Below are 144179 nucleotides of genomic sequence, written 5' to 3'. Positions count from 1 at the left end.
ACAGTCCATGGGGTCACAAAGAGTTGGACACGACTGAGTGAATAAACACACACTAATTATACTGCTAGTGAAATAGAATGAACTTCTGTTATAGATGACAATGGTGATGAAACTCCAAAATGCTATATGGAATCAAAGAAGCCAGATACAAAAGACTACACACTGTTCGATTTCATTTACCTTAAGTTCTACAGAAGGAAAAAAAAATCTACGATGAAAGAAATCAGAATGCATTTTACATTCTGCCAGAGGCAATAACCATTCTGATTTTTTCATCACACCTGCAAGGTGGCATGAGGGAATGATCTGGAATGAGGCAAACATAATATATCTACAAAGGTGTATGGTTTATTCAGTGTACACATTGCCCAAAATATTTAGGACTCTGCTTTCCCAGTGAATAAAAATTATACCTCAACTTAGTGAAAACAAGGTTAAAGATGAATCATTAATTATATTTGAAAGGGATGCTTCAGTAGAGGTGGAGGGCAGACTTCCATTTCAAAGACTGAAGGAGTACATTGCAAAAAATGTAGTACCTTCTTTTGAGAATTTTAGCTTTAAAGAGAGATACAGAGATGCCACAGTTGTTTGAAGTCGAACATAGTGACTTTGTTGTTTGATATTCATTTTAGGTTAAAGTCTGATAAACTTTTTAACCTAGGAGGAGGAATATGTAAAGAGGATGGAGAAATAAAAAGAGTTAAATCAAGAAAAAAAAAAAACCTGATAGTAATGCTTATGAAATGAGTTCTTAGCTTGCCCTCCTCATAATATTTACAGTCTACATTATTAGAATTAAAAGTTTAATGTATATCTGCTTAAAGTCATTTGAAGAGTTTCAGGAATGCTTATGTAAATATGGCATTTATTACCATTTAGCATGTTCTCCTTCATTTTTTATTTGGTTAAACACTTGTTAGGGGCTAAGAAGATGAAAACAAAATTTTCTTATCTGCGCTCAAGGAGCGCAGATGTTGTGGAAGTTTACATTTAACGTGAGATAAGCTTCTTGGGCTTCCCTAGTGGCTCAGTTGGCAAAGAATCCACCCACAATACAGGAGACCTGGGTTTGATCCCTGGGTTGGGAAGATCCCCTGGAGAAGGGAACAGCTACCTATTCCAGTATTCTGACCTGAAGAATTCCATGGACTGTATAGGCCATGGGGTCACAAAGAGTCAGGCACACTGAGTGACTTTCACTTTCAGGCTACTTAAATAGGCTTGGAATTTTGCTCTCACGTTCTTAAACTAGTGACCTCAACTTCGTTGCTGCTGCTGCTGCTAAGTTGCTTCAGTCGTGTCCGACTCTGCGCGGCCCCATAGACAGCAGCCCACCAGGCTCCCCCGTCCCTTGGATTCTCCAGGCAAGAACACAGGAGTGGGTTGCCATTTCCTTCTCCAATGCACGAAAGTGAAAGTGACAGTGAAGTCACTTAGTCGTGTCCAACTCTTAGTGACCCCATGGACTGCAGCCCACCAGGCTCCTCCGTCCATGGGATTTTCCATGCAAGAGTACTGGAGAGGGGTGCTATTGCCTTCTCCATCAACTTCGTTAGGATTGTCTTAATAATTCTCACAGCAGAGATTGGTTTTCCTGACCAATCTGAATTAAATAATGGTCCAGGACCTACTGTATTTTAAAATAAAATATTACCTAAAATTATATTTCAGAATTGTATGAAGGCTCTTGGGATAAAGAAATAGCTTAGGTGAGACAAAGATAAATACACAAAATAGAAAGAAAGATAAAGAGCTTCTGGATAACAAGAAGCATCTTTGGTGTTGCTACATCTGAGATAAACAATAGGAAAGCTATTTAAGTTGTATATGTAGCTCTAATCTATTTGGATGTGATACTGTTGAACCTAGGCTGTCATAGGCTACTCTGGGGCTTTCTACAATGAAGCAAATATAGCAAAAGCCATTTGCTAATATTTTTCATTGGCTCAAGCTTTAATCTATTATATGTTTTATTTCCCAGTTATACAGTATGCTTTTATGGGGGTTGAGTGGATTCATGGTGTTCATTTCTATCTGTTATTATTTTATCTGGACTTGTAGATATTAAATTTATTGTAGTTGACACAAATAATATCACCTTATTCACCCAAATTTACCATTTCTTAGAACGGGTTTGGGGCTTTGAGCAGAATAGGGAGACATACATGGAAATGACATATGGGATCACACAAGAGCAGAAGAAATTAGCGTTCCCTAACTTTCAGGAAAATACAGGAGGGTTCCATCAAGGAAGGTTTTTCTTGAAAATGGGAACCTGGAATTTTTGACAGCAGTTTACCACACAGTGGTTCGAGCACTGACTCAAGCCAGAGTGGTGTGACTCAATTTACTCTTCTGTGAAATGGAGTGTATAACAGTTATGTGAAGACAATAAACAGCTGTGAGAATGAAAGAGATAGTGTAAGTAGTGCTGAGAACAGTGGGGCACTCAGTAAAATTAGACATCACTACTGGAGTGAAAACAGTTTCTCACTTCTAGTAGTTTCTCGTACCTTACACACATATACAACACACAGAACCAAACTCTGGCTTTATGGTCCAAGATATGTCCAAATTCACACAATCCTTGCTCTGGATTCACGACCTCTCAACATAGAACTCTAGCGAAATAGTGCCATTTTCTTCTTCTATAATCAACTACAAATTCATTTATCAATGGCAGGCCGGAATCCCTAGGAGACTCAAGCAAACTTTCACATTTTGAAGCCCACAGCCCACCTTCTCATCCCTGTCTGCTCTCTGAGAATGCTTTCAAACCAATCTCCTTTTCTGAAATACTAGAAAGGGACTCTTTATTAAATACCTTGGTTCCTATTTTCTTCTTTATAATGTGGCTACTCTTGCGATTTCCAGGAGCTCCCCAGTTCTTTATTTAGTGCAGAGATAGGCTGCCCTGAAATCTTTAATTACTGATCATACCATCCTCTTAATCTTCATTCCTTCTTGGTCTATTCACCCAAGGCTGACTTGTGTCTTCTGTCAAAGTCCCTATAGATGAAATTGCTTTCTCAATTAACATATGTCTGTCTGTCCCCCAACCCACTGATTTAGGGGGAAAAAAACCCTCCTATTCTGCAAAGAATGCCACTTAGAAAGGTTGCTAATCACTACATGCTTGTTCTGAATTGTATTGTTCTGCATTGTATTATGCTGCTCAATTGTAAGCTCCACAGGGCAGAGTCTTTATTTGCCTTGCCCTGACTATTGTTCAGTGCAGCGCACACTGATGACACTATAGAAAAAACAAACAATGGCTTTTTCCTCATTTTTCCATTTTAATTGTCAAATGGGCTGGTATAAAAGCACAGTTCACATGAGACTTGAGTACACAGCCTCTGAAATTGCTAAAATAAGCCACGTGAGCTTAGAAGCCAAGTCTGTCTTTTTAAAAGAGTCATTTGCAACTCTTGTCCATTCGCCATTATTGTTCCCTCAAAATTACCTGAAAGTTAAACTTTCTATTTAAATGATTACAGGTACCCTCAACTCATTTGATTTAGCGGAGAACTTTCTGGGCACTGAACACAGTACCTGAATATACTTGGCACTGCCAAAATTGTGAAGATGAAAGTCAGTGTCTGTTACAGCCTTTTCACAAACTGACTCTATAAAAGGTACCATTTCTCGGTAAAGTTCACAACTAGCACCGCTGTCAACAGTTGACACATTTGAACCAGTGGGAAGTGATTAAAAAATAATAAAAATAAATAAATGTTAATCTCTTGCCAGAACACAGTTTACCTCATCTCGAGGAAATTCACACAAAGGCAAGCCTAGTTCAGACAGTTGCCAAGTATTTTTACTGCTTCTGCCTGACGTTAGCTCCCGCAGCATATCTCAGAAGGGACTGTTTCTGTGCATCTCTGGATTCAATATCTTACTAAATAGAATGTTGATTGAATGGTCAAAGCTCTAGATGGACTCTAAGAAATGGCAATATTACAGAAGACAGACGTATAAATACCATAAATATAAAAGCAGATTCCAGGAAAATTGACTTATAAATGGACACCGCACAGGTCTCAATGCAAGGTTTCCCCAAAGTCTCACATATAAATACAGACAATTTAAAAATAAACTCATAAGGATACATCTTAGAAACTTTTATATAGCCTTAAGTGATAAGAAATGGTTTTTGATCTCTGCAGACAGAATTGTAGAGTACAAAGTTTTTCATATTTTTGTATCCTAAGAATTTCTCAGGGGACGTGTCAAAATGCAGATTCTCATGCCCAACAGCACTGCTATTAACACAGGTCTTTGAAGGGAGAATCCTGGGTATCTGTATTTTTATGAGTTTTCTCAGTTGATTCTGATGATCACATAGTAAGTGCCAGAATGGTAAGATAGGAAAATAAAATTGGAAATATCAAGCACTCATCTCTTGTTTGGATCATTTGTATGCTGTCAGATACCTTCTTGTGGATCTTACATCAGTTGTTGTAGCATTCTGAACCTCTTTCTTCTCAAATAGCAAAAGAAGGGTCTAGAATGAATACTCTCTCTAAAGCACTTTTTATTTTTTTAACTCTAACATTCATTTTATGATTCCAATTAAGAAGATGAGCAGGTTCATGTTGTTTTTCTGATTCATCTTTACATATCTGAGAGATTAAGTGAGATTGCTAAGAACAAAGCACATTGGCTTTGTTGTTTCTCTTGATACATATAACTCAAGGCTAATTTCCCCACTGCATGCCAATGTATTAACACTAATGGAGAAAAAGGTTTCCTTGAGAAATTTGGATTATGAGGGTGTTTGGAAGGGGATAAGCAATAAGTAAAATTGTGTGACGCAAAGACTAAATTAGATTTTAGAAGAGTCTTCGAAGGCTCTTTAAGCATCTATTCATGATGGTCACAAACCCCCTGGAGAGCCAAATTATCCTAAAGATTCTTTCATAAGATAATGGAGACTAATTTGAAGAAGTAAATAGTAATTGCAATATTAAGCAGTTTAAACTACCTTGATGGCTATTTTTGGAACTCCCCTTGCTGACAGATTTTTTTTTTTTTTTTTTTGGTGCTAAGTCCTTTTCCCTCTTCCTTGAAAAAAGCATTTTACATAATTCGGCATTACCTATTTTATATATGTGGCATTTTGCTTAGCATTAAAGTAGTTTATTTGGAGAAGATCTTTTCCACACTATTCTGGGGAACAGGCTGCTACCCTCTTCAAGCAGCAGCAAAAGATGCAAGGAGGCTCGTTTAAATGTGGCTTCTCTTTAACAGCTTGTTGGGATGAGGAACAGAACAAGAGCATAAACATTATTAAAATAGACTACAGTGCCAAATGCGAGGAAGTGCATGCCAGAAATTCTCCAAAAGTAGCATGGAACTGACAAAGAAGGCATACTCCAGTATTTACGCTCTTGCTTTACTACGACCTACCAGGGTTCATGCACCAGCCACGTGTTCTAATCTGTATGCTGCGAGCTGCACCCCTTCCCTGCCCAACGGCTCTGCAGAGAAAACAACAGGTGTTTCTAGTCAAATAACCTCGTGGAACACAATCAGTAAAGACCCAAATGGGTCTAGTAACCCACAGATTTGCTTTAAGATTTTCTTCTAATAGTCTCCTTTGGTTTTCTGGTCTTTGGGAAACACACACACACACGCACATTCACATAAACACACACAAGGTTGTTTGTTCAAAACCTCTCCCCCTCCCACCACCAGTTTAACAGAATTCAACAGTGTTTCCAACCTGACAACAGAGGCTTAAGGTAACAACAAACAGAGCAGACACATTTTGTGGCCCTCTTAATAAGAATCCAAACATAGGGGTTTCTGATAATGCCAAGCACTTTAAGTGTAACCACCCCCACCCTCTGTAAAACACTAGCTGCTCTATGCCTGTACATGGACAGAGTTCAAATGCAGAGCTCAGACAATAGCTAAGTCCTTGGGATTCTCTCTTGAATACAGTGTACAAGAGAGTGGTGAGCAGCACGGAAGCTGTTTCTGCTAAGCATGAATTTTAATCTGTACCCTCTGGCCTCTTGGAGGTCTGAAGGTTTTATACGGATGAGGCAGGAATTTACTCGTGCCTTGAAAAAAGATGATATTGTAGGCTGTTTTTCCCTGACAAGATATGTATGTGGTCCCTCCAAGGATACTAACCCTGCCTGACAGCTTGAGTCTTACGTTACCTAAACTGGTTTTCTGGTGGTTAATCCAATTCCAGGCATTAATTGGCAGTGGCTAAACATGACAGAGCTATTTTGGTTTTTGCTTTTTTACTATAGAATCTGGAAGACTTAAAAAAAAAATTCCTCAGGTTGCAAGATAGCTCATTATGAAATCGTCACTGAGATATAGGAAATTTTGTTCTCTGAGATTTTTTTTGGAATCACTGTCTCATTGTTAAGACTGAAGTCTTGGCTGTTCTAATTTTCCACATGCTTATCCATCATATCCCACTGCCAATTGTGGAAATACTGTTATGTAGTGACAATACCTTAAATAGATTTTAAGATTTTGTAAGTTGGATCTAGCATACTTCTGGACACATAGTTGACATATGTTAAATGAATAGATACATATTGGTAATGGGAATAATATTAATGATTAATATTTTTTAATGCTTATTATGTGCCAGGCACTATGTTACATATCTTATTTGCCTTATTTCAACTGATCCTCAAAACATCCCTTTAGGTTAAATTTTTTTTTTTTTTTAAATAGTCGACTTCATGGCTCTTTATCTCACTGCTTAGAGTCTTAAGTAGTGGGATTTTAGTCCATCATATATCTAAGCTGACTTATTTTCAGGCAGGGCACCATGGGGATAGACTAGCTGTCCATTAGGCCTTCTGATTTTTGTGAAGTCAAATAATTACAAAGCAAAACAAAATAGCAGAATAAGTAATTTTTTCAAGATCATAATAAATCAGTAAGTAGGAAACTAGTCATGTCTTGCTACTTATTCATTACTTGCATCATAAAGTACTATACAGATGGAAAGAAAGTCATTTTAAAAATATTTTATAGTATATTCAGCAAAAGAGCAAGGTATACTATAATAGATAATTTTCAAACACACACATAGGTACACATATGTTTGTGTGTATTTGTTGTTTATTAACTACATTGTGTCCAACTCTTTTGTGACCCTATGGACTACTGCCTGACAGGCTCCTCTGTCCATGGGATTTCCCAGGTAAGAATATTGGAGTGGGTTTCCATTTCCATCTCCAGTGTGTGTGTGTGTGTGTGTGTGTGTACTTATATTTCTTTACTGTTACATATATTCTTATATGGAAATTAAGACCATAGCTTTCTTCTTATTGCTAAAACTTCAGGTGACTGTTTTTATTATTTTTGCTTATTCCAGTTTACTTTTCAAATTTATACATATGTTAATTGTACAATAAATATTTTAAAATATATTCAGCAAATTAGAACCCTGAGAATGTAATTAATGCAGTTTAACCCAGGCAGTCTAGTCAAGGCTATGGTTTTTCCAGTAGTCATGTATGGATGGGAGAGTTGGACTGTGAAGCAAGCTGAGCACTGAAGAATTGATGCTTTTCAACTGTGGTGTTGGAGCAGACTCTTGAGAGTCCCTTGGACTGCAAGGAGATCCAACCAGCTCATTCTGAAGGAGATCAGCCCTGGGATATCTTTGGAAGAAATGATGCTGAAGCTGAAACGCCAGTACTTTGGCCACCTCATGCGAAGACTTGACTCATTGGAAAAGATGACTGAGGGCAGGAGGAGAAGGGGAAGACACAGGATGAGATGGCTAGATGGCATCACTGACTCGATGAACGTGAATCTGAGTGAACTCCGGGAGTTGGTGATGGACAGGGAGGCCTGGTGTGCTGCAATTCATGGGGTCGCAAAGAGTAGGACATGACTGAGCGACTGAACTGAACTGAACCCAGGCAGGCCTTCGTGAAGGAAGACAATTGAGTTAGTCTGAAGAATCTATCAAATTAGGGAAATGGAGAAGATGCAGAAAGGCAGCTAGAGAGAGAAGAAAACCTTTCTGGCAAAGCCAGAGGCAAGAAAAATATAACATATTCCAAGGACAGACACAGTCCAATTTTCTACACCAAACACAGGCCAGTATATAACAGAGAATGAGCCATGTAGGAGAGGTGTCTTTAGGGTGAGTATATTCAGCCTGTTCTACACTATCCCAAGAAGAAGTCTGCATGTATGTGAAGCCACACAAAGGGTAAAGTTGAATTCATTTGAAAATTGTACGTCAGTCTTTTTAGTCAAGGTCCACTGTATACACTGCTCCCTTTGTTCAACTCTTATGTGGCACAAAGGTCACAATAATTTAGATCTAAGCCAAGTTACACAAGGGTTTGAAGACATTCAGTTTAAACCATAAAATTCTGTTTCTTGCAAAACTGTCCTAACAGTTGAAACTTCCTAGGGTTGGGATGATAAATACATAGATGACTACATGAAAAGGATTCAGCAGAATGCCAGACACATGAAAAGTATTCCATAAATGGTAGCCACTAACACTTGTACTCATTAGTTCTGGAGATAACCCAAGTGTATAGCCATAGACAGAAGTGACTGACAAAGTGTTGAAAGCCATCTCATAGAAGGATATTTTCTCCATCATGTTCATATAGTCTAGACACAATGTACAATTTATACCATTAGCTATCTTGTTGATATAAGTGGTAAAGGTTCCTACTTAGATGAAATAGGACTATTTAAGAAAATAGAAGGGAGGAATGAAACAAAATATTGACCAACAAACTGATATTACCCAGGCACTGTGCTAGGCACTTCACACACTTTTTTGTATTTAGGCTTCCCAAAAATCCTGTATGGTATGTTTTTAAGCTCATTTCAAAAATAAGAAAACACAGGCTACAAAAGAGTACCTAGTTTATTAACACTTATTATTTCAATAGAACATGGGAAAAAAGGAATTCCTACCTGTGATTCTGAAATTCACGGTCTTTCCATGAGAAGCCATGCTTAATTAGAAAGAAGTAAAGCACATGGTGGCTTCCCTGGTGGCTCAGATGGTGAAGCGTCTGTCTACTACAGGTTAAGAAACATGAATTCTGAGCTCACTAACCATTTCTTAACTTTTGTCAGATCATTTAATTTTCTGTATGTAGGTGTATCAAATATTCAAAAAAGAGATTCAATTTTGTGACTGCTACAGGCTCTTTCTTTTCTGAAACAGATCAAGATTATAATCTAATTATTTTTTAAGTCTAATTATTTAAAGCAACTGACAAGGGATATTTTTAAAAATAAGAACTAAAGATTACATGTGCCAACAAATTTGGAAAACTCAGCAGTGGCCACAAGACTGGAAAAGGTCAGTTTTCATTCCAATCCCAAAGAAAGGCAATGCCAAAGAATTCTCAAACTACCGCACAATTGCACTCATCTCACACACTAGTAAAGTAATGTTTAAAATTCTCCAAGCCAGGTTTCAGCAATACGTGAACCGTGAAATTCTGGATGTTTAAGCTGGTTGTAGAAAAGGCAGAGGAACCAGAGATCAAATTGCCAACATCCGCTGGATCATCAAAAAAGCAAGAGAGTTCCAGAAAACATCTATTTCTACTTTATTGACTATGCCAAAGCCTTTGACTGTGTGGATCACAGTAAACTGTGGAAAATTCTGAAAGAGATGGGAATACCTCTTGAGAAACCTGTATGCAGGTCAGGAAGCAACAGTTAGAACTGGACATGGAACAACAGACTGGTTCCGAATAGCAAAAGCAGTACATCAAGGCTGTATGTTGTCACCCTGCTTATTTAACTTATATGCAGATTACATCATGAAAAACGCTGGGCTGGAAGAAACACAAGCTGGAATCAAGATTGCCGGGAGAAATATCAGTAACCTCAGATATGCAGATGACACCACCCTTATGGCAGAAAGTGAAGAGAAGCTAAAAAGCCTCTTGATGAAAGTGAAAGAGGAGAGTGAAAAAATTGGCTTAAATCTCAACATTCAGAAAATGAAGATCATGGCATCTTGTCCCATCACTTCATGGGAAATAGATGGGGAAACAGTGGAAATAGTGTCAGACTTTATTTTTGGGGGCTCCAAAATCACTGCAGATGGTGATTGCAGCCATGAAATTAAAAGACACTTATTCCTTGGAAGAAAAGTTATGAATAACCTAGATAGCATATTCAAAAGCAGAGACATTACTTTGCCAACTAAGGTCTGTCTAGTCAAGGCTATGGTTTTTCCTGTGGTCATGTATGGATGTGAGAGTTGGACTGTGAAGAAGGCTGAGTGCCAAAGAATTGATGCTTTTGAACTGTGGTACTGGAGAAGACTCTTGGGAGTCCCTTGGACTGCAAGGAGATCCAACCAGTCCATTCTGAAGGAGATCAACCCTGGGATTTCTTTGGAAGGAATGATGCCGAAGCTGAAACTCCAGTACTTTGGCCACCTCATGCGAAGAGTTGATTCATTGGCGAAGACTTTGATGCTGGGAGGGATTGGGGGCAGGAGGAGAAGGGGACGACCCAGGATGAGATGGCTGGATGGCATCACGGACTCGATGGATGTGAGTCTGAGTGAAGTCCGGGAGATGGTGATGGACAGGGAGGCCTGGCGTGCTGCGATTCATGGGGTCGCAAAGAGTTGGACACGACTGAGCGACTGAACTAACTAACTGAACTGAGACAGCATATTAAAAAGCAGAGATATTACTTTGTCAACAAAGGTCCATCTAGTCAAGGCTATGGTTTTTACAGTGCTCATGTATGGATGTGAGAGTTGGACAATTAATAAAGCTGAGCACCGAAGAATTGATGCTTTTGAACTGTGGTACTGGAGAAGACTCCTGAGAGTCCCTTGGACTACAAGGAGATCCAACCAGTCCATTCTGAAGGAGATCAGTCCTGGGTGTTCATTGGTAGGACTGATGTTGAAGCTGAAACTCCAATTCTTTGGCCACCTGATGCGAAGAGCTGACTCATTTGAAAAGACCCTGATGCTGGGAAAGATTGAGGCAGGAGGAGAAGGGGGTGACGGAGGATGAGATGGTTGGATGGCAACACTGACTCAATGGACATGGGTTTGGGTGGACTCCTGGAGTTGGTGATGGACAGGGAGGCCTGGCGTGCTGTGATTCATGGGATTGCAAAGAGTCAGAAATGACTGAGCAGCTGAACTGAACAAAACTGAAGGCTTACACAGGCCTTACTTATGTGTTAGGAGCTATTCTAAGCACTTTACAAAAATGAATTCATTGAATTAAACTCATCAAACAATATTTATAATGCAGCTATTATTATGAGATACTATTATATCAACATTATACATATGAGGAATTGAGGGACACAGACTATAAGTAACATGTCCAAGGCCACATAAACAGTCAAAAACAAAGTCTTTAACCCAAAGACTCTGAATCTGTTTACTGATTGTAGTGGATATAGAAACATCAGACCTTTGAATCAGGTTCTTCCGATTCAAACAAACAAACAGAAAACATATGTTTTGATTCAGAATGGTAAAGATTTGGTGCTTGAAGGTGAGCACACTTGTGTAGCCAGAAAGGGATTATGAGGCTACTGATAAAGTAAAGCAGAAAAGGTAAAAGAAAGGGGGAAAGGGCTGAAATGCAAGCAACTGGGCTTCTAAATTCACACAGACAGTTACAGCTTAATTCTCTAGTTTCAGGCAGCCTGGGATCTAGAGGTATCAGCACTTCAGTTAGCAGCACTTAGATTTTTCATGGGAAACTATCCTTCCAGTTCTCAAGGGTAGTGATTTTTAAAGTGTGGTCCTGGATGGGCAGCATCAGCCTCACCTCCTGGAAACTTAGAAATACAATCTTGATCTACTGAGTCAGACACTCTAGGGAATGCAGTCCAGCACAGATATGCTAAACTTTCCAGGGAAGTTTAATGTTTGCTCAACTTTGAGAACTCCTGCTTTAAGACACATGATTTGGATACATCTAATTGGGAATAGACTCTTGAAATGGACTTTTTCATCAGAAGTGGTCAATCATAATATAACATCATCTGCTCCTGAGAAGAGTGACTGATTCACCCACGTAGAGCCCATGAAACACAGTGTCAAAAGTTCTTACTCAGAATGTTGAGAGGATAACACGTGAGATTGGAACTGCTTGTCACTAGCATAGGAGAGCCTGCCTGAGAGTGAGACAACACAGAGAAATGCACAGGAGGCTGATAGGTAAAGCTATGTCATCTTCTACCAATCTCTCTCTGCATCTGAGTTCTTTGCAACACAAATGATATACAGTTCATGTTCATTTATTCATGTTGCTTTCTCTGCTTGCAGTGCTCTCCCCATTTCTCTATTGTCCTCAGGCAGGATTAACCTTTTTTAGTTCTCATTCCTGCACCAATCTTTTCTTACACTGAACTTAGCTCTAGTTACCCACCATTATTGTTTGTTAACCATGTATCACCTCTCCCCTTTCCAAAGATCATCTCCCTGAAGGTAGGAGAACAAAATTGCTGCTTATTTTCATACTTGTATCCCTAGCTTTAAGCATCATAATAGATGCTTAAAATGTTTGCTGAATAAATAACTTTCCTACATACCTCATGGGATTATTGCAAGGATCAAATGAGAGTAAGACTTCAGCTCAGTTCAGTTCAGTTCAGTCGCTCAGTCATATCCGATTCTTTGCGACCCCATGAATCGCAGCATGCCAGGCCTCCATGTCCATCACCATCTCCCGGAGTTCACTCAAACTCACATCCATCAAGTTGGTGATGCCATCCAGTTATCTCATCCTCTGTCATCCCCTTCTCCTCCTGCCCCCAATCCCTCCCAGCATCAGAGTCTTTTCCAATGAGTCAACTCTTCGCATGAGGTGGCCAAAGTACTAGAGTTTCAGCTTTAGCATCATTCCTTCCAAAGAACACCCAGGGCTGATCTCCTTTAGAATGGACTGGTTGGATCTGCTTGCAGTCCAAGGGACTCTCAGGAGTCTGCTCCAACACCACAGTTCAAAAGCATCAATTCTTCAGTGCTCAGCTTGCTTCACTGTCCAACTCTCACATCCATACAAAAAACCATAGCCTTGACTAGACGGACCTTTGTTGGCAAAATAATGTCTCTGCTTTTCAATATGCTAGAACAAGCTTAGTAAGATATAAAGCTCTATACAAACATGAGTCATATTTACAATTATTAATCTTTTATCTTGTGGGCTCATCTTTTCCAAAAATGTGCAATCACAAGAGATGACTGGTAAACCTTGTAAATCTGTGATAAATTGATTATAGAAATTGCTGCAGTTCTTGGCTACTCCTATATGAAATCAGCACATAAATATACAGAAAAATGACCATTCTGGTAGGAATATAAAAGAGAGATTGAGGTTCTCTGTGTATGTATTTGCAGATCCGACTTTGAGTGATTAAACAAAAGAGTAACATAAGGGAACAACTGAAATGAGACTTTCAGGCAAAGGGAAGAACATATACAAAGGCCCTGGGGCAGCAGGCATTTGGTTGAGGAGGACCGGGGAAGCCGAAAATGATTAGACCAGACACTAGGCTGTGTTAGGGAATTTGTCGTTGTTGTTTTGTTTTTGTTTTCACCAAGAGTAGTGAGAAATCATGAAAAAGTGTTAAGTTGAGGAATGACATGATCATATTGGTATTTTTAAATACTACCCTGCATCTTTTCCCTTTTATTGGGTTGGCCAAGAAGATCATTCACATTTTTCCATAAGATGTTACAGAAATAATGAGTGATGTTGAGCATCTTTTCATGTGTTTGTTAGCCATCTGTATGTCTTCTTTGGAGAAATGTCTATTTAGTTCTTTGGCCCATTTTTTGATTGGGTCGTTTATTTTTCTGGAGTTGAGCTGCATAAGTTGCTTGTATATTTTTGAGATTAGTTGTTTGTCAGTTGCTTCATTTGCTATTATTTTCTCCCATTCAGAAGGCTGTCTTTTCACCTTGCTTATAGTTTCCTTTGTTGTGCAGAAGCTTTTAATTTTAATTAGATCCCATTTGTTTATTTTTGCTTTTATTTCCAGAATTCTGGGAGGTGGATCATAGAGGATCCTGCTGTGATTTATGTCTGAGAGTGTTTTGCCTATGTTCTCCTCTAGGAGTTTTATAGTTTCTGATCTTACATTTAGATCTTTAATCCATTTTGAGTTTATTTTTGTGTGCGGTGTTAGAAAGTGATCTAGTTTCATTCTTTTACAAGTGGTTGACCAGTTTTCCCAGCACCACTTGTTAAAGAGATTGTCTTTACTCCATTGTATATTCTTGCCTCCTTTGTCAAAGATAAGGTGTCCATATGTGTGTGGATTTATCTCTGGGCTTTCTATTTTGTTCCATTGATCTATATGTCTGTCTTTGTGCTCAACATCACTCATTATTAGAGAAATGCAAATCAAAACCACAATGAGGTACCACTTCACACCAGTCAGAATGGCTGCGATCCAAAAATCTGCAAGCAATAAATGCTGGAGAGGGTGTGGAGAAAAGGGAACCCTCCTACACTGTTGGTGGGAATGCAAACTAGTACAGCCACTATGGAGAACAGTGTGGAGATTCCTTAAAAAATTGCAAATAGAACTCCCTTATGACCCAGCAATCCCACTTCTGGGCATACACACTGAGGAAACCAGAATTGAAAGAGACACATGTACCCCAATGTTCATCGCAGCACTGTTTATAATAGCCAGGACATGGAAACAACCTAGATGTCCATCAGCAGATGAATGGATAAGAAAGCTGTGGTACATATACACAATGGAGTATTACTCAGCTGTTAAAAAGAATTCATTTGAATCAGTTCTGATGAGATGGATGAAACTGGAGCCGATTATACAGAGTGAAGTAAGCCAGAAAGAAAAACACCAATACAGTATACTAACACATATATATGGAATTTAGGAAGATGGCAATGACGACCCTGTATGCAAGACAGGGAAAGAGACACAGATGTGTATAACGGACTTTTGGACTCAGAGGGAGAGGGAGAGAGTGGGATGATTTGGGAGAATGACATTCTAACATGTATACTATCATGTGAATTGAATCGCCAGTCTATGTCTGACGCAGGATGCAGCATGCTTGGGGCTGGTGCATGGGGATGACCCAGAAAGATGTTACGGGGAGGGAGGTGGGAGGGGGGGTTCATGTTTGGGAATGCATGTAAGAATTAAAGATTTTAAAATTTAAAAAGTAAAAAACTAAAATTAAAAGAAAAAAAAAAAGATGTTACAGAAAAATCCAAATGAACTTTTGGCCAACCCAATAGATATCTCAGCCCCTCCCAACCTGATATTTTACTGTTTTTATTATTTTTGAATTACAAGGTTAAAAACACAACAATTGTTTTCAAGCTTTTAACAACTCTGCTTATTTTATGTCTTAACTTTTACTTGAACTATGAAATTTGCTAAATACTATCCCCTTTTTCATCAGGGAGAGAGTCTTGTCACCTCTGCATTGTAACAAGTAAAGGTTGAATTTAACAGATTCCTGAAACCCTCATTTAAGGAAGTCCTTCATTCAAAATTAAACTGCACTCACATAAAAATTAATATACATGTATCTGATTCTTACACACATTATTAGAGTGTATTTACTAACCGCAAATGTTTATATTTAAAACATATCCTGGACTACCCAGCAAATTAGCACATAAAATTATTTTTGAGAATTACTGCAGAAGCATTTGCTCTTATTCAATACAGAAATTAGAATGATAAAACTTGGGCACTTCTATCCACTAGTATTACTTGACATCTAATTAAGACAATATCATAACAAATAGAACTATAGAAATCCCCAAGGGAATTCAGATTGGTAGCAGAATGCTATAGTACAACCAATAACACGTTTGACTATATAAGCCCTTAATCTAGATAAGTAAGAAATCATTTGTTACATTATTTTTACCCAGATTCTACTGTATGAACTTCACTTCCTTTTAAAAAATGGGTATTTTTTAATGGGTTTAATGGGTTTTAATGGGTTTAATTTGGGTATTCTGGCAACATTGTTTGCAGCTCTTTGACACCGTCCCACCTAAATCACAAATTTGACACTCTCACATCATCTTGGTGTTTCTCCACTGACACTTCTGAAAAACATGATTGCTGTTGTCAGCTACATTTACCACCCACTGCAGAGGTTTGCTGAAACTGATTAGCTAGTGAAGGGATATATGTTTTAGCAGCTTTGAGATAGAGCAAATTATACGTGTAATTCACCATATGATGTTTAGTTTGTATTCCAGTTTAACAGAGGACAGAAAAGGCAAAGGATAGAGACAAGCAAGTAATAAGGAGAGAGCTTCACAGACATAAACTCATTTTCAGCCCATTGTGTCAGCTGTGACCTCTGTTTCCACTTTGGCAGGCATGCACTAGGTGAAGAGTTCCCAGACTCAGTACTGTTGCAATTCCTTGTTGTGGGTGGCTGTCTTGTGCACTGGGGGATATTAGGACACTCCCCAGTCTCTAACCATTACATCCTCCCTTCGGTTGTATCAAGCAGTATGTTCTTCAGGTACTTTCAAATGTCCTCTGGGAAGCCAGATTGCTCTTAGGTGAGAGCCACTGCTCCAGGTTGTACAAGTTTAGAGCTATGATAACCTGCTTACTTCTTTCTTCCTGAAATTGATTATCTAGCTGGGCTGTTGTTCACTAGCAAACAAGCTCTCGAGGAGCTCTGACCTACTAGCCCTGATACCCTCCTGACTCTTATTCTGCCCTGCCCACAAATTGGCTTATTTAATAAGAATTCTAATAATAACAGCCTTAAGAAAATTGATAATAGCTACTACTATAAAATATTTATAATGTGCCAGACCTTGTTTCTAAGCAAATTATAAACATATATCTTATTGAGTCTTTTTAAAAACCTCATGAGGCTAGGTAGTATTATCTTAATTTATAGCTTAGTGAATTGGCATTTAGAAAGGTTAAGCAATGCTCTCAGGAAAAGAAAAAAAAAATCCAAAATTCTGACATTCCTTTCAAGGCCCTTTAGGATTTGGTCATAATTTCCCCTTTCAGCCCACCTTCCAACATGTAGACCTCCTAGGTTTTGCCTCAATTTCTCAAACAAATAGGCCAGTTTGTAAGAGTCCACATATGCTGGCTCCTGCTCTGGCATATTTGCTTCTCTGATTTCCCCCTCCCAAATGGGCCCATTCATTCTTTGGTCAACCTGGACATCTGTTCTCTTAGACCTCCTTCATTCAATCCCACATGATTAGGTTTGTCCTTTGGAGGTTCACTGTACTTACTACTTAAGTGCCTTCTCTGTTTCTTACACTTGTCTGTGATCTCTCTTAAGTAATTCACTTTACTTAATCCACTGCTGTTTCAGTTCAGTTCAGTTGCTCAGTCGTGTCTGACTCTTTGCAACCCCATGGTCTGCAGCACATCAGGCCTCCCTGTCCATCACCAACTCCCGGAGTTTACTCAAACTCATGTCCATCAAGTTGGTGATGCCATCCAACCATCTCACCCTTTGTCATCCCCTTCTCCTCCCACCTTCAATCTTTCCCATCATCAAAGTCTTTTCTAATGAGTCAGTTCTTTCCATCAGGTGGCCAAAGTATTGGAGCTTCAGCATCAGTCCTTCCAGTGAATATTCAGGACTGATTTCCTTTAGGATGGGCTGGTTGAATCTCCTTGCAGTCCACTGCTGTTTACCCAGTGCCTATAACAGTGCTGGGCTCAAAGTTGCTATTGTTGTTTAGACACTAAGTTTTGCCTGACTCTTTGTGACACTTCAGACTACATCCGGCCAAGCTCCTCTGTCCATGGGACTGCCCAGACAAGAATACTGGAGTGGGTTGCCATTTCCTTCTCCAGGGGATCTTCCCAACCTAGGGATAGAGGGTGCATCTCCTGCATTGCAGACAGATTCTTTACCACTGAGCCACCTGGGAATCCTTGGGCTCAAAGCTACCAGTGTGTAAATGTTACCGGTGCTATTCAATGCTTTTGAACTGTGGTGCTGGAAAAGACTCTTGAGAGTCCCTTGGACAGCAAAGAGATCAAACCAGTCAATCCTAAAAGAAATCAACCCTGAATATTCATTGGAAGGACTGTTGCTGAGGCTGAAGCTCCAGTACTCTGGCCACCTGATGTAAAGAGCCAACTCTTGGGAAAAGACCCTAATGCTGGGAAAGACTGAGGGCAGGAAGAGAATGGGGGTGACAGAGAATGAGATAGTTGGATGGCATCACCTACTCAATGGACATGTGTTTGAGCAAATTCCGGGAGATAGTAGAGAACAGGGAAGGCTGGCATGCTGCAGTCCATGGTGTCATAAAGAGTCAGACACAACTTAGAGACTGAAAAGCAAATGTTACTGATGACAGAATGAATGGATATCCCCGAAACCATTTAGCCCAGAAGTTGTGGAACAGGGATATTAACTCAAGTCTCTCTGATTTTGAAGGCAGTTTCCAAATTCTTGAGCTTATTAGAGCACACTTGTTTGAAAAGATTTCCTATCCTGCTGGCTTCATTTTAGCCCTTTCCACCTACCAACCACACCCTTGCATAAAGCAAACTTGAGATACTTAGGTATCATGTGATCTGATCTCAGAAATAGAAATGACTAATATTCTTATTTGTGATTCCATAGAACACACCCCTAGAAATAGCAAGTGGACTATTAAATTTTTTAAAAAATCAAAATTAAATGACTTTAATAAAAATCACAACTAAGAATAAGCTATGAAAAACAAAAGAAAAAAAAACCTGTACTAGATATTATCAGTTCACATGGTAATTAATTTAATACTGTGGTGGAATTTCAAATGCCAACTGTTAACAAATGGAGTTCCTCCATGTGTGAAAATTTCAGCATAATAAAATCTATGCCTCCCAATATATTTCAATAGTAGCAAGTGATTATGGTTATGATTCTTCTAATCAGTGTTCAGATTTCATTCAATTTATTGAGGACCTCCTCAAATCTCATAACAGGTAGTGGCACAATTCTTTGCAAATGACCAAATGGATATGTTTACAATAGCTGCAGTACCTTGCAAAATATGTTTAATTATGCATAGGTTAACAGTTGTTAGTTTAGTTTACTGTACATAGGATGAGATACTCAAGTGAGAGGGAATATTTGACCTATTAGAAAGTATATTAAAGACAGTTACTATGTAAACAGCCATTATGGAGCTAGACGCCAAACATCAACATTCCAAATATACGAGTAACTGCACTTTCTTATCTTCCCTACTACTGCTGGATTTGTGATTAGTCTACTGGGCAATGTCAATATTGAGAGGCTATTAATACGAAGTCATGATTTGATTCTATGTGGGGAAAAAGTAAACCTCTCAGCTGGTAACTAAAACTTAAATTCGGAACCCAACTTAACAAATGTATAATGAATTTTTAAAAAGAAAGAGACAAAGATAAACTGACCTCCATCTCCACGAACAACAATTTGTGGAATGTTTGATCCCTTAACCTTAATCCTAGGGAATCTGAAGTTGTAAATAATAAAGTGGCTATGAAAATAACTATAATTATTTTACAGTAACAACAATGGTATGCATCTCCATAACTGGATTATATATTGTCCTATATAAGGTTTTTAGTACTGTTCTTCCAAATTACTCATATTGCTTGCCACTGCTTGGATCTTCTTTGGAAGAAAAGTTGGTATATCATATAATTTTCTGCTTCAGTATATATAGGCATCAGTTCAGTTCAGCTCAGTTACTCAGTCATGTCCGACTCTTTGCAACTCCATGAACTGCAGCATACCAGGCCTCCCTGTCCATCACCAACTCCCAGAGTCCACCCAAACCCACGTCCATCGAATCGGTGATGCCATCCAACCATCTCATCCTCTGTTGTCTCCTTCTCCTCCTGCCCTCAATCTTTCCCAGCATCAGGGTCTTTTCAAATGAGTCAGATCTTCACATTAGGTGGCCACAGTATTGGGGTTTCAGCCTTAGCATCAGTCTTTCCAAGGAACACCCAGGACTGATCTCCTTTAGAATGGACTGGTTGGATCTCCTTGCAGTCCATGGGACTCTCAAGGGTCTTCTCCAACACCACGGTTCAAAAGCATCAATTCTTCAGTGCTCAGCTTTCTTTATAGTCCAACTCTCACATCCATACGTGACTACTGGAAAAACCATATCCTTGACTAGATGGATCTTTGTTGGCAATGTCTCTACTTTTTAATATGCTGTCTAGGTTGGTCATAACTTTCCTTCCAAGGAGTAAGCGGCTTTTAAGGTCATGGCTAAATCACCATCTGCAGTGATTTTGGAGCCCAGAAATATAAAGTCAGCCACTGTTTCCCCATCTATTTGCTATGAAGTAATGGGACAGAATGCCATGATCTTAGTTTTATGAATGTTGACTTTTAAGCCAACATTTTGACTCTCTTCTTTGACTTTCATCAAGGGGCTCTTTAGTTCTTCTTCACTTTCTGCCATAAGGGTGGTGTCATCTGCATATCTGAGGTTATTTGATATTTCTCCCGGCAATCTTGATTCCAGCTTGTGCTTCCTCCAGCTCAGCGTTTCTCATGATGTACTCTGCATATAAGTTAAATAAGCAGGGTGACAATATACAGCCTTGACGTACTCCTTTTCCTATTTGGAACCAGTCTGTTGTTCCATGTTCAGTTCTAACTATTGCTTCCTGACCTGCATACAGGTTTCTCAAGAGGCAAGTCAGGTGGTCTGTTATTCCCATCTCTTTCAGAATTTTCCACAGTTTATTGTGATCCACACAGTCAAAGGCTTTGGCATAGTCAATAAAGCAGAAATAGATGTTTTTCTGGAACTCTCTTGATTTTTCCATGGTCCAGAGGATGTTGGCAATTTGATCTCTTGTTCCTCTGCCTTTCCTAAAACCAGCTTGAACATCTGGAAGTTCACAGTTCATGTATTGATGAAGCCTGGCTTGGAGAATTTTGAGCATTACTTTACTAGCATGTGAGATGAGTGTAATAGTGTGGTAGTTTGAGCATTCTTTGGGATTGGAATAAGTTGTCTAGGTAGGTCATAACTTTTCTTCCAAGGAGCAAGCGTCTTTTAATTTCATTTCTACAGTCACCATCTGCAGTGATTTTGGAGCCCCCCAAAATAAATGTCACTGTTTCTACTGTTTTCCCATCTATTTGCCATGAAGTAATGGGACCAAATGCCATGATTTTAGTTTTCTGAATGCTGATGATTAGAAAAAAGGAAATCAGAAATAGGAGCAACTGAAGACTTCCTATGTGACAATCACAATGGCATCATTTATAAAAGATACATAATGCATCATGTAAAGTGAAGAGGAACTAAAAGCCTCTTGATGAAAGTGAAAGAGGAGAGTGAAAAGGTTGGCTTAAAGCTCAGCATTCAGAAAATGAAGATCATGGCATCCGGTCCCATCACTTCATGGGAAATAGATGGGGAAACAATGGAAACAGTGTCAGACTTTATTTCGGGGGGCTCCAAAATCATTGCAGATGGTGACTGCAGCCATGAAATTAAAAGACTCTTACTCCTTGGAAGAAAAGTTATGACCAACCTAGATAGCATATTCAAAAGCAGAGACGTTACTTTGCCGACTAAGGTCCGTCTAGTCAAGGCTATGGTTTTTCCTGTGGTCATGTATGGATGTGAAAATTGGACTGTGAAGAAGGCTGAGTGCCAAAGAATTGATGCTTTTGAACTGTGGTGTTGGAGAAGACTCTTGAGAGTCCCTTGGACTGCAAGGAACTCCAACCAGTCCATTCTGAAGGAGATCAGCCCTGGGAATTCTTTGGAAGGAATGATGCTAAAGCTGAAGCTCCAGTACTCTGGCCACCTCATGCGAAGAGTTGACTCATTGGAAAAGACTCTGATGCTGGGAGGGATTGGGGGCAGGAGGAGAAGGAGACGACAGAGGATGAGATGGCTGGATGGCATCACTGACTCTATGGACGTGGGTCTGAGTGAACTCCAGGAGTTGGTGATGGACAAGGAGTCCTCACGTGCTGTGATTCATGGGGTCGCAAAGGGTCAGACACGACTGAGCGACTGAACTGAACTGAACTGAATCATTACTTAAGTTCCATTAGATAGGAATTATTATTATCTTAATTTTATTTTTCTGTTAATTCAGTGTCATTTAACATACCCATGAATATCAACTAGATATGGAGGAAATTAAATCTTAAATCTATGTCTATTTTGAGGTCTATGTACTCTTTGTATATTTTGGATAATATAACATTTATTAAATGTTAGGTGCTATGTTAAATTTCATAGCTCTGCACAGCTCACAGTTTAAAAGAGGATATAAATTAATAACCACATAATCACAATAGACAAAAAATATAACAGAGGGTACCCGATAATACAGATATACTAAGCAAAATGTCTTATTTTATCAAAAAGTTCAGTTTGTTACCTTAAAATAGAATGTGTTACTATTTTTAAATATAGAGAAATAACAATAAGAAACTGAAATGACCCATGATAGCATCAACCAGATATTGACGACTTTAGAAATTAGCAGAACTATCAAGAGGCATACAACATAATGTGAAAACCCCTATACTCTCTTCCCCAAACCCTGTTAATAGAGAGAGCTTCCTCTGTGTGTGTACATATACAAACTTACAGGTGGCCTGATGGATCATTCTATAGACATTTCTACATCTTGCATTTTTAAAAATAATATACTCTGTGACAATTTATATGCTAATGCATTAAGATCTATGACATTTCTTTTAACAGCTGAGTAGTCTTCTATTGTACAGAACTACCAGAATTGATCTAATTAATCTCTATTGATGAACATTTATTTCCAGGATGCGCTATTAAAAATGCTGCATTGAACATCCTGTGCATGTATTTAAAGATGAACCTTTTAATGTACACTGACAAATTCCTAACAGCATAATTGCTAGATCAAATATTAATTTATAAATGACAAATTTTATGTATTGTTAAGTATCATCTCTACTCTCAAAGTAAATAATGGTGACAATTAGGACTAATTTAAGGTTTTATTTCCCCTAAAGTCAGCTTAGACATCAATCCAGATTTATCACATTCCTTGATTAATGGTCAAGGCAGTCCATGCCTATTTTGGCATTAGAAAAGAGTGAAGAATGTATATTTTGAGTTATTTAAAAAGAATTTCAAAAAGGATTGCAGCTATGTGAGTTTTCTGATTTGTTTTGGTTTCCCTTTAAATAGCTGCAAAATACAAGTTCCATAGAACCACCTAGTTTCCTTAATAGCTCTACATTGAGTAAGGTTTTACATAATCATATTTCTCTTATTACTTTTCAAAGTGAAAAATGATTCATCCACTCCTAGTTTCTTTTTTTTTTTTTTTCTTTTGAATCATGCATTACTTTCTGGTTAAACAACATTTTTCAGAAAACCAAGCAACACAAAATGAGAGCTAACAATAATTGAATATTTGCTAGATGCCAGGCTCTGTTATAACTAATCGGACAGTACTAATTCACTTAACCCTCACAGAAATGCCATGGAGAAATTTCACAAGCTGGAATTTGAGTCCACAACAAATCTGGGTAGTGTCTCTTCAGAATGTATGCTATTAAACACTACACTACAGTTTTCTTAAGGATAAAATGTATTCATATCATGGAACAATACTAAAAAGAAGTTTATGTTGTTAAGATGATCTAGATTGAAGGCAGGAGAAGGGGACGGCAGAGGATGAGATGGTTGGATGGCATCACTGACCCAATGGACATGAGTTTGAGCAAGCTCTGGGAAAGGGTGATGAAAAGGGAAAGCCTGGCATGCTGCAGTCCATGGGGTCGCAAAGAGTCGGACACAACTGAGCGGCTGAACTGAACTGAACTTGGCTCAATGAAAAGTGATGTAAATGCATTTTCTACTGCAGTTTAAACTCTTCTCTTTTAGATTAATCTACTTATTTAGATGGACTTTCTTATCCCCAGGAAGCCAAACTAATAGTAGACTATTTTTACAAACAAAACCACAAGATTCATCTTAACTCATCTGAACTTACTAGAGACAAAAAACAAACAAACAAACATCTTTTTGTTGAGAATCACAGAAAATGCCAAACATTTGAAGACAACATATATATATATATAATATATGCATAATGTATGTATACATATGTATATTACAGTTTGTGTTATGTATGTTTATTTCATGGCTTAAAGAAGTTCTGACATAAGAGCAAAGAATTACAAGCACGCAAAGAAATGGTATTTATTGTGGTAACTTACTCTGTTGTTGAATCATTGTACTGAGCAATGGCTGCTGGGCTTTGGGAAGTCTGCATACCAAGTAGTAAGTTCTCTAAGCTAATGTTTACAATGGGATCAGACCAAGTAGAGGGCAGGGTTTTGCTGACTGAATTCTGGAACATACTTGTATTCTAATTGTAGAGAGGATCATAGGAAGACTATATTTTTTAATCATTAAAATAATACATTGGTTATTTATATTACATGCTTAGTGATCCTCAGAGAATCATTCAGCATGATAATATTAACATATAGCATCTCATAAAATAGTTTTAGAATCTATTTATGCTCAGTGTTAAGTCTACTTAGATAGTGAGGTTTTCATACCTCTGACACAAGACAAAGGAGTACGTCAAGGCTGTATACTGTCGCCTTGTTTATTTAACTTATATGCAAAGTACATCATGAAAAATGCTGGGCTGGATGAAGCAAAAGCTGAAATCAAGATTGCAGGGAGAAATATCAATAACCTCAGATATGCAGATGACACCACCCTTATGGCAGAAAGTGAAGAAGAACTAAAGAGCCTCTTGATAAAAGTGAAAGAGGAGAGTGAAAAAGTTGGGTTAAAGCTCAACATTTAGAAAATGAAGATCATGGCCTCTGGTCCTATCACTTCATGGCAAATAGATGAGGAAACAATGAAAACAGTGAGAGACTATTTTTTCTGGGCTCCAAAATCACTGCAGATGGTGACTGCAGCCATGAAATTAAAAGATGCTTGCTCCATGGAAGAAAAGCTATGACCAACCTAGACAGCATATTAAAAAGCAGAGGCGTTACTTTGCCAACAAATATCTGTCTATTCAAAGCTATGATTTTTCCATTAGTCATGTAAGGATGTGAGAGTAGTACTATCAAGAAGGGTGAGTGCCAAAGAATTGATGCTTTTGAACTGTGGTTTTGCAGAAGACTCTTGAGGGTCCCTTGGACTATAAGGAGATCCAATCAGCCAATCCTAAAGGAAATCAGTCTTGAATATTCCTTGGAAGGTCTGATGCTGAAGCTGAAACTCCAAAACTTTGCCCACCTGATGTTAAGAACTGACTCATTGGGAAAGACCCTGATGCTGGAAAAGACCCGGATGCTGGGAAAGATTGAAGGTGGGAGGAGAAGGGGGGCGACAGAGGATGAGACAGTTGGATGGCATCACTGACTCAATGGACATGAATTTGAGCTAACTCTGGGAGTTAGTGATGGACCGGGAAGCCTGGTGTGCTGCAGTCCATAGGGTTGCAGAGTCGGACACAACTGAGCGACTGAACTGAACTGACACAAGACAAACTAATACCTTGTCCTACTTAATTCTCAAGGATTACTTGACACAAAAAGGCTAAAATGCTTACTGAAGAAAACACCTTTGGAGGAAATGATGTTAGCATAGATTTTATGCATGGTGGGTTAATAATACTGCTTTGAATATGAATGACTAATAACAGCAATGATTATGATAGTGCCTAATTTTATTAGGCATTTACTGTGTCAGACTTTGTACTAAGTACTTTACAGACAGTATTTCATTGATTCTTCAAGGCAACACTCTGAGAGAGGTACATTTATCAGGTCTATTTTGCAGAGGGGGAAACTAAGGCAAAGTGATTTTAAATTACTTTTCCACATTGATATAGCTAGTGGTAAAGCCTGGGTTAAAACCTGGACAATAGTTAATATATCTTAAGTAGTTGAAAAGACTAAAGTACGCAAAATGAGAAAGAGGGATGCAACTGCTCTTAAGTGTATATATTCTTCATGGCAAACATGCCAGAAGGGCATATTCAAGTATTGATGTCCTTTATATTTATCTAGTTTGAAAATTAAAAATTCCAAGTAATACCAGGCTAACATGAACTTAGAAAAATATAGATAACTTCAAAATTAAAGAAATCTGCATTTTCTCTCCAACTTCATCCTGCTATCTTAGGAACTTTGTATTCTATATATCTTTACCTTCTTGTATACTTAACATTTTCCTTAAAGTTAGATCCTTATCTGTGATTTTTTTAACTGATGTGAAATTCACATTATATAAAATTAACCATTTTGTGAACAATTCAGTAGCATTCAGTACATTCTCAATATTGTACAATCATGAATTCTATCTAGTTACAAAACATCTTCATAACTCCAAATGGAAAACTTATACTCAGTAATTAGTTGTTTCTCATTCCTCTCTCCCTGGACAACCAGAAATATTCATTTGTATCTACGTATCTACCTATTCTGAATATTTCATATAGAAAGAATCATACATATTGTAATCTTTTACACAGTGATTCTTTTACTTGGTATAATGTTTAGATTATTCATTCATGGTATAGCATGTATCAGTACCTCACTTGTTTTTATGGCTAAAAATAACCCATCATAACTATTTATCACCATTTGTTTATCCATTCACATGCTGATGTACAGTTGGGCAGTCTCCATCTTTTAAATATTAAGAATAGTGCTGCTATGGACACGGAAGTACATGAATTGTTTCAGTATCAGTTTTCAGTTCTTTTGGATGTATACTTAGGAGTGCAATTGCTGGGATTTGCATTTTTTTTTTCATATACATTCAAGTCATTCACATTTTAAAACTATCTTAATTCAACCAATGAAGCACTCCTTGCTACAACTCAATCTATTTCCTCCCCTCCATCTGCCCAACTTCTAGGGAAAGCTGTCTGTATTTTCTGCCTTCATTTACTCACTTTACTTTTCCTTCAACTCATTCCATTCTTGCATCTGCCTTTATTTTGCACCAACTTATATCTTGCTAGAGTCACTGGCAATTTCCAGTTTCCTATTATTAAAGTTTCTTGTTGCCTCAACAGCATTCAGCACTGTTGATCAATTCTTCCTTCTGGAAACACTATATTCCCTTGAATTCTATATTCCCTTGGACATTATATTTCCTGATTATCTGTCTGGTTGTCCCAAGATAAACCCCTCTACCTAGACTTTGGTTGTTGGTGATCTTAGGGTACTTCTGAGTACATAGCTCTGTTTCTCTCTAAGTGATTATAACATGTCCTACAGCTTTAAGTGTACTTTGGGAAACCCATTTGTTGACTACTAACTATACTTCTTGTCCTTGTTCTTGCTCTTTCTGCTCTAGTCTCACTGGACTTCTTTCAGTTACCCGTACCTGTTAGACTCCCTCCTGTCAGAGGGACTTTGACATGTTGCTTCTTTCATCTACGCTTCTATTCCCTTCTACCCCAATCACTCATCTTTCAGATTTCTGCTCAATTGTAACTTCCTCAGCAAAGTCTTATTGACTTCATTAAGTCAACTATATGCCATCATATGTTTTCTTTTTTTTAAACTTGAAGTGTAATTGTTAACAATATTGTGTTAGTTTCAGGTATACAGCAATATGGCTCAGTGCTAACTTCCCCACTTGCTAATATGATCCTCAGGAAACAGGTCATGATTTACAAGTAGGGGGACACATTTAAATGAAGAATACATTCTACAACAATTTCTATTTCTGGTTTGCACTGTAGGACATACATACTTTTGGTAAGGATGCATGTCTAGTGGTCTCTATTAGCAAGAATGCCTCAGACATCTGTCTTGATGACAAAACATTTCTGTTCGTCTCAAATATGACTCTCTCTGATTTTATGTTTGATTATTTAATGCATTTTCTAATGAAGTTATTCTAACAGGGCACTCTGTGAGACAGAAATTGGGAGTTACTTCTATAAGTAAAGGTATAAAAAACATTCTGTAAAATGTCAATTGGATAGAAATCCATTTTTCTAAGGAGAGGATGTAACAATGTTTGACAGTGACTTCCCCTATCCATAATTGTACTGGGATATAAAATTGTTGGGAGAAAGTATGATCAATTTGTGTAAAAGTCAAGGAGACCTTTGAGAGAAAAATAATAGAAAAACTGACTTTTTTTTCTTAAGGTTCACCTTCAAAATAGGTAGGTTCTATCTGAAGTCAACTATAGGTTTTGAAAATATATTGGTCATATTTCTATGAGAGATATGTTTTAGTTTACTCTTACATAGTTATTTAATATATGTTAGTTGTCAACATTTAAGAAATAAGGGTTCACACAAAAATCAGGATGTCTGGTTCCTCTTTAAAAAAAATGGCATACTTGTACCCTTATTCTTACACAATAACAATGATTGAGGTTGGGTCAAGTGCTCTTCAATTCATCACAGACCCCTCCTGGCTTACAATGTTGCATTAGTTTCTCAGTGGTTCAGCCACTCCATCATGTCTGACTCTTTGTGATCTCAGGGACTGTAGCCCACCAGGCTCCTCTGTCCATGGGATTCTCCAGGCAAGAGTACTGGAGTTGGTTGCCATTTCCTTCTCCAGAGGATCTTCCCCACCCAGGGATCAAACCTAGGTCTCCTGCCTTGCAAGCAGATTCTTTACCAACTGAGCCACAAGGGAAGCCAAAAGTAGTGTGTTTATGACTGTGGAACGGCAGACCATCCTGGGTTCTAAATTACCTTGGTAGGGGTTTAGTCACTCATCCTGTCTGACTCTTTTGTGACCCCATGGAGTGTAGCCCACCAGGCTCCTCTGTCCATGGGATTTCCCAAGCAAGAATCCTGGAGTGGGCTATCACTTCCTTCTCCAGGGGATCTTCCCCACCCAAGGATCAAACCTGGATCTCCTGCCTTGCAGGTAGCCTCCTGCATTTCAGGAGGACTCTTTACCTACTGAGACACCTGGGAAGCCCTACATTTGCTTCTACTCTATAAAGCAAAGTGAATCACTTATACATATAACCACTTTTTTTCAGATTCTCATTCTGTAATGACTCTTTTAGTCATTACGGAGTATTGAATAGAGTTCCCTGAGCTATATAGCAAGCCCTTATTAGTTATCTATTTTTTATACAGTACCATGTATATGTCAGTCATAATTTCCTAATTTGTCCTTCCTCTCCTTCCCCTGCTGATAACCATTGTTTTCTATATCTGTGACTCTATTTCTGTTTTGTAAATAAATTTGTTTGTACTTTTTATGCATTGTACATACAAGTGATGTCATATAGCATCTGTCTTTCTCTTATTTCACTTAGCATAATGTCCTCCAAATCCAACCATGTTGCTGAAAATGGTATTATTTCAACCTTTTTATGGCTGAGTAATATTCCATTGTATATATGGACCACATCTTCTTTATCCATTCCTCTGTTAATGGACATTTATGTTGCTTCCATGGCTTGGCTATTGTAAACAGTGCTGCAATGAACACTGGGTGTCATGCATCCATATTATATTTGTGGACCTTTGAGTTTACAACTTGTATGCTGGAAGAGCAAGATGGAGGCTGGTTCCAGCAATAGTGAGTTGCAATACTATCTTTCCATTATGAATATACTGTCGGAAAAAATCTAAGGATATATGTTTGATATGTTATAAAGAGAGCCTAGATTTGGATTGACTAAACTTCATGGAAAGAGAGAGAGAGAGATGACCTCACCTTCCTCTGTCCCAGAGAGACTATAAGAGTTTAGAAGGAGCAGTGTAACTCAAAACATTCCCACAATCCTCCATAATGTCTTTAAACAATTAGGAACCATGGATTTTCTACAAGGATGTCTCACTGGTAGGGACAGGAGTAACAGCAGCAGAGAATAGAATCAACCAGTGGAGATACCGTATTTTCTAGTTTTCATATTAACAGGCAACTATAACCAGGCGGGTTGATTATCTGGATTGACTATACTCCCATAAAGTTGACTTTTTTTAGGGGTAAGAGATCCCAGGGCAGACGGAATGATACCTGATAATCTACAGTTTACAAAGAAATGGCATCTTATTTTTGGGCCTTCAAAATGTGAAACAAAGTAAACTAGTTATATGATGAAAACATTAAAAATTTAAATGGAAACGCTTATACATTTGGATTAATATTTAAACTGTCTGCCAAAAGGTTTTATATTGCATACAGGAAGCATATTGAAAAGTGCCCCTGGCATTCATTTGAAGGTGATATGACCATATTTATAGCAAAATGCAATTTAGCATTTTGCCAGCCAGAATTTCCCTTCCCAGTTAGGCTGTATACTAAAGTTATACTTTATGGAGTTGTATATCCCTCAATGTATACACATGGATATGTACATGTACACGTATGTGTGTGTGTGTGTGTGTGGACATGCATGCTCGCACATTGATGAGACATTATTCACATATACATTTTATGGAGTCACTGAAGGAGCCATATTCAAAAATCACCATTGGAACTGAATGGAGTTTCTCAGGAATTTTAAAGAGTGACACTTCACTGATACTTGTTGCCCTTCAATACAAACACCATTAGAACTATGTATAACAACATCTTTGCAGAGAATGAACTTTTACTGATTGCTGCCAAGACTTCTTATCAAAAATTCTCATAATGGAGGAGGTGGAGATCAATTTTGCTAATGATAGGAAGTTAAGCTTGTTTTAATATATGTTTCACCTCTTTCCTCACAAACCTTTTTTAATTAATATATTATGACAACATGCTTTTAAAAATACATGCTTGCTTTTCTCCCCAAAATTATAAAAGAGCCCTGAATTTTTCCTATTTTTACCTAGAAAATTAATTTTAAATTATACAGTCTTTAAAGGAATCTAGCATCTAGTGATATATATATGCAACTTCTAAACAACTCTACTGATGCTATTTTATGAAAGCAACTTCTATTATCCAATAATTTTACAAATTTATATTCATGGCTCAGACGGTGAACAATCTTCCTGTAATGTAGGAGGCCTGGGTTCAATCCCTAGGTCAGAAAGATCCCTTGGAGCAGGGAATGACTACTCACTCCAGTATTCATACTTAGAGAATTTAACAGACAGAGGAGTCTGGCAGGCTACAGCCCATGTGGTCACAAAGAGTTGGACATGACTAAGCGACTAACATACAGAGATGACAAGAAAACTAAACACCCTAGGGGTCTTCTGAAATATTTCTTGTAAACTGAACCCTGGCTCCTCAGCATGGCATGTTAGTGTCTGCAACACTGGTACAGAACTATTCGCTCAGACTCTGTATCTACCCCTTCTCCCTATCTCAGCTGGTACCTCATACCATTTTATTATCTGGTAGATTTTGCTCATATTTTTTTCTATCTAACTGACACTATTTTTTTTTTTTTTTTTGTGAAGTTGTTCAGTCATGTCTAACTCTTTGTGATCATGTGGACTATAGCCTACCATGCTCCTCCATTCATGGAACTTTCCAGGAAAGAGTTCTGGGGTGGGTTGCCATTTCCTTCTCCAGGGGATCTTCCTGACCCAGGGATCGAACCCAGTTCTCCCACACTGCAAGTAGATGCTTTACTCTTCTGAGCCACCAGGAACTGATGCTCTAACAATCCCTTTTATAAAAAGTGAGATTACACTGTTAAGCATTATGTGTGGTTGCTTTTCTTTCTTTTTTCTCTTTTTTGTTATCTCTGAGATTCAACACGAGATATAATGCAACATAAAAAGACTGATGTGCAGTTTCTGTGATAGGTAGCCTCTTAAGATGGCCCACAGATCTCCACTTTCTGATACTCATTCCCTTGAGTGTGGGCTGAAACACCCACTATCTCACTTCCAATGAGTAGGATACACAAAAACAAACAAACATACAGAAAAAGCACTGGGTTGCCACTTTTGAGATTAGGCTATGAGAGAAAATGGCTTCCACCGGACACACTTCTTGTTCCCTCACTCTGAGGAAAACCAGCTGCCATGTTGCAGTTTTCAGTAGGTGGAAGTACCAAAGGGGAGGAAAGAAGAATAGTCTACAGTCAACCAGCGGACCAGACCTACCAGCCATCACAAGAGGGACTTACAAGCAAATCTTCCTCTAGTAGAGCCTTGAGCTGACTACAACCTCAAGATACTTCCATCGCAGCCTTGTGCAAACCCAGAACCTGAGGTTCCCAGTTTGGCTGCATCAAGGTTCCTGACCTATAGAAACTCTGGGAGAATATTAATATATCTTAGTTGTTTAAGCCTCTAGGTTTTGAAGTAATTCTTTTTGAAGTAATTTGTTAAGCAGAAATAAGTAACTCATTTTGTTGCCAGGAGAAATAGAAAACAAATATATTTGCTTCTTTTTGCATGAAATACATTTTAACCTAAGGTCACATCCTTCTTATATTTTCAGTCTTAAAAATGACCTACATTTTATGATTTGATTGTGATAATATATTCTAGTTTTCTAAGCATACTGTTAGCAAAATAAGTCTATTTGAGTCTCACAAAAAATTGTTTTACAATTTTTGTGATTAGTGAAATACACAAGTTTAAGAACTAGTGCACCACACAATTTCCATACCATTTACATTCTTCTGTTATTACTCTTTCATGTAAAATAATATAAATGTTTATTTACATCTGTGTTATCTAAATAAACTAGATTTCTGATGTACAAGGACTATTGTTACTCATGCTCATTAGCAACGAGTGTGGTATCTGTTACAAAGCATAGAGTCCACAACTGTGTATTAAATGAGTGAATGAGCATAAGCATGAGTTAATAAAAACATTAACTACAACACATATGTCAGAAACTCTTCTAAAATAGCCTGGCTTTATAACTCACACCATTATAGTATGAGAATTTTAGATAGAATGGAAGATATAGACCATGTCTTCTAGATCACTTCTATATTTGTATTTCTTTGAACTAAACAGTTGAAATAATTAGAATGCCTATTTTCTTTTCTGTCACACCACTATTTCCATGCTTATATTCTATATGTGACTCAGCTGAATATTGATTCAAATTTTAAGCTTTTCTATTTCTATCATTATAAAAGCATAGTACATGTGAAATACTTTTTTGTATATTGGGCCACTGATGATAACAATGACAAGTGTAATTAGATATAAAAAACTGCCAGAACATAAAACTCTTAGATTTACACATGATGGGACAAACAAAGATTCAGGAAGAACTCATGGTCATGCCACCCAATTGATCAACTTTCTGCAATCAGAAATATAAAAACTGGATTTAAGAGGAACTGAGAACTGTTGTATTAAGATAATATCCTCAAAAATTATGCTAGAAAAGAAAAAGACTGATTATATAGCACATGGGGAAAAATGTGGAAATTCTTCTGTATGTTCAACTGCTTAGCAAAACTGTGAGCCCTAGAGTCACTGACCTCCCAATAGAATCAAGTTACATGCATTCACATCCTGGTAGGGGACAATGACTGATCAGCCGATTGTCAGTGTGAACCTTTTACAATATTGCACCATAACCAAATAGAAATCTCATCTCTAGCATGTCTAAAGCACATAGTATCATGATTACTTCAGTATGTCGCACTGAGTGTTTAAAGGAACACAGCACTGTGAAACTAAAGTGACAATGAGGTGATTTCAATAAGAAATGTATGTGACGTTTCTCTCAACAAGCACAAAGATGCCATTGTAGAAAACAGAATTGTGAGGGGATGGTAAAGTGAACGCTATGTTGCTTCCTGTCTTACTTGTGTCACTGTAAGGTAATTTGACGATTAAGCTACTGTATGACATTGAGAAGTGAAAAAACATGGTCAAGTCTACTGTAGAAAGCATACTCTGACTGACTCCTAGTATCTATAACCCTGGGAAATCATTTCTTCTTGAATGTGGGCCGGGCTACTTGACTTGCTTTCTAACCAGTAGAGTATGCAAAACGTGATGGGATAGCCCTTCCAAGATTAACTCATAAAAGACAGTAACTTTCATTTTGCTCACTCTCTGTCTCTCCCACCTTCTCCCTCCCTCTTGCGTGCCTACCTGGATGAAGGCAAATGTGATACGGAGAGATAAACGAGTCAAGAAACTGAGGGCAGCCTCCAGTCAATGGTCAGTGAGAATCTCGGCCCTCTGTTCAAGTTTCCTTGAGAAATTGAATCATGCAGACAATCACATAAGTGACTTTGGAAGTAGATCCTTCCCCAGTTGAGCCTTGAAATGAGACCACAGATATTACAGATATTTTGACTATAGCCTTTGAGAGATTCTGAATCAAAGGACCAGCTAAGCCCTAGCTATATTCCACACCTACAGAAACTGTAAGACGATGTGCTATTGTTCCAAGCCAATGAGTTTGGGGGTAATATTACATAGCAATGGATAGCTAATGTACATCTCAATGCCATACATGGCTAGGAAATGTTAAGAAGACGTTTGCTATAGTTACATTAATAATTTTTTTTTTCTGTGATCCAATTTCTCTAACAAATTTAAATGAAAGCGTGTGAGTTGCTCAGTCATGTCCAACTATGTGCAACTCCGTGGACTGTAGTCGCAAAGGCTCCTCTGTACGTGGAATTCTCCAGGCAAGAATACTAGAGTGGTTTGCCATTCCCTTCTCCAGGGGACCTTCCTGACTCAGGGATCAAACACAGGTCTCCTACATTACAGGTGGATTCTTTACTGTCTGAGTCACCAGGGAAGTCCAAATACTAAATCTGTTTATATTAGGAACACTCATAGATGGACAGAGTAAACATCAGATTTTATTTTGATAATGAGTTTGAGATTTGGAAAGAATTTGGTCAAAGTGAAACGGAGCAGGACCCTATGGTCCTTTCCCCCCTCCACCACCATGTCTTCCACCTGCCTTCAGTCTGTGCAAAAACTTTAGCCAAGAATAAGCTTAATCAGAGGAATGAGAAAATGCAGAAGGAAAGCAGTTGAATAGAAAAAAAAATGACAGTTCAATCATTAAACAAAGACAAGCACCTTTAGTTCCTCTGCCAGGACTATAGGCAATATTCTGAGACACATCTTTGAGCTGACTTATAGACACTGAAACCCCCACCAAGTGGAAGAAGTTAACAGCATGATGACCCGACTGTAGTCATGACGCAAGCTGCCACAAGTCTGAGAACTGGCCTCAAAGAAATGGGAAGAAACCAACCCTGGGACTAAAGACTAACTGTACTGAAAACAATCAAGATGCTGCTGATCAGACCACCACATGGCCAATCTCACAATGACTGTCAGAGCTGACTGACTGTGCTGTTTCTGACTATAGCCCCCTCCATCCACAAAGAAAGTTCTTACCCACTGACTGTCAGTAGAGGAGTTGGCCCTTGGACAAGAGTCTGCCCTCCCCTACCCTCCCTGCCAGGTTGCCAACCTTCTAAATAAAGCAAACCATCCTTTCCACCAGGCTTGCTTCTCACCTATTGTCTTCTGAGTAGTAAGCAAAGTCCACTTTTGGTAACAAAAGGAAGCAGGTACTAAGCTAGGGTCAAGGAAATCAAGCCAGGTCTAAACCAGGGCTGAGAAGCAAGCCTGATGCGGGCTGATAACAGATGTGCAGGAGTGTGGTGTAGACGGAAACAAAGTGAGTGACATGACTGGCTTCTGTGACTAGCCCTGGCAAGGAACCATGGGAGCAGAGAGGCTTGGTGTTCCTGGCATAAATGGGAAAAGCACAGAAGTCACAAGAACTCTCGGCAAGAGTCCTGTAGGCCATCTAGGTGTTACAGTTTCTTGATTCTTATTGCTTATTTCTTCATTTCCAAAAATCATGGAATACATCAGTTTTAGACATTGTTGGTTTTAACAAAAACCAACACAGGCCTGCTTAAGCAAAACATTATTGGAAATGCGTGAAGACGCTTGGAGATTTTAAGAGGAAAGTTGAGTATCTAGGCCTTGAGAAGAACAGTTTGGAGGAGATAATGCAAGAACTAATGGCTAGCTATGAATCATTTTTGTCTTTGTCTTTCTACTCAGTATTGAAATTATCTGGAGAAGAAGTCTGATTGAACTAACTTGATCTGTATGCTTGTTCTCTGCCTCTCTTGCTGTGGTCAGTGAGGGTGTGTCCACATTTGGTCTACTGTGTCATGTCCACCTTTGGGACAGAGGTTCAGTCCTACATGGAATCATGGAATGAGACTGAAAAGCAGTGGCTACCTAAAGGGAAACAAGGGTGCTGTTAATAAAAAATAAAGAATGACACTGGGTTGCTGCACCAGTTAAAACAGCATGCATCCACTATAGAAGCCACTGTGCAATCAGTAGGGCTGTCTCAGAATCAAAGTAATGTAATTCCTTTAACTGGCATCACTTTTAACAGGCTTGATGCATGTACTGACTAGTGCCTTAAAGGCACCATCTGACACTTGAAATACATTTGATGCTAGGTACAGAAGAAATTGCCTTTCCAGGGAAGGTGTGATCCACAGCTGCAACTTCATATCCTCTTTAAGCTGCAAAGAAAAATTCAACTGGCCCTTCAGACGAGGCTGCCCCAGGGCGAGAACGGTAGCAATTCATCCCATCTGGCACTTCCTGATACATAAGACTAGAGATATTCAGTGATGCTATACTAGTTTACAAGGAACTTTAAGCAGTTGCTCACTTCTTAGCTGCTATTTCCATTTATAATTACTAAATTGATCACTACCCTATTTATGTATGATAGAACAAGACATAATGCGATTAAATGACTTATCCAAATGCATGCAATAGATGGCATAGTTGAAATCAGAATACAGATTTCTAAGATCCTCTCAAATGCTCATTTTGCTACAGTTGCTACCTTATTTTCAATGCCCCATCACTACCTGATGGCATGTAATCACATATTCGGTTGACAAGAAGCTGAAGGGATAACTACCATCTTGGATTTCTGAAACAGAATCCAGAAAAGTCATGTTAAACTGGAATGCTGAGCCAAGTCAAAACTTCAGTAAGGATAAATGTCAAGCCCTGTACAAAGGAATGTGGGGTAAGTATAGGTAGGCTGAGATATAACTTAACAGCAAATATTTTAAAAGGCCTGAAATTTGGTGAAATATGATAAATACAGGAATGAAAATATGACCCAATTATCAACAACACAAATCCACTCTGGAAAGTATTGACATGTAGGTGTTAAGGTTCCTTCCTTTGCTAAGTTCCCCAAACTGGAGTCATAAAAGTTTCTACACAATTTATTTTTGGAAACTTGGTCTTTTCTAAGCTGATACAGACAAGAAAGGACTTCCCTGGTGGCTCAGTGGTAAAGAACCCACCTGCAATGCAGGAGACAAAGGTTCAGTCCCTGGGTAGGGAAGATTTCCTGGAGAAGGAAATGGCTATCCACTCCAGTATTCTTGCATGGGAAATCCTATGGACAGGGAAATCTGGTGGACTACAGTTTACAGGGTTGCAAAGAGTCAGATATGACTTTGAGCCTAAACAACAACAACAGAAATTTAAGAAAAGAAATTTAAACATTCATTCTCATATTTTCAAGAGCTTAAAAGAAGCCTTAAACAACCCAGGTGTCACTTTTGTATGTCTCTAACATGGTTATCTCCTATAGAAATTTGTTTTCTCAAATTCCAGGAAGCTTTAAGTTGTCCCCTACCTGTTGCAGAAATTTGGAAGATGCTCTGTCCTGGTCTGGAGCCATCTACTTTTTCCTGAAATGGTCTGATTCTGATCTAGGAGTGAGCTTACAGGCATGTTGTTGAATAATATCAATCCATGTCTCCAGACTCTCAGCTCCAACTGCTTATGGGGGCGGAGAATACTTGCACTAAACTGTGTTGGGACAGGTAGCTGATCTCTTCTTAGATTTGGAATTGAAACTAACGACAATTGGTTGGTGTGAGAAAAATCTTAAAGCAAACGTGTAAAAGTGATAGCCAGGAATATTTTACAAGCCAGTCTGCAGAGAGAGAAAAAGGAGAAACTAAACCAGGCCTGTAGAGGAAATAAGAAACAAGATGGATACTGAAAAAGAGGAAGAAAAAGAGAAAAGAATGAAAGACAAACCTTATGAACATTTTAAAACTCTACAGATACTTATTTTCTTTTTTTGAAGGTTGGTTACATTCCTAAGCTTCATTTGCAAGAGACACTTCTGAATATTCATAGTCTCAATATTACAGAGTCATTGTTTGACTTAAGCAGAATACACACCAATAGTCCAAGATCTTAAGGAAGTCCATAGACCTTTCAAGCCCAAAGCACTAGCCAAAGTCCACAACCCATAAATCCCTCCCACTCTTTGATTTTATAGTTTCTTTCAACTTTCACCTAAAAAGGAAACACAAATAGTTGCAGTCAATGTTACTTATCGGTGATGGTAATATCCATAGATTTAGACAAGATCTGAAATGATAACGCACTAGGAACTATAGAAACCCCTCAATTACCAGCTTGGGAAAGAAGTGACTAGAAAAGGTAAATGATCTGTCTACAAAGAATGTAAAGAAACATTTAACTTAATGTTTCATGTAGGATGACTTTTTCTTAATGCAGGACCATTAAAATGAAATGGGTTCTTCTGAAAGGTAGTAAGTTTCCTGAGACTGGAAATATGCCAGCAATATCTAGATGCCCTCTTTGCAGTGTCTATAGGGGAAACTATCCAAGCATCAAATCAAATGAGTGGTTGTATTCGCTTATCTCTAAATTCTCTGCCAACTTGAAGATGCTATGATTCATTGATTTATCCTGAATGCCCATGGGATATACTGTAACTGTAAAATATAATAAGAATCTCTATATGGCTAATAACATCTTGTTGAAATCACAATATATAGTACTAGGCAAAACCTTCTGATGGACAGGTATTATGAAAATATTCAAGGTGATAATATTTACCAATCATATGACCTGATCTCCAAACAAAGAAGAAATGACATTTTTCCTTTACAATGACATTTAAAGGTAGACTTTTGTTTAAGATCAACTGTGTAGAACAACGGCAATAAGTATAAGGCGGCTCAAATACACATTCAGTTTTGATGACATCATTTCTGAATTGTGTCTTCAGTTGAATCATCAAGCCTGAAGTACTGTGATCTCACCCTTCTAGAAAGCTTTACAATTGCACGTTTTGCTATAGTCGTCAAGGTCACTAATTAAGCTCATTAGAAGCTTAAAGTTATTAAAGTGCCTTGTTCCTCTTTTTCAGAAGTGTTTACTGGATAATCCAGACATCCTCAGATGGGTTCTCCTTTTTTTTTTATATAACTTTATAATGCAGTTATTGCTCTTAGGGCACATTACAACAAAAAGATTAAGCCAGTTAAAGCACAATGACTAAATCTCATTCGGCCGGATTCTCTGGTAGACTTTAAGTGCTCTTCTCTTTCAGACAATGGCGAGGGTGATACACACAGGGCAACTGGGCTTGGCTTCCCACAATTCCTTCCCTCCAAATGTGTGCTGAGCACAAACATACTCAGTCACCCAGCTGTGTCTGACTCTTCGCGACTCCGTGGACCACAGCCTGCCAGGCTCCTCTGTCCGTGGAATTTTTCCATCAAGAATATTTGAGTGGGTTGCCATTCTTCCTCCAGGGAATCTTCCTGACCCAGGGATCGAACCTGCATCTACTCCATTGGCAGACAGATTCTTCACCTCTGAACCACTAGGGAAGCTCCTTCCCTCCCAAAACTCAGAGCCTATATGATATCAAGACTCTCTTCTCTTTTATGTATTCTTTAGGATTATCCATATATATTAGGTTTAATGGTGTTACCCAAAACATGCTTATGTCCTAATCCTTGGAAATGTGAATATTACCATATATAGTAAGTATTATCTTGTATGGCAAAAGATGCAGTGAAGTTTAGGATTTTGAGAGGAGATGATTATCCTGGATTTTACAGGTGGGTCCTAAATGTTTTCATGAGTGTCATTCTAGGAGAGAGGCAAGGGAGATTAGACAGTCATACAGAAGAGGAATAGACAATTTGAGATGGAGGCAGAATTGGAGTGATGTGGTCTGAAGCCAGTGATCATACTAGGAACCACCAGAAGCTGGAAGTGAGAAAAAAGAGAATCTCCTTAGAGTCTTCAAAGGAAGGAGATCTTGTTGACCTCCTGATTTCTGGCCTCTTGTTTATTAAATGTTTACTTATTTTTTGTATCTGTTGTTGAGTTAGGATGAAGCACTCTCACATCAATAACATGTCATTTTTAAAGACATATCTTGCATAGACAATCCATAAAAAGAGATATAAAGAGGTTCTATAAACATATGAAAGTATATTAATCTTCATTCATGGTAAGGAATGTAGAATTAAAACTGCTCTGCAGTACCGTTTCTAAACTATGAGGCTGGCAAAATTCAAAAGCTTGACAATTCCCACTGTGTTGGATAGCCTGTGGAGAAGCAGGCTTTGACAGTACTGGTGGGAATGTAAAACGGTACAACACTTATGGAGAGGAATTTGAAGATATTTTATCAAACTACATTATATTTGTCCCTCAATCCAACAGGCCTACTTCCAGGAATTCAACCTGAAGATATAAATAAAAAAAAAAAAACATAAAAATGCAGTAATAATATGCATATGAATAAAATGAATCACTGAAGCATTATTTGTAGTTGCAAACACTGGAAACTTACCCAAGCATTTTTAGGAAAGTGTATGAATTTAGCGGAGTGCTATGCTGCTATAAAAAAGAATGAGGGAGGACCTTGTAAGAAAACATACTGTTAAGTGAAATGGCAAAGTGTAATGTAACATCATAAACATTATAAAATGGGCTTCTCTAGTGCTTCAGTGGTAAACAATCTGCCTACCAATACGGAAGACGTGGGTTCTGTCCCTGGATTGGGAAGATCCCCTGGAGAAGGAAATGGCAACCCACTCTGATATTCTTACCTGTAAAATCCCATGGACAGAGGAGCCTGGCAGGCTACAGTCCATGGGGTTGCAAAAGAGTTGGACACAACGACTAAATTTAGCAAAGAAATAACTGTTAAGTGAAAGTGCAGAATGTAAAATAATGTACATGTAAGGTTACATATTGTATAAAAAAGAATAGAAAATAAGAAAATGCATTCGCTTCCTTATCACTTCAAACAACACAAGAAGCATAAACCTGAAAAAATGAAGTTGTTTAACTACCCAGGGTGAGGTGGAGGAAAGGAAAAGAGAAAGAATGATACTTCTTTGAGTATACTGTTCTGAGTAGTTCTGACATTTGAAGCATGTTAATATCCTATATATTTTAAAATATTAATTAATATGAATGGAAGAGAAAAAAAAAACTGCAAGCAAACTGAAACAGATGAGCCTAATCATATGCCAAGTGAACATCACAATTACACTGGAAGGAGAAAAAAGAAAGAACCCATCTAACTACTTGTGAAGAGAGGATTTAGCTACAGACCTTTAGTCTTGGGAAAAGTAGGCTTTAGGATGGAATGACAAAAAGGAAATAAATCCTAAATACTTTTCAGTAGTTTTGTTTATAACTGAATGGGCAAAGAAGAGAAGAAAAGTAAAAGAAAAGAAAAGAAAAACAACAATTATACAACAAAGAAAGGAGAAATGGGCAACGCCTTGAAGAGATGTTAAACTTAACACCATTCATGAGGACAGATGGACATTGTGTGGCTCCAGATGAAGCACAAGATCTGTCTACTCAGTAGCACAGCAGTGAGAATGCATAAGCACAATCTAGTCAACACGCAAATATCAAACCAACATGCAATGAGAACTATTCTATTTTTTAAAAAGGGGAAGACATTGTTTTCAAAAATGCAAAAGTCATTAAAGACAAAGAAAGTCACTTCAGTCGTGTCCGACTCTGTGCAACCCCGGGGTAGCCCGGTGGGCTGCAGTCTATGGGGTCGCAGAGCCGGACATGACTGAAGTGACTTAGCAGCAGCAGCATTTTATTTATTAGTCACATCTTTTTAGTCCCCTAATCTGGATCACTTAATATCCTTTCTTTGTCTTTAATGACTTTTGCATTTTTGAAAACAATGTCTTCCCCTTTTTAAAAAATAGAATAGTTCTCATTGCATGTTGGTTTGATATTTGTAATATCAGATTCTAAATTAGATTTTGTACCGGTAGAGGAAAAATAAATGCTATAAAGGATGTTATTAGATCACTGACCAAACTGAAGGTGGATGGTAGTTTAGACAAAGGTATTATATATATGTAAATTTATGAAGTTGACAACAATAATGTAGCTATAAAAGAGAATATCCCATTCTTTGGAAATCTTACACTGAAGAATTTATGACTTTATGAAGAATTTATAAAATCAATTTATGAATCAAGGCCATGATATATGAAATTTATGTTCATATAATATAGAAAAGTAATTATATATATCTATATATACACACATATATATAAAGAGGGAATGAAAGAACAGAAATGATTAAGCAAATGTAACAAAATATTAAGAATAGGCAAATTTAAATGAAAGGTTTACAGATATTCTTTGTACTATTTTGGTGATATTTTACAAGGTTAAAATCACCCCAAGCAAAAAGGAAATCTAAAATATATCCAAAACCAGAAAATTTTGAATCTTGTAATTGCTCAATGCCAAAATAAAAAGTTATTTCTAATAACATATTTTATAATGATGATACATCTATCCACTATCCTGCCCTGTCCCTGAAATGTACACACAAACACCTCAAGCCTCAAAGAGCTTAACACCTAATCGAGATATTGAAAAATGTCACTTAAGAGTAAAATTAACAACTCAGGTCTCAAATATCAACAAATGCTAAGTGAAAGGTACATGTAACAGCTACTCTGGACATTTATTCCTTATCTAATTGAAATTTTACTTTTTGTAATTTGTGCTCTTTCTTTCTTACCCAAGTGAGTTGATGAAAAAAATGGTTATTACTTTTTGCTACATAACCTTACATATACTTGAAAACCTATTGAAATATTCTGTATCTTTTGTTCTTCAACTTGAGGAATTCAACTTCCTCAAATCTGTTGATCTCGCTCATATTCATTTCCTTCTTCAAGTTCATTGCATGCTGATCGGCTGCCATTTATGCAAGCCTGAAGCTAACAAAAGATGCTTTACCATCAGTCTTCTGGGTCTAAGTATCACAACTTCTGTTGCATGCTTCAAATCATAAATTTGGGGTTTGCTTGACTAGATTTCTCATCTATTATTGAATCTTTTTCCCTAATGTTAAAAAGAAGTTGCGTTTTTTATTTTTTTGCTTTTTTCCATCAGTAGAGCAGAAAACTCTGATACATGCTGACAAAATTTCATTTACCTACAGATTTTCACATTACATAGATTACTGTTATATTTATCACTACTATACTTTTAAGTATGTCAAAAATTTTCTGTCAAGTTAAAATTTTACTCCAAAAGTATTTGAGCATAAAATTTGATTACATTAATTTATTCCACTCATAAAATAGAATATTTTTTAAAAGTAGATTTTGCTGTTTGCAAACTGTAGTGTGTTTTTTGTTAATTAGGATAGTGGAAAAATAATAATGCCTTTAAAGATAGCTTGTTTAAGAAGTCTATCTGACATTAGAACAGAAACTGATGACCTTTTAAAATTATTGCATAAGCAGTAATGAGTAAGCCAAAGGAAGTTTAAATTCTATCCATTTAAGCCATGTCAAGGTTGTGGACTTGAAGTTCAAATATCCCTACAACAATTTGACAATAGTTCAAATGTCTGTCAGCAAAATATGTAAAACATTTTAATATACTGAATATTGCATGAGTTTACAAGAATCTTCTCTATATTTATATTTCTACTTGTGTAACTTCCAGAATCTTATCGTCTTTTTCCATCCTTATGAATTCTTTATTCCTTCCTCTCCTTCCTCTCTCCCTTCTTCTTTTCCTCTCTTCCTTCTTTCGGATTTTCCTTCCTTCTTTCCTGATGGGGGAAGCAAATGAATCATAATTTTTCACTGACATTTCACTATGCCTCAAATAAGTGTGGATGTCTGAGATTCCAGTTTATTTCTGCAATTGTTTACTAGTCATGATTCATTCCTCCTTTTAAATATATCATCACCTTTCTTTATTGTCTTCTAGTCATAAACATGGACAAGAAAGTGTACTTTTTCAGTCATTCATCCATTATTTTTTAATTTATGTGTGCAATTTATTTATTAATTCACTTACTTATTTCATCATGTTCCAGACACAATCAAAAGTTGACATAAAATCATAAAAAGAATTGTGTTTGTTTTTTAAGTTCCCTACCTGAGTCTCCCAATTAGAGGCAGCATCTGTTTTTTGATTTCACGTCTGTAGCCAGCCAGGATGATCTATTTAAAGTGTACAAAGGGATGAACTTGAAAAAACAATTAAATATGTTCATTGCTAATGAATAATTTTCATGCTAGGTTAGCCCATAAAAAAGTAAAGAGAGTTACACCGTGGGCTGATCTTAGGAACTATCCACTTCCCTAATTCATGTCGTGCGTGCATGCTCAGTCATGTCCTACTCTTTGTGACCCCATGGACTTTTGCCCGCCAGGCTTCTCTGTCCATGGGATTTTTCCAGGCAAATATACTGGAGGAAATTACCATTTCCTTCCTCAGGGGATCTTCCAGACCTGGGGATCAAACCTGCATCTCTTGTGTCTCCTGCACTGGTAGGCAGATTCTTTACCATTGAGCCACTGGGGAAGCCCAGTTCATGCTCACCCACTGGCTAAAAATGGATTCAAATGGGTTCATCAGTATTCAGTCTACCAGCCATGTAGGAGAGATTTTCACTGTCAAGCCTAATGAGTTATTGCTAATGGCAGGTAGTTTCCTGCAACAGCTGATGGCATTTACCTGGAATAAGAAAAGTATAAATGAGTTCCATGACATCTTATTCTGGCAGTAGGAAAAGAAGGAGAATGCAGAAAGGATAGAGCACTTGAAGGTGTAGGTGAAAGCTGGTTTAAAGCTTCAAGAAGACACACTTTCTGTCACTCACTTGCCTTGGGTCATTTGGTACAGAAAGAATTTTCTGTAGATATTCAGTTAAAGATGGAGAGGATCATGCTTCTCAATAAAAAAAAGAAAGAAAGAAACCTTTCCAGGAATCTTCTGGAATATCCAGTTAAGGTATTGTCTCACTACAGATGTCATAGCCCCATTTTACAACTGAGGTTTTGGTTTATGTCCTTTTAAATTTTTTACTTAAAGAACAGAGATCATCACCCTTTAAAGACTTGAAGATCATCAGCATACTTCAGCAAGTTGTGTCTCTTGTGACCTCTCATTTTGATTTCTTCAATAGAGGGCAATGTCCTTAAAACTGTTTCTTATTCATCTTTGCTTCCTAAGGACTCAAGTAATTGATCAGTTTGATTGATGCTAACTGTATCAGTCACTGGGACTCATTCTATTGTCAATCACTCTCCTACTTTTTAAGTCTGAATTTTGCAATACAGAGTTCACAGTCTGAGGCACAGTCAGCACCCGGTCTTGTTTTTGCTGACGATATAGAGCTTCTCCATCTTTAGCTGCAAATAATATAATCAATCTGATTTCAGTATTGACCATCTGGTGATGTCCATGTGTAAAGTCATCTCTTGTGTTGTTGGAAGAGGGTGTTTGCTATGACCAGTGCATTCTCTTGGCAAAACTCTGTTAGCCTTTGCTCTGCTTCATTTTGTACTCCAAGGCCAACCAGGTAACTCTTGACTTCCTACTTTTGCATTCTAGTCTCCTATGATGAAAAGGATATCTTTTTTTTGGCGTTAGTTCTAGAAGGTCTTGTGGTCTTCATAGAACTGTTCCACTTTAGCTTCTTCGGCATTAGTGGTTGGGGCATAGACTTGGATTACTGTGATACTGAATGGCTTGCCTTGGAAATTAATAGAGATCATTCTGTTGCTTTTGGGATTGCACCTAAGTACTGCATTTTGGACTCTCTTGTTGACTATGAGGGCTACCCCATTTCTTCTAAGGGATTCTTGCCAAAAGTAGTAGATATAATGGTCATCTGAATTAAATTCACCCACTCCCATCCATTTTAGTTCACTGATTTCTAAAATGTTGATATTCATTCTTGCCATCTCCTGTTTGACCACTTCCAATTTACCTTGATTCAGGGACATGACATTCCAAGTTCCTATGCAATATTGTTCTTTACAGCATCAGACTTTACTTTCACCACCAGATACATCCACAGTTGGGTATTGTTATTGCTTTGGCTCAGCCTCTTCATTTGGAAGGACTGATGTTGAAGCTGAAACTCCAATACTTTGGCCACCTGATGAGAAGAGCTGACTCATTTGAAAGGACCCTGATGCTGGGAAAGATTGAGGGCAGTAGGTTAAGGGGATGACAGAAGATGAGGTGGTTGGATGGCATCACCAACTCGATGGACATGGGTTTGTGTGGACTCCTGCAATTGGTGATGGACAGGGAGGCCTGGTGTGCTGCGGTTCATGGGGTCACAAAGAGTCAGACATGACTGAGTGAGTGAACTCAACTCAACTTCATTCCCTCTGAACCTATTTCTCTGCTCTTCTCCAGTAGCATACTGGGAACCTACCGACCTGGGGAGTTTGCTTTCAGTGCCATATCTTTTTGCCTTTTCATATTATTCATGGGGTTCTCAAGGCAAGAATGCTGAAGTGGTTTGCCATTCCCTTCTCCTGTGGACCACGTTTAGTCAGTACTTTCTGCCATGACCCATCTGTCTTGAATGGCCCTACATGGCATGGCTCATAGTTTGAGTTAGACAAGATTGTAATCCATGTGATCAGTTTGGTTAGTATTCTGTGATTGTGGTTTTTATTCTGTCTGTCCTCTGATGGATGAAGATGACAGGCTTGTGGAAGCTTCCTGATGGGAAGGACTGGCTGTGGTGAAAACTGGGTCTTTCTCTAGTGGGCAAGGCCATGATCAGTAAATCTTTAATCCAATTTTCTGCTGATGGGTAGGGCTGTGTTCCCTTCTTACAGTTTGGCCAATTCAATTTTATAGTAATACATCCATTTTAACATGAGGCCAGTAAAAAGTATGTGTACTATATCTTACCTCAATTTCCTCTATATTTTGCCTTCTTATTAAACTATGATAATGAGAACATAAACAGAGAGGGGGGTTAAAAAAGGAGAAAGAAGTTGAAGAAGGGAAGAAAGAGGGATTTAAAGGCATTCTGTGTCTATAAGGCTATATTTTTGTGTATATACATATTGCAACATTTGTACACATTATATCTAATCAAAACAGGCAGAACTTATAAAAAAACTTAACAGATTTATACTAATAACTCATCAATATTCAAAAGCTTAATTTCTTTTTTAATTAAGTAAGCTAACTAAAATGAAAATGCCAAAGTGGAGAAAAATACTCATAAAACACTTAAAGAAAATGATAATATGAAGCCTTTACTCTGAAAATAGTAGATATATCAACAGAAACTTGGGCACAATAATTCATAAACAAAATATAAATGACTTGTAAGATATAAAAATAAGCAAATCATGAGAAAAATAAATGAACATAAACAACAAAACAGAATTAAAATCCACTGGAACAGTGTGATTTGAATCAATCTTTCTGGTGTATGTCAGTCTTGATCACAAATTGTAGAAATGTCATGACTTAGACCTTGACATTTCACCTATAAAAATGAATCTATAGGGTAAAAAAGAAGATACATACATAATAGCAAAACAGACATAACTTGAAAGTACTCTCAAATATGTTATTTGAAAAATTAAATACCAAATATTGTATAGTCATAAGCAAATTCTGCTTTCATAAGACAAATATGATGACAAAAATATTGTATAGTTTATTTTATAAATATAAAGATAGGCTTTAGAATATGCAATCTGTAATCTTTAAAAATGCAAACTAATGTTTTACACCCACACACACACTGTGAACACATTTACAGGAGTATAGACATATGTATTTGTGTGAGCAAATCGAAAAGCTAGAAGTATTTTACCAATATTAACATTTACAGACTTGTGAATGGTGTTTCATCGTAAGTTTTACAGTATTTTCATCACTGATATCTATTATTTTTTATCAGGAAACAAATGTTTTTAAGAAAGAGGCGATTGCTGTAATTTCTAATTTTCATCATAACTATTCAATTTTGTTGTTTGCATGTGCTGTGCTTAGTCATTCAGTCATGTCCAACTCTTTGCAACCACATGGGTTGTGGTCCACCAGGCTCCTCTGTCCATGGAATTCCCCAAGCAAGACTGCTGGAGCGAATTGCAATGCTCTCCTCCAGGGCATCTTCCCAAGCTGGGATCAACCCCAGCTCTCCCACATTGCAGGCAGATTCTCTACCAACTGAGCCACCAGGGAAGCCCTCATAATTTTCACTATATTATGGTACAAAAATTCATTTTTTTATGTTATTAAAAATTTCATATTCTTTAATATATAACTAGTTGGGGATATAAGGGTAGGATTTTATAAAGAACAAAGTTGAATTATTTTACTCAGTTTTTTAAAACCAGTTCACACAGTAACTGGCTACTCACAACACTATCTGAATTCACCATAAGAAACTAACTTTGAAAAAGTGCTTTATGAAAGTACAATTCATGCCATTTAAAAATCACTTAACCCATTTAATGTTAGATAATGATTACATATAAGATAAAAGCTTAAAAGAGAACTTAGGGGAGACACCAAGCCTTAATATTTTTGTCTCCTGAGACCTTAATATGCTAGAAAGGTACAAAGAAAATCATAAAGAAGTTTTTGGATTTCAATTTTATTTAAAGTCACTGAGATGGTATCTCCAGACTGCTCTGTCTTACAAAATAATTACCTTCACCAAATGGCAGTTAGGGGAGATTATATAAGTCTTACCAGGCTGTTACCACATGGGAAAATCACTTAGCTCTACAACTTGCTGTGAAAACATCACTGGTTGTGAAAAAAGAAAAAAGGCCAAGCTGATGCTGAGGAAATGCAAGGACATCTCCTCTTACAGGCAGACGTGTGGACTCTCCTACAAGGACAGGCTCAGAACTGCACTTTGATTCACTGTAATACCTTTGGTCACTCCAGGATCTGAGATGCTTTGGAGCATTGAAGGTTACAGAGAGACGATAGGGGAAGAATGTTTTAAAATTAATTTAGAGCAGGTATTTATTTCAGAGACAATTTTCAGGAAATCCCTGGCTTGTTTAGGTGCCTTGGGTTCTGGTCTGGAACTACTTTTTGCTTCTCAAATGCTGTTTAGGAGCAAGTCCTCACATGCCACAGGACACTCTTCCTGTTGACAATTTTGACCTTTATTAATTCAGGTCTGCTCAGTATCCACCACCGATCCGTCAATTCTGACACCTTATCACACTCTGATTTTGCAGAGAGAATGCTGAAAGAGTTCACAGGCCACCACGCTGGTTGACTTCATACCAGAGAGAAAATAAAAGCAATAATAATAACAAATCCTGGGCCAACATCATTCGCTTTCTATGCCTAAACACGGGCCCAATAGAAGTTGCACTGAGGATTACTTATAGGTTCCCAAGAGTTCTCAAGATGAATACCAGACATTCTACAGGGATAGTTATACTATTCATATGCTGATATAAATTGGTTTTCATGAGTAAATTTCCTGCTTTGCCCTTTTCTGCTGAAATATGTCCCTTGTTGCAGGAGAATGCAATAAAGCAATGCAGTGTGTTTTTTAATCTGTGGAAAGTTGAAAAGGTTACATGCTGTGTGTGAGTTTTCTATTCTCAAAATATACATACTCATTCCATGAAACAAACAAACAAAAAAATGAGCATAATTTAACAGATCCCTGTGTCTTTGTTATCCCTACACTATTGATTTCTGGCAAAGAAGGTGTAAAAGTAACTTTGCAGAGAAACAGCAGTTTGTTTTTGTAAATTTCAATTGGCAATCACGACCTTGTCTTTTCTGTGCAAGGAAGCTAAAAATGAGAGTTGTGTACCCTGAGATTAACTTATTACATTATAGCAATGACACTCAGTGATGTTTAACCAATAAAGTAAACCATAATTTGCTGACATGTATTTAAAACTTAGGTACTTCTGTTTTACCAGTATTTCTTCAGATTAGCCACAACATGACTATTATTGAACGAACATCCCTCATCAACTATGGTATCATTATGTAAGTGATATTAGTTATTTTATAATAATGTTAATATTTAATTTGAATCAATCACTGATTTTAGTCACTTTCCTTAACAGTAGCCAGCATAAGGAAAATGGAGGCTGTGGAACACACAAACTTTCTCTGTATAGGGCTAAGTGGGTTTTAGAGAGATTATATCATCAAACTTGGAAATAGAAGTTTAAAGAAATTGGACACTGAGGAAATGCCTTCATTCAACATATCATTCAACAGATGTAAGTATCAGAGAAGCTATATAAGTTGTACAAGTTTCACAGCACATGAGAAGTGGAGCGGAATTCTCAAGGTCTGTAGTCCATTCCTTTCCTTCCATGCTGTTTATCTTAACAGCCACCTTGTTAGTTACATATGCAAACAATGTGAAAAGAAAGAGCCCCAAACCTCAGGCATTTTAAGTTCATTAATACTCCAACAGTCACTGAGTTATCCCTTGCTTTTCAGGAAAAAAAAAAAAAAGTTTTACTTAAATATGATAGAAGTTCATCTTTGAAATAGCAATAAAAGTCTTCAAACTTTAAACTGAGGGATGGAGATATGAAATGGCCACCATCATATTTTTACTACTTCTTTTCCCTTCAAATACACATATGGGTGAAAGAACAGTAGACCAAAGGGCAGGTCAGTGGATTATCACAGTAAAAACTATGATGCTAGGAGAACTTCATATTCCTCTATCACAGATTCTTACTTCCTAATTCAGGTAGAAATTCTTCAGAGAGCATGCCACAGCAAAATAGACCTTACCTGTAAACTCTAGTTCAGAGACAAAAATGTTTTTTAGTAAGCTGTAATCTGCCATAAAATATTGTAGATGTGCTCTGCTTAGTCACTCAGTCATGTCCAGCTCTTTGCTTCCCCAGAGACTGTAGCCCGCCAGGCTTCTCTGTCCATGGGATTCTCTAGAAAAGAATACTGGAGTAGGCTGCCATGCCCTCTTCCAGGGGATCTTTCTGACCCAGGGATAAAAGCCAGGTCTCCTGCATTGCAGGCAGATTCTTTAACATCACAGCCACCAGGGAAACCCAAAATGATGTAGATAATAATGCAGATAATGTAAATAAATTATGAGCTATTTTAAGAAGTAGGGATTCAGATTTTTTCATTGAATTTCACACAGAATGTTAAAAATGAAAGTACTAAAGTATAATTTGGGGGTAATGCATGCAAAAACAGATGACCTGAGAATGCACATGTTACATTACAGAGAAACAAATATACAATTTTACATATCCTTAATTAAATAACAATTACATATCTGGCACATATTCTCTCTCTTGAAAGATACTCAACTTTCCTTTCAAGGGAATATATTGCTCTAAAGCTTCCAACATAAATATACACATATATGTATGGATATTTATATTTATTTGTATATTATATTTAAATATACTTTTTTCAGATTAGGATTATTATAAAAATACACAAAATAATGCAAAAAAGTACATCTTTTCAAATATTCCTAAGCTATTAACACACAAATATAATATTTGGACTGTTAATCCCAAACCAGAAGACACAGAAGTCTTAGGTTTGATCTCTGGCTGGGGAAGACTCCTGGAAGAGGAAATGGCAACCCACTCCAGTATTCTTGCCTGAAAAATGCTATGGACAGAGGAAACTAGTGGGCTATTGTACATAGTCTCACAAAGTTAGACACGACTGAGCACACTCACATAAATCCCCAACCAATATTATCTTTTCACTGAAGCAATGTTCTAAATATGCAAATTTGACCACATTTCTTATTAAGATATTTAAAGCAATCAATTATTTGATGTATTATTTGTTTTGCAAAATTTAACCTATTTGAAAGGGAAAGTGTTAGTCTCTCAGTTGTGTCTGACTCTGTGTGACCCCATGGACTGTAGCCTGCCAGGCTCCTCTGTCCATAGGATCGTCCAGGCAAGAATACTGGAGTGGGTTGCCATGCCCTTCTCCAGGCGATCTTCCCAATCTGGGGATTGAACCCAGGTCTCCTGCATTGCAGGCAGATTCTTGACCATCAGAACCACCAGGGAAGACCTCAACCTATTTGATCACAAACAAACTTCTTTCATGATTTTACTGGATTGGTCAAATATGTCTTTATGCGTATGAAAATGGAAAAGTCACTTGCAAAAGTCACATTGACCCATTTCTTCTAGCACAGGTACCATTAGAAAACTTAGTTTACCAGATGTGTGTTAGTATTGGAAGGAATGTCTACTACTTCCAAAAACATTAGGATTTTATCTATTGCTTTTTACCAAAGATTTTATAATTATAGTTGATCTTTAATGCAGAAATAAAGCACAACAGTATATGATATGTCAGTATGATCATAATCATACCTGCAGACTTCATGTAAATGTATCCATTTTCTGGAAGCTCTCTTCAAATTAAGGACTGCAGTGTAAGTTTGTTGTATGGATCACTTAAAACAGCTTGCCCAGCATGTGTTCCAAAGGAGCTGACTTGATAATCCACTACAAATAGCCCACAGAATTCACCTAACTTTGAGAAATATTCCCAGTGTAGACTCACAATGAACCCTCATATATTAAAGATGCTTCGATGTTGAGATTATCATACTTAAAGATAACTTCTCCTTTTTTCATCTTACCATGTGCCAGAGTTCAGTACTAGGAAACACATCAATAGGGCCCTGGAGAAATCTAGGAAGGAGGTCATCAAATAAGTATGAAGAAAGGTCATAACAACTCTTCAACTCATGTAATTCCTTAAACCTCTGCAAACTCCCAGTAATTTCTCACCACTGGGATAAAATAACAAAATTTTTTTTTAAAAGCAAGAAATAAATCCAGCCCATATATGTTATTTCTTTTATCACAATTATTCAATATTGTTTAATTATTGTATGTAATAGGGTAGGAAGCAGGAATTTGCTTTAAGTAATTCATGAAACTGTCCATATATCATCAAAGTCATCATTCCTGCCTTTATATTCTGTACTCTGCCTTTCCCCATGCAGAAGAACATGGCATTAATAATAATGTCTAATTAATGGATACCTATCTATTTCACTGAAGAAAGTTGTATGGCACATTTCCAGAGTCATAGGGGTGCTCATCTCGATTTTTCAATGCCAGTGTCAAAGATGTTTGCCACAGTACCATATTGTGCTCAGTTGAAATTTCACATGCAAAACTTCTCACCAAATCAGAAACAAGAAGAAATTATTTGGAAGATACATGCAAATAAACAGAAGAGGATTCTTTCATCTCTGACTTCTGTGAAGTCATTAAAAATATTTTATTCTACACTAAATAAATGTTACTGTCAAAGTTTTCATTTGATTTTTTCACAGGTCTTCAACGTGGGATAATCAGGTGTAAATATTAATATGACTTCTTGGGAAAGATGGGAAAAATAATGAAGTCATATGGAGGCAATTAACATTGCTTAGGAGATGAAGAAATTTACAAAATGAGGTCTGCAGCCACTGTATCACAAAGCTTTCCCTTGGAAAAAGCCTATGCTTCTGATAAAAGTATGGGCTTTCTTTTCTTTAGACATAAAATATATAAATGATAAATGTCATAGAATTTGTTTAACAAGAAGAACTATTAGTAATCATCTATCGAAAAACAAATGGAAAAAATAAATCCTTTTTCTGGATTGAAAGTATATGTCCCCCCAACCCTGAAATTCATATGTTGAAATCCTAACTCTCGGTGTAATAGTAACTGGAAGTAGGGTCTTTGGAGGTGATTAGGTCCTGAGGGTGTGGTCCTCATGAATGGGATAAGTGCCCTAATAAAAGAGATGACAGAGAGCTGCCTTACCCCTTCTACCAAGTAAAGACACAGTGAGAAAATGGCAATTTATGAACCAGGAGGAGGGATCTTGCCAGAGACTGTATCTTTAGCCCCCAGATCTTATATTTCCCAGCGTCCAGAATAGTCAGAAATAAATGCTTCTTGTTTAAGCTACTCAGCCTACAGTTTTTTTGTTTGTTTGTTATAGCAACTTGGAAGAACTAAGAAACTGGTACAAACTGCTATATTTTGTAAAGGCAATATCAAGACAACTTGTTTTGAACTGAAAAAGTAATGTATTTAGAAAAAAAAATATACAGATATCATAGAATTATTTTAACCAGAAGAACCATTAGCAATCATCTATTTAAAAACAAATAGAAAAAGCCTTCAAATGCGTATGAATAACCTGGACCCCTATGATATTATAGGATTGGCTAAATGTCACACAGCTGGTAAACTGCAGATTTACCCAAACCACCAGATTTTCTGATTCCCTATACATAACTATCTCACTATCCAAAAATTTTAACTGATTCTGGAAAGCTGAGAGTCACTATATAAAATGTGAGTTACAATTTAAAAAAATGCATTCTACTTAAACACTACAACTAAAAGTAAAGAAGAAAATATAGTATACTGTAAACTATACAGATTTTATAGAGGGAAAAATAAGATGACCCAAGTTATTGTTCTCAAATTTATTACCCTATGCTTGAGTCTCAGTTTTCTTTTCTATATATATTACAGTGATGATAAATCGTGTAGCAGAGTGGTTCATGAGGATTAAATAATTTTAAAAAACTGATATAATGAAATTTTGGTATGCTGTAAATACAAAAAGTTACAGGAAGTACAATTATCTCCACTGGACTAATCAGGGGGGAATGTTAAGCTGATAAAGTATCTGACCAAGTGATCAGTTCCCAGTGCATTTACTAAACACTACCTAAGGAGAACTATTCTGACTACACCTTCAAAACAAAGAAATTCCTGATTTGCCTCTTTTTGCCACTTTCATAATTATAAAGTGTAGACCATGAGGGAAAAAGCTTCCAGTTAAATGTAAGCCTTCTGGTTGACTAGATTTCATGCAGCCGAGAGCAAGGAATTACTAAACTGATGCGGTCAGTGCTACAAACCAAGGCTTGTGGAGTGTCCTGCTGGCTTCTGCCTCTAGAATTTTTTAAACCATAGTAGATATAAACTCGAGGGTGGGGAAAGGGCAAGTGGCACTTAAAAGCAGCCAAGTGGTTTCTAACTCTCAAGTGTCAGAAACTTCAATACCTTATTTCTTTAGGCAGAATGCTCCTTTGTTCTGTGAAAACCATCTAACTGAGCCTTTCAGTTATGCAAATGTAAAGCAAATACTCTCCTCTGAAATGGAGATAGAATTCTAAAGATCAAAAACTGTTTCTTGGGTAAGGATACAAAAAGTTGTCTACTTGGGTTGTCTTAGGAGAAAATGCCTTACTAAGAAATATGCCTGGCTCCTTGACTGAGCCTCAGTGACTGGGGCTGAAAGATGAAAGTTCTTTTTTTTTTTTAATGATTCTTTTTAATGTATTACTCATCTGGGGTTAAATCTTATTTTCTTTTTTTTTTTTAAATTTAAATTTATTTATTTTAATTGGAGGATAATTACTTTACAATATTGTATTGGTTATGCCATACATCAACATGAATCTGCCACGGGTGTACACGTGTTCCCAATCCTGAACCCCGCTCCCACTCTTTTTATAAGATAATATATCATATTTTGGGTCCAGGTGAGCATTCTCTTAGGTCCAGGAAACGAAGTGTCCATCAGAGTAGTTCCTTCCGATTTCTATCCAGAAGCTATCCTCATTTTTGCATTCTATTCTACTGCTATTATTTTGTCATTGTATTTTCTGAGTTATTTTTGTAACTTTAAGAACTGTGTTCTTCATTTCTAAATCACTTTCGTTCTTTTTCAGCTCTTTCTGCTCCTTTTTATAGTCTCTTTTTGGTTCCTCATTTTGTGATTTGATGATATATTTTATATATTTATATATCTTATGAACATATGTGAGCATTTTATACTCTGTATCCTATAATTGTGAGATATGAAGTACTTGTGTTAGGGGAAGCACAGTGATTGAAACCGCCCACCCTGGCTAGGCACCATAGTAACCAACTGCATGAGTTGTTTTATGACAGGAGATCCTGATGAGGAATATGGAACTAATAAGCCACCACCAACCGGAAGAGTTTTCCAAACTTGCTGGCATATTGAGTGCAGCACTTTCACAGCATCATCTTTCAGGATTTGAAACAGCTCAACTGGAATTCCATCACCTCCACTAGCTTTCTTCGTAGTGATGCTTTCTAAGGCCCACTTGACTTCACATTCCAAGATGTCTGGCTCTAGATTAGTGATCACATCATCATGATTATGAGATTCGTGAAGATCTTTTTTGTATAGTTCTTCCATGTATTCCTGCCACCTCTTCTTAATATCTTCTGCTTCTGTTAGGTCCAGACCATTTCTGTCCTTTATCGAGCCCATCTTTGCATGAAATGTTCCCATGGTATCTCTAATCTTCTTGAAGAGATCGCTAGTCTTTCCCATTCTGTCGTTTTCCTCTATTTCTTTGCATTGATCGCTGAGAAAGGCTTTCTTATCTCTTCATGCTATTCTTTGGAACTCTGCATTCAGGTGCTTATATCTTTCCTTTTCTCCTTTGCTTTCCGCCTCTCTTCTTTTCACAGCTATTTGTAAGGCCTACCCAGACAGCCATTTTGCTTTTTTGCATTTCTTTTCCATGGGGATGGTCTTGATCCCTGTCTCCTGTACAATGTCACAAACCTCATTCCATAGTTCATCAGGCACTCTATCTATCAGATCTAGACCCTTAAATCTATTTCTCACTTCCACTGTATAATCATAAGGGATTTGATTTAGGTCATACCTGAATGGTCTAGCGGTTTTCCCTACTTTCTTCAATTTAAGTCTGAATTTGGTAATAAGGAGTTCATGATATGAGCCACAGTCAGCTCCCGGTCTTGTTTTTGCTGACTGTATAGAGCTTCTCCATCTTTGGCTGCAAAGAATATAATCAATCTGATTTCAGTGTTGACCGTCTGATGATGTCCATGTGTAGTTTTCTCTTGTGTTGTTGGAAGAGGGTGTTTGCTATGACCAGTGCATTTTCTTGGCAAAACCCTAGTAGTCTTTGCCCTGCTTCATTCCACATTCCAAGGTCAAATCTGCCTGTTACTCCAGGTGTTTCTTGACTTGCTACTTTTGCATTCCAGTCCCCTATAATGAAAAGGACATCTTTTTGGGTGTTAGTTCTAAAAGGTCTTGTAGGTCTTCATAAAACCGTTCAACTTCAGTTTCTTCAGCATTACTAGTTGGGGCATAGACTTGGATTACTGTGATATTGAATGGTTTGCCTTGGAGACGAACAGAGATCATTCTGTCATTTTGAGATTGCATCCAAGTACTGCATTTCAGACTCTTTTGTCAACCATGATGGCTACTCCATTTCTTCTGAGGGATTCCTGCCCACAGTAGTAGATATAATGGTCATCTGAGTTAAATTCATCCATTCCAGTCCATTTTAGTTCGCTGATTCCTAGAATGTCAACGTTCACCCTTGCCATCTCTTGTTTGACCACTTCCTATTTGCCTTGATTCATGGACCTGACATTCTAGGTTCCTATGCAATATTCCTCTTTACAGCATCGGATCATGCTTCTATCACCAGTCACATTCACAACTGGGTATTGGTTTTTCTTTGGCTCCATCCCTTCATTCTTTCTGGAGTTACTTCTCCACTGATCTCCAGTAGCATATTGGGCACCTAATGACCTGGGAGTTCCTCTTTTGGTATCCTATCATTTTGCCTTTTCCTACTGTTCATGGGGTTCTCAAGGCAAGAATACTGAAGTGACTTGCCATTCCCTTCTCCAGTGGACCACATTCTGTCAGGCCTCTCCACCATGACCCGCCCATCTTAGGTTGCCCCACAGGCATGGCTTGGTTTCATTGAGTTAGACAAGGCTGTGGTTCTAGTGTGATTAGATTGACTAGTTTTCTGTGAGTATGGTTTCAGTGTGTCTGCCCTCTGATGCCCTCTTGCATCAAACTCAGCAGTGGCCACAGGACTGGAAAAGGTCAGTTTTCATTCCAATTCCAAAGAAAGGCAATGCAAAAGAATGCTCAAACTACCGCACAATTGCACTCATCTCATATGCTAGTAAAGTAATGCTCAAAATTTTCCAAGGCAGACTTCAGCAATATGTGAACCATGAACTTCCTGATTTTCAAGCTGGTTTCAGAAAAGGCAGAGGAACCAGAGATCAAATTGCCAACATCCGCTGGATCATGGAAAAAGCAAGAGAGGTCCAGAAAACATCTATTTCTGCTTTATTGACTAGGCCAAAGCCTTTGACTATGTGGATCACAATAAACTGTGGAAAATTCTGAAAGAGATGGGAATATCAGACCACCTAATCTGCCTCTTGAGAAATCTGCATGCAGGTCAGGAAGCAACAGTTAGAACTGGACATGGAACAACAGACTGGTTCCAAATAGGAAAAGGAGTACGCCAAGGCTGTATATTGTCACCCTGCTTATTTAACTTATATGCAGAGTGCATCATGAGAAACACTGGACTGGAAGAAACACAAGCTGGAATCAAGATTGCCGGGAGAAATATCAATAACTTCAGATATGCAGATGACACCACCCTTATGGCAGAAAGTGAAGAGGAACTAAAAAGCCTGTTGATGAAAGTGAAAGAGGAGAGTGAAAAAGTGGGCTTAAAGCTCAACATTCAGAAAATGAAGATCATGGCATCCGGTCCCAATACTTCAATGGAAATAGATTGGAAAACAGTAGAGACAGTGTTAGACTTAATTTTGGCGCTCCAAAATCACTGCAGATGGTGACTGCAGCCATGAAATTAAAAGACGCTTACTCCTTGGAAGAAAAGTTATGACCAACCTAAATAGTATATTCAAAAGGAGAGACATTACTTTGCCGACGAAGGTCCGTCTAGTCAAGGCTATGGTTTTTCCTATGGTCATGTATGGATGTGAGAGTTGGACTGTGAAGAAAGCTGAGCACTAAAGAATTGATGCTTTTGAACTGTGGTGTTGGAGAAGACTCTTGAGAGTCCCTTGGACTACAAACAGATCCAACCAATCCATTCTGAAGGAGATCAACCCTGGGATTTCTTTGGAAGGAATGATGCTAAAGCTGAAGCTCCAGTACTTTGGCCACCTCATGCGAAGAGTTGATTCATTGGAAAAGACTCTGTTGCTGGGAGAGATTGGGGGCAGGAGGAGAAGGGGACAACAGAGGATGAGATGGCTGGATGGCATCACGGACTCAATGGACATGAGTCTGGGAGAACTCCGGGAGATAGTGATGGACAGGGAGGCCTGGCATGCAATGAATCATGGGCTCGCAAAGAGTCGGACACGACTGAGTGACTGAACTGAACTGAACTGAACCGGAAGAGTTCAGGAAAATTCTAAAGGAGACACCGTGTGTCCGTCCACTTCCCAAAATCCCTCTCCCTGGCATTCATCTTGGCTGAGCGATGTGTGTGCCACCAGGAAAGACTCTGAATTAGAGTGATTGGCCAAAGACCACACGGAAACTAATCCCATCACCATAAAACTCAACATTGCGAGCCACGTGGCACAACAATTCTCCTGGTTTTCCTTACCCTACTGCTCTCCACCCGGATGCCCTTTCCCAATAAGATCTCTTGCTTTGTCAGCGCATGTGTCTCCTCAGACAATTCATTTCCCAGTGTTAGATAAGAGCCCAGTTCAGGCCCTGGAAGGGGTCCATCTTCCTGCAACCCTTGGGGTGCTAAATATTTTTTTTTCTCTGCTAAATTTCATGATGCTCATTTTTCTGTCACATGTGGAGATACATGAATAGAAGCTCATATTTGAGAATGAAGCTCATCTGTGAGATATCTGAATGCTTAAATTCATGATACTTTTCTTCAGATGTAGTTTGTTGGTTTCATGAACCAAGGATGACTTGGATCTGCTTGAGTTCTATTCTTTCTTCATCCTGAAAATTTACAACAAACAGACTAAAGGTTCATAACCACCCAAGAGAACCAAAGAATGTGTTCATTGTTCACAGACTTTGTTTCCATTCACTGTTAATTTCTGTTCCTCTTTCCTTTGTCCTTTTGAGACAGTCAGTTTCTAGGCAGGTTGATAAGAATTCCGAGGTGCCCAAGGAGGAGAGAGGGGTCTGGGGCTCTCAAAGAGGAGATAGGGGTCTGGAATTCTCAAGGAGGAGGAAAGGACACACATCTTTTTTTCCCTCTACATTCCTTAGTCTTAGTCACATAAAACGTTTTTCTTTAAGCCTGGTGCTGATGATTACACAACAAAACAACTTAAATTCTGTACTAAGGATTATATAACAACAATGTTTCAACAATACTTGAACTCTGAAATTTCAGATGTTTAAGCTGGATTTAGAAGAGGCAGAGGAACCAGAGATCAAATTGCCAACATCTGTTGGATCACTGAAATGGCGAGAGAGTTCCAGAAAAACATCTACTTCTGCTTTATTGACTACATCAAAGCCTTTGACTGTGTGTTGCTGCCGCTGCTGCTAAGTCGCTTCAGTCGTGTCCGACTCTGTGTGACCCCACAGACAGCAGCCTACCAGGCTCCCCCGTCCCTGGGATTCTCCAGGCAGGAACACTGGAGTGGGTTGCCATTTCCTTCTCCAATGCATGAAAGTGAAAAGTGAAAATGAAGTTGCTCAGTCGTGCCCAACTCTTAGCGACCCCAGGGACTGCAGCCTACCAGGCTCCTCCGTCCATGGGATTTTCCAGGCAAGAGTACTGGAGTGGGGTGCCATTGCCTTCTCTGCTTTGACTGTGTGGATCACAACAAACTGTGAAAAATTCTTCAGGAGATGGGAATACCAGACCACCTGACTTGCCTCCTGAGAAATATATATTCAGGTCAAGAAGCAACAGTTAGAACTGGACCTGGAACAACAGACTGGTTCCAAATTGGGTAAGGAGTGTGTCAAGGGTGTATACTGTCACCCTGCTTATTTAAATGAGAAATGGTGGACTAGATGAAGCATAAGCTGGAATCAAGATTGCAGGGAGAAATAGCAATAACCTCAGACATGCAGATGACACTACACTTATGGCAGAAAGCAAAGAACTAAAGAGCCTCTTTATGAAAATGAAAGAGGAGAGTAAAAAGTTGGTTTAAAACTCAACATTCAGAAAACTAAGATCATGGCATCAAGTCCCATCACTTCATGGCAAATAGATGGGGAAACAATGGAAACAGTGACAGACTTTATTTTTGGGGGCTCCAAAATCACTGTGTATGATGACTGCAACCACGAAATTAAAAGACGTTTGCTCCTTGGAAGAAAAGTTATGACCAACCTAAACAGCATATTCAAAAGCAGAGATATTCCTTTGCCATAAAAGGTCTGTCTAGTCAAAGCTGTGGTTTTTCCAGTAGTCCTGTATGGATGTGAGCGTTGGACTATAAAGAAAGCTGAGCACCAAAGAATTGAGGTTTTCTGAACTGTGGTGCTGGAGAAGACTCTTGAGAGTCCCTTGGACAGCAAGGAGATCCAATCAGTCCATCCTACAGGAAATCAGTCCTGGGTGTTCATTGGAAGGACTAATGTTGAAGCTGAAATTCTAATACTTTGGTCACCTGATGTGAAGAGCTGACTCATTTGAAAAGACCCTCATGCTGGGAAAGATTGAAGGCAGAGGGAGAAGGGGACGACAGAGGGTGAGATGGTTGGATGGCATCACTGACTCAATGGACATGAGTTTGAGTAAACTCCGGGAGTTGGTGATGAACAGGCATGCTGCAGTCTATGGGGTCACAAAGAGTCGGATAGGACTGAGAGACTGAGCTGAACTCAACAGCAATGTATCCTGCTTGAAGACAGTTTCTCCTTCTTGAAACCCTTCTGACTAATCCTGTTATCTTAAAATGTATATTATGGGAGTTGCTCTGGTAAAATCTTTCTATTGTTCTAATCCGGTTCTTGAAATGTAAATTGTGGGAGTGGATTTTTGATTTATTGTAATAACTAATTTAAAAAGTATATAATTCCCTTGCTTATACTAGCGAGGGGGGCACTCTCCATCCCCCTTCTGATGTCTATGTTAGAAGTTTCCTCTGTCCCTTTTTCACTTTAATGAAACTCTGCTACACAGCAGCTCTTGAGTGATCTAGCCTGGTCCCTGGTCCCAAAGCTAAATCTTCTTCAGAGATCACAAATCTGACATTGCTCATTGTAAGCTCTCACTTTGGTGATTCCCTTCATGTACTTAATCCCAGCAACACAATTATGAAATTATTTTATGATGCCCATCTTGTTTTTTTTAGGAGGACCTCTCAGGATATCTGCTTTGCCATATCACTGGAAAGGATAGTTTTTTTGTTTTTGTTTGTTTGTTTTTTCACTGCTAAAATGGTTCTCTGTTCACCTTTCAAGCTGGATGTGAATATGTTTACAAAAAGTCAATAGTAAATGACCATGATGTTTAAGTATACCTTCCAGGTACTTCCTTAAAGACAAGTTGCTTGCCTTGGACTTCTTATCCAATCAGGCCCTGACCTCCTTTCAACTGTCTGAAAAACAGTAACAAATGAACCACCAGTTGTTCATCCAGTGAAGGAAGTCATGTGCCAAGGAGGTCAGACTACGTGAAGTAGAGAGCCCCTGAAAATGAAAGTGTTAGTCATTAAGTCAAGTCAAACCCTTTGTGACCCTATGGACTGTAGCCCACATCAAGTTCCTCTGTCCATGGGACTCTTCAGGAAAGAATACTGGATTAGGTAGTCATTCCCTACTTCAGAAGATCTTCCTAACCGTTGCAGGCAGACTCTTTACTGCCTGAGTCACCAAAGAAGCCCCTTTCACTCTGGCCTAAATGTCACATGAACATAAAGTCCCAAATAAACTCCTCCACATTCTATGGCCTCATACAGCGGTCAAGCTATACCATCCTAACACATATATGTCCTTGTTAGGGATAGCATGACAAGATATCCTAAAAACTAAGCTAAAGGAAGGAAAATGTCAAATTCTTCCAACAAGGTATTTAACCTTTTGACTGAAGATTGCAATTGAAATGAAAATAAAGACACCAGTATCTAGTGGAAGAAAAAAGAACATAGAGAGAGGGACAGAACATAGAGAGTTTAAATGTGACAGAAAACTGAAAAAAAAAAAAAAAGTGTATCTTATCTTATGCCAGGGTGGGTGGGGGGTGGGTGGGTGGGAGTTGTAATTATCCAGTAAGATAAAAGCTGTTGAATTTGTAGCAATGGAAATATTAAGACAAATTAAATACCAAGCTTATCTCTGCTCTGTGCTATCAATATTTTATACTAAACATCTGTTCCTTGTATCTCATCTCAGAAACACTTCTACACTTTATCAGCGCAAGCACAGCTTTTCAAAGCAAATTAAGCTAACCCGTTTTCACTTAATCACCAATTGATCACAACATGCAGAATGCCACGTATTGATCTCTAAGAGCCCCATTTTTCCCAATTCAGAAAAGCATATTGGAGGAAACACTTGATTTGCAATCAGTGTAAACTGGGTAGGCTTACACTTCTGACATATTTTAAGTAGGAAGTATTTCAGTGATTAAAAGGATAAAACAACAAGTATTTTCAATGAGGTGAAAACTAAGCAATTTCCACCTTTTCGTTTACAGGGTCTTAGAGCTACAGGAGATCTTTGAGATCCTCAAAGCTTTATTAAGTCTCCACTGGGGATCCCAAGGAGAAGATAGACATTTGTTTTACAGGCTATTATGACATTAATACTAAGAATATTAGTGCAACTAAGAATCAGAGAGAAGCAATATTTTCTTCCTAAAATTTGCACAAGGGCCATTATCCCAGATGAGGTGGGGCTAGTGCAGGTTGATTACCAGCCAGTTATCTAGTCCAGAGGCTATATATTCCAGAGCCTACAGGAGCTGAGCAATTAAGGCAAATAAGTAGGAAAGCACATTTTGTCCATATCCTGTGAGTAGATTATGTTCAAGATCAGATGGTATACATGTGGACCCCTTGTTACCACACCTTCTTGCTTTTCAAGACAAACTTCAAAATAAATAAATAAAAAAAAAAATCAAGATACATATGAAGAAGCTCATGGTTTTTTTTTTTTTTTTTTTTTTTTTGCATCATGGTGCAGCCCAAACAAACTTGATACATGGATTGCATTTGGCTTCTGATCATACATTATAAAGTCTCTGATCTAGTCCCACCCACTCAATATAGAGAAAAGGAATGGGAAACCACTAAAGAAGAAACATTTGAACTGGTGCTGGCATCCAAGCTTTAAGACAAGGATGATAAACTCTCTGCTTGCCAAAGACTCCTAGTTTTAGCTCTGAAGCTTCACATCCCAGGCAACCATTCTGATCAGGGCAAATTGGAACAGTGTGTCAACCTATTCTAGACTCTCAATTCAGTGATTTTTTTTCTTTTTTCCCCCACCACAACCTTTCTTGATTCCCATCAGACAAACACATACTGAGCTTGTGGTCCTTGTAATTCTATGTAGGGATGGGGAAGCCAAATACCAACAGCGGCTACTGAACACATTTCTTACCAAGCTAGAGACAGAATGAAATGGGACAAGGAGCCACAGACAGGTAGATTGAATGACTAGCTCTGGTGCAGAAGTTTTGACCCACCAATCACTTCCTCAAGATGTCACATATTGAGAGACTCATATGATTATTTGATTTTATGCCTCCCCTCCTTTCTTTCTCTGTCTGATAATGAATTTATATAGTTTTAATCTGTCTAAAAAAATAACCTGAAGGTAAATAATACAACTTTGATTTCTGTTTTGTACATATGTTGTTTTGTTCTCTGAGGTTCCTATCATTTAACTAGTTAGTGTGGCATATCAAATTTCAGAGGTTACACAAATTCCAGTCATTTCCAGAGCACAGAACAAGGACCTCAGGGAAAGGGAGAGAAAGTGAGTGAGCCTTAACGCACTGTGAGGTTACAGATCTATTACTCATTTTACTCCAAGACCCAGGGAATCTGTCTGTGCTCTGAGTTCCAACCAACTTCAAAGGGAGACTTATGATCACAGAAGCTCGGTGAAATAATGGAACAAGAATAAAATTGGCCCTGTGTGAATTAGATTGCAAAGGCAGGAACCTGGCTTCATTTACCTAAGAATCCAATCTTTAAATTAAAACCTTTGTATGCCCTCTGTATGTTTCTAAGAGTCCAAATTTGATACCAATGACTAGCCCAGAGAAACGAACCCAGAAATTATAGTGGGATGAAACAAAAGTCAGTAGTTTTACTTTTCTCTTTTCAAATGATTGTCCTTACAGATGCACTTATCTTTTTTTTTTTTTTTTTAACTTCCCAGAGCTAGCATAGAAGTGACAATTAGAGGATGATTTTTTCCCCCCCTTTGGCCCTGAAGGGATCTATCCAGAGACTTTAGTATTTTTTTCTTTGTAAAATAAAGCCTGGCTTTGAAGCCAGGATCTCTGAAATGAGGCATTGCAAATGTCCTTTGATGAATCAGTCTGTGTGAAGGAGAAAGGGAGAAGGAGGGAAGGGGGGCAGCAGATTGATTGCAGCTAATGTACCTCTCCTGCCATGCCCTTTTAATCTTCCTCGAACGGCCGCGGCTAATCAAGAGGTCAATCATGAATCCATCAAGGGGTCCTTGTCTCAGGGCAGTTTCCAAACTGCTGAAGCCCTCTTTCGAATAAGTCATTTAAAGCAGTTAGCAAGAGTCAGGCTAGAGTCGGGTATGGGGAACACTAGAAAACATCAGCTTCGGGGGCGACCTGTCAACCAAGTGGGAGCACACATCCAGTGAGGACCACTTGCTCAGGATGTGCAGCAGGGACCTGACTCTGAACTTCATCCCTAACTAAATACATGGAAACTTCCCATTTGGCAAGATGGGACAGGCCTGCAAGATATTCTGGGTGAAAATAATAATAATAAAAATGCTCAGAAGATGACAAAGGAGTGTAGAAAACTCAATCGTGAATCAGAAACAGCAGTTACAAGCTGTAACCTCTATCGGCTGACACTCCAGTGGCACTTCTGCAAGGTGTTCTAAATGTCCCCTTAGGGATTTCATGCCTCTGGGGGCTCTCTGTCTACAAGAGAGAGAGAGGGGAAAAAATGAGTTTAGGGGCTTACATTAGGAAGCCATAATATCTGTGAAGTTGGCTTGGCATAGGGCTGCCAGCTCGCTGCCCTCAGTAGAAGCGCTTGGCAGCTTCGATCCTGCTAACCCATAAAGAAATAGCCTTTCCTTTCCTCCAAGAACATCTCCAACTTCAGATGGCAGCCCCTTTTTAAATTTTGGATGAGGTGTCAAATGAAATTTGACAGCTAACTGATAGGTTCACATTCTCACAGGGCAGTCTATCCCTGAGGACACGGAAAAACTAATTCACTGCTAGGCGGGCAAATCTTCAGCGATCCTGATCATTCCACATTCGGTTTGATGTGTAACTGACTGCTTTTCTGGTAGGAACACAGTCCCTCTCATTAGATAAAGGAAAATGATTTTAAAAGACACAGGTCATCCCCCACAGTTCTCTAATATTCCAAAATTTATTTATTTCTATAATAATAATCTTAAGAATTGCTTAATGAAGTCACTGATCCCCAAATGGTATTTGTGAAAAATGTTATTTTTAATATCACTTAGGTCTCATCTCATGAATAGTCTTTCAATCAAATACTATTAAAAATTCAAATTTGTACAGCTTGGGAAAATTTTAAAAATAAACTATTTTTATTGGCATCCTATCTTATTTCTAATACTGCTTACTTTAGCTTTTCCTCTTCAATACGCGCATGAGTTTTTGTCTCTAGGTGATCCTGTCCCAATCCTCAAACCAACCAAAACTGAAGATGAAAATACTAAAGGAGTTTTAATTTTATCTGCTTCTTAAATGTAAGGAGTGCATTGCAGCAGCAGAGTGTTTTGTTGTCAGATTTGCTCGGCTCATACTTTTTGGGATTCCCAGGTGGCACTAGTGGTAAAGAATGAGCCTGCCAATGCAGGAGACATAAGAGGCGTGGGTTCGATCCCTGGGTTGGGAAGATCCCCTGGAGGAGGGCATGGCAATCTACTCCAGTATTTTTGCCTGGAGAATCCCATGGGCAGAGAAGCCTGGCATGTTATGGTTGGTTCATAGAGTCACAAACAGCTGGACATTGCTGAAGCAACTTAGCACGCATGCACATCATTACTATATCTCTAACAGTTGATAAATCACTAAATTATTTAGATCTGCTCTTTCTTATCTGCAAAATGAGGAGAGTAGTAGTACCTAATGTAAAGGCATTGAGTGTGGGCAAATGATGCTTTACACAGAGTTAGAGCTGAGTAAATGGCAGTTCAAAGAAAATAACTATTATTCAAGAGTGGCCTAGAAGACTATGCTATACAATAGGCACAAAAGATCTTATATCCTATAACTTAAGTTCTTCAAATAAGACCTGGAAAACAATGTTTTCCTGTTAAAGAGGTCATTGGAGTTTACCACTGTGCCTCAGTCCCAGTTCAGTTGCTTGCCATTGTTCTGAGTTGATATCAGGGAATGTAGTCTTGAGTTTATTGTCCGACTCCCACTGTGTTATTAAAAAAAAAAAAAAAAAAGGCTGAATTTATGCTTTGGTCTCTATTTCTATGACCTATTTCCTCCAGTCTGCCTGTAAAAGACTGCTGTGCTGGATAAGCAATGTCAGTCTCATGGAAGAGGGACAATGGAATAAGCTATGCGTATATCATCTTGAATGAGCAACAGAACCAGGAGAATTGAAGCTGAATCATATCACTAAATAGAAAATTCTTACCTTTCTGTGTCATAATGTTCTTACCTATGAGTAAAAAGTATATTATCTCAAAGATCTCATCTATCTTGATAGTCTATGAGGTGAACCAAAGAAGCCCTGGGCCAACATGAGATTTCACAAAAAGTTAAATAGGAGGTAAGAATTTTAAGAAAAAGAGTGAAAACAAACAAACAAAAAATAAAGAGTCATAACTGAAGAAAAACTGGCATATTAAGTAAAGCATATCAAACTAAGAAAAAGAAATACTATTAAATTTACACACTGATGAAGAATATTAATACCTTTGTGTTTATAATGCAAAACTATCAACCAACAAAAGTTACTCACATGATAGTTCAGAGCACCAGTAATAAGAAAGTGCTAACAGACTCCGTAAATATTTATTGATCTGCTTTATACCAGTTGACCCTTATAGATCTGTGTCTTAGACCATTTGGGAATAATTGGTGAGAAAACCAGATAAAGACCCCTAACCCTGAGGAATTTATATTCTGCAGTGGAAAATAGTAAGCAAATAACAAGCTAAACAAAAAAAGTAACATATTTGATACTCTAGAAGAGTTTTGTCAGTGTTATGAAACATTTTTAAATAGAGTAAAACAAGGAACAATAGAAGCAGTGGGGACAGAGATAAGTGATTGGCTACACAATAGAGTCATCAGGATAGGTGGTCTTTGAGAAGGTCAAAATCTAAGTTTTGAAATAGGTGAAGGAATTTGCCATGTAGCTATTCAGGTGATATAAGCTCTAAAATAGGGTGGGGAGTATCTCTGGTGTTGGATCAAGGTGTGTGGAAGATGAGGCCATTCTAGATTGGAAGCACTTAACCAAAATAGAAAAGCCATTTCAGAGCTAAGCAGAGGGGCCACATGATCAAACTTGAATTGTCATGGACTTCCTCTGAAAGAGTAGAGGTAGGGGGTGGGATGGGGAGCAGGCAAAGATAGAAGCAAAGGATACAGCTAGGAGACTTTCATAATAATTCAGATTACAGATGGTGGTGGTTTGTGCTGGAGGTGATGAGAAAGAATACTAGATAAATATTTTCTAGATTTATCTATTTACTAGATAAATATTTTGGAGGTAAAGACAGGAAGCATTCCTGGAGGATGTAAGCGTATGGGTTCAAGAGGAGACAGAGGGGGGGAAGGCAGCAGTAGAATCTAACTCACTAGGCAGGGATTGGCTTTAGATAAAGCTGAGGTAAAGGACAGCAAGACAGAATAAAAGGGTATAAGAGTTAGTAGGTGGACAGGTAAGTTGGAGGGACAGGGTGGAGATATTCAGATTCAGTTTTCTCTGTAAGGTGAGAAACATATCAACAGCTGGGAATGAGGATGGAAAAAGGAACGTTGCGGGGATTCAAGAGAGAAGCTGTGGAATTGCTAACTAAGAAAATGTAAGAATGATTAGGAAGTTAAAGTATTTGGCTGACCAAAATGTTCATTTGGGTTTTTCCGAAAACATCTGATTTTTGGCCAGTTCAGTATGAATGTCAGGCACCTTATAATCCCAAATGAGATTTTCTTTGTGAAATTAAATAAGACCTGTCAGAGTGGTTGTGTGTTCTCTATTGTATTTAAGTTGCACAGCTGCAAGCATGGGATAGATGGAAGTTTCATTTTTATAGGATTTTATTTTACCTGTTGAATATGAAATGAGAGATGAATTGAAGTCAAAATCTTAGCAAGTGTTTCTAAAAATCGACCAAAAATTACTATGTATGGGAAGGGTTGGGGTGGGGGGAAGGGATTAAATAATGAGGAACAGTGAGAAGTTAACTGACTTCATTGATTGGATGTGCTAGTGTCTTAAAGAAGCTGTCCTAGAGGGAAATTGAAGGTAGAATTCAGAGAATGGAGTGGACATAAATATCATTATTAAAGGGTTGCAGTTATCATCAACACTAGTTGATGAAGTATGATTAGAACATACTCTCAAGGTCTGACCTTGGGAGTGAGTAACTAAAGTAAAGTGAAGATTAAAAAAAAAAAAAAAGTGTGAAAAAGCTTAGTTTCAAAAATGTGGATCTAAGGTGTTAGAAGGAACATCTATCACCATAAATTAAAACAAGAGTAGCGCTGGAGAGAATGACAAGGCACCAGGGAATAAGGTCACCTAGAGGTGAGAAGAAATTATGTAAGGTTCTGTGGCTGATAGAAACAATGAGACATACTGGTGTTATGATCTGACAGTTTGAGTTTCAAAGTGAGGCTTTTAAGGAAAAGTGAGGGAGACTAGTCTGAAACTTTCTTATTGGAGAACAAGAAGGACATTTGTCTCATGTGTGTGACCAGGCAAATGAGGACAAAAAGTAATTGTTAGGGGCGATAGTGTCCTTAGGGTGGAGGCAGACAATACAAGTGGGTAATGGAACCATCTAAAGAGGAAAAAAAAAGCTTGTTGTTAGGATTTGAACATCTTAACCCCAAATTTAGTATACATTGAGGCGGGTATGTCTCCATGTTACTCCTTTTTACATTAATTCATATTTCATTGTTGGATTAATTTTACCCTTAATTTAAACTGGAGAAAAATATAGTCAGATTCTAAAATGATTGCAATTCGTAATTCTCAATGAAAAGAAAAGCTTTTTAAAAACCTGCAGACAAAAACAATGGAGCCGTTTAAAATGAGTCTTCTGACTTTGATTCTCCCTTCTTTGGAGAGATGAGAGATGAATGCAGTGAACGGAGTCCTTGTTGCATGAGAGAGGCTACTCTATATACTGTTGTTTTCAAGTTTGATCCATCATTTCCAACTCATTTCCTGTTTTTCCTTTTAAAAAGCCTACTCCACCAAGAATTTCATAGCAGCTAGTGAAATAATTTGGGTGGCTGACAGGCAATTCCATTTCCTGGCAGATTTTTAGATAATCAGACACCCAGGAGAAATTTGTAAATTTGTTTTATTCATGGTCAATTTGCTATGGCACATTTTTCTCTACCAGCTCAACTCAACTTTTTACTCAACAGAGAAGTGGAGCGTCATTATGTAGCAACACAACTGGCTTAGGTGGTTAACCAGGCACAAATCATCATTTCTGCAAACAAGGTCTCTCTATGCTCCCTGTATTCTTAAATGAATGGCACTGGAGTCTTTGTTCCTGCATTAGGAGTTTGTGCCAAATCCTTGTGGCTCAAATGCACAGGGGACATAGACTTAACTCCTCTGACTTGCTGTGCCTCTTGGAGCCAGTGGACTCTGAAGCAATTACCAGAATATTAAGAGATCAGCTGATTCATAGGTCAAGAGCTAGAGACCAAAGGAGAAAACAAATATAAGTACTTGGATCAAGTAACTAGATGAGTGTTGTGATAAATATGACAGAGCAGTGGATGAATATACTTACTGGAAAAGATACCCAATCTTTGCCAATGAAGAGGAAGCTAAATGAGATCCTTTTCATGGTTTGGTAGTGTCTATGGAGGCCCAAAGTCCAGAGACAGTAGGCATCAGAAGGGGCTATAGTGGAAGCAAACTGTCCTTCTACCACTGGTAACTGTTGTGTAATCGATAAATCCTGTCTGACTCTTTTGTGATCCCATGGACTGTAGCCTGCCAAGCTCTTCTGCCCATGGGATTTCCCGGGCAAGGATACTGGACTGGGTTGCCATTTCCTTCTCCAGGGGATCTTCTCAACCCAGGGATTGAACCTGCATCTCCTGCATTGGAAGGTGAACTCTTTATCACTGAGACACCAGGGAAGTCATCATTAATAGAGGAAAGGCCAAATGTGGACTCTTAGGAAGGGAGACAACCTTAGTGTCTTCAAAGGGGTGTTGCCCAAGAGAAAACACCTACCAAGAGACCCCAGTAGAGGTGGACTACTTTGTGTAACTTAGACTTGTAAGAGGGCTAATGGAGGAGAAAGTTTGAGCCAAGGCACCCAGAGTTCTCCAGTAGAAGAGACTCCAAGGGAGTTAGGAACATTTTTCCCAGGGAAAAGAAAAGAAAAATCCTTTGAACGTCTGACCCATCCAGAGTTATTAATGCCATGTTCCAGCTCTGCCACCTGCCAAATGTATCTACCTAACTGGAACATCCTTGTCTTGTCTTGGAGAAGGAAATGGCAATCCACTCCAATATTTGTGCCGGTAGAATCCCATGAGTGAAGGAGCCTGGTAGGTTACTTACAATTCATGGGGTCGCAAAGAGTCTGACAGTGACATGACTGAGCAACTTCACCTCACCTGCCTTGTCTACAATGGGAAGGATATTGTTTAGCCTGTTGTTATTTTTAGAACAGTAAGACAGCTAGATATGAGCAAAGAAAGGGGGGCTGGGTGATGATACGGGCCATGTGACAGGAAACCAAATATCTTGCAAGCAGTGGAGGTCCCTTGGCAGAGAGAAAAAACTAGGAATCTGCAGGCTGACAAGAAACCACATATTTTGGGTGACAGGGGTCCCAGAGGCAGACAAAGAATGGTGAGAAAAAACAAGTATTCCCAGCACCTGAATGTAACATTTTGCTCATTATGCCCACAATAAAATTAGCCTGGTAGATAAGATGTTCACATGTATCTACACCAGGACACTTTTGATCAAGGCTAAGTAAATACTAAAATCCTTCCCCACCTTGGGAATGTACAATTGGGATGAAAATCAGGGAATATGACTCTAGACTCCTCCCTCCCAAATGAATATCCCATTCTTTGTTAGGAATGTTTCCTGTGATGTAATTTTTTTTTTTTTTTTGGTCTAAAATATTTTACACTTTGTATAGGTAGAAACTTGCTCTTTAGTACTCTCTATAATATACTTTTAAAATAGATTTTTCAGGCCATTATTCAGTCACTTGTTCAATGGCCAAATAGTCTATGATACTGATGCCACATATGATCGATTGGCAATTCTATATTTTTGCCTATCTTTTTGGAAGGCTGAGGGCAGGAGGTGAAAGGGGTGACAGAGGATGAGATGGTTGGATGGCATCACCAACTCAATGGACATGAGTTTGAGCAAACTCAGGGAGACAGAAAAAGACAGGGAAGTCTGGCATGCTGCAGTCATGGGATCACAAAGAATCAGATGTGACTTAGCAACTGAACAATCTGCTTGACAGTCTATTAATGATATTTTGAGCATCTTATTTCTATCTCTACTTTGCACTCTATCTTGATTTGACTTATGTTATTTTCAATGATAATAATAATAGATATAAAACTTTAGAATATACAGATAAGTAGAAAAAACAAATATCTAAAAATCTCACAATCATAGTAATTAAGTCCATTATAATCATTCTGGTTTGACGAGTTTTTCTTTCTCTTCGTCTCTGGCTGTCTCACTTTCTCCCTCTGTTCAGATAAATAAATAAATAAATAAATAAATAAATAAATAAATAAGTCTTCAGCACTTTCCTGGGCAGAAGGAGAAACTAAATCTTTTATTGCCTTTTTTTCTTCCTCTTTCCTCTTTTATACCCTCAGATGAAAGCACTGGTACTCCGATTTCGAATCCAGCATAACAATTTGATCTGAGGCATGTAAAAAAATAAAACTTGGAAACTTCTGCTAGTCCTTTAAATGTGAAGACCAGTCTGGAAAGCTCTTTTGTTTAGGAAACTTATTTAAAACTTCTTTGAATACAAGTATGAATATATCCTGAGGCTTAGCCAGGCTTGGAGAGGTTGAAACAAAGAAAGGGCAATTTGCTTTGCAAAATTAGATAATGGTAATTTACTCTTTTCCCTGAAGGCTTGAGAAGAAGGTTGCTGTGAGAAATAGGGTTAGGATTCAAAAAAGCAAGAGAAAGAAGGAAGTTTTGGGGAGATGGGTGGGTGCTGAACCATGAGGCAGCAGAGAGAGGTCTAAAGTAATAGAGCCTCTGACAAGTTCCTTGAAAGGGTAATGAGGGTGTGACCTAGAAAGCATGACTGTCCCATATTCAGTTTTAAGTTGTTTCCTCCAGTGTGCTATAATTCCCTGCCTTTATCTACAGGTTTTCCTTGAGAGTTAATGTATGTCATCATACATGTCATTGACACTCTGGAGAATGAGAAAACAGGAGACTTCAGTCCTGTCTGGAAAGAAAATGACCAGAATGAGCTGTAGCAGCCTGCAGAGGCAATATGATATATACGATAACTGGAGAAGAACAGGAACAGGAGTTTGAAGCAACAGTGATACATTTTCATTAAGAGAATATATGTTCTCCATAGTGGCTGTACTAGTTTGCATTCCCACCAACAGTGTAGGAGGGTTCCCTTTTCTCCACACCCTCTCCAGCATTTATTGTTTGCAGATTTTTGGATCGCAGCCATTCTGACTGGTGTGAAGTGGTACCTCATTGTGGTTTTGATTTGCATTTCTCTAATAATGAGTGATGTTGAGCATCTTTTCATGTGTTTGTTAGCCATCCGTATGTCTTCTTTGGAGAAATGTCTATTTAGTTCTTTGGCCCATTTTTTGATTGGGTCGTTTATTTTTCTGGAATTGAGCTGCATAAGTTGCTTGTATATTTTTGAGATTAGTTGTTTGTCAGTTGCTTCATTTGCTATTATTTTCTCCCATTCAGAAGGCTGTCTTTTCACCTTGCTTATAGTTTCCTTTGTTGTGCAGAAGCTTTTAATTTTAATTAGATCCCATTTGTTTATTTTTGCTTTTATTTCCAGTATTCTGGGAGGTGGATCATAGAGGATCCTGCTGTGATTTATGTCTGAGAGTGTTTTGCCTATATTCTCCTCTAGGAGTTTTATAGTTTCTGATCTTACATTTAGATCTTTAATCCATTTTGAGTTTATTTTTGTGTGCGGTGTTAGGAGAACAGTGTGGAGATTCCTTAAAAAATTGCAAATAGAACTACCTTATGACCCAGCAATCCCACTTCTGGGCATACACACCGAGGAAACCAGAATGGAAAGAGACACATGTATCCCAATGTTCATCGCAGCACTGTTTATAATAGCCAGGACATGGAAACAACCTAGATGTCCATCAGCAGATGAATGGATAAGAAAGCTGTGGTACATATACACAATGGAGTGTTACTCAGCCGTTAAAAAGAATTCATTTGAATCAGTTCTGATGAGATGGATGAAACTGGAGCCGATTATACAGAGTGAAGTAAGCCAGAAAGAAAAACACCAATACAGTATACTAACACATATATATGGAATTTAGGAAGATGGCAATGACGACCCTGTATGCAAGACAGGGAAAGAGACACAGATCTGTATAACGGACTTTTGGATTCAGAGGGAGAGGGAGAGGGTGGGATGATTTGGGAGAATCACATTCTAACATGTATACTATCATGTGAATTGAATCGCCAGTCTATGTCTGACGCAGGATGCAGCATGCTTGGGGCTGGTGCATGGGGATGACCCAGAAAGATGTTATGGGGAGGGAGGTGGGAGGGGGGGTTCATGTTTGGGAATGCATGTAAGAATTAAAGATTTTAAAATTTAAAAAATAAAAAACTAAAATTAAAAAAAAAAAAAAAAGAGAATATATGTTTAGTGACCAGAAGACCTTAACATTTCCCTCAGCTTGATTAAACTTTAGACAGGTTTCTTTCTGACTCTAGGTCCCTGACCTCACTTTTCTTAGAGCATTTAGTTGAGAAAACTTTAAGTATAAATTCTTCTCTGCCCCTTTGAGGTATAAATCTCCTCCCAGCCCCTTGTCAGCTTTACAATCCAGAAAGGTACTTCTCAAGCTTGGGATCTATCCCTTTGAAAGGTAATCATTGAGAAACTCCTTGCCCCTGCTTCCCAGTCTCTGTGCAAAGTAATATGTCTAACTAACTCTGATGAGTACCAATCTGCAAATACAGACGGTCTAATCACACTGCCTAACCTTCCACCTAATGCCCTTGGTATTTTCCTATTAATTTACCCCAGTGCTTCAAAATCCTTCCATTTTCATTTCAGGGAAGTTGAATTCAGTCTCTCTTCCCTGCAGTAGTATTTTTTCTTCTTCTTTTTTTTCTAATTAGTTTATTTTTAATTGGAGGATAATTGCTTTACAATATTGTGTTGGTTTCTGCCATACATCAACATGTAGTATACAGTAGTCTTAAATAAAATATTTCTTGCTATTTTTAATGTGTCCAGTGTAACTGCTCTTTGATATTGGCAAATGTCAATCAAACACTCCAGGAATTATTTGAAGCTGAGGAGTTCTTTGGATGTGGTGCAGCACGTGGTATGGTAGACCTTAGTTAGCACTGCCTGCTCAACATCTACTCATTCTTTTTCTTGTATCACCCCAGGATTTCACTTTTAAAAGCTCTACAGTATAGAACCTTGCGGGAACTGTCATTCAACATCCATTGCCTAATCTCCCCATTCCCTGCCAGTTGATGGACCTGTGGCTGGGATGGGGGAGCTAGAATTATGAAACACTCAAGGGTATTTGAGTCTTTAATTGAATGCCTCAGGACAGAATATGGCTGAAGCAAATCCATCCCTGTGTCAGTCATTTGAAGAGACTATTCATTAATCTTTTCTTGCTAGAGTACAGGAACTCTTTCAGTTCCAGATTTCAAACTACATTACGAAATGTAGTTTTTAAGTTCATTCTGTTTGCTGAGTTACCAAGCTACCCTGTTGCCTTCCTTCTTCACCTACTTTATTACTTTTTCTTACATTAACCGTTACTCACACTTTGCTGCTTGCAATTAAAGGACCATAATGGGTACATGAAAAATGGGAACTCAACTCATTTCTATATGCATAATACAGGACAAGGAAGCCAAACCATAGATGTATATTCTGCCCTATCATATCCTATAATTTTCCTCCCTCTTTCCTCCTTCCTTTTATTCTTCCTATATCTCTCAACTAATTATCTATATATCTATTGGTCAGGATGCACAGATTTTGATTATATTCTTAATAGAGCTTTTTTACTTTATATTTTTATTATCTTTTCATTTTTCTTCTTTCACTTTTTCCCTCCATTTTTTCCTGACACAATTCTCAGCGATATCTTTGGCCCATCCATCAGCTGTAAATGGAATATCTGTATTCAATTGTGCGGGTTCTGCTACCCACAACTCTAGGGCATATAATGTCCTGGGAGTCCCTGGAGTGTAGCAAGCACAACCAATTTGCTGTCCCAGAGGGTAAGGTTCTTGCTGAGAGCTCTTCAGTTACTGTGAATGCAAACGACAACTCTGCAATCTCTTACCTCTCAGGTTATGGTGGACAGTCTCACTCCTGTCTTCTCGACACTGTTTTCCAAGTTGTAGACAGACTGCTAATTTGAGCTCAAGACTACTGTCTCATAGTCTCAGATCAAGGTACAACTGCATGAATCAAAACCTTTACGTATAGCTTGTAGATGAAAGGAAGGAAGGGAGTGGATGTGTTTTTACATCAGTCATTAGGAAGAACATGGGTAATGCAAAAACAAAGCATATGACTTGAAGTTAATCAGACCTCTGTTAGAATCTTGACTCAAAGCATTATGAAGTTTTCACCTTTCATTTCTATTGTTGCTACTATTGTTTTAATAGTGGGCATATTTCTTCAGTTTCCTCATCTATGATACTGAGGTTATAATTCTTATTTCAGGGTTGCTGTGACATTTTGTAATGAAACTCTCTAGTACCTAATACATAAGGCTCACTTATTTTGTAGAGGTAATGAGAATGATATTGATTAATATTGGAACTTTTTTTTATATTGTCATGAGAACAAACCCTAATGATAGTGCATTACATTGGTGGAGGAACAGTCCATCACCAGTACATATCATTGCACCAGATATGAGAAGTAATAGAAAGTTTTGCAAAAGTAAGGGGCAAAATTATTTTAATGGAGCCAGGATCATGTTTGACAGTCAAAGAGTTATCACAAAAATTCTGTTAAGAAACACAGAGACTTTCAGGCAAAGAAACCTTTTGTTTCTCTAAATGTGAAGAGAAATTCCCTGGCAGATGGGGTTCGGTAAGTGCTTACAACTGCAATATAAATAGACAAAAAGACGTAAAATCAGTAAACACAACCTAGATATAAATACTACAACCTCATCTTTTATGTCACTTAAATAATTAAAACACTTCTCATTGAATAATGAAGTTATTTAAGGAGAAACATCAGAAGAGCATCCAGTCGGCAGATTAACTGCTTTTGCCTCGAGTGACATGTTCCCAGCAGTGGGTTCTATTATGCCGTCTTAAAACATGCTCTGTCATTTTTTCTGTGCTGTTATTTTTAGCAGATACTAAGAAAAAAGATCTATCTATGTTGTATAAAAGCTTTGGATGAAAATAAGGGAGTGAGTGGTTCCTAACATAGGTGAAGCCCTCTAACAATTTTATGCCAAGTCTGTTCTTAGCAAAGAGGTAAACTGACACTAAAGCATAGTAATACATAGATTCAAGGATTTTAACATGTAATGGCAGGGGGTTTGCTTCATCCCATAAGTTTTATGAGAAATTGCATCTTCATTAAAGGCATGATATAGACTGTGTAAGTTTTGCCCTCGGCCAGCATTTCTTGAGGAATGTTTTAATAGGTGTCCTCTAAAGGAGATTCCATGATGAACTAAGCTTGAACAACACTAGTTTAACCAAGTAAATTGAATTTACCTAATGTCCCATCTGGTTACCCTACTACCCAATGGCAGAGCCACTTTTAACCACAATCTGTCATCTCTTTATTTCTTAGCAGTTGGTCATAAAGTTCAAGTTACACCAAATTTCCCAGCCTTCCTTGTGGTTAGGTGTGGCCATATCATTAGTTTCCTCTAAATGAATGTACATTAATATGATTGTATATTAGAAATGTCCATTGACAGAGGAATGGATAAAGAAGATTTGGTACATGTGTACAATGGGATATTAGCCAATTAAAAAGAATAAAATAATGCCATTTGCAACAACATCAATGGAGTTAGAGATTGTTATACTGAGTGAAGTCAGAGAAAGAGAAATATCCTATGCCATCCCTTATATGCAGAATCTAAAAAGAAATTATGCAAATGAGCTTATTGACAAAACAGAAACAGACTCACAGACTTAGAGAACAAATTTATGGTTGTTGGTTGGGAAGGATGGGGGCGGGGGAGTGATAGTTAGGGAGTTTGGAATGAACATACACATACTGCTAAGTCACTTCAGTCATGTCCGACTCTGTGCGACCCCATAGACGGCAGGCCACCAGGCTCCCCCGTCCCTGGGATTCTCCAGGCAAGAACACTGGAGTGGGTTACCATTTCCTTCTCCAATGTAGGAAAGTGAAAAGTGAAAGTGAAGTCACTCAGTTGTGGACGACTCTTCGCAACCCCAGGGACTGCAGCCTACCAGGCTCCTCTGCCCATGGGATTTTCCATGCAAGAGTACTGGAGTGGGTTGCCATTGCTTCTCTGACACTACTATATTTTAAATGGATAACCAAAAGGGACCTTTTGGTTATACAGTACAGGGAACTCTGTTCAATGCTATATGGCAGCCTGGATGGGAGGGAAGACTGGGGGAGAATGGATACATGTATATGTGTGGTTGAGTCCCTTTACTATCCAGCTGAAACTATCAAATCATTGTTAATCAGCTATACCCCATTACAAAATAAAAAGTTGAAAAAAATATGATGTATATTAGTTGATGTCTTGGCCCATGAACCTTCCCCTGAGCATTCCTCCATAAGCTCTCACACTTCCTACTGACTACATGGCAACAGGCTAGAGTTTTCTGAAGCCACCTTTTGAAAATGGCAGAACTGTTGCCATCTTGGGTCCCAGTGAGTGGAGTAGAGCACAAAACTTTCTCTGCTAAATTAAAACTATGATCCTGAATTGCCTTCCCATACCCTTGGTTGCCTCCCACCCACTATATACCCAATTAAAAAAAAATCTAAATAATATTACTTACTTAAACCTTTAAGAAAGAAATACATTCTTAACATTATGCAGGGATATACCTGGACTTTTAAACTTATATACTATATAGTTGGTTATTTGGTTGGACATCATATGCATTGAGCTTCTGAGAAATGTTCACATCCAATCAACACTGCTTTTGCAATTTTCACATTAATTAATACAGGGATTACACGGAAGCAAGTTTCCTTAGGTTGTGTGTAACTTGATTGCTAATCAAACAAATAAACTTCAAAGAAAGTGATTTGAGATAAACATCAAAATAGGACCTATATATCAGAGTGATGAAAGCCTACTGATTTATAATACATAATACCTTGCAATATCTTTATTGCCTTTCACATGTTTAACCTCTTATAGTTATTGCTAAAGGGGTAGATATAGGTTTGGGTTCTCAATTAGCTACAAAATTTTTAAGAAACAATTAATTTAGCCAGCATTTATCTGAAGACCATTAAATGCTATAATCCCAACACCAATCACTGGTTCTCAGGCTAAAACTGTTAATTAGAAGGCATTACATTTCATTGATTCATAGATAGGCATCTCTTTTATAAGATTTTGAACTGCCCAAAAAGAATGTATGGTAATAACTCTGAGTATTAGAGTTCTGAGGAAAAATAAAGTAACACACACATATAAATTTTCATTATTTATCTCACTGTGACTATCTGTTGAGATTACTGGGTATTTATTTCTTCCATTTGAAAATCTAGACTTAGGTATCTGGACATACATATGGCCTATTTTTACTACTGTAGATATTTGAATTGGATCACAAAATAGCATACAAAGTGAAATACTTCCTTATGGGTGTTAAGAGAGAACTAATTTTCTACCATAATTAATGTATGTAAACATGTTAATTTGTCATATACAGTGACAAATTCAAGAGGTTTATTGTAACTAACATGTTGAGAAAGAGTCTGAGGCTGAGTCCTAGCTCAGTAAGTAGTAATCTTAGCATTGATTAGCAATGACAATAGCGTTAGTGGTAAAGCACCCCCCACCCCCCCCCAATACAGGAGATGTAAGAGACATAGGTTCAATCCCTGAGTCAGGAGGAGCCCCTAGAGAAGGGCATGAGAACCATTTCAGCATTCCTGCCTGGAGAATCCCATGGACAGAGGAGCCTAGCAGGTTACAGTCCATAGGGTCACAAAGAGTAGGACATGACTGAAGGAACCTTAGCACAGCATCCATGGTGAGTTCTGGAGCCATGTTTGATAGTATGTCAGGGAATCATGTGTACTGTAAATAGTAACCTAAATTTTGGTTGAGCGGAGGTAGCTATTTATTGAGTGGTATCGATATGCTGATATCTAGTTATGTAAGATTTGAGCCAATTTTTCTCTGACTGTGTGCCAAAATGCTACATCTGAAACAGGAAAGATTGGGGTTACCAATGTTCTACTGGCAGCGAGATACTATCTTGGAATATCAATGATGAGATCTCCCCACCATGTCTCCTATTTGGCTACAATCATCTTTTGCCTCAGGGAAATATAGGATTGACATAGATAAAAAGTAAGGAGAAAGATGAGTCAATAGGGAGCTTTTAGTTTCTAAAAGTAGGCTCTATAAATCTTTATCAAGGAAAACATGCCAAAAAAGGAGTACTTTAATTTGCAAGCACCTGGGTATTATTTTTGAGGTGATATGGGAAAGGTTGGAGTCTCGTTCTTAATGGATAAGGCAAGAACATACTGTGTAGCACAAGGAAGTCTACTTAATTTACTGTGGTGACCTGAATGGGAAGGAAGTTTGAAAGGCAGAGAATGTGTGTGTATGTATGGCTGATTCATTTTGCTGTACAGTAGAAACTAACACAACTTTGTAAAGCAACTATATTCCAATAACACTTTTAAAAAAAATGACAAAAGACTGCTGCTGCTGCTGCTACTGCCAAGCCACTTCAGTCGTGTCTGAGTCTGTGCGACCCCATAGATGGCAGCCCACCAGGCTCCCTCGTCCCTGGGATTCTCCAGGCAAGAACACTGGAGTGGGTTGCCATTTCCTTCTCCAATGCATGCAAGTGAAAAGTGAAAGTGAAGTTGCTCAGTTGTGTCCAACTCTTAGCGACCCCATGGACTGCAGCCTATCAGGCTCCTCCGCCCATGGGATTTTCCAGGCAAGAGTACTGGAGTGGGGTGCATAGGTATAATACCAGAAGACAGAGGGGGCCTGAGAAGGGAGGCCAATGCAGCCACCAAGCCTTGGAAACACCACAGTGGAGGTGTTTTGAGAGTATGCCCTGCCCTTGCCCAAAAGGGCAGTCACCAGAGTTACCAACAGGAAGCTGCTGTAGCAGAAATTAGTTGAGGCTCCCCATTATATTAGTCCTGCTGTGCTGTGCTGTGCTTAGTCACTCAGTCATGTCTGACTCTTTGAGATACCATGGATTATAGCCCACCAGGCTCCTCTGTCCATAGGATTCTCCAGGCAAGAATATTGGAGTGGGTTGCCATGACTTCCCCCAGGGGATCTTCCCAACTCAGGTATCAAATCCAGTTCTCCTGCATTTTAGGCAGATTCTTTACCATCTGAGACACCAGGGAAGCCCAAGAATACTGGAGTGGGTAGCCTATCCCTTCTCCAGGGGATCTTCCTGACCCAGGAATTGAACTGGGATCTCCTGCATTGCAGGCAGATTCTTTATCAGCTGAGCGAACAGGGAAGCCCATGTTAAGCCCTTATTCAGCCTCTATTCTCTCCACCCATTCAGCCTATGTATGTTTTTTTGTCCTCTTTCTTGCTTAATTACACTCTGAAAATGATTGCCTTCTAGCTAAGGTTGTACTGTACATGTTTAGTGCTCCAAGACAACACTCCCTAACACTCCCCTTTGATGGGACCATTCTTGATTCCAGGAAGAATGTCATAGGACCATAATCTCAAGACCACCAGAAGCTGTTCTGGAATCACCTGATGCCAGCCCTAATGATCTCAGTGCCCCCAGGAGGAGGAGAAGAGTTGCAAGGCTATATCAGCCCTGATTCTTATCAACAGACAGCCCTATTTCCCACCCTAAAACTATAAGGCCTCTTCAAACTTCCCAGTTACAAGCACACAGTCTTGAGAGCATTCATTTTCTGTGTCCCCCTTTGCCTGGCCAAGTAATAAACCTACTCCTTTCTACGTCCCCAAAGCTCTGTCTTTGTGTTTTTCTATTCATCACCTGTGAACAGAGGCCAGCTTTTTCTGTAACAAAGCTACAAAGGAACCTAGCCAATGGCCCCCCAGGTGAATCCTTAACCATTCAAGGGATCACCCTCTTTCCACCTGCTCAGGATCACACTAGCTGTCCTCCCCTTTATGCATTGTTTGGGAGCATTCTCCTCCATAGCTGCCTGTACTTTGCACTGGAAATTTCCTGAGGAGTAATCCTGCCAGATTTTTTCCTTATCCTTTCTGCCCACATTATGATTGTAAAATTTTCAGGAATCTTGCCAACCACTTGTTATCAGTAACAGTAGAATATTTATACCAAGAACACTGGCAAATGCTACAAATACCCCTGCCTATTATCTCTCCAACATAGGCAGTGAAGCCACGGTCAAAACAGGACAGAAGTAAAGCAGAAGCATTTGAAGATATCCCCCATCCCATGGACAGAGGAGCCTGGTAGGCTGCAGTCCACGGGGTCGTATATAGTCGGACACGACTGAAGCGACTTAGCAGCAGCAGCAGCAGCAGCAGCAGCAGCCCATACTATTTAGAACTCTTCTACTCATCACCAATGATTATTCACTGAAGGCTTATGATATATTAAGCCCTGTGATTATGAATTGGAGAAGGCAATAGCAACCCACTCCAGTACTCTTGCCTGGAAAATCCCATGGACGGAGGAGCCTGGTAGGCTGCAGTCCATGGGGTCGCTGAGGGTCAGACACGACTGAGCGACTTCCCTTTCACTTTTCACTTTCATGCATTGGAGAAGGAAATGGCAACCCACTCCAGTGTTCTTGCCTGGAGAATCCCAGGGACCAGGGTGCCTGGTGCGCTGCCGTCTATGGGGTTGCACAGAGTCGGACAATTGAAGTGACTTAGCAGCAGCAGTAGTGATTATGAATATATTCTAGCAAAAATAAGAAAAGTCACCTCACCTATGCGTGCATACATGCTTAGTGGCTTCATTCATGTCTGACTCTTTGTGACCCTATGGACTGAAACCCACCAGCCTCTTCTGTCCATGGAATTCTCCAGGCAAGAATACTGGAGTGGGTTGCCATGACCTCCTCCAGGGGACATTCATTCCAGACCCAGGGATCAAACCCACATCTCCTTCATTACAGGCTGATTCTTTACTGCTAAGCCACCAAAGAAGCCCCACCTCACCTATACATGGTTTTAAATATTAAATCCTTTGGAGAAAAAGGACTTTGAGAATTTTAGTTTCAAATAAAATGAAAATACAATTAAATAATATATTCCTAAAAATCTTGAAACCTGATTAAAAAATAAATCTATAATGATTGGATTAAAAACAAAACATGATTTCCATCTGCATAATTGCCTTCACCAAGGAATCAGGATTTCTTTCCCTCCGTTTTTTTGGAATTATTGAAGCAAAACACCATTAACAGCCTGATGATCCTGCAAAACTTGTTTACCTCAGGAAAATTCCTGGGCAATATGGAAATCACAGGAGTGGATTAAGCTTCCCACTCAAATGCTCTGTGCTGCCTTCAATTTAAGGTTTAATGAATCAGAGCTGAAAAATGTGACCCCCTAATCACACCTGCTTTTATGAGGAAGTCAAGTATCAAAAAGTCTGTGAACATCATTTCTCTAGTTTCTTTTTAATAACATGACACTTCTGTGAATTTTGGAAGTTGTGGTCTCCGTGACCTCCCAAAGGTCATTTGCAACTACATCTCCTAAGAGATAGGAGCCCTTACCATCCCCAGCATAAAGCTGATCGGCTGACAGTAATGAGACAAATATGTATTAGCTTCATGCCTCAGAAACTGTAATGCCCCTAGTGAATCCTTGACATTTACTGTGTGCAATCTCCCCTGGTATAAAATGCAGTTTAAAAAACAACTGGAACGCATGAACATGTCGGCAACGGCTATGCCAGGCAGGAGCTGACTCCTTAAATGACGTTATAACCTGTTCCTTGAGTACTGATCAGGGTGTGCTGGTAAAATAGCTGCAATTACTTGGAAGAGATGTTTAATACCAAATCATTCTTTGACAAGTGTCTTTTTATTTGGATCAGGAGCTCACCATTGAAAAAAATAAACGTTTAGCTCTTAGGAATGTGAATTTTTGACACAGCAGAGATTTATAACATTAATCTGAAAGCACTTAGAATAAAATCTGAAATCTAAACTCTGTAGTTCTATGACCTATAAAACTCTGTGAGGTAGCTACTACCTGACCCATCTAGGCCACTTTCCACCCCTGTCTTTGTCCTGCTCTACTCCAAACAGTCTTCTTGCTGTTGCCTGGCTCTCCCCTGCCAGGCCCAGGCAGTCTCCAGGCTCAGCGTCTGCAGTCCTTCTCATGCCATGTTCCTTCTCACTCACCATCAGTCTTCGCATGTTTGGACCCTTCCTTCCTTCCAAGCATGGCTGAGATTTCTCATCCTCAGAAAGACGTTTCTGGACCACTCAACTAGTCTGGCCACTGCCCCTCACTCTATCGCATGGCTCTGATTTATGTCCTTTGTATGATATTATATTTTTGCCTACTTTCATATCAATAGAATTTGAGCTCCAGAGAACAGTAGCCCTTGTATACCTTTATTTGGGTCATAAAAAAAAAAAAAAAAAAAAGGTTGCTCTGATCCTGATGCATTTTGAGAATGTTCTGTTTTCCACTGAGCATGTCCACTTGGTAATGCGTTGAAAAGTCCTTTCAATATCTTGGCAAAAGATCATAGAATCCATGAATAGTGGAATCCGCAAGATTACCTAGTCCATTTTGTTTTACAGTTGAAAATGCTGAATTGAAAGGGCAGACTCAGACACTCATTTCTGGTTCCTATTTCAAACCTTTCTCCAACATATCAAAATCTATTATGATTTCACATTAAACAGGCATTAGTAAAAATATTAATTTTGTTTAAAATGATCATTTTGAAAATTAGATGTCGCTTATTTTTGAAGGTCTGAAAAAATCTGAATTTTTCTTTGTTGTATAGATAAAAGAACTTAAGCTTATGTATACAAAATTTCCTAAAGCTGTATTTGTCTCATGTAGGATTTCCCCAAAGCATTTCCATTCTCATTTTCAAAGGTATACTTATCAAACCTCCTTTGCTCATGCACTCATTCATCTATACTTAATGCCTATAAAGAACTGTGGGAGACTGAGCAGAGAACAGGAGCTCATGGACATCAAACGTTTCTGAATAAACCGAGTGGCAAGAATGATACAAAGGTAATGGCTAAATGATCAGCAAAGGTAGCAGAGATGTCACAAAAACAACTGTCCTTCATAGAATGAGAATATTCATTTTTTGAATAGCTATTTTTTAGGGATTTGGGTAGATTTCCAATTTTCAATCCTCCCTGAGAACTAGGGATTATAAACTATATTTTATAGATGAAGAAACTGATGATCAGTGAGGAGAAAAAACTTACTCAAGTTTACCCATCTCAAAACTAGTTAATTCAAAGCTACGGACCTTACTTTAAAACTGTAATCTTAATCCAGTGTCAGTATTTTTTCATCCATGTGCACAGAGACTACTGACTTTAGGAAGAGTGGAGGGGTTTATTCCGTACAGCTCTACACCAAGCCATTTTCAATCAGAGCCCCTGAAACCTCTCCAGTATATGAGGTATAATGAGTACAGGGTATCTTCTGCTCATGCCACTGTTGTAGGCAGAAATTATGCAAAATAGGTGTTCATATAGCTCTAACAAGCATATGTCTTTCATTATTTAAAACAAGAAAATGATTAAAAATAGGTTTTACACAACAAAGGCAAATAGCACGTAGTCAAAATAATTAAAAAGATGAAAGTAGAGGGGTAGGGATAATTAAAGGGGCTTCTCTGGTGACTCCAGACAGTAAAGAATCCACCTGGAATGCAGGAGACCTGGGTTCTATCATTGGGTCAGAAATATCCCCTGGAGAAGGGAATGTCTACTCAGTCCAATATTCTTGCTTGGAGAATTCCATGGATAGAGGAGCCTTGTTGGCTAATAGTCCATGGGGTCACAAAGAGTCGGACACGAATGAACAACTAACAAAACAGGAATATGAAAGTAGTCTTTGGTGACAGAAGATTTAGGACAGAAATCACTAGAAGTTCCACCATGGATTAGAAGGATAGAGAAAGATGAGTGCAGATATAATTAATATCCTGAAGGATTTTACTGGTACCAAATCTGATAAACAGCTGTATAAAGCAGTGTGGTGTACTAGTTGAGTTCTATTTTGGCAGGTGAGTTTTCCTAACCTGAATGGGTGATTCTTATGCTTATCAATTATTAATTATATTAAAAAACTCTTACTGATTAGCACTTTATTAGAGGGGAATTCCAAGGAAATAAGACTTTTTTATTTTTTTATTTATTTATTTTTTCTTTTTAGTTTTTTATTTTTTAAATTTTAAAATCTTTAATTCTTACATGCATTCCCAAACATGAACCCCCCTCCCACCTCCCTCCCCACAACATCTCTCTGGGTCATCCCCATGCACCACGTTCCATGTTGAATCTCACACAATCTCCCTACAAAGTATGAGTGCATGCTAAGTCACCTCAGTCTTTGCAACCCCATGGACAGTAGCCTGGCAGGTTTTCTGTCCATGGGATTCTCCAGGTAAGAATACTGGAGCGGGTTGTCATGCCTTCCTTCAGAGGATCTCCCCAACCCAGGGATTGAGGCTGCATCTCTTATGTCTCCTGTGTTGGGAGGCAGGGATTTTTTTTTGTTGTTGTTGTTTGGTTGTTTTTCACTGCTAGTGCTATCTGGGAACCCCATCTACAAAGCAGTGGTCATTATTTACATTTTAGTTATTCGGAGAAGTGGCTCAGATTGAAATTGTTTGACTAAGATTAAAGTAACTAATATTTTTGATAGAGCTTTTCTTGTTATTTTGCTTCTCAAGAATCCATTAGTCTTTCTTCCAGCAATAGTACTTTTCTTTCTCTGGTGAACTACTTGTCTCCAAATGGTAGTCCGTATTCTATCCTACGAATTAGGAATGTGCAAAAAGAAAAAAAAAAAAAGAAAGAAAGAAAAAAAACAACAACATGGTATGCTTCTCCAGCCGAGGTGATACACTTATAAAAGATCATAACCCCAGCAAAGATAATTCAGAACCTACATAGAACTTTTGCTTGATGATTGGGAAAGGGATATTTGTGAAGGTATGTGTGATGCTACTGTAAGCCTACCTAAAGGAAGGCTCATCTCTAAATAAACTGGACAGTAGAACAGTTATACAGAGTGAGAATATTTTAGACATTAAGTTCATAGGCACCTGAAGTCATAAACCTTCCCATGACTTTCATTTCAATTCCATTGACTAGTACACTCACTTATTTGCTTAAGCCAAATTGAGATTTTCTGCTACTTATGACCAAGAGAGTCCTAAATAGTGGCACTTGGAAACCTGAGGAGACATTTTTGGTTGTTATTATGACAGTTCTACTGGCATTCAGTGGATAAGGAACAGGTTTTGTTCCTTTAATGTTCTGTAAAGCTGCAGGAAAATTCTACAGCAGAAAAAATGTCTTGCCCCAAATGTCAATATTGCTCTCTAGAGAAACACCTTGTTAGGTGGAAAGAATTGTGTCACTTGGAAGAAATCTTGCAATAAACAGCATGCATATAAGAGGAGATACAAACATTTAGGAGAAAATGTAGACACCAATAAAATTGCAAGGGGCTTTATGTACAGCAGTAGGGCGATACAACTCTAAAAGCTTTGCTGTTGACAGTATACAAATTATACATTTGCACTTTATCTCAAAGTAATGCAGAGCCATGGGAAGGTTTGAAAAATAGAAAAAATATGATTAAATTGCAGAGTTGGCCTTCCTTGGTGGTCCAGTCACTAAGAATCCGCCTGCCAACGCAGGGGACGTGAGTTCGATCCCTAATCCGGGAAGATCCCATATGCTGCGAGGCAACAAAGGCATGTGTCTTAACTTCTGAGTCTGAGCACGCTAGAGCCTGTGCCCTACAACAAGAGAAGCTACTGCAATGAGAAACTTGTGCACCGCAACAAAGAGTAGCCCCGTTTGTCACAACTAGAGAGAGACTGCGTGCAGCAACGAAGACCAGGTGCAGCCAAAAGTAAGTAAGCAAAAAATTTTAAAAAGCAATGTTATAACCATCTTATACTGATTAAAATGGCTACTGTTTAAAAAAAAATACAAGGAAAAAACAAAAACAGGAGACAAGTGTTGGCAAGGCTATGGAGAAACCAGCACAATTGTACACTGCTAATCAAAGTGTGAAATGGTATAGTCATTGTGGGAAATATTATGGCAGTTTCCCCTCAAAATTAAAAATGTAATTTCATATGACCCAGCAATTCTACTTCTGTATATCCAGTCAGCCCTCTGTATCCATGGTTTCTGAATCTGTAGATACTAAGGGTTAAGTATATTTAAGCATTCGAGGATTTTGATATCCAAGAGGGTCCTGGAATCAATTCCTAGTGAATATTAAAAAAACAACCTGTATATCCAAAAGAATTGAAAGCAAGGTCTTGAAGAAATATTTGTATACCCATGTCCGTAAAAGCATTTTTCACAATGAAGCTAAAACATGGAAGCAACCTGAGTGTCCATCCATGGATAAATAGATAAACAAAACACAAAATGTGGTACATACATACAATGGAATATTAATTTGCCTTAGAAAGAAACGGAATTCTGTTATATACTATGATGCAGATGAAGCTTGAGGATATTATGCTAAGTGAAACAAGCTAGTCACAAAAAGAAGACTACTATATAATTCCAATTATATGAGGTGCTTAGAGTACACAAAATCAAAGAGAAAGAAAGTAGAATGGTAGTTTCTGGATGCATGAAGGAATATGGAGGTATTGCTTAATAGTATAGTTTTCAGTTTTACAAGATGAAAAGAGTTACAGGGATGGATGTGATGGCAGTACAACAAAGTGAACTTACTTAATATCACTGAACTGGACACAAAATGATTAAGAGAATAAATTTTGTTTTGTGTATTTTAATATAATAAAAAAATAAAATAGGCTTAAAAGTGCTGGGTTATAGCATGACTAATTTGAAAGAAAGACAGTGATCACAAAAATTGCAAAGCAGAGAGACAGGAAGCGTGAAAACAAATTGGGTAGACGAAGACACTCGTGCATTTTTTTAAATAGAAGAAACAGTGTACTTACACTCTCATTTTTTTGTTTTTTTGTGGTCGTTGTCTTTCTAGCATATTAAGATTCAGTTCAGTTCAATTCAGTCGCTCAGTCATGTCTGACTCTTTGTGACTCCATGAACTGCAGCATGCCAGGCCTCCCTGTCCACCACCAACTCCCGGAGTCCACCCAAACCCATGTCCATTGAGTCAGTGATGCCATCCAACCATCTCATCTTCCGTCGTCCCCTTCTCCTGCCCTCAATCTTTCCCAGCATCAGGGTCTTTTCAAATGAGTCAACCCTTCACATGAGGTGGCCAAAGTACTGGAGTTTCAGCTTTAGCATCATTCCTTCCAAAGGAATCCCAGGGCTGATCTCCTTCAGAATGGACTGGTTGGATCTCCTTGCAGTCCAAGGGACTCTCAAGAGTCTTCTCCAACACCACAGTTCGAAAGCATCAATTCTTCGGTGCTCAGCTTTCTTTAGTCCAACTCTCACATCCATACATGACCACTGGAAAAACCATAGCCTTGACTAGGCGGACCTTTGTTGACAAAGTAATGTCTCTGCTTTTTAATATGCTGTCTAGGTTGGTCATAACTTTCCTTCCAAGGAAGTAAGTGTCTTTCAATTTTATGGCTGCAGTCACCATCTGCAGTGATTTTGGAGGCCCCCAAAATAAAGTCAGCCACTGTTTCAACTGTTTCCCCATCTATTTGCCATGAAGTAATGGGACCGGATTTCATGATCTTAGTTTTCTGAATGTTGAACTTCAAGCTTATTAAGATTAGATACATTTTAAAGGTGCAAGAATAAACCAGCCCTTTGGCAAAGTGTGTGTGTGTGTGTGTGTGTGTGTGTGTGTGTGTGTCTGTCTGTTGGTTAAAGTTAAAATAAGAGCCTATGACTAAACCCAGAAAAATACATAGTATCTTGATATAAAGAGTGTTTCTAGTTCTTTTGTGAACAATAGTGATTATCTTAGCCTAGATAGGACCATTGTTATTTGATTACAACTACAAATCTGTGAAATGAGTGAATATAAATTAAATAACTTCATCTATCAGATATTATTCCAAGTACAAACTTTAAAAAGAATATACTTATGCAAAACACGTAGAATGAGGTAAAACACAATGTATTTAATGAACATGTATTTATGAAATTTTGTATTATAGTTTCTGTCCATACAGATAAATCTCTTCCTTAGTTTTTTCTCATTGGTAAAGTGACATAACACACGTGTGATCTCTATCGACTGACATTTATATTCTTTAAAAATTGCTGCTTGTTACATGCTTTGCTTTTAGTAATTTTTAATTTGTATCTACCAGAATGTATGTTAACTGTCATCAAAAGGCTGACAAAATAATGAAACACAAAACTGGAATATGACATTTTGTTTTCATTCTGGGAAGTTTAACTATTGAGACTGTAACTATTAAGCAAAGAGTTACATAAATATTTTGTTCACTATTATGGGCTAAATAATTGTATCTTTCAAAAATCTATATGTTGAAGCTGTAATCCTCAGTATGGCTGGTAACTGTATTTAGAGATGGGGCTTCTAACGAAGTGATTAAGTTAAGCTGACGCCATACACGTATGGTTCTGATTTCACAGCATTTGCTTCTGTATAAGAACAAACACAGAGCTCTCTCTCTCTCTGTACTCATATGTCAAGGAGGAAGGGCCTTGTGAGGACACAGTGAGAAATCAGCTACATACAAACCAGAAAGTGAATCAGCTGGCCCCTTGATCTGGGGCTTGTAGCCTCTGGAACTCAGAGAAAGTAAGTTTCTTTCTTTCTTTTTTTTTTTAAAGCATGAAATCTATGGTATTTTGTAATGGTAACCTGGACAGACCAACATAATCACTTCACAAAAATAGAGGCAAATTAAAGAAATTGCATAAAGAAAGACCAAAGAAATAGTGACATCTGCATTCGATTTTTAAGACACATAAGAAGATAAATTATTTATTCTGTGATCAAGCAAATATAGGACAAAGAATCAAAGCAGTATTATCAATACTGAACACAAGATATGAAAAGAAGTCTTACTAGAAAAGGATGATTTCTGATAGACTTTCTGCCTCTATTAAGAACAGATGACAGTTATCACATAATATCTTATAGCAGGTTTTTCTCTGTATGTTATTTTCTTCTACTTGTTTCCTCTCTCTTTGGGGCCAATAACTCTATCTGTTTCTATAATTATATCCACAACTGCATCTATGTCTAGTAAATCCTTGATGATGATCTCTAGTATTTATTTCATAAATATGTATTGATTGATTCACAGATTTAAAAACTAGCATGTCACATCATATTTTTATTATCCATTCTCTGGCCTGTATATCTATCAGACTACTAATTCCTTGAAGGGGGACCTATGCTTTTCCACCATCTAGCAAGTATTCCATACATAGCTACTGAGTGTAAATAAATGATATAATAAATCAAACGGAAAACAAGAAGCTATGGTTTGGGATAAAAGACTATTTTCTTGACTCGAAAACTAATTGTTGAAAAGTCTTAGCAGTTGGGAGTCCTTGTCATCAGGGACTTTATAAAAGAAGCTCAGAGAATGTTAAAAACTAACAGACATGCTAAAGGAGACTGAAAATTAAGATTCTGTATTGAGAAAAGTTTTGGAACAAAAAACGTTTTATAGAACCATATATAAGCAAGTCAAGATAAATTAATACTGAACTCCAAAGGTAGGAATACACACATACACATATACATATAACAAAGAAGATCATTGTCCTTATATTAAAACATTTGCAAAACATAATTTCTCTGCTCAGTCTATTTAAAAGTATCTTGACTTACTGGAGTACGTTGTTACACAGAGTAGAAGTTGATAAAAGTTCTAGCAAATAATCTTTCCTTCTTAATTGCCTAACATATCCAATGCATGACCTTTGTCTATCTCAGAACATCTGTTCCATGAATATGTTTTGATCAGAGCCAACAAACAAATATAAACATAGCTAATAACCTTCTGTTGTGTAGTACCAGCTAGTTAAAGACAATAGCAACTATGAGACAGTAAGACACCTCAGACCTCACATCGCTCATTGCTTTAGAAAATGTTCAAGGGCAAATGTACTTAACATTGAATGCAGGTATGAATGGAGGTAACTTCTCTATCCTGAGTGGCAGTTTTGAAGAATAATTAGGAAGCACTGGAATAAAGCTGCGTTTTACAAAATCCTGTTTGGTCATGCAACTTGATGTCACTGTAAGTGGGAAAGAGCTTGTTTTAAAAGCAGAAAAAAAATAAAAATAAAGAGAGTATAAAGAACTGTAATGAGAGATGGGAGTGAATGAAGGAGGGAAAGGAGGGGAAGAAAGAAAGCAGCAAAAATCAGGATTCCTTTAGAGTATACCAAAGGTCAAATTATGTTTAATAACCTTTCTAATTTTATGAGGTATAAATATGATGATAGTCATGTCATGACATCATTTAGCCCTAGAATTGAAGGAGTGATTGGTCATTTAGATAATGGAGCTGAGGATGGTAATAGGATGAAATGTATAGTGCAGGGTGACAGGTTAGTTCTTTTAGGATCACAGCCTCCTTCCAAGCACTGCATAAAAGGGATTATTATATTGGCTTCCAGAAGTATCTTGACATTTCCATTAAAATCATGATTTTGACAGGTTTATATATTCAGCCCCTTTCATTTGCATGGGATTGAAACTTGACATTAGAAACCCTCTAACTGAATGCATTTTAAACATGATACATACTTGCATATTTATGTGTGAACCCAGTAAATGCAACATGGAAGTCTGCAGAGTACATACCAATAATCCTTCTACTTTAGAGTTGTAACTGAATTACTCATGACTTTGGTAAGTGCTAAAACATCTACCAAAATGGTGAAAAATATTTAAAGAGTTAAGATGAATGTGGTCCACACATAAGGGATTTCTTTGGTAGTATCCAGGATATTTGGCACTTAGCAAGTTAAACAGTGTGAGCTTTTAAGGCAATTCTTAATTTGGTAAAGCCATTTACAAAATTTTAATGTTATTAAGTTTCTTTTTTCCCCAAATGCCATTTCCATTACTGTTAAAGCCCTCTCTAGCAGGGACAGAAACTGGCCCTCAGGCCAAATCAGGCTTGTAGACTAGTTTTATGTGGTTTGTGGCTAAAAAAGATTCTTAGTGATTGAAAAAAGTAAAAAGAAGACCATTTCATGACATAAAAATTATATAAAATTCAAATTGCAGGGTCTATAAAGTTTTAGATATTTTACTCATCTATGGCCCCACCTAAAGATTTGAGTAGCTACAACAGAGAATCTATGCCTCACAAAGAGAGCACAAATATTTGTTTTCTGGCTCTCTAGTAGAAAAAAATTTTTCACAGCCCTGCTGTACAGTATAGGTTTTATATGTGTATAACGTGATAATACTGTTGAACATGAAGTTATTCTGTTAAATAAAATTACTCAACATTCTCGTCTGGATACTCAAGACAGATGAAATAAGTGAAATAGGTGTATGAATCAGAAATAATCTTTCTTAGATTTTGAGATCACTGAACAAAAATCTCATACATAAATAAACGTCCATAGTATTTCATATTGGTAAACTCTTAGATTATTACAGAAGAACTTTAGAATGATGTTTAAATCTATGGGCATGGCACTCTGTGAATCTTGTGGAAGAGAAGTTGACTTCATGTTTACTTCTGTTTTCCAAATTAGGACCTCGCTCTTGTCAAATGTTCTTTGGAACATCTGAAGTTTCTGGTTTGGAATGTGTTTCTTGATATTTCTTTCTTTTTTTTCCAGAATGGATATTCCAAATTGCCCCATCAACGAATGTATTACTAGTGGTAATAAACACTTTCTAGGGCATAGTCATAGAGCTAAAATAGTCATAGAGCTAACATAGATTAAAAATGTTGGAGAAAGGAAAATATCTGTCCTAGAGCCCATGAATTTTACTACAAAGGCAAGAGGGAGCAGCAGCTGTTCAGGCTGGTATACTTAAAAGAATGTTAATGGATTGGAAGATGGCCATCGACAGGAAAAATGGGAAGACAAAGAACTACTGCCATGATTATAGCTTAGGAAAAGGACAAAGGGCCTCAAAATTTTATGAAGGCATTACTATAATGTTGCAGAATACAACAATGGGTATTCAAAATGATGGCTCTGAGTCATCAAGAGACACTTAGTACTCTGTGTTTAAAAATAAATAATAACAATACCAATGTAATGTTTGACGCAATTCAGAAGGACCTCCATCAAAATGCTTAGCTTTGCTGCTAAACAGAGTTGCTTTAGTTGTCTGGACTATATGAAAATGTGAATATCTTTGCAGCATATGCTGGACGCAGGAGATCTCAGTATTCTAAAACAAAGCCTCGAAACAGGATGGCTCTGCTTTTTTTAACCAGCAGGGTCAGCAGTCAAGGAAGAGAGGTTATCTCACTGGAGAGAACAAAAGGCTCTGGTGAGGCATGTAAACAATGTTTTAATAATATTTTTTTTTCATTGCATTCAAATTTTTTCTAATTAATTTTCACCTTGACTTTGTAAGAATAGCAGACTTTGTAAGAATAGCATTCTGCACTAGAGAAAGCAAAAGTGCAAAGCAGTAAGACCCATTCCAAAAGGTTAAACATATTTTTAAAAGTGAAAAACTTACCTAGGGGCATTCTAGTCACCTACAGGGTCTTAGAGAGTTCTTAAGTAATGTGCAATATATTAAGATATCCCACATTTACTCAAATAAATTGATTTGAAAATATATAAAAGTGAATATTCCAAATGCTTGCCTCTGAAAATACAATGTGTTGTACCACATTCTAGTAATGAGCACCACTTTAGCATTCAGCTAGTGATTCCTTCATGGGCTGTAACCTGTGGCTCATTCATCAGCCTGAAATTGGGCTAATTTAAAATAGTCTGAGAAAGAAAAAGAGAAAGAGAGAAAAAAAACTAATTGTCTGCAAAGAGGTGTTAAGAATGAAATAAAAATATAGAAAATTAGGAGTTGAAGAGGTATCTTTTTCAGCTGCGGCAGCCCAGTGTCTAAGGATGTGCACCAGTAATTTGTGAAGATGTGTCGGTAGTGAATTGCTCCATGCACAAAGCCAGTTTAGTGAGTGATAACTCCAATACCAGCTTTGACTTGAGTGGATTAGGTGCTAAGTGGGTTTAACAAAATTACCCAGAACATTACATTATATTCCTCCCACTTCTTGTGACAGAAGCTATTATTCCTGCGGGACTCTGCTGAAAAATGAAGTGGTCAAGAATAGGAAAGGGGTGAAAGGGTAAGGGGATAAGGATGATGAAAAAAAAGAGGACCTTTTATGATTAGCCCTTGTACTTGGAAAAATCAGGGAGAGTTTTGCTGAAATCACAAGTGCTTGGCTTAACATTATATCTTAATTGTACTTCTACTCTGGTGAAGATTTAGCAAGATTATCCTTAAACTTTGCCACCTTTATTTTTCATTTTGGACTTCCATAAACATTTGGGATAAATAAGAATCAATAGAAATGGCTCCTATAATGGTGATAATAGCTAACAAGAGTGTACTATGTATATGAAAGTTGCTGAGAAAGTAGATCTTAAAAGTTTTTATTACAAGGGGGAAAAAAAATGTATGAGGTGAATGTTAACCAGTCACTGTGGTGATCTTTTTCTAATAGACACATTTATTAAATCACTATGTTGTACACCTGTTCCAGGTAATATATAATGCTATATCTCAAGTATATCTCAGTAAAACTAGAAAAAAGAAAATTAAAAAATACTTTTTCCTCTTTCTCTCCCTCCAGATCCTTCCTTATCTCTCTTCCTTTCCTCCTTTCTTCCTCTCTCTTTCCGCTCTATTTTTTCATGCCATGGCCAGGCACTGAACCATCACCAAGCACACAGATATAAACACAAAGTAATTAAAAGACGCTTACTCCTTGGAAGGAAAGTTATGAGCAACCTAGACAGCATATTGAAAAGCAGAGACATTACTTTGTCAATAAAGTTCCATCTAGTCAAGGCTATGGTTTTTCCATTGGTCATGTACGGATGTGAGAGTTGGACTGTGAAGAAAGCTGAGTGCCAAAGAATTGATGCTTTTGAACTGTGGTGTTGGAGAAGACTCTTGAGAGTCCCTTGGACTGCAAGGAGATCCAACCAGTCCATTCTGAAGGAGATCAGCCCTGGGATTTCTTTGGAAGGAATGATGCTAAAGCTGAAACTCCAGTACTTTGGCCACCTCATGCGAAGAGTTGACTCATTTGAAAAGACCCTGATGCTGGGAAAGATTGAGGGCAGGAGGAGAAGGGGACGACAGAGGATGAGATGGTTGGATGGCATCATCAACTCAATGGACATGGGTTTGGGTGAACTCCAGGAATTGGTGATGGACAGGGAGGCCTGGCGTGCTGTGGTTCATGGGGTCGCAAAGAGTCGGACATGACTGAGCGAACTGAATTGAACTGAACTGAACCTTCCCTTAAGCAGTGTATGTAGCCTACTGTAATACAGAAACAAAAAGAAACTTAGCACACTCTATAAGACCTGGGGGTGGGGGTGGGGGTGGAGAAGAAGCTTTCTGCTTTGGAGTTATACAAATGTTCATCTGAGCCACTGATCAATAAGTGAGTGTGAAACAGAAAGGATCTCAAGTACCAAATGGTGGTTGAGTAAATACATCAGCAAAGCTGAAATACTTCTCTCTTAACTAGACAATAGGTGAATTTCCACTGAGAAATAAAGATTGTTTAAAATAACATAAACAACTTTTAAATATCTACTGACCCAAAGAGGATATGGCAAAGAAACATCATCTCATCTGACTTAAATTCTCAATTAGGACTTGAATTTGAAGTTCTATATCACTTTGCTGATGAATTACTATTCATTGTAAAACCCTGCCAATTACCTGCTAAATAAGAGAGGAAACCTCATGAACATGAAGCAATTTGTTTCTGGACTTGGCTTCCACCACCTTAAAAAGCATCTTAAAACACAGTTATTGATTTTTCTTTCTCTAACAAAGAGAGTGAAAGTGAAGTCGGTCAGCCACGTCTGACTCTTTGTGACCCCATGGACTGTAGTCTATGAAGGTCCTCTATCCATGGACTTTTCCAGGCAAGAGTACTGGAGTGGGTTGCCATTTCCTTTTGCAGGGGGTCTTCCCAACCCAGGGATTGAACCCTGGGTCTACCGCATTGCAAGCAGAAGTTTTTATCGTCTGAGCCACCAGGGTAAATGGATTCCGAAGCAAAAAGGGGAACGCTTCTAAAAGAGGTTTTCCTTGAAAGATGTCACGTGTAATTTTGCCATAAGTGAGGCAATAATGTTTTTCACCAATTTAATTGAAGTATATCCTTGTAGCTGGTGATATGTTTTGTTTACGGTCATGTTAGAAATATTCAGATAAGGAGTCCATTTATAATATTATCACATCTATTTGCACCTGAAATATTTTTAAACTATTTTTGTCTGTCTGTCCAATCCATTCAGCTGATGCTACTCTTTCATAAAACAGTGTTTTGTTTCACAGGGTAACTAAAGGAATAATATTTTAAACTTTGGATTCAGATTTGAAGAAGTAATATAATTCTAGTCTATAAACTAAAATACTTTTCTCCTTGAAATCCCTAGTTAAGTATGACTATGAAGAGATATCTCTTCATTTAATGCTTAATAACTCAGAGGTACAAAATTGGCTTAATGAACATCTGAAGACACACGTATGCATTTTTACATTTTACTCAAGTACAAGGCTTCATATTTCTAGGGACAAATGCAGATAACTAAGGGCACCTTTTTTTTTTTTTTTTTACAAGACTCAATAGAAAATGATATAGCATCTACTCCTTTTTAGTCACCTACTTAACAATTGTGATTTTGATCACATTTTAACCTGCTGAGCCTCAGCTGTTTTTGAAAATTTTTTGAATAACTAAAATTCTCATCTTTGAAATGAAAAAAATGAAAACAAAAGAATTAGTAAACTACCTTACAAATAATACAAATTTGGGAATATCAATGAAACTATTGCTGCTGCTGCTAAGTTGCTTCAGTTGTGTCTGACTCTGTGAGACCCCAGAGACAGCAGCCCATCAAGCTCCCCCATTCCTGGGATTCTCCAGGCAAGAACACTGGCGTGGGTTGCCATTTCCTTCTCCAATGCATGAAAGTGAAAAGTCAAAGTGAAGTCACTCAGTCATGTCCGACTCTTAGTGACCCCATGGACTGTAGCCCACCAGGCTCCTCCATCCATGGGATTTTCCAGGCAAGAGTGCTGGAGTGGTGTGCCATTGCCTTCTCCGAATGAGAATACAGATAAAGATGGAAAGATTTCCAAACATATTTGCTCAGAACCTGGAAGTGGGGTGAGGGCTGAAGCAGAAACTCAAGCTTTTAGAGAAAAATTGGCTATTTAGTGTGGATTTAGATTATTAACTTAGTTGTGTTACTTTTACATAAGATTTTCAGCTTCAATTAAGAAAAAACTTGCATTTTATTTTCAATTTAAAAAATAAAGCCTCGTCTGCTGTCATGACTGTCTTTTCTTGATATAAGGGGCATATGTATGTGCATGTGTATATGCTAGAGTACAGGAAACACTGAGAAAAAATGTCATAACGAATAGAAGAAGAAATGATTATTAGTGGGAATTCTGCAGAACTGTGTTAGGAACCTGCCCCAAAATAGCTTCAGGTTGCCCGGGAATACTTAAACTGTGAGTGGTTTAACTGTTACTGACAGAAATCCCCTAGGGCAAGGCAAGCAATGAGCAATGTAAGGAGCAGGCAGAACACAGCTCTGGACAAATGCGCAAGCCCTCGTTAAATGTAGAAACTGCCCAGATGCATCCATGCATGTCTTACGCCTGCACCCAGAGCCCCACCAAACTTGATCTGCTTGTAGCACAGACACCAGTGTTTCTGACAGATTTACTGACAAAAGCAGGATCCTTCAGGTATTCCTGACATTGGAAATATTATCCAAGCTCTCTGGGTTTGGCTGCCTCGTGCTTTAATCTATCTACTTAAATCACATCTCTTGCTGTGCTTTCTGATAAACTATATATAAACTGTAAAATAAAAATGATTTAACACTTTGCTTAATGTTGTTGTGGAAAGCACAAAATAAAATTTTAACAATTAGCATTGTGTTTTTCCAATCATTCTTGGTAAACCATAAATAGGAAAACAGTAGAGCTCTAGATGTGATAATATAAGAACCTTTCTGTTTTCCTGGGCTGAGAACAATCAGTTTTGAATCCTTAGTTCCCTGTTTCTTCGTGATAACCTCCCAGTCATGAAGAGAATGTATCCAATAAATTACTGATAAATATTCTTATATCCTTTTAGACTTACTCTGTTGAAAAGATTATAGGTTTGATTAAAACTTTGAAAATAAACAAATAGTTACATGATTATTTCATTGAGCCAATAGTACTAAAATCTGCCTGGAAGTATAAGCATGATATATAAAGCTTAATACTAAATTTGGGACATTCCCAACATTGAAAGCAAATAGAAAGATATTGATCATTAAGACAGTTTCAGTAAGACACTTCGATAAAGTAGCAATTAATAAAGAAGAGGACAAAGTATTTTATCTAGTCAAAGAAATGTTCTAAAATGTTCTCTAGGTGATAAAAAATGGCAAAGTAATTGGTGAGAAATGTTTAGGATCCTTTTACTTTCTAGCAGTGTTTTCACAGTAAATGAACAGGTTTCAGATCTTTTTTTTTTTTTTAAAGAAATTCTTTCTACGTTTTTTTTTTTTTTTTTCCTCAAGAAGAACAAAGATGAAGCAAAAGGAAAAGGGGACAGAATTATATACCTATTAAGAGAGCTGTGGCTAAAGGTTGGGCTCACATTCTGGCCCCATCGCTTGTTAAATCTACAGCCTTTGCAAACTATTTCTTCTCTTGAAACCTTGATTTTTCTCATGGATTACATGTTGAAACACAGAAAGGTGTGCTTTATAAATGCTTAGGGTTATTGTGAGGAATAAAGGACATGATACATGTTGATCAAGTTTGACATGTGTCTGGCACATGCTACACTAATCAGTGAGTTCTGTCATTGTGTTGGATAGAGCAATCTTTTTACTACAACCTCAACATTTATGAAAGTCCTCACTAGGAGCTGTGGTGAAATAAGCTTAGGAAATAATAAGTTAAAAGACCTCTATGTTGATTGCAAGTCTCCTGGGACATTTCAATTTCCAAGGATGTATCATAAGCTTTGAGAAATGAAACAAATATGTAAAGCTTTATAATTTTATTCAAAATCCCTTTCTAATCAAGTGGGACTTGCATGCCATAGAATGAACTTTGAAAATGTCACAACTTTTATCTGTAGCCATCCAACTGGATGCCCCAAGTTGAGTCTCTCCGTTAGTAAATGTTTAAGGTGCTGTCAAAGGTACCTCTAAAACTATAGACTTTGATATTATTTACCATTAATTCAAAAATCTTCATTTGCTTTCCATGATTGCAGAAGTTCTAAACTCTCCAGTATGGCATTCAGTGACTTTGAAAGTTTAGCTTAAACCTCTCCTTCCCATCTCTTTTCTCAGCATACCCATGTCCTTTGGAAGCAAAAGGTGCCCATGGTTTGTCACACTATTATCTAAACCTATAATGAATCCAAACTATTTCTCTACCTGACCAAAACACACTCAGCTCTTAAGAAACACTCAGGTGTCCACACCTCTGGGATGCTTTTCTAGTATAAACTTCTGAACTTCTATAACATTCTGGTTTATAGTTCAGCTATGAAAATCTATTAAAGATTATTATTGTTATGTGTTGTGATTGAATCTACTTATCCTCCTTCTGATTAAGAGAGAAAATGGAATGTGTTTTATTCATCTTTTTACCTTCAAAATCTAACATGATGTCTGGTGAATAGTAGGTGCTCAGAAAACTGGCTTTGAAAACCTGTAAACACTGGAAAACAGATCAAAGCATAGATCTTGATGCTGGGAATTATAAGAAGTATTCCCACATATGGAAGAAAGAAATCTACTGCTGGTCTGCTAAAATCCAGATCTACCTCAAGGCAGGTAATTACAGGTTGTGCTTGCCTGCAGATAGTGAATACAAATCAATCAAATTATGTCAATTCCTTCTCAATTTAGAGTATTACTTAGTTCCTTGTCAGCAAGTGAATTGGGACAAGGGAAACTATTAGCTTATGCCTATTAGGAGAAGATGAACACAACCTATATGTGGGAACTTCTTGACAAGTGTTTGTATTTAACAAGTGCTATGGATTAAAGTTTCCTCAACTTACATTTTTCCTCAAGGGAAAATGTACTATTCAATTAGAAGTTAGAAGTAATTTTTTCATTATAGTAAAAATAAGCCTCATCTAATAAATTTTGCAACACACAAAGAATATTTCTTCTGAAAGAGCAACTATATTTAAACTGTTTTCAAATTGGCTGGACCTTCTGGAGCTTCCACTACCATCAGGAAGAATGTAAAGACTGTTTGATTAACATGGAAGGGAAAATAAGCTTTGTGCAAGAGTCAAATATTACTTACAAAAGAAACACTAAAGCTAGAATTTAATATTTTAAACACCAGTTAACTTTTAATACAAAGCTATTATATGTGCCTATAAAACTCACATTCTTTCTGAAAAACATAAATAGAAAGACTGTTAACAATCATGTATGTCCAGAGATTTTGGTAAATGAAAATAAGCTACTTAAAGGAGAAGAAAGAACAATGATATGTTAGGAAACTTGTATATCTATTTATGAGGAATCAAATGTCTATTTCTTGATTGAAAGATTCTTCAGTCTGAAAGATAAGCCATTCTGACTTGCTAATGCTGTGAAGAATTTGTAGAAATGAAATGAACTGTTTTGATAGAAATATCTTAAAGAAGCACCCCCAGCCTTTTTAATAACTCTTGAAAGAAAGGAACCATGTAAGATTCACCTATATGAATTTGTACAACCTGAGGGCAACCTCACTGCATAAAAGTCAAGGCTACTACAACTCAAGCAGAAAACCGTCATCTTCAGTGGCATGAGTAACAGAGGAAGGAGATTCTACTAGAAAGACTAGAGATAAACTGGGAAGAAAGAAATCTCAGAAGGACAAACCCTCAAAAGAAGGAACGCCTCACCTGAGCTTAAATCCCTGTAAAATACTTGACTGATTTCTGAACTACATATGAATAGGAAATACTCGAGAAAGCCCAGTAGAAAACAAAACACTAGATCGCTAAGAAATCTAAGGCAACATTTCAGCTACTACTGACCACAGAGGATACTGAGATTGGAATCCACTTAATTAGAAACACTGGATAAAAACATTGGACTTAACATTAAAACCACAGAAGGGTCAGATACTTTAAAAATAAAGCCACAGATTGTTTGCATGTTAAAAAAAAGTATTATTTACTATTCAGAGTAAGAATGAGAAAATTGGTGTGGCTATGTTTCATCAGATATTGAAAACTAGGAATATTATAAGATACAATGAATATGATTTAATAATGATAAAATATCCATTCATCAGGAAAATGTAAAAAAATATATATATGCTAATAATAGATTTTCTAAATATATGACACTAAACCAGACAAAATTAAACATAGAAATAGGTATATACACAACCTAGTTGGATATTTTAACACTCCTCTCAATCACAATAAATGATAAAGGAAAAATCATAGAATACAGAATCAGTGAGAAAACAGAATACATGAACAATGCTATAAAGAAATTTGAGCTAATTATAATTTATAGAACCTTGAACCCAACAACTGTAGAAAACAGATTATTTTCAAGTGCTTATGGAAAGGTCATAAAAAGGTATTATCAACATCAGCAAATTTCAAAAGCTGAAACCAGTTACCACAAGAGAATTAATTTAGAAATCAATAGCTGTAATATATCTACAAAGTTTTCCTAAAATATAAAAATTAATCGATGCCTATAAATAATCATGGTTCCAAAAGTTATAATATCAGAAGAAAAAATTATTAAGTATATGAAATTAATTTTTTAATATAAATTATGGGATGCACCTAAAGTGTTGCTTAAAGGAATGTTTACAGCTTTAAATTCTTATAATATAAAAGAAAAAAAGTTGAAAATCTATTTTATGTTTCATCCTTAATAATAAAAGAAGAAAAAATTAAATCCAAATAAGTAGAGAGAAATAATGTAAAAGATAAATCAATGAGGTAGAAAAAGACAAAAGGAAAAATAATCAAAGCCATACATTGGTTCTTTGGAAATTACATAAAATAATAATCTTCCAAGACTGCTCAAGAGAAAAGATATAAAGGACAGTATATAAGTATCAGGAATAAAGTAATTTTATTATAAGAGATTCTACAGATATGAAGATCATAAAAAAGTAATATAAACAACTTTGGACCATAAATTAGACAATCTAGATGAAACAGACATACTCCTTGGACAATACAACTTACAAAAGTTGATATAAGATAAAAAAGAAATTCCAAAGAACCTATAACTATTAAATATAACAAAATAGCAATGAAGAAAAAAAATTCTCACAAAGAAATATTCTTGTCAATACAGTTAGACTATGAATTTGCCAAATATTTAAATAAGAAAAAAATACCAATCGTAGACATACTCACTTTATATTCCTATTGTAGCTTGATTCCAAAACTTTGAAAAAGAGACTGTGTTTAAAGGAAATTCAACACTAAAAGCACTCATCAACATTGATTAAAAAATCCTTGATGAAATATTATCATGTGGAATTCAGCATTATATAAAAAGATAATAACAGCCTTCACCAAATGGAGTTTATCCCAGAAATGCATGAAACAAAGAGTAGCCGCCACCCTTAGCAACTACAGAAAACCCACATGCAGCAACGAGGACCCAGTTCAAGCAAAAATAAACAATCTTTTTAAAAAACAAGCATTATTCACAGATAACAAAATAATTTTGGTAAAAAAAATCCTAAGGGATTCTACAAAACAACAACAGAACTAATGACCAGTTTAAAACTGTCACAGGTAAAGATCAGTACATAAAATTAATTGTAATGCTATATACCATCCATAAACAACTAAAAATGAGATTAAAAAATGAATCAATACTATTTATAGTATCATCAAATAACTTAAACTGGTTAATGATATACGTAAGAAAGAATTTAAGGACACCATCCCAAAAAATATAAAACATTATAGCGAGAAATATTAAAAGATTTAAACAGATGGAAAGCTATGCCATTTCTACAAACTAGAAAAATCAATATTGTTATTGATTCTCAAATTTAACTCCATTTGAATGCCTACATTATTTTTCTGGAAAAAATTGACAAGTTTATTCTAAAATTCACAAAATTTCAAATAATATAAAGGAACCAAAAAAATAAAATCAAACTAAACAAAACACATTGTTGTAGAAATTACCATAGAACTATAGCAATCAGGACAATAAGTATATCATAAACTTACAAATTAAAGAAACAAATGAGAGTTTCAGAGAAAAGATTCATTTTTATATAATCCATTAATTTTGACAAAATTACCAAGTGAGTTCAGTGGGGGAAGGTCAATTCATACAAATCAAACTGAACAAACATAAACATATGAGAAGAAATGAGCCTCAATCTTTATCTTACATCACAGACAAAAAGTAACTGTATTTGGCTCACAGGCCAAGCTGTAAAACCTCAAATGAAAAAGTCTCTGGAAAGAAATACTTTTACACTTTTAGCCAACTAAGTCACCTTTTGTGCCTCTGGAGCAAGTTACAACTTCTCAGGACACAGAAAATAATAAATAGTAAAGGAAAAAATTGATAAATTTGATTTCATTAATATGATAAGCTGCCATTTATCAAAAGTCATCAAAATGGAGAAATGAAAAGATATTCAATAGACAGAGAATACATATCTGCAATATATATACCTGATGAAGGACTTATAAACAGGATATATAAAGAATATCTATATAAAACAATAATAAGAACAATAAGAACAGCAAAGCCTTAGTTAAAATCATGGACAAAATTGCTGAACAAGTCTTTCACCAAAGAACATAATAAAATATAATATAATATAATATTATATTATATATATATATCAGACAATAAAACATGAAAGGGAGCTCAACATTATTAGTTATCAAGGAAATACAAATTGAAACATTCATATTTGAACAGCTAAAATTAGAAAGACTGACCACCAAATCTTGCTAAGATTATGGAACAATTTTTTACTCTCCTACATTGCTGGTGTGAAGGTAAAATGGCAGAATCACTTCTGAAAACTGGCAGTTTCTTCTTAAAAAAATGTATTTACTCTATGATTACTTATTATTTTACTCTTAAGTTTTTACCTAAATAAAAGAAATGGACAAATATGCTCGTGAAGAGTATTTGATAAGAATTTCATAACCTAGTCTACAAGAGGCAAAACCTAAAAATAGCAATACAAATGCCATCATCAGAAGAATGGATAAATTAAATGGTGGATTCCCTGGAGGAGGGCATGGCAACCCACTCCAGTGTTCTTGTCAAGAGAATCCCATAGATAGAGGAGCCTGGTGGGCTACAGTCCATGGGGTCACAAAGAATTGGACACAACTTAAGCGACTTGGTGCACACATAAAGCACACTGCTGCTGCTGCTGCTGCTAAGTCGCTTCAGTCGCGCCCGACTCTGTGTGACCCCGTAGACGGAAGCCCACCAGGCTCCCCGTCCCCAGGATTCTCCGGGCAAGAACACTGGAGTGGGTTGCCATTACCTTCTCCAGTGCATGAAAGTGAAAAGTGAAAGTGAAGTCGCTCAGTCGTGTCAGATTCTCAGCGACCCCATGGACTGCAGCCTACCAGGCTCCTCCATCCATGGGATTTTCCAGGCAAGAGTACTGGAGTGGGGCGCCACTGCCTTCTCCGCATAAAGCACACATATCACACATATCACACGTATCACAGTACCCAGAGAAATATCTTTCTGAGTTGCACATTAACTACATGCATGAATATCCAAAGCATTAAATCAAGCGACAGAACCAGATACAAATACTATATACCATATAATTTAATTACATGAATTTCAAGAAAAGATTTGATAGAATGATATAAATCAAATCAATAGTTGTCTACAGAGACAAAGAGTGACTTAAAGGAAGCACTGGGGAACACGCTGGTGTTGTGGAAATATTTTATGTCTTTATCAGGATGGCTATTACACAGAATATGAATTTATATAAATGTATCTAATCACATACTGACTTCCCTGTAGCTCAAATGGTAAAGAATCTGTGTGCAATGCAGGAGACCAGGGTTTGATCCCTGGGGTGGCAAGATCCTCTGGAGAAGAGAATGGCTACCCACTTCAGTATTCTTGCCTGGAAAATCCCATGGACAGAGGAGCCTGGAGGGCTCCAGTCCATGGGGTCGCAAAGGGCCGGACACAATTGAGCAACTAACACTACTACTACCATACTAATGACATACTTCAGATCTCTTAAGTTGTGCATGTAAGTTTTATCTCAGTTAAAAAATATCTGCTATGAATGAAATGAGCTTTGAGAGAAATTTAAGTTCAGCTGCAGAAAAATAAAATTACAATTTTTTGCACACCTTTGTGCTCAATTTGTACAACTACAAAAACACATTCAAACAAATTCTTGTAATTACTACATTATCCTAAGAAAGTAATTATTTTTAAGTACAAGAGAGGAAAACATGGTAATGATAATTTCTGAGATGTGTGAAAGTTAGCATTTTCAATATTTTGATTTTCCCTGTCAGTTAATACAAATTTTGCATTTGAAATTTTTTCTGTAACCTGTTAAATTCTGTTTATGTCATAAACAATGTTTTTAAGTAGAGAGCTGTAAAGGGACAGAGCTCATTCTTATTCATTTTTACATGTTTTTGCCAACCAGTATACCACTTATTTAACATTTAAAAAGCACAGAAATCTCCTCTATCTCAAAAATGAGATAAGATTTAGCTTCACTTTAAAAAATATGAAAAATGTCAGAGAAATATTATTTGTTTACAAATCAAAGATATCATATCACATTTGTTCTTTTAGTAAAATAAAATTTTTGTTTTTGCTCAAAAAATGTTAATGAAGTATGAATAGGACTCATACCTATTTTCTCTCAGAACTGTTGGCTTTCACACTAGTGTCAAATATTTAATTGTCCAAAGGCATTATACCATAAAAACAAATCTAATAATAATAATAATGTAGCACATTTTAGTTTCTAGTTTAAAAGAAAACTATTCAAATTTGGCAACGTGAACACTTTTCTCCTTTGAAAAATGGGAATACAGTGTTATGTATTTTTCTGCCTGGTGGGCATCTTCCTCGGTCTTACAACCCTAAACCTGACCAGAAATATTACACACTTCTTTGATACTTACAGAGATGTTTCAGTCAGGGGAAAATGCAAAGAATAAATGCTGAGATTATTAAAAATTCTGTTTCCCAATTTTGAGTTCAAGAAAATACTAGTCAATAAGAAAGGGAAACGAAATACTCCCCATGACCTTATTTTATATTTCTTTGCATGACTACACCCTTCACACTCTACTTTATCATATTTTATATTAATATCCTGATAAGTTATAAGAGTTGCGGTAGGTCTTACAAACTCAAAAATCTATAGGGTCGTGGAGGTAACATACATAAGCAGAGGAGCCTGGAAGCACATAGCTCAGAGTGGAGAGGATGTCACCTGGGGAGCATCCTCTCTCTACCTGGGCAGAAGCCACCCAGCGCTGCCTGGCTTGGTGCCTCCAGAACTTGTGCATTTTCATGAGGCAAAATATCCACATTTTTACGTAAACTCTTTGGTATTGAAAATAAATATTCAAAATTTTTTTTTATTATGCCAGCTAGAGAACCCACCTTCTGACTCAGAGTTATCTATGAAATATCAGTTTACAACGTGAGACCTACTTTTTAAAATCTATCCCATCTGTCACACATTAAGTGAATGATTCTTATCACTTCCTTTTTTTAATGACTTCAGAAAAAAAAAACACAGAGATACTCAAGGGATTAATAAAAGTTGATCAATAAAACCATGATTATGTCCTGTATTCAAATCTTCTGCTTCCCAGTACAGTGCCTTGTGATCGAAACCATTGAACTGGGCAGTCGATCTTCCGCACATTGTGACCAATAAAAAAGATCAGGTGAGAGAGCGCAGGTAGTTATAGGTAAACTTTGCTCCCTTTTCCTACTTTTTTGTTTGGATTCCATTGGCCTCTAGTCATTCAGTGTCGCTATTTCTTTAACTTATTCATCCTGCCCCAGACTCCATGATTTGGAAATAAAAAAGGTGAACAAAATTTTCACTAAGAAATAAGATGTTTATGATTATTGTGAATAAATTTCACTTTAAAGTGAAATGCCAAGGAATGGCAACTTCTTGACTAAAACAAGTTATATAATATTTAAATTTGGGGCATCTATGACAGGCCATGTGGGGAGCCAGAGTTGACAGGGAGGTTCAGAGAACCACACAGGATTATGGATGCTGTTCTTGTTTGGTGATGGTGACTGACTGCATTCTACGTTAGGACTGAGTGATACTTAAGTAATTTGAGATAAAAAGATTTTAAGAATTCTTCTAAAGCCACTTTGTTTTTTCCTTCCTTATAACCTCTAAAACTAAAAAAAAAAAATTTTGAGATGAAAGTAGATAATTTTACACAATGACTCATTTGTGTATCAGTTCCAAAACTTCTAACATTCCATAGCTCTAACAACAGCAACAAAATATTAGTAACTCACTTATTCGAAGTTCCTCTAATTTAGGAGATTCTCAGAAAATTATGAGATATGCATCTGCCAAGAAAAGGTGGTGCTTAGCGTAATTCACAAATAATATTTGCTACTGCAAAGATACATAATTCTATATTTACTACTTAGCTAGGAATTTTAGTTTACAATTTCAAGGGATGAGATTCAATCCAAGTGTGAGGAAGCAAGCTTATTTCACTCCCTCTTCTCCTTTGTAACTGTCTATGGGTCACTAGATTGTAAGGGTCCTTCTTACAATCCACTTACTGATGAAACTAACCATACAGAGTCTTACAGCTGTCCACTGGAGCACATCTAGCTTTCTCGAATAGAGGACATGCTGCTGCTGCTGCTGCTGCTGCTAAGTCGCTTCAGTCGTGTCCGACTCTGTGTGACCCCATAGACGGCAGCCCACCAGGCTCCCCTGTCCCTGGGATTCTCCAGGCAAGAAAACTGGAGTGGGTTGCCATTTCCTTCTCCAGAGGACATGCTAAACAGACTTAAATCCATCAAATAACATCTCTTTTAAAATCCTTTAACAAAAGATATCAAAGGCTTGAAATGTCTTTTGAGATGACTGGTAAAATCTCAGATTACCACCTCCAGGTATATTCTCACTAGGTTTTATCCATTTATATGGATGCAGACCAAAATGAATATGACTAGATTTTCCAGGTATTCCTTAGAGATAAAAATGGGGCAGCATCAACACTGTGTCTGACACACACACACACAGACACACACATACACATGCACACACTTACCTACTGTCTATATATATTACGTGTGCATATCCATATATACATAGTAAATATGTGTACGGGCTTCTCCAATGGCTCAGTGGTAAAGAATTCACCTGCAATGCAGGACACTTAGGAGATGAGAGCTTGATTTCTGGGTTGGGAAGATCCCCTAGAGGAGGATAGCAACCCCCTCCAGTATTCTTGCCTAAAAAATGCCATGGACAGATGAGCCTTGTGGGCTACCATCCCAAAGGTTGCAAAGAGTTGCAAAGGACTGAGCAACTGATCACATATATGTATATACTATGTGTATAATATATACTTTTCCTATTTTTGCTTAAGTAAAGAAAATAAATGTAACCACGTAGAGGAAACAATGTGGGGAATGACAGCATTTTACCTCTGAGCTATGAAAAGACGGATGTGACATGTCAATGTATGAGTTTTCAGCGATTTATTCATCTACAGAAGCCATAATTGCTGCAATAATTATTTTCTAAAGCTGATGTTCTTGGCTTGATAAAAATATACAGACATCAAGGAAAAACATTCTTTTTGTCTTCTAAGGAGACTGAAAGTAAACAAGCCTTTGTAACCAAGGAGAAATGTTAATTCTCTCTACTTTTCCAAAGATACAACCACAACATATCTTATATAGTAGGAACAAATGGGTCATGTTTCTTCTTTTTGCCTTGTCATATTTTAATTCAAATGTTAAAAAGTTCATTCTTTCAAGAGTTTTTCTCAAAGTTTAATGGAACTCAGTGGTAACCCAAATCATTATAAGTCAATTATGAGAAAACAATTATTGGTTACCTACACGCTGCCTGACACTTTGTTGGGTATTAAGAAATGTAGGCATAAAATATGTCTCTTCCCTTCAGTAGTTTTCAATTTAGTTGGAAAGACAAAGGCAACAGAGAGCACAGGAGAAAAAGTAGCATAAGAATAATAGCTGAATTTTTATGGTAACAGCATTCAGTTCAGTTCAGTTACTCAGTTGTGTCTGACTCTGCGACTCCATGAACTGCAGCACGCCAGGTCTCCCTGTCCATCACCAACTCCCAGAGTCCACCCAAACTCATGTCCATTGTTTCAGTGATGCCATCCAACCATCTCATCCTCTGTCATCCCTTGCTCCTCCTGCCCTCAATCTTTCCTAGCATGAGAGTCTTTTCAAATGAGTCAGCTCTTTGCCATCAGGTGGCCAAAGTATTGGAGCTTCAGCTTCAACATCAGTCCTTCCAATGAACACCCAGGACTGATCTCCTTTAGGATGGACTGGTTGGATCTCCTTGTAGTCCAAGGGACTCTCAAGAGTCTTCTCCAACACCATCGTTCAAAAGCATCAGTTCTTTGGTGCTCAGCTTTCTTTATAGTCCAACTCTCACATCCATAAACCATAGCTTTGACTAGATGGACCTTTGTTGGCAAAGTAATGTCTGCTTCTTAATATGCTGTCTAGGTTGGTCATAACTTTCCTTCCAAGGAGCAAGTGTCTTTTAATTTCATGGCTGCAGTCACCATCTGCAGTGATTTTGGAGCCCAGAAAAATAAAGTCAGGCACTTTTCCCACTGTTTCTCCATCTATTTCCCATGAAGTGATGGGACCAGATGCCATGATCTTTGTTTTCTGAATGTTGAGCTTTAAGCCAACTTTTTCACTCTCTTTTACTTTCATCAAGAGGCTCTTTAGTTCCTCTTCACTTTCTGCCATAAGGGTGATGTCATCTGCATATCTGAGGTTATTGATATTTCTCCCAGCAATCTTGATTCCAGCTTGTGCTTCTTCCAGCCCAGTGTTTCTCATGATGTACTCTGCATATAAGTTAAATAAGCAGGGTGACAATATACAGCCTTGACATACTCCTTTTCCTATTTGGAACCAGTCTGTTGTTCTATGTCCAGTTCTAACTGTTGCTTAACTGTGGAAAATTCTGAAAGAGATGGGAATACCAGACCACCTGACCTGCCTCTTGAGAAACCTGTATTATAGCACTGGGTATGTCAATTACCAAAATAAATTGATAGGCTACATTACTATTCAATATTCTAACATTTGTTTGGTTTTGTACTCTCTTCTTTGGCATTGGTTATAGTCTTACTGGTTGAGAAAAGGGGACATTTGTGTCCTGTATGAATAGTAGATTGAACTGTCTTGGGAATGAAGGAAAATATACTTTTTAAATTTTTTCATAGCTTCTCAGGTGGTTCTAGTGGTAAAGAATCTGCCCACCAATGCAAGAGATGAAAGAGATGTGGTTCAGTCTCTGGGTTAGGAAAATCCACTGGAGTAGGAAGAGGCAACCCACTCCAACATTCTTACCTGAAAAATTCCATGAACAGAGGAGACTGGTGGGCCACAGTTCATGGGGTCTCAAAAGAGTCAGACATGACTGAGTGACTGAGCATATGCTAGGGGAAATAAGCCATCTTTTAAATATGATACTATAATATTTCATAAATGAGTTAGCTGACTTTCCTTCCTAAAAATAGTTCACCCAAAAATTAAAAGTATGGGAATTTAGGAAAAATCTTTTTTATCTTAAAAGTCATACATTAAAATTATAAAGCATATTAGCAAAATGAAGTTGATCAGAACTTTCAAAACATAACCAGAGTATTAAAAATAATAAGACATATTTAAAATATTGCACTTTCAAATGAAAATTTTGAACTGCTGAAATGTAAAGAAATACCTTTGTAAATAAAGGAAATGATTAAAAAAAAAACAAAGACGTAGGGTGATTTGATAAAAGGGGGACATAACAAATGGTTGAAGCTGGAAACAGTGAAGATTAGGTACAAATGTACACGGAGAGGAAAAAACACAGCAACACTTCTGAAAAAACAGCCTATGAACAAAATAAACCAAAAAGAGATGAGCATATGTTCAATCCCTCTGCTCCTTGTTTCATTCAGCTTTGTTAGTCTATTTTTCAGTCAGCTGCTGTAATATGGTGGTTAAAGCAATAATTTAGCCCCCAAATTGTTTATGGACCACTGTGACATCCACATAAAGAAATGGCATTCCTTAAATGAAATAAGACAGAGAAAGAAATACTGTGTTGTATCACTTATATGTGTAATAAAAAAAAAATAAAGTCACACTCACAGATGAAAGTGTAGAATGGCAGTTGCCAGGAGGTGGAGGAAACAAGGGGATAGGTGTTTGGTAAAAGGGTACAAACTTTCAATTGTAAATAAGTTTTGAAAATTGAATGTATAAAATGATGACCATAGTTGATAATATTATATCATATAATTGAAATTTAAGTATTCTCTCTCTTTCACAAAAAGTTATGCAAAGTGATGGATGGCATTATATTGATGGTGGGAATCCTTTCACAGTGTATTCATATATCACCACGTTGTCCACCTTAAATATATTAACAATTTTATTTGTTAATTATAGATGAACAAAGCTGAAAAGAAAAAAAAGACAGAATTTGTCTATTTACCAATGATTTTTGAGCTAGTTTACATTACAGAAGCATGTTGTGGCAGAACAAACTTCAGTTGTTTTAAAAAATAATTACATCATTTACCAACTTTGGATTTTCAAAGAGATATGTCTGCCTTTTTAAATGAAAACTTGGATATTAATATTCACAAAATTATTTTAATAGTCTACTGAATGAAAAATAAACTAAATACTTATTATACAACATAGTAAATGTTAATATTGAGATACACAAAAAATGGAACTTCTAGAATTCTGAACATAATATTCTTTCCAGCTTTAGTGCTTTAGCTTTAAACACCCCCTCCTCCTTTGCCAGGATGACAATTTCTTACTCATCTTGTAAGAATCTCCCTCTTATGAAGAATCTCCTCCTCAATGAATCTTACATTGACTATCCATAGGAAGATTACTCAGACTTTTGAACAATCTGTATACCTTGTACAGATCACTTTTAATATAAGCATAGACAAGAATGGGCTTCCCTGGTGGCTCAGATGGTAAAGAGTCTGCCTACAATGTGGGAGACCCGGGTTCAATCCCTGGGTCGGGAAGATCCCCTGGAGAAGGAGATGGCAACCCACTCCAGTACTTTTGCCTGGAAAATGCCATGGACGGAGGAGCTTGGTAGGCTACAGCCCATGGGGTCACAAAGAGTTGGACATGACTGAGCAATTTCACTTCACTTCACTTTAGATAAGAACAGGTACAGTAAACAAAGTGCATATATTGGTCACAAAAATTAATACTGACATGGTGATAGTAAGTGTTTAATGAGCACATACTGAATAAACAAGGAAGTGGTTATCTCTGCCTTGGAGAAGTTGAAAAGGAATAAATTAAAAAGTAAGCCATTACTCTGGTCTCTGCAGAATAAATTCAGAGATTGAGGAACATGTAGGTGATTATTACAGGTAGCAGTGATAATAATCAAAAGCCTCAGTGATATTAATTCTGGTAATATGAGTTACAGTAAAGCTAAATTTCATGAACCAAAATGGCAACAGTTCAAATTATAATAGAACTCTATGTCAACAGCAAAGATTTTTTTCTCATCTGAACAATTCTATGGTGGGATTTGTGGCATTACTTCTAAAAGATCAGTCGAACATGCTTCAATGCTACCTTTTTTTCCCCCTAGAAATCCTTTGAGATAGATATTTTAATAACACAAATAGAGTACACTTTTATTGTTAAGAGATTTAAATGAGGTATACTAGTAGAGACTTGTATTTGTAGTATAGCTGTGTAAAAGTGGAAAGTTATTTTATAGACATTGATTCACAGCACTTATATAACCAACATACACTATCCATAGCTTATGTAGTTTCTACAATATATACAATTTAAGAGAATATGAATTAACTGACTTACAAATTGTAGCCATTTCAGGATAATCTCTGTAATTAATTTTTATGGAAAATAATGAAAAATAGAAGATCAGTTCACTACTTTGAACTGCCTTCCTATAATTGTAAGAAGAATAATGAGGGTACCTATCATTATAGGGCATAAAATGGCAAAAAGAAACAATGTTCTTTTTACTCGGAAGAGCCTTTCAGTCCTTATTTACCAAGACTACCTCAGTCACATTCCTAGATGTACTTTAGTCATCATCAGCCCTGGCATCACTTTTTAAGATTCACTGAAAAACTTATACATGCTACTAAAAGATCTTGATGCTGGGAAAGATTGAGGGCAGAAGGAGAAGGGGTGACAGAGGATGAGCTCATTGGATGGAATCAATGAATCAATGGACGTGAAGTCTGAGCAATCCCTGGAAGATAGTGAAGGACAAGGAAGCCTAGCATGCTGCAGTTCATGGAGTTGGAAAGAGTCAGGCATGACTTAACAACTGAACAAAAACAACACCCTACTAAGCTTTAGATTCTAAACATCATGATTTATTCATCTCTACATCTTGAGTATTTCATAGATTTCCTGCAACAGAGTAACAGCTCAATATATTTTGGTCTACTTGAGTGAATGAATGAATGGAATCAATATTTTGAAAGCCATACTGAAAATTCAGGAAGTCAAACTGACATTGGAACACAAGTTCAAGTTAGTTCAATTGTGGAAATTTTTAAAGTAAATGTGGTGTGACTGTGTTCTGCATGTCAACTCTAATGGCAAAACTAGGGTAGTTAAGAAGAAAACTTCTGCAACGGAGAACAGAACTAACAGTTTCAAACAAAAGGTAAAGGAGAAATTTCCAAAGATGTTAAAAATGTGAGAAAAGATGAGAGTAAACTGTCATAAGAACCCAAACCAACCTATACTAAGCTCTTCTAGTAATGACTGTGGTGGGAGACTTGTACACTTAAGAACTTGAAGCACCACAATGCCATTATTTCAATCTCTTCCTGAAAAGATGAGGAGTCAGAGATCAGAGTTTAACTGACTTATTCATGAGACTGAGATGTAGAGAAACCAAACTGGGAATTGCAGTTAGAACTGGGATCACGAGAACTGGGTTTTCTACCACAAAGTGCACACACACACACACACACACACACACACGAACATTATTCCTCACAGCTATGCTTTTGTATCTGTTAGGGGGTTTTGTTTGGTCCCAGCTACTCTGCAACATGTAGGGAAGATGACTTCCTTGAGGAGATGGCAGAGTTAGCAACAAACTCGGATTAGTGCGTTCCCAGTCTAGTATTCCAGGATATAGTAACGAGAGTGGGTGCTCAGTTGCACAGTTGTGTCTCACTCTTTGCAACCCCATGATCTGCCTCTTGCCAGGCTCCTCTGTCCATGGGATTTCCAAGGCAGAATACTGGAGTGGGTTGCCACTTACAGAGAGTAATGAGAGTATTAGCTTTGAAATGATATTGACCTTTAAGATTCCTGCTGTTGCAACCTATAGCTGTGTGGCAACAGAAAAAATGACTCTCTAAATATTAATTTTCTGTCTGCAACATAGGAATAATGAGTACCTACTTTATACTCTTGCTGTAAGGAGTAAAGGTGATAGTGTAGAGAAAATGAATAGCCCATGACTTGACAGGTGAAGAGATGACATGGCTCATTTAAAAACTGGCTCTAAAGATACCATACTATGTCTTGTAGCTTCTCAACATAGATTTATTGGCATGGACATCCCAACTGTGCTGTCTATAACATTCTGAAAGTAAAACTATTATATGAGCAATTAATTCCACTTTGGTTATATATCCAAAGGAAATAAAATAATTATATATATATATATATATATATATGCCCAAATATACACACACACATATACATATATATACATATACATACACACATATACAAGCATGCATGTATACAATGAAATATTATTCAACTTCAAAAATAAGGAAATCCTATTATTTGTGACATGAATGAATTTGAAGTGCATTATGCTAAGTGAGATAAGCAAAATAGATAAAGACAAATACTGCATAGTGTCACTTAGATGTCAGCTCAAAAAACACAAAGGGCAAACTCATAGAAACAGAAATAGAAGGCAAAAAGTTGCCAGAGGTGGGGGGGGGGGATGAGGGAGGGGGAAACAGATTGACAAAAAGTAAAAAAAAATAAATAAAATTGGGAAGTTATTACTGATTATATTCCCAAGTCCCAGGGACAAATATGTATCATTCAGAAATCCAATTAGTAAAGATGTCAGTAGTAACATTTTGAAATTAAAATAAATAATAATGCTTATTGGTAGGCTATGTTTTGTTTTTTTAGACATTGTTATCTATGGAATGCAGGCTGGGAGGAAAGACTATAATCACACCATTCTCCTCAGAATCTTCAATAGCATCATGTTTTTAGTGTGTTTCCTTTCTCAGTCTGACTCCACTTTGCTTTTTCAGTCCTTTACACATTTTTTGCCCCAACAAAGACTTCACAGTGGTCACAATTACTGATACAGAAATTTTGAGAACTCTAATCAAAATTTTCTGCCGCAATAATTCTTTCTGTCACTTCCCTCCCCCTCCCCCTTGCTTTTTTGCCATTGCCATTAAATGGATGCTTTCCAGGAACATCCTTCATAAATCCTTCAAAAAATTTAGCACACATCCTGAACCCTGTCCAATTTGTGACCACACCTATACAAACCTCATCTCTTACAAAGCCTCAACAGTTTTCATGAAACATCAGTAGAAGTATCTCCCCTGGGCCATACTGGCCTTCCCAGGCAGTACTTTTCCAGAAAAGAACTTATTTTTGTAAATTTGAAACAGGTTGCTTTCTCCAGGCTAACAAAACTCTGGAAGAAGAAGCAGAGGGGGCTGGGCTACGAAACTCACTTACTCCTAAACCAAACCCATAGGACAAATTTTTTATCAATCCTTTTTGGCCACCTGATGCAAAGAACTGACTCATTGAAAAAGACCCTGATGCTGAGAAAGACTGAAGGCAGGAGGAGAAGGGCATGACAGGGGATGAGATGGTTGGATGGCATCACTGACTTGATGGACATGAGTTTGAGCAAACTCCTGGAGTTGGTGATGGACAGGGGAGTCTGGAATGCTGCAGTCCATAGGGTCACAGAAATTTGGACACGACTGAGTAACTGAACTGAATTTTGGGGCCAGACATGTTTCAGAATTTAGACATTAGGAAGGTAATTAGAAGCATATTTTTTGTATATGTGACAGTGTTAGGGGTGAAGTGAAAGTTGACCCCAAGGAATTCTACAGGCCAGAATAGTGAAGTGGGTAGCCATTTCCTTCTCCAGGGGATCTTCCCAACCGAGGGATTGAAACCCAGGTCTCCCACAATGCAGGTGGATTCTTTACCAGCTGAGCCCCAAGGGAAGCCCATGTGTTAGGGATAACATCCTATAATCAAACACATTAATATTTCTTCAGATATGTGTGAACAGTCACATCATCAAAGATCAATAAAAGCCATTAACAGCCTCATGTCAGATCAGGGCAGGTTTGCCTCCAGATGTGATCAGGTTGGGCTAAAAGACTGAAAATTCTCTTGTAATTCATGTTCAGGCAAAACTCAACGTAAGCTAAGCTGAACTCATATTTGGTGGCAAGCCTGGCTTGATCTGACACGAGGTTATTTTATTTAGTTATCAATTCATCCAAAAGCTTTTTGAAAATGAGACTTCTAATTTATTCACCTCTGTAGGTCCTCTAGCACCCCAACACCACTGAAATTTCAAGTAGGAGATGCTCAACATATTTGCCGAATTGAATATACACGTACATACATATGCATATCAAGATGAGTACTACTTCAAAAACAAGAGATGGAAGACAACGAAATCTTAGTTATCACAGACTAACAAATAAGATGAAACATTTGTACTTCTCTTCTCCCCTTCTCCTCATACCTCTAGGAAGTCTTGCTAAGTAAATGAAATCTGCATCCTTTCCCTTTCCCTATCAGAAACTCACATGCTAGAAACAGAAGCCAATGTTTCTCTGTTTTGCTTCATTATTCTAATGAATAAGATAAGACTTTGAGGGATCTTTCACTGACTCACAGACACTGAGGAATTTTCCTCTTTTTTAACATTTTTGTTGTACATATATAATAAGAGCAAACAATGGTTATTTCGGGCAAACTGAACTAAAACTAGTTACACCACCTTTAATTTCCATATGTTGATATTTAACCTTTGTTACATAAAATGTGCTTTATATAAGAAATAGTTACCATTGCATTAGAATTGATCTTTTATGTTTAGAAGTAAATATACTGCTTGAATTGATATAATTTATGAATTATATATATATATATATATATATATATATATACACCTATTTTTCTATAGAGATAGCAAAATGTTCTCTCTTGTTAATCCTTGAGGATGAAACATTACTACAAAAAAGTGTGGCTATTTTCAGAAGTAGAGTAGAAACTACTTCTGGTGATAATATCAAAAGCCCCTGGTATCTAGGTAACAGAAAATCCTTTCATGTTTATTGTTCCTCATCTTCATGGTACATAAATAGAGATATGTAGCCTTAACCTTCAACCTCTATGCCTTTTTCACAATAGACTTTTTTTTTTAATCCAAACCAGTTACGAAACTAGGGAAAAGTCATAGGAAAAAAATAATCCATATGAATAATTAATACATGAATATAGTCCTATGCTAAAATTACTCCAAAGAGCAAATGAAGATATCAACCACTAATTAACCACTACTTAAGGAAATTACCTGGAATTCCATTTCATATCAATGGTTCAAGTTGTTTTTTTTTTTTTAAACTGAGGAATATCTAAGATTTCACCAAGTGAAAACACCTTACATATCTGGCTATAGAATCAATAATGTGTTGTTTCTTAGAAAAGATCATTACTGTGTTTGGCTTAGGCCTTCCTGAAAGGAGAGTCTGAGACGAGACTTTGGGTTCTGTCAGCTTATCAGGAAGGTGGTCCCCCAGCCGGAATAAGAGACAGAGGGAAAACCACCAGAGTAAATATGAGCTGGGTGCCATTATGAAAAAACAAAAAAAAAAAAACAAAAACAAAACTGTGCATAGTTCCACTGCAAACACTTTGAGTTACTTGTAGATAGCTTGGATGCCCTCCCAAAGAATGAAAGGCACCATCATTCTTTCACTGATCTATTTATTCCACTGGTTGAAGGGTGTCCTTAGGGCATTAACTCCCTTAAGCTTGTGTTCGTCTGCTCTTGAGCTGATCAAGAGACAAAAGAAAATCCATGCGGCTCAAGACTCTTGGTTATTAAAAGAATGGGATTTTAACATGTTAATAGGGAGCATCATAGACAAGACTGGGCCCTTCCACTTTCATGGTTGGGACTCATATAAATTATTTTTTGAAAATGGAATGATTACCAAGCTCCAGATGGAAATGGCAACCACTCCAGTATTCTTGCCTGGAAAATCCCATGGACAGAGCTTGGCAGGCTACAGTCCACAAATTCACAGAATTGGACATGACTGAAGCAAGTTAGCACATAGGCACGCAGAAACACCACACACACACACACACACACACACACACACACACACACACTTATTCAGTAGATATATTTCTGTGAAATTATGCACCTATTTTCTGACATCTTTATTGAAGCATACAAGAAGCTCTTCTCAGCACTTCAAAATGAAACAGAAATTTTTTAGTCTATGTTGTACAAGATGGCCCATGTACCTCCCCAGGGTGGCAATGGCCGTGTTGTGCTCAGAACATCTCTGGTCATCCCCAACCCATAAACCAAGACACATGTTTGAAATAAAAAACAAACAAAGAACACACCAGCAGAGAGCTTAGAGTCCAATAAGGGCAATCAGGCATGTTTACTAAAACATTAAGTGGAAAATACATTTAAGTAGAAAGTGATTCATTTGATACTAAGTTTGACAGAAGTCTGGCAAGAAAAAGGCACAGTCCTATTCTTTGTATAAGAATTACTTATGAGAGGGAGCTATGGAATGATTTAAAGGACTGGAGGGTTATGATTCGATTTGCATTTCAGGAAGATGGCTTAGGTAAATTTAAAGAGAATATTCTAGGAACACGTGAAGCTGAAGGCAGGGAGATGAAAGAGGAGGGTAGTGCAGAAAAACAGACAAGAAGTCTATAGACAAGATGCAGGAAGTGGGAGCAGAATGAGAGCAGGGGAAAGATTTCAGGACTATTTGTTTTTGTTGTTTACTTGCTAAGTTGTGTCTGCCTCTTTTGCAACCCCATGGACTGTAGCTCACTAGGCTCCTCTGTTGATGGGATTTCCCAGTCAAGAATACTGGTGTGTGTTGCCATCTCCTCCTCCAGGGGATCTTCCTGACCCAGGGATCTAACCCATGTCTCCTGCTTTGACAGGTGGATTCTTTACCACTGAGCTACCAGGGAAGCCTCTTCAGGAGTATTAAAAGAACATTATAGGAAATGTGGTGACTGAGTGATTGTTGTGAATAAGAGCAAAAGAGGTCTCTCTATTGCTTCCTGGTTTCTGCTTGGGTGCTATAGAAAAAACTTTATTGACTATGCTTGGGTGGCAAGGTAGACTAAAAGGACAAAGCAAGCCTCAAATCCATCATTTCAGGTTTCTATTAAAGCAAGCTTTACTGTTCAATTTTTAAGGCAAAAGGAATGTATGCAATTTGTACTTTCAAAATTGCTTTTTGTTTTCTGCCTATTTTTCCACACACACACAAAAATCACAAGGAGACTCACAAGTAGCCTTCTTCTAATTACCCTAATTCACTTGATGTTTAGATGGATTAATATACTTGAATTTATTCCCTTGTAATGGATCGACTTGTCTAGCCAGCCAATAAAAGCGGCATTGGGACTCCATGTATTTCTGCCAGTATTATATTATAGCAACTGACAATAATAGCAGTAATAATTATCCAATTTCAAGACAGAGAAGTACCTTTGACCTCTATTTGATCCCCCTGGTCTATCCAAGTCTGATTCAGCATTGATTTCTTTCCCAAGGAAGTTGCTATAATCATGTTATGGCTGATTTATCACAATATGCTTTCTGGCTAGTAATTTCTCATCTTGAACTTGCTTCTCTCATTTTTTTCTCCATGAAAAGACATATTGAAATGTTATGCTTTTTTTTCCCCCTCAAAGGAAAGCACATTCTCCCAGTGTTCTTTCATATTTCTTTCAGGGAGTAGGGTTAAGTGACCTATGGTCTTTGAGATCTAGCCTAATTGCACTATACATGTTGGCAGAACAAATACCAAACATGAATAAAATAAGTAAAGCTCCCTGTATAAAATCTAATTTAGATTGCAAATATGGTAAGAGAAAAAAAAAACATATGTTCAGAAAATACCAGGTTTAGGTTTTAGACTTTTGTACCAAATATTCTTGTGTTTTTTTGGAGCAAGTCACTTTGAATTTTGGTGTTGTTGCTTATGAATGACATCTAGTTGAACCCATCTTATATATATGAACTTTAAGCATATCCAAAAATTGTGATAATAAATATAATGGAAAAATTTACTATCGCTTAGTGTAGGGTCCAAGTCAATTAGTAGATAAGTAAGGATTTATCATTTTAAACAGGTGAGGGTCCACTTTAGCTGAATTTTAAGTAAAAAAAAAAAAAAACCACCTTTAACATTATCCAAACTCCTTGCTTTCCAAATGACAAAATTGGGAGTCAAAGAGATGAAGTAATGTGACCAAGATTCATACTGCTTATTACTTGCCCCTTCACGGTACTTTAAGTCTTGTAATTCCTAATCCAAATCTTCATAATTTCTCCTCCAAAAAATTAACAGTGACTGGAAATGGGTATTAACAAACTAATTAATCAGGAGCAATCAGGTAGTGCTGTTCAAACAACTTCCAGTACTTTATGGTTTAAATTTTATTTTTCTTCGTTTCCTGTTTCATATTTGCTGTGCGTTGCTAGGAGCTCTGCGTTGTATATTATATCAGGTCTTAGGCTGACAAAACAGCCGATATCTTGATCTGTGCCAGTCAGCATGAGGAAGAGTGAGAGAAAGGGGCAAAGCATCTTGTGGGTCTTAAGCTACTTACTGCAAGTGACAAGTCACTTCTGTCTCACCTCATTGGCCAAACAAGTCACGCGGCCACATCTAACTCCAAAAGAGATGAAAAAGTTACATTCTACCATATGTTCAGAGAATGTGACATATTTAAATGAATATAAATAATGAATACCTTTCCATGTTCAGTTCAGTTCAGTTCAGTCGCTCAATCGTGTCCAACTCTTTGCGACCCCATGAATCACAGCATGCCAGGCCTCCCTGTCCATCACCAACTCCCAGAGTTCACTCAAACTCACATCCATTGAGTCAGTGATGCCATCCAGCCATCTCATCCTCTGTCGTCCCCTTTTCCTCCTGCCCCCAAACTCTCTCAGCATGTTCAACAAGTAAAGAACCTGGAAAATTCAAGTTTATTCCCTAAAATAGGTAGAGAATTTAGGAAATGTTCTTTAGAGTCAGATTTATAGAATCCAATTCTCTTATGATGTGTCCCAGAGTCTGACATAGATCAAAGCTTCAGGGACAAAAAGGTATATACTTATCAAAATTTAACAGTTAGTATCTAAGGTAGATGTTACATACAAGTGGTCAGCTGGCCAGATTCAGTAGATGGTTATTTGGCTCACAGTGAAACTCAGTACTTTTTTCAGTTCTTTTTTTTTTTTTTTAATTGAAATAGTTGCTGATATTTTTTAAATGAAGATTTCATGTACAAATTTGTTTTGTTTTGTTTTTGTTTTTGGTTTCCTTGAAAAATGATAAGATCTGCCAGAAGTGGACAAGCATTCCTCTATGGGAGAAGCTGGCTAGACTGACTAACATTTCCGTGTGTAGTTCAATCAAGGCTTTACTAGTTTGCCACAAACTTCACAATTCCCTAGTTTCTAACATCTGGATTGTGTCACTTGTTTAAGGTGAGTGACCTATTGGAAACTAACTGTTCACCCAAATGTATTGCCCCCTTGGGGATGAATGGTGGCTTTTATTTCTCAGCTTTCTTTGCACTTGGGGCATGGAATCCGGTCCCCTCCAGTGCAATGTGAATGCAGGTAAAGTGAGCCACTTCCAACCTGGCCCATTTTCCATATATTTCCATGCCTAGATGTTCTGAACACCTATTCTGATCTCTTACAAGGATTAAAAAATAGCTGTAAGGTATATTCAGCCTCTGTAATTTTGAGATCTATTTGTTATAACAAAAAGCCTGGTCTAACTAATACATGAGTCATGCAGGTATCTGAGTGTATGCTGAAAATACCACATAAAAAGGTTCTTGAATATAATATTCATGAAAACTTCCAAGAAGCAAATTCTTTCAGCTTCATTTAGCTTGGGCAGTGGGGCAGGAGTGAGGAATTCCAGGCAAAGGGAAACACAAAAGAAGGAAAAAATGATATGAAAATATACACATTAATGGTTGGAGAAACAGTAGCTGAATCATCTGGCTGCAATTTGAGAAGAGGTAGAGGAGAAAGTACACAGTTTCAGAGGATAAGGCCGGGCTAAAAAAATCTGGACTGGACTGTGAGGGAAGAATCAGTGAATTTTTTGAGAATAAGAGTGATATGATCTTTCATATGTTTGTAGGGCCACTAATTTGATAGCACTGTGAATTTTAAGTAGGTGAGTCTGGAGAAAGTTGGATAGTTAGAAGACACTACAAATATACAGTTGAAATACAGAGTAACTGCTATCATTTATTGAATGTTTAATAATTCCTATGCCCTAGGCAAATCACTTTCTATGCACTGTCTCAATGAAAGTAGTATTATAAAACATTTTACAGAAAATTAGCTTAGCATATATAATGGGTGAGGGAGATAGGATTTGACTCCAATACATCTTATTCAAAGTCCATACTAATTACTACAACATCATATTGTATAATGTAATCTGAACTTTGATGTAGATGAGTAGGTAATAGATAGATAGGGATACACTGGAACCACCAATGAATTTAAAATTTATTGAGATGCTGTTTAGCACTCAACACTGCTGGAAAAGTGAAGCATTACTCTTTTTTGAAGCATTACTATTGATTACCAAAAATTTAGAGTCTAGGGGTAGTTGGTGACTTGAGTCAGAGATAATGGTCACATCATTATACCATTATTGTGTTCTTTTCCACAAGAAGAAATTGTGGTGATTTTTAAAATTACTATTTCCAGCTCAATACTAAATTGCCATACAACAATGTGCAAACATTCAATTCAAATATCTAGAACTATGGCTCATAGAGCACCAAATATCTAGGACACTTGGAAACACTGGGGATGATCAAAATTTGAGACAAATCAAATATTTTTAAAAGAAAATAATGGGAAACATTAACTGGACAGAGTTGAGTATAGTTGTGATACCATTAGAAGAAAATATAATCATAGATTTAATCAAAATAATTTGAAGATTATGAGTACATAAAGTCTTTTTATTTTTAAATTATTGGTTTTTAAAGATGGCTCCAGATGAATTAAACCTTCCAGTATTTATGTGTTTTTTTGTTTGTTTGTATTTTTGTAATTCCTTTGTTCATGGATTTTGGGCTGGCCTGGAATTAGGGTTAACCAAGAGAATATGGCAAATTCAACCTATGCTTGTATGTGCCCAGCCTTTAACAACACAGTCAGCTTCTAGTTTTAGATGTCATGTAAGAAGTCTCACTACGAAGATTCCACATGGGGAGGGCACGTGGAAAGATAATCCGGAAAGAGAACGCTTCAGACTACAAGAAGAGAGAATGTGGCCCAGGTTCCCCAGAATTCCAGGCAAGGCTTCAGATAAAATCTGCCCCATCTACTATGTGCCTTCAATAACATGAGAAATCTCAGTGAAGATTAGTTGAGTAACTGCCTAACTGCTCCCAGACAACATAGACTATTGAAAGATAATTAATGGCAGTTTTAATTTTCTTAAGTTTCAGAAAATTTTGGTAGATAATAGATAATTAAAATAGGGAACATTATAGGTGAGATATTAGAAAAGAAGAAAGGAATTACTTTGAACTACAGAAATAACCCGACCAAAAGAATAGCAATTACAAGAGCAAAAATAATGCCAATAATGATATCATCAGGCATTTTTATTCAATCCCTTGATCGCTACAGGACATTCTTACTGCATTGTGTGTTACTGTATGAATTCAGATACGAGAAAACATATCACATAAGCACTTGAAGTAAGAATATCAAATCCTTCCAATTATAGAAATATGCATTGGATCCTAATCCAAAGCATTGAGCCCATAAGGAGGGTTAAAAATTGTTCCCCCAAACCAAAGCTATAAAAAACCACAATGATTTATGCATTTCATCTACTCTAATTATCATCATAGTTAGAAATGGCATCCCTTCACGTATAATGAAATAGTCTGTTCAGACAGCTGTCCAGTTACTTCAGATTCTAGTCATCCATCATCTAAACCTGCACAGAGTGGGGTGTGTTATTATACCGTTGCTTAAAGGGTACCTGGTTTGATGACTTCAAATTATAATTGGTCAACAGAGGACATTACTACATTGAACTCTCATTTCTCTGTCCAAAATAAATGAACTAAATATGGACAGAAGGCTTTAATTCAATCTGTTGCCCACCGTCCATACCAGTGAGATACAAGTGAATTGTTGCATTGTAGGTGAAATAATTCCTTCCACAGGTTTGACATGCAATAAACAGCTGTAGAGCAAACACATGGACTTCATCAATCCATTGCCTATTGATTTTGAGAGAAAATGAAGGACGTATTGTTCATCCTGGGTAAAAGAAGAAAAATGAAACCAACCTGAGCAAGGCAAGAATGTACTGCATTGTTTCAAAGGAAAAGGCATCTGATTATCTTAACCACAGTTTTTGAAGGGATGGTACACAGTAAAGTCATAAACTTTCCATAAATAAATTTTCAGTTGGACAAATGACAAGAAAATAGAGGCATGAGAGACACTTCTTTATACATGACCAACAGATAATATTATAAGATTCTAGGCATATAAAAAAGGAATATGCTTGTACATATGCATAATTTATGGATGGAAATTGGCACTTATTATTGGTGTGAAACTTGGAGGGCATTATTGAATAAAGGGGATGTAAAACATTACTATTTTTAATTATTCAGTATAAAAATCACACATACTTGTAAGCAAAGGCATATATAATCACACAGAAGAAAAATCTGTACAATAAAAGTGAGACGTTTCTCTTATCTCTTCCCAGTCACATTATCTCTCCCCAGAGAGAACTAATGTCACACGTATACAGTTTTTAGATACATTTACAAACACATACACACCAATATCTATATTGTTGTTGTTGTTTGGTTGCTAAGTAGTGCTGACTCTTTTGTGACCATATGGACTATAGTCTACCAGGCTTCTCTGCCCATGGGATTTTCCAGGCAAGAATACTGGAGTGGGTTGCCATTTCCTTTTTCAGGGTATCTTCATGACCTAGGAATCAAACCTGTGTCTCCTGCATTGGCAGTTGGATTCTTTCTATCACTGACCCACCACAGAAACCCATAAATGCCTAAACAGACATGCTTTAAAAAGTGGGATTAGAAAATGCATACAGTTCTTCAACTTGCTTTTTATACTTAACAATAGTGACACGGATTATATTTTCTTCACCATCAGGTCATACAGAGTTGATTCATTTCTTAATTGGTTTGCTTTTATTCTAAAGAATAGGTGAAATTGATTATTATTTTTGTTTATGTTTCTTAGTTTATTTGTTCATTTCTTCCCAGGTTTATTGAGATATAATTAACATACATCACTATAGGCTTACGGTGTTATTTACAACTATTGTGAAATGATTACCAGACTAGGTTCAGTTAACAAAGATCTTTTCTTATAGAAAAAAAAAAATTAAGTAGAAAAAAGAAAATAAAATGTTATGGTGAGAACTCTTGGATGTACTCTCTTGACAACTTTCCTGTGAACTATTCAGCACTGTTGGCTATAGTTATCACATTTTACATTACATCCCTAACACTTATCTTAAAAATGGAGGTTTGATGGAAGCAACCTAGATGTCCGTTTTCAGATGAATGGATAAAGAAGTTGTGGTACATATACACAATGGAATGTTACTCAGCCATAAAAAAGGAACACATTTGAGTTAGTTCTAATGAGGTGGATGAATCTAGATATTATACAAAGTGAAATAAGTCAGAAAGAGAAATATTGTATTCTAACACATATAAATGGAATCTAGACAAATGGTACTGAAGAATTTATTTCCAGGGCAGCAGTGGAGAAAAAGACATAGAGAATAGACTTATGGACATGGGGGTAGGGGAGGAGAGGGTGAGATGTATGGAAAGAGTAACATGGAAACTTACACTACCATATATAAAACAGATAGCCAACGGGAATTTACTGTATGGCTCAGGAAACTCTAACAGGGGCTCTGTATCAACCTGGAGGGGCGAGATGGGGAAGAAGATGGGAGGCAGGTTCAAAAGGGAGGGGATATATGTATACCTATGAGTGATTCATGTTGAGGTTTTCCAGAAAACAGCAAAAGTCTGTAAATCAATTATCCTTCAGTGAAAAAAATGGTGGTGGTGGTTTAGTCGCTAAGCCATGTCTGACTCTTGAGACCCCATGGACTTGAGCCCACCAGGCTCCTCTGTCAATTGGATTCTCCAGGCAAGAATACTGGAGTGGGTTGCCATTTCCTTCTCCAGGGGATCTTCTCGACCCAGGAATCAAACCCAGGACCCCTGCATTGCAGGCAGATTCTTTACCATAAAATGATAATACTAATATTTTTTTTTTTTTTAAAAAGGAAATTTGGACCTTTGACCAAAATTCCTCCAATTTCTCCTCCCCCTCTCCAGCTCTGGTAATCTTAAGTCTGTTCTCTTTTTCTATGAGTTTCTTTTGTTTCCATGTCATGCAGTTAGTCCTCAGCAGAAACATGATTTGAATCCAGGTTTGTCTGGGCCAAAGCCTAGATTATTAGACACTACAAAAACTGTCCTTAAAATTTAGAAGCACTATTGAGCAAAAAGCCATGTCTGTTTATACGTCCAAGGCATGCTAACTCAATTTTTGTTTACTCAAATATTTGGCATATAAATATAACTTGTGAAGGTTGCCTATCTTCTCCATGGCCTCCCTGACTGAAGCATGAGAGCCCAGGGCAGTAAAGGAGGGTATTCTGCCTGGGTTCCTGGCCTAGGCTTTGTTATAACCTTTCCAAATCAGACCACATCCCTCCTCAGGCAAGGTCCACCCCATTGATGGCAGAACTCCAGGGGTCTTTGCAGGAGGCCTGTGTGGCCGTGGTTTGGGCCAGAAAACACTCATAAGTACTCTCATTCAGTTCAAGGCTTAAATTTTTACTGCATAAAAGAAAAACATCAAACATCTGTTAATAAAAGTTTAATTGCACACATGTAACTAAAACCTTATTGTATACAAAATTATCTATTCATTTAGGAATCTAATTCTTCCACCCTATCATCTCTGGATTCTTTGACTCATTCATGTAAGGAAAGGTGCTTTCAAAGCTGGGGCTTACAAAATTAATGAAATAATATCTCTACCACTTCTGAGCTAAAGGGTCTTATTATTCTTCCTATGCTATAATTTTGTCATTTGGAAATAATGACACTATTTATTGACCAAAAGATAGATTTTTTTTTTTCCTATTAAGGGTATTCCTTCCTTAAAATTCTGAAAATAATTTAAGGCCAAATTGTATGTGATTTCTCAGGTAGTTATAGGAGAAAAGAGGTTGACTTTAAGCTGCTTGAAGAAAAGTTTTTATAAACATTGGCTCATCAGTCTCATAAAGGAATTCTATTTCCTATGCTAGAACTGGCAACGATTCTATGAGAATGAAGTGTTCCTGTACATACCGTATCATGCCTTTTAGAATCATAATATTTGGAACATCTGTGGCACTCTCCCCCTTAAAGGTACTTTAACAAACATTAGCTATAATTGTAAAGAGCTTTAGGATCCTTAGGGATGAAACATATTGTATAAATGTGCCATGTAACCATGTCTATTACTTCTGTACATTGCTGCATAAATTATCAGAAAATGAGTAAATGGATTTCATTCTCATGCACTTGAATGTTAATTGGGAAGAAAAATCTTCTTTCACTGATTTGGAGATGACATTTATATCACAGTCTATTTGCTTTAGCAGGTATTCACTCTTTGTTAATCTTGACAGATTATAACCTTAGGTGTGCTCTGTGTCTGAAAGTCTTTGTGTGTATCTTGACACAAGGTTTAGTGTCAATTCCAATGTTCAGTCTGCTGTGAAGACATTCTACAGTATCTCTGGCCCGGCTGTATATCACTCTTGTACATGTACCTAGATTCTGCTGAAGCAGAGAATCCAATCCAAGTGGTTATTACTTCACTGAGCAGTCATAATGCTCCACGAGTTTTGTTATTGTTTGGTGAGATATTTCAATAAAGAAATTTAAAATAGTACAGTCCAATTAAAAAAAAAGAAAACATGCCAAATTCTAACATTTTTATTGAGGGAGGGGTTTATTAACAGTTCTTTCTTGGCAATGTACCAAGTATACATTGTTGATTCCTGATATTTAATTCTCATTCCAGAAAGCTTTATCTTTAAACCACAGTACTTAGCTTCTCTTAGGTTTTCCAGGCAGGAAGATATATCAAATAAAAATGACCTTGCCTATATTAAAGATCTATATAACATATATGTTTTAATTTTCAGAAATGCTGTTAATTTTTTTGCACTTCAATCCTAATAGCTAGAAAACCAAGTATTTAATTCTTTTAAAAAGCTCTCCACTTCATCCTTTATTTTCATATTAATCAATGCTAGTGTTTAAGCCAGCACAGACTTTGCAATCATCTCATGCTTCCGCCATGGATCAAGAAATTCAGTTCTATTTCATTTAAACAAAGGGAAGAACCCTGTCACTGTGGAGGGCTCATACCTGAAACATTTCTCTTGAACCCTCAATGCTGTTGCAACCTGATCTTCCTGAGACTCACCCTGACTTTTGGTTTTCTGTAGATCAAGTCGGTCCAGGAATGGACATATCCTGTGAATGAATAAAGCAGGCCTGGCATAACATAACAGGCATCTGCAGAGATTTGGACTATTTAATGACAATGGTGTCTAATGGAAATTATTGTGTAGTGTGAACATAGATTTTGAGCTGCTACCACTTCTAATTGATGAAAAAGGCCAGAACTCTAGAGTCTTGCAAAAATAATACCTAATACATTTAGAAATACTTCTTTGGGTTAGATTTAGTCTAAGATGGAAAATAAGCAAGGTTTTCCTGTTTCTGACCTTTTGGTTTGACAAACAGCACCTCTACCTCCATTACAGTTGTGACACCCATCTTTCTCTTTGTTTGAAGGCTTCTTCTGGCTCCTCTTGCTGGCTCTGCCTGAACCCAGAGATGTCCCACCTTGACACTTCATTTCTTGGGCTGCACTCCTGTAGGTTCACCCCAGTCTGGTGATAGATGGGAACCCCCCATGACTTCCACTTTAGTTAGGTAGTCAGTGCTTTGTGCTTGAGCCATTCTGCTAGAACTTAAACCATTCGCTTTGTTTCAGTTTCTCTCTACTTTAATATAACCTTCCCCCAAGTGATAGGTTAATCTTCCCCTATAGTAGCTTTCATTGTAACACTATCTTGCTCAAAAGCCTTTAATTGCTTTGCATTTCATAGAGGAAGAGATTTAAAATCTCATATTAATAAACTCTAGCCCATCACAAGGGCTTACCATGGCCCAATCACTCTAACTAAGTACTTTACGTGCATTATCTCATTTAATTATCACATTGAGGTAGATATTATTACCCTTATTCTATGGATGAAGAAACTGAGGCTAATCTCCCGTTGACCTCATTTTACATAATGAAAAAAAAATACATAATCCTACAATGTCCTGGAATCATATGTTTAAAAAGAAGAAAAAAAAAATCTCAATTTCTATCACAGCTCTGTCAATTACTAGCTGGGTACCTTTTTAGAGATTTACATAAACTCTCTAAGCCTCATCTTCATCATCTAGAAATGAGAAAAACAATACTTATCTCTCCTATATCTCAAGGTTATTTAGGATAAAATGAAATGATTTAAGTATAGAATTCTACTAGTGCAGGTGAAATTATTAGCTTAAAACAAACTAGCACTTTGAATCTCCTACTAAATTAGATGTCTGTGAAGAAAGTGCATTAAATGTCTGTTGTTGAAACCAGAAACTACCTGTGGATTATGACTCCAGAGATGCTCAAATGACCACTTTAGCTCCTTCTTCATTTATTCATTCAACATATACATTTACGGAGTGCTCTCTATGTTCCAGATACTACATTTGTGGGAGATGGGAACATGAAGGTTGACTTCCAGGTTTATGTCATAAAATTACAGGAGGAGGAGGATGTTCATGGGGGAGGTAAGAGCGAAGGCAGTTTTGGACTTGTTAACATGTGCAATGCATCAGCTGACATCTAAGAGGACTCTCCAAGAAGACAAATTGATATAAAATTCCATGGTTCAGAAGAGAAGCAGGGCTAGAGAGAGAGGGAAATATGGGAAATATATGCCTTTATATTTTATTTACAGGATGACAAGTTCTGGGGAGGGAGTTAGAGAAATAGAAGAATCTGTAGACCAGAACTCTGAGGGATTCCAACATTTTCAGGTGAGGGAAGGAGGAGGAGCCAGAAAGAAAAGGTGGCAGAAAAAAAAAGGCAGAGAGTCAGGAGAAAAATCAGTGGAGTTCAGTTCCGCTGAGGTCATTTCTACTGAAAAGAAAGTTGCAAAAGTGTCAGGTAAACAGTGGACTGCAAATGGACCTTTGGATAAAGGGGTGGAAGCTTCTGGTAACCTTAGAGAGAAAAGTGTTGACATCGGGAAGCGGAATATAAAAACCATTGTTCATCCACCTTGTTATTGATATGCAAAACTCCATCTTTCTGACATGGTACAATTTCAACTCTTTTATGGTACCTATGTTTACTTTTGGTTAAAAAATTCATAGAAAACTATGATAATCTAAAGGACCATGAGACCTCTGAGAACTCAAAAGGGTTTTTAGATATATAGCTGGAGTAAGGTGAAGTTGGGGTCAGAGGTAGAAGGAAGTGAGTGGTGGGGCTAACAACAAAATCTTGCTATATTTTTGCCAAGGGACTGTCCTGGTTTTAGTTTCTTGAAGTTTTCATAATAACTAAAATATGTCTCATTTCATGTTAGTGTTGAAACAGGCTTTCTTGTAGAAATCAAACAAGAGAGACAAAGCTTTCTTAAAAGTTTGATTCCTCAGGGAAAATTGCTAATCAGCAAAACAGCATTTCCTTTTTTTCTAGAGTGCAAAGTAGGCTGATTTGATTTCCAAATCCTAGGGTGCTATCAAAATGCTGATGAAATCAACTCCACAGGCCCTGCCTTAGGGGCAGTCCTTATGCCGAAAAGTGAAAAGCAGGGGAAAAACAGGCATATTCAAATATCTCTCCTGCCCTTTTCTTTCCTTATGAAATATTTCACTGTTATTATTATTCTTTATTTCTGAAGAACATCTGTTATCTGTCATACACTGAGGAAGTGTGAGGGACATCAACCAAAGAGACAAAATAGCCTACTCTCAAGTGGCTTACATTCAAGTGGGAAGAAGCTTAACACATATCAGAAAGAAAAAAAAAGGGGCAATCATGCATTTCCCAAATATGTTACTTTGTGAGTGTAAATGAGTAAGTGCTCTGGCCTATAATTTATTTTTGTTATTTAGTTGCTAAGTCATGTTCTACACTTCTGTGACTCCCTAAACTGTAGCCTGCCAGGCTCCTCTGTCCATAGGATTTCCCAGGCAAGAATACTGGAGTGGGTTGCCATTTCCTCCTTCAGGGGATCTTCCCCATCGAGGAATCAAACCTGTGTCTCCTGCACTGATAGGTGGATACTTTACCACTGAGCCACCAGGGAAGCCCACCCATAATTCTTTATGCTTATTACCTCATTAGTACTGCCTTCTGAGAAATCTGTATGCAGGTCAAGAAGCAACAGTTAGAAGTTCCTGGTTCCAAATTGAAAAAGGAGTATGTCAAGGCTGTATATTGTCACCCTGCTTATTTAACTGATATGCAGAGTACATCATGAGAAATGCTGAAGTGGACGAAGCACAAACTGTAACCAAGATTACTGGGAGAAATATCAATAACCTCAGATATGTAGATGACACCACTACTATGGTAGAAAGCTAAGAGGAATTAAAGAGCCTCTTGATGAAAGTGACAGACAAGAGTGAAAACACTGATTTAAAATTCAGCATTCAGAAAATGAAGATCATGGCAAATAGACGGGGAAACAATGGAAATAGTGACTGACTTTATTTTCTTGGGCTCCAAAATCACTGCAGATGGTGACTGCAGGCCTTGAAATTAAAAGATGCTTGCTCCTTGGAAGAAAAGCTGTGACCAACCTAGACGGCATATTAAAAAGCAGAGATATTACTTTAACAACAAAGGTCTGTATAGTCAAAGCTATGGTTTTTCCAGGAGTCATATTATGGATGTCAGAGTTGGACTATGAAGAAAGCTGAGCACCCAAGAATTGATGATTTTGAACTGTGGTGTTGGAGAAGACTCTTGAGAGTCCTTTGAACAGCAAGGAGATCCAACTAGTCCATCGTAAAGGAGATCAGTCCTGATTATTCATTGGAAGGACTGATGCTGAAGTTGAAACTCCAATACTTTGGCCACCTGATGCAAAGAACTGACTCATCTGAAAAGACTCTGATACTTGTAAAGATTGAAGTAAGGAGGTGAAGAGGACAACAGAGGATGAGATGGTTGGATGGCATCATTGACTCAGTGGACATCAGTTTAATTAAGCAAGCTCCAGGAGCTGGTGATGGACAGGGAGTCGGAGTGCTGCAGTCCATGGGGTCTCAAAGAGTTGGACATGACTGAGCAACTGAACTGAATTATTCTGCTTCAGATGATCTGGTTAAAACACAATGTGGGAGCCAATGGAAGTGGGATCAGGGACGCATATGTTTTGAAAGCGGAAGTGGGCAGAATTTGGAAAGGATTGGGAAAATGACAGAACAAAAGAGATCAGCTTATTTTCTATTATTCATGGCAGTTAAAAACATTGAGAATTTGGAATCACCAGTTTAAGTTTTGAGGCCTGGAAGCAAATCCAATCCTACTAGTATCACACTCTGTGATTCTGGACCTGTTAAACATTCAGAGCACTACACTCTTTTCACTGAATATAGATTCAGTTTATCTAAAACTTAATTGACTGGGTAAAAGAACAATAAATGGCATCATAAACAATCTATATCAGTAAAGAAAATAAAATATCTTTTCTTCCCAAATATTCCACACTGAATCAAATTCTTTAAATTGGTAGAAACTCTCCAATGAAACCTTGTGACTGAATATTATTAATAAACACTTAGTATATTCTCAAATTCTCCTTCCTTCCAGATTTGCATATTAAGAAAGTGATTTATGAAATGACTAATGCAATGAAGACTTTAACCCAGTCTGGCAAACAAGAAAGCTAATTAGTGGCAATAATTTACTTCTGGTTGGAAATTCATAATTTACTGGGTCATGACCTATAATTAATATATTTTCTGTGTTTCTTTCTCTAAGATAATTGATGGTGCATATTGTGTGTTGCTTTAGGAAAACTTATGTCTGAAATGCAATTAAAATTAAATCATAATCTTGTGTAGGTAAATTATTAAGACATTTCAAATCAAAGAATCTTCAAATTAGTGTCTAACAATAACAGTAGAAGAATTAACTGTCTTATTTAAAATCACTCTGGGTAAACATAACCCTATTAAAAAAAGTATTTTTGTTTTTGAATTGGTATTAAATATATAGCCATAACAACTTGCTGGTAAAAAGAAAATATTTGCTCAGGTTAACAGTTAGTGTAGAAGACTGAAAATAGTAAGATAAATTATTGTTTGAGATACTGAGAAAATTATTGTTTGTGATATTGAGACAATTTTAGAACTAATAAGAGATAAAAAGTTAGTATAAAGATACATATACTTGATGCCTAGAACATTTTTTACATTTGCTTCATTTTTTCATTAAAAAATAAAATATTATTGAGATAAAGTCATACCCTCCTATGCCTTTACCTCAAAGACAATTATTATCATGAATTTAGTTGAATCTACTTTTATAAATTATCACATATATTTATACATGATAGATCTATTCTGTATATATTTTGTAACATTTTACATAAACAATATTCTAGTGTATACATCGTTTTATAAGTGCTTTAAGTGAAAGTCAGACTCTCTGCAACCCCATGGAATTGTCTGTGGATTTCCCCAAGCCAGAATACTGGAGCGGGTAGCCGTTCCCTTTCCCAGAGGATCTTCCCAATCCAGGGATCAAACTCATGTCTACCGCATTTCAGGTGGCTTCTTTACCAGCTGAACCATCAGGGATAGTAGTTTGCTTTTGGGGTATTCCTAATGGCTCAGATGGTGAAGAATCTGCTTGCAATGCAAGACACTTGGGTTCAATCCCTGGGTCGGAAAGATCCCCTGAGGAAGGGAATAGCTATTGTTGACTGGAGAATTCCACGGACAGAGAAGCTTGGTGGACTACACACCATGGAGTTGCAAAGAGCTGGATATAAATGAATGACTAACATTTTCACTTTACAACAACTGCAGTTCTAGAGACTATCAGTATGTGTGCAAAACTCGTGTTACTCAAAATTATAGTTTTGTAATGTATCAATGTGTATTTCCATGTATATTCTATTCCTGTTAACATACTTTCCTGTTTATACATAAACACACACACTTTTAACTTACCTATTGCGCACATTATGAACATTATGTGCTTTGCTATTTCAAATCATGTTAAAATAAACAGAGAAGTACATCTTCCTTTTGTGAATTTGCATAAATGTTCTTTAGAGTGTAACATAGAAGACGAATTTCAGGTTATGTTCATTTTCACTTTTACTGATAATGCCAAATTGTTCTCCAAAGTTGTTATTACAGTTTGTCTTCCTACAAACAGAACTGGAAGTTCAAAGTTACTGCCAATGCTCAATACTATTAGATTTTTTTTTAGTTTATTTGTTTTAATTTTAAAATCTTTAATTCTTACATGCGTTCCCAAACATGAACCCCCCTCCCACCTCCCTCCCCATAACATCTCTCTGGGTCATCCCCATGCACCAGCCCCAAGCATGCTGTACCCTGCGTCAGACATAGACTGGCGATTCAATTCTTACATGATAGTATACATGTTAGAATGCCATTCTCCCAAATCATCCCACCCTCTCCCTCTCCCTCTGAGTCCAAAAGTCCGTTATACACATCTGTGTCTTTTTTCCTGTCTTGCATACAGGGTCGTCATTGCCATCTTTCTAAACTCCATATATATGTGTTAGTATACTGTATTGGTGTTTTTCTTTTAGATTTTAAAATAGTAACCTACATGATGGGTAGAAAACGATACCTTATTTTAGTCATTTATTTGTGTGGATGTTTTGTATGTCTGACCATTAGTAATGCTCAGAATTATTTTCTAAATTAATATGCCATTTAGCTTTCTCTTTTATGGCTTGTCTAATCATAATCATCTGTGCATTTTCTTCTGTTCTTTGTTTCTTTCCTTTTCCCTAATTTGTATTTCATAGAATGATTGGCCTTTCCAAAGCATCTTTAAAAAGATGACTCTATTTTTTAAATGAAAACCAATAAAATGCATAAGAAGTAAATTTATACCATTTTAATCTCATCTGCCTGCCATTCTGCCAAGATCTTATTTAAGAGTGCTTGAAAACTTAGGAGAATTTTATAGAAACAGGGATTCATGCTGCAAGTAGTTTGGTATTTGTGAAAGTCCTCAAAATAATTTCATTTAGAACCTAGGGGCTTTAAACAGGAATTGTCCTGTTACTTACAAATATGCCCATATCAGCACTGACATTGCTTCCAGCAGTCCCTTTTAGGAGACTCTAACCAAGTGAAATATGGCATATGTCAAAGTGATGGGTATGAAGAGATTCAGGGTTCTTAAATAACATCATTACTTTGTAGGAACTAAACCTGCAGAGGGGTTTCCTGCAATCTGATCTTTACGAATAAATTTTTCACAAATCTCCATGTGGTATTATCATGACTGTTGTGAAGATGTAATGGGACATCAGAAGGCTACACAAGGGGGAGTATCCAGAGTGTGTTGGGGGAAAGAAGGAACTTAAAATTGTTAAGGGATATAATGACAAAGTGCAATAAAATATGACAGATGAAAAGTAAAACAAAAAAAGTGGTTGGCAAAACATTATATACATAATGAGTATGTGGGTGTGTACATAGATACACAGGCATGTATATTTGTATGCATACACATATGTGTATGTAGATGTGTATATATTGATATATACACATATGTCTATGTATAAGCATAGATATATGGCTCTGAGGACTTGTTCAGTACAGCGTCAATTTCCAGCAAAGTGTTCAATGAGTTTATAGTATTTTCTATTTCATTTGCCCAAATGAATCACCATTTATATTACCTAGCTGGAAAGAATTCATTCAGGTAAGTATTGTCAACATGGTTAGTTTTTAATATTTACATAACCCCAACAATGCAAAGGTACTGCAAAACTGGTGAAATTGGAGCCAAATCACAACTTTTATATTTATCCACCTAAAGATAATATTTTCTAACCTTTGACTACTGTATTTTCAAGCAATGGAAAAAGTCTCTATCAAGGCTGCTTTCTAAACATGCAAAGATTTAAGTTTTGGGACTTAATAACTATATAGGTTTAAGATTGTGAGAATAGTAAAAATGAAGATAGAGGAAAACTGGAAGTAGAGGTATTAACAGTGCCTTATATTTTGGAGAGGGAATGGAAAATAATGAATCAGATTCAACTAGAATTTTGAACAAGTTGTTTTCATGAATAGCAATTCAATAAGTATTTATTAATTAAGTGGGTTATTTATTCATTCTAGAAGAAGCACAAGCTGGAATCAAGATTGCCAGGAGAAATATCAATAACCTCAGATATGCAGATGATACCACCCTTATGGCAGAAAGTGAAGAGGAGCTAAAAAGCCTCTTGATGAAAGTGAAAGAGGAGAGTGAAAAAGTTGGCTTAAAGCTCAACATTCAGAAAACAAAGATCATGGCATCTGGTCCCATCACTTCATGGGAAATAGATGAGGAAACAGTGGAAACAGGACTTTATTTGTGGGGGGGGGGCTTCAAAATCACTGCAGATGACGATTGCAGCCATGAAATTAAAAGACGCTTACTCCTTGGAAGAAAAGTTATGGCCAACCTAGATAGCATATTCAAAAGCAGAGACATTACTTTGCCAACAAAGGTCCGTCTAGTCAAGGCTATGGTTTTTCCAGTAGTAATGTATGGATGTGAGATTTGGACTATGAAGAAGGCTGAGCGCCGAAGAATTGATGCTTTTGAACTGTGGTGTTTGAGAAGACTCTTGAGAGTCCCATAGACTGCAATGAGATCTAACCAGTCCATCCTAAAGGAGATCAGTCCTGGGTGTTCTTTGGAAGGACTGATGCTAAAGCTGAAACTCCAGTACTTTGGCCACCTCACGCGAAGAGTTGACTCATTGGGAAAGACTCTGATGCTGGGAGGGATTGGGGGCAGGAGGAGAAGGAGACGACAGAGGATGAGATGGCTGGATGGCATCACTGACTCGATGGACGTGAGTTTGAGTGAACTCTGGGAGTTGATGATGACAGGGAGGCCTGGCGTGCTGCAATTCATAGGGTCACAAAGAATTGGACATGACTGAGTGACTGAATTGAACTGAAAGTCACCCCTAATTCATCAGTTTAATTTTAATACATCAATAGTGTAACAATTATAGTAGCATTAATAATATTAATAACAGCAGTATATTTTAAACTCCTGAAATAAGCCACTTGAAATGGCCTTCAGATATGTATATTTTAAAAACACTTAAATATTAGTAGAAGCTGATGTATATTTCCATTTCCACTTTTCAGTGTGAAAGTGGAACTAAGGATAGTAAATAGAAAAAGAAGGGATATAGTAAAAGATGCTAGAATTTGGTTGGATGAAGAAATAATCCCCAAGGAGCAAAGAAATCAGATTTGAAGGTTATTTTAAAAAAATCTTCCCCTTTTATGCTTTCCTTTTTAAATATACCTTTTATTATTCTCACAAAATCTGTATGAGATATCAGTATAAGAAATATTTATAAGAACAAAATTTGGAAAAAAAGAGGCAAAAGTACCCAAATCCGTACCACTGAGATGGAAGCCTAATACAATATCATATATTCTTCTGCTGTTTTTTGGTGAGCATATGTGTGAGCACATAAAATGTTTAACATGGGATTTTCTAAATAGTATCTTTCATAATTTGAATTTTTAAAAATTCACAGACACATGAGCACACACATACAATATTTCATGTTAACAAATTTAGATTGCATCATATTATTAGTGAATGTCTGTATGTCACTGTAAATTACACTACTACTTTTTATAATCCATTTTTTCTGGGACTTTTGTTTTTATGAACAATGCTTTAATAAGGATGGTTATCTGGCTTTGAACAAGTTTCTGATTATTCTCCTGGCACCTTACATGAATAGCTTTGCCTTTAAAATTCTACTCAAGTTAATTTCTAAAAACCATCAGTAAGTGAAGGCAAAAGTAGAATGTATGCAAAAAGACAGAAAATTTCAGTTTATCTGGGTTTCAATTGTGTCGGAATCAAAGTAAGTAGTTTTCAAAAAACACACATTTTAAGTAAATATGCATAGTTCCAATTTGTTGATGTAGTTAATTTGAGGAAAACCTGTTATATTATACCTTAAAATGCCTATTAGTTATCATGAATAATTAAAGGGTGTATTAAAAATATTAAATAAAAAAGTGTGGGCATCACCAAGCTAGAAGGGATTACAGCTCAAATAAAAAAGGAAGCTGTCTGTTGTCTATATTAGCTGAATTTCAATTCTGGTTAGTAAGTAATTTAAATTTAGGAATAAATTTATATAGCCTATTTGTGAACCTAAGATCTGATCCAATATTACTTTGTGAGGCTTGGAACTAAGCTGAATGTCTTTAAGCATTGAAAGCTCTTACTTTTTGTTTGGTTTTGGTTTGTTTGGGTTTTTATAAGATATTCCTCCATTTAAGTCTCATTTATTGTCAGTACAGTGAATTAAAATGATCTATATTTATCATGAATGAAAGATATTTCCAATCAGCAAAGTACAGTCCCATCTCATTGGCCAGTTTAATTATGTGTTTTATAATTCACACAGATTGAGCTAGAGTTTAAATTACTAAATCGGAGGAAACTTGAAGCAAAGAAGCATTATAAAAAAGCAATACTAAATTGAAAGAGATTTGTGCTTTATACCAGTGCTATTGATATTTTATAAAAAATAAGGAAATATACAGTCTAAGACTTTTAGGTTATGTCTTTTTCTGTTTAAAGCAAACATTTTCACTTTGGATAAGGAATTCAGCATCAGCATCCTCATCTGTAATTGCAAACTGTACTTATTCAAACTCGGTGTGAAGAGAATCAAGTGTATGTATACCTATATAAAAATACATCAAAGTTCTTAGTAAACACAATTGTAAACCTTGTTATAATGTCCAAACTTAAAATTCATCAGGACAATCCTTGCAGTCTTTTATTATTATTACTAAAATCCTTACAAAGTAGCTGAAAAGTTGACTCCTACAACCTGGGATCAAATATCAAAATCTGATGTCAAAAAGCCTGCAAGATGTTCTTCCTTCTGAAAGAAATCTTCCAGTCGGTGAGACAGTCAGTTAAGAGTGGGTAATTTTATTGAGTGCTCTCTCTGCCAGGATATTGAATTCCCTCATCCATCTCAAAAGCTTTGTGTTATCTTTGACTCCTACGTCTCCTTTGTGCTCCATGCCTATCAGTTATGAAAAGGCATGGGGCAGCCTCTGTTGCTCCTGCCTTTGCGGTTCTGGACCCATGAGCTCAGCTCTATTTCATTTCCTGTCCTTAGATGTCAACGAGATTGCTAATTCTATCATTATAAAAAGAGCATTACTCCCACCAGTTTCAAGGTGTTTCTGACCCTCACAACCAAAATAGCCGTAACTAGCACACTTTAGACTTCACTCCTCCACCTGCAATCTGCTTTATATGGAGACTATATTATTTATTTTGGACTCCACGATACCCTACATCTTTGCTTGTGTATTACTTTTTCATCTCCATTGTTGAAACTGTAGTTCATCCTTGAAAGCTCAGTGTAAGTGCTACTGCTTTAAAGAAAATGTGTCTCATCCTGTCCACCAGGCTGTCAGATCCTGCCCAGTTGTGTCTTGGTTTGATTTTTCTGGTGATGCTTTCCTGCTTCCTAAATTCTGCCTTTTGCTGTATTACCAGACTTAGATCACCCTTTACCCGCTGTCCATCTCTCACCTTCACACATCAGATAGCTGGGCACTTGTGAGCAGTGAATGGCTCTCAGTCACTTTTAAGACCTACACAAGTAGCATGGTATCCTACTCCTTGTATGAATAGATATTTGTGAGAGAAACACATGGATAAACAAATAAAAGAATGAGAATCACTCAGTATATTCATAGGACACCATCTAGAGAAAGCTTAGGACACTGAAGATGTCTTCCTAGGAAAACTTTAGACTGAAATTATGAGTGGGGATGTATTGTTCATTTTGGAAGTTTTGCTTTTTTAAAATATCACAATGTCTTCTTTTTCACTGTTCTTTTCAGTGTTTGCGGGGGCATGGGTCCACATCAGAAGTATCCCCATGGTCTTTGGGACACCAGCAGATGGCAGGACCTGAGCCATGAGCTCAACGCAAATTTAATTTAAAAAACACATCAGTATGATCTATGTTCTGCTTTTGGGCAACATTTCAAAAAGCAGGCTTATAAACCTGCAGCAATTCACTGGTGAGGAAAATGTGGATGAAAAATTGATAACTAGCTGTGATACAGCCAGTTGGAGTAACAACAAGAACAAAGAAAAACATTTTTAAAGTACCGGATAAGTGAGTCTGGATCCTATATTGACAATTAAGATAGCCAACATTATCATTATTCATCATTCCCAGTTGAATTTTCACAGTAGGTGATAGTGTTCAGTTGAAGGAACCAATTTATCTATTCATTTCAACTCAATTATTCATAAATTCCATCTCACTAAGGAGACACACAAGAGCCAATGGGATGATTAAATCTAGATGTTGAGATCATATTCGATATTATACTATTGAGTTGTAAAGCACCTTAGAGGGCCATTTTTTTCTGTTTCCTTCCCACAGAAAGAGTCTCTTTTGCAAAGTCCTTGGCAGGCCCTTGCTAACCTCCAGATAGTTGAATGACTGATACATTTTGTCATTCAGATTTTTTTCTCCAGTTTCACCTAAGGGCTTCCCTGATCAGGCCTTCCAAATCAGATCTCCTTTGGAATAATTTAATATAACTTTATTCTCTTTTAGTTTCTTCATCATGCTTATGTTGTACAGCATATCAATTATTTACTAGTTTTTTTTGTTTGTTTGTTTATTGTTGCTCTCTAAACAGTAGGCTGTAATAACCAAAATAATAAGGACTGTGTGTAGATTGTTCACTGATGTACTTACATTGATAAGGACAGTTTCAGGCATATGGCAGAAGTTCTACTGCTATTTACTGCATGTTATTGAATTAAACTAATCATTCTTCAAAGCTATAGTCATTATTTTCCAAGGGAATCCACTCTATTCCTAGAGGCCCCTGTTTGAAAGCCTTTCTAGTTTTGCAGCTAGACTCTGCCACCCTACAGTTTATCAGACTCCCCTGACAAGGCTGCTGCTGCTGCTACAGTCACTTCAGTCATGTTC

At 37.3% G+C, this 144179-nt stretch overlaps 1 non-coding gene across 1 annotated transcript; it reads left to right on the top strand.

Annotated features, from left to right (window-relative positions):
• Positions 1 to 6717: 6717 nt before the first annotated feature.
• Positions 6718 to 6864, top strand: LOC114115092 (small nucleolar RNA SNORA79). The gene has a single exon (XR_003589590.1). It is a non-coding gene; the product is annotated as a small nucleolar RNA SNORA79 (small nucleolar RNA).
• The last annotated feature ends 137315 nt before the right edge of the window (positions 6865 to 144179 follow it).

Source organism: Ovis aries, chromosome 5, assembly GCF_016772045.2.
Source record: "Ovis aries strain OAR_USU_Benz2616 breed Rambouillet chromosome 5, ARS-UI_Ramb_v3.0, whole genome shotgun sequence".
Taxonomy (NCBI): Eukaryota; Metazoa; Chordata; class Mammalia; order Artiodactyla; family Bovidae; genus Ovis; species Ovis aries.
The sequence above is the reverse complement of the archived record's forward strand: the minus strand, read 5'-3'. Positions and strand labels throughout refer to the sequence as shown.